Source organism: Entelurus aequoreus, linkage group LG10 (genome assembly GCF_033978785.1).
Source record: "Entelurus aequoreus isolate RoL-2023_Sb linkage group LG10, RoL_Eaeq_v1.1, whole genome shotgun sequence".
NCBI classification, from domain to species: domain Eukaryota; kingdom Metazoa; phylum Chordata; class Actinopteri; order Syngnathiformes; family Syngnathidae; genus Entelurus; species Entelurus aequoreus.
The window spans coordinates 10,463,606-10,580,512 of record NC_084740.1 but is presented as its reverse complement, the minus strand read 5'-3'; the positions used below and the strand labels follow the sequence as shown (position 1 = coordinate 10,580,512).

The 116,907-nt window shown below is 40.5% G+C and overlaps 5 protein-coding genes and 1 pseudogene across 27 annotated transcripts; 3 read left to right on the top strand and 3 right to left on the bottom strand.

Annotated features, from left to right (window-relative positions):
- Window positions 1-9,710: 9,710 nt before the first annotated feature.
- LOC133658238 (von Willebrand factor A domain-containing protein 5A-like) lies at window positions 9,711-68,082 on the bottom strand. Of its 19 annotated transcripts, none has more exons than XM_062060049.1 (37): window positions 67,985-68,036; window positions 67,688-67,752; window positions 67,463-67,599; window positions 63,469-63,587; window positions 60,495-60,571; window positions 60,278-60,379; window positions 60,058-60,188; window positions 56,939-57,139; window positions 55,824-55,944; window positions 53,409-53,522; window positions 53,163-53,296; window positions 53,007-53,095; window positions 52,179-52,277; window positions 42,604-42,735; window positions 38,797-42,521; window positions 38,587-38,723; window positions 38,451-38,516; window positions 38,193-38,321; window positions 30,633-30,718; window positions 29,013-29,215; window positions 28,721-28,943; window positions 28,343-28,509; window positions 28,154-28,268; window positions 27,904-28,079; window positions 27,734-27,822; window positions 27,503-27,647; window positions 27,208-27,287; window positions 13,829-13,943; window positions 13,598-13,756; window positions 13,416-13,519; window positions 12,908-13,146; window positions 11,627-11,686; window positions 11,158-11,196; window positions 10,864-10,959; window positions 10,418-10,572; window positions 10,205-10,328; window positions 9,711-10,119 (listed from the first exon to the last, which is right to left on the bottom strand). In XM_062060049.1, exons 19-37 carry the CDS (start codon window positions 30,673-30,675, stop codon window positions 10,040-10,042), a joined length of 2,412 nt encoding a protein of 803 aa, XP_061916033.1. In that variant the 5' UTR covers window positions 30,676-30,718; window positions 38,193-38,321; window positions 38,451-38,516; window positions 38,587-38,723; window positions 38,797-42,521; window positions 42,604-42,735; window positions 52,179-52,277; window positions 53,007-53,095; window positions 53,163-53,296; window positions 53,409-53,522; window positions 55,824-55,944; window positions 56,939-57,139; window positions 60,058-60,188; window positions 60,278-60,379; window positions 60,495-60,571; window positions 63,469-63,587; window positions 67,463-67,599; window positions 67,688-67,752; window positions 67,985-68,036; the 3' UTR covers window positions 9,711-10,039. The 19 variants fall into 19 exon arrangements, with proteins under 19 accessions (XP_061916033.1, XP_061916031.1, XP_061916035.1 ...); XM_062060047.1 differs by having other exon boundaries at window positions 38,193-38,355; window positions 38,596-38,723; XM_062060051.1 differs by having other exon boundaries at window positions 38,596-38,723.
- vwa7 (von Willebrand factor A domain containing 7) lies at window positions 36,686-46,654 on the top strand. Its single transcript, XM_062060037.1, has 17 exons — window positions 36,686-36,960; window positions 38,108-38,366; window positions 38,497-38,730; window positions 38,803-38,899; window positions 39,255-39,389; window positions 39,535-39,730; window positions 39,807-39,976; window positions 40,772-40,884; window positions 40,943-41,059; window positions 41,132-41,356; window positions 42,395-42,527; window positions 42,613-42,765; window positions 42,833-42,925; window positions 43,005-43,303; window positions 45,629-45,765; window positions 45,845-46,004; window positions 46,088-46,654. Exons 2-17 carry the CDS (start codon window positions 38,169-38,171, stop codon window positions 46,634-46,636), a joined length of 3,009 nt encoding a protein of 1,002 aa, XP_061916021.1. The 5' UTR covers window positions 36,686-36,960; window positions 38,108-38,168; the 3' UTR covers window positions 46,637-46,654.
- LOC133658241 (sodium- and chloride-dependent GABA transporter 2-like) lies at window positions 52,173-60,493 on the top strand. The gene is made up of 13 exons (XM_062060058.1): window positions 52,173-52,265; window positions 52,638-52,778; window positions 53,014-53,101; window positions 53,175-53,307; window positions 53,379-53,513; window positions 53,578-53,681; window positions 55,788-55,912; window positions 56,793-56,905; window positions 56,986-57,123; window positions 57,220-57,322; window positions 59,578-59,678; window positions 59,990-60,160; window positions 60,301-60,493. Exons 2-13 carry the CDS (start codon window positions 52,679-52,681, stop codon window positions 60,397-60,399), a joined length of 1,410 nt encoding a protein of 469 aa, XP_061916042.1. The 5' UTR covers window positions 52,173-52,265; window positions 52,638-52,678; the 3' UTR covers window positions 60,400-60,493.
- Window positions 60,938-79,449, top strand: LOC133659109 (sodium- and chloride-dependent GABA transporter 2-like; annotated as a pseudogene).
- Window positions 79,450-82,099: 2,650 nt separating this feature from the next.
- On the bottom strand, window positions 82,100-98,680 carry si:ch211-132b12.7 (uncharacterized protein LOC564531 homolog). Of its 3 annotated transcripts, none has more exons than XM_062060034.1 (4): window positions 98,357-98,680; window positions 88,515-88,691; window positions 88,114-88,310; window positions 82,100-85,514 (listed from the first exon to the last, which is right to left on the bottom strand). In XM_062060034.1, the coding sequence occupies exons 2-4, from the start codon at window positions 88,681-88,683 to the stop codon at window positions 84,729-84,731; spliced, it is 1,152 nt and encodes a 383-aa protein (XP_061916018.1). In that variant the 5' UTR covers window positions 88,684-88,691; window positions 98,357-98,680; the 3' UTR covers window positions 82,100-84,728. The 3 variants fall into 3 exon arrangements, with proteins under 3 accessions (XP_061916018.1, XP_061916017.1, XP_061916020.1); XM_062060033.1 differs by lacking the exon at window positions 98,357-98,680 and adding an exon at window positions 97,990-98,194; XM_062060036.1 differs by lacking the exon at window positions 98,357-98,680 and adding an exon at window positions 97,990-98,194 and having other exon boundaries at window positions 82,100-85,511.
- Window positions 98,681-98,801: 121 nt separating this feature from the next.
- ccnp (cyclin P) lies at window positions 98,802-114,793 on the bottom strand. 3 transcript variants are annotated; one of them, XM_062060031.1, is made up of 9 exons: window positions 114,611-114,791; window positions 109,895-110,020; window positions 108,300-108,381; window positions 108,051-108,211; window positions 107,770-107,868; window positions 103,278-103,433; window positions 103,051-103,209; window positions 99,467-99,645; window positions 98,802-99,396 (listed from the first exon to the last, which is right to left on the bottom strand). In XM_062060031.1, exons 1-9 carry the CDS (start codon window positions 114,659-114,661, stop codon window positions 99,228-99,230), a joined length of 1,182 nt encoding a protein of 393 aa, XP_061916015.1. In that variant the 5' UTR covers window positions 114,662-114,791; the 3' UTR covers window positions 98,802-99,227. The 3 variants fall into 3 exon arrangements, with proteins under 3 accessions (XP_061916015.1, XP_061916014.1, XP_061916016.1); XM_062060030.1 differs by having other exon boundaries at window positions 108,051-108,214; window positions 114,611-114,790; XM_062060032.1 differs by lacking the exon at window positions 103,051-103,209 and having other exon boundaries at window positions 108,051-108,214; window positions 114,611-114,793.
- Between the last annotated feature and the right edge of the window lie 2,114 nt (window positions 114,794-116,907).

Genomic DNA, 116,907 nt, shown 5'->3' with positions numbered 1-116,907 from the left:
CTTAATTTCCCATATATTTTGTCACTTTGTGTTACCATGTAAATGTCTTTTACTTTATCTTCACCTCTATTTTCATCAAAACACTTAATAAACTATCATTACAACCGTTACTGTATCACTGGAGTTATAATTACCATAACAAAACTGTATGCCTTTGCCATATATTTTCACACAACCCACATCATCACTCCAAAACATACAATATAGTGCCCAATTAGACATTATTTCACTGTCTTGCCTTTCTCAGGAATGTTCACCTTTAACTTAATGCACAATTTAGCAACATTCATTTAAATACTTTACTTTTCTTCATATTGTCCTTCTTATAATAGCAGCTTTAAGTTACTGTATTTGAAATGTTCATTGACCATTCCTGAGAGCTTAACTTATATAACCATGTCTAAACACAATATAATAGCATGTAAAACCTATTTCATAACACACACATTATACAAAAATACATTATAAAATCAATAAGAAAACGGGAGCTCTAATTTGGGAGTCTAAATTAGGATCAGAAGTTCCTATATAAACATTGCGCACTCACGTCGCCATTTTGTATTGATTACTGCAGCTGTGCACTGGATTCATTCACAAATACAAACTACAACTCACAAACACTTTAGAGTTAGGCTCCACTATTAGAATGTGTACTCAAACTTATGAAGATCACATGGATATTATTCAGTGAGTTGATTCACCAAAACTAACCTGTTAAACAGGTGGAAAAAGCACACAGAACGTTTCAGATGTTTACAGACTGGTCGCTCTCAGCCTCTCATCAGAATGACGAGAAGCTTCCGGTCTGCAGGTAATAGCATTCAGTTGGGAAGAAACGCCCTACTGCCCCCTACTGACCAATTTGAATAGTGATAAATGTGGAATGACAGCTCCAAAAACGAATTCAAACCACAAAATAAAATAAATAAATCAACACAAAAATGTGACACATTATGGGTGGGTCACAGTCGCACTGGTTTGAGGTCGCTGTCTTCCCCCTGCCTGGCCGCCCATTTTGCCGCGTCCACAGTCTCCAAGGTGCAGCACGAAGGCCCGTCAGAGGTCTCATCTACGCGCAGCTCCTTTTCTCTGACGTCTCGCCGGTCACAATAGCTACTGCACAAGCTACAAACACTACTACTACTACGCATGCACAAGGCGCATCACACGCACCCTGTGTGCATGCACACACACACACACACACACACAAATATTAGTGGTTATTATTCGAGGGTTGTATTGTATTGATGTGCTGTTACCACCATTGCGACATAAATTGTTTGTACCACTGCCATCGGGGAAGAGGTTCAGGACCATGAAAATAATAAGCTGAGGAACAGCTTCTTCCCCAGAGCCAGGGCCAGCCCGTGGCATAGGCCGTATAGGCAAATGCTAAGGGCGCCGTCCATCAGGGGGCGCCACGCCAGTGCCACAAATGTTGGAGAAAAAAAAAGTTGGTACTATTATTTCTAAATACAAAAAATAATCCCACTTTGATTAAAATGCAAAGTAAAGCCTTGTTCTGTTACAACTAAAAGTTGTAAACTCTTGTTGTTGAAATGTGTTGTGCTTAAATAAGCGTGTTATGTAATTAACATTATTACATGTGTATTTGTCGCCATCATGTGGTCATGGCAGTTAATACATCTTTGAGAAGTGTGTATTTTGAATCAAACTTTATTGACCGGAAGTTACATAAGCCAAGCAGAGAAATCTCCGGTTCCAGCACGTACTTTATGGTGGTTATTTTCGAAGAAAAACTGCATATATCTTTTGTTTAAGGTTGCATCGCCGGTATGTATCATAAGTTGAACTTTGAAACTTGTTTTTTGTCTAAAATATTTCGAGCTAAATTTATGATTTTTGATGTGATCTTTGCCATACTCATTAGCAATAATTTGCGATGTCATCTAAGATGGCGTCGTAGTACAATTTCACTTTGTTTACCTTCTCATGCCTTGTAAGGTAGCATTACAGCATATATATGAATACATTTGCATAACATATGTATATATTGACTGTATTGTTTGTCTTTTTAGTTTCACCCTGTTGGCAGAGTTAAACGAACGGTACCCAAGAACCTAAACTAACACTGAATGAGGAGCAAACAAATACGCAGCAGGCGGCAGGTAATGTGAAAAGGGAAGAACAAAAATTTATTAGCACCTGTGCAGCACATATACAATCAGGGCATGTCACGTGACCAGCAAGTGGCCAATCAGTCATTGAGAGCACAAGAGACAATACGTCAACACTCCCACTAGCTCTCATACTGTTAACATCATCATAAAAATAAAAACATTTGAAACAAAATCAAAAATCACATGTTATAAATCACATGAATTATTCTCCAAACATAAAGCTTGAGAATTTCGACAATTTGCATTTGGTTGCAGGCTTTGTCATTACATCTGCTACCATTTGATCTGTGGGAAGATATTGTAGACATATTTTACCATCATTCACAGCTGATCTGACAAAATGATATTTTATGTCGACATGTTTGCATCGCTGTCTGTTTACAGGATTCTTGGCTAATGCAATTGCACCCTGGTTATCCTCATAAACCTTTGGTGTAGCAGACTGACTCCCATCAATGCCATTTAAAAGTTGGACTAAATACATACATTCTTGTGTAGTTGCAGCTAAGGCCATATATTCTGCCTCACATGTTGACAGTGCAACTGTTGGTTGCTTTTTGGTCTTCCATGAAACCAAAGGACCATTTTCACACAAGCTTATACAATATCCAGTTGTACTCCTTCTATCAGTGGCGTCAGTCGCCCAATCGGCATCACTGTAAGCATGTAGACTCAAACCATTTTCACAATATTTGTAACACAAAACTTTGTCTGTTGTACCTTTTAGATATCTCAGCACATGTTTCACAGTAACCCACTGTTCCTCTGTTGGATTACTAAAGTATTGTGACAATTTGCTTACTACAAAGCTTAAATCTGGTCTTGTACATGTACTCAGGTAGATCAAACTTCCTACTACTTCTCTGTACAATTTTACATCTGACAAGAGCTCAGAATGGCTGTAATTTAGCTTTGGTTCACAAGGTGTCGCTCTAGGTTTGCAATTCACCATGTCAAACTTTTCAAGCAATTTTACTGAATATTTTTTCTGTGACATTTTCACACATGCATCACTCTGGCTAAAATCAATACCCAGAAAATGTTTCAGATGACCTAAATCTCTCATGTGGAATCTTGCTTTAAGCATTTCTTTTACATTCATCACTGCATTTTCATCACTGGCAGCAATGGTCAAGTCATCAACCCATATTATCAGAATCACTTTTTCATTGTCAGTTTCTCTGATGTAAACACAATGGTCTGTCAGGTTTTGTACAAAGTTGTTGTCAGATAAATAGTCATGTAATAACTTGTTCCAGTTCCTGCCTGACTGTTTCAAACCATATAGTGACTTCTCTAACCGATACACCTGTTTGGTACTAGAGTGCTCTTTATAACCCTCAGGTTGTTCAATATAGATTTCGCAATCTATTGGAGCATGCAGATACGCTGTTTTAACGTCCATCTGATGTAAAATCAGGTTCTCCTGAGCTGCTTTTTGCATGATAACACGGACACTGGTCAAGTTAGCTGTAGGAGAGAACGTCTCGTCATAGTCAACGCCCATTTTCTGACTATATCCCTTAGCTACGTATCTTGCTTTATATTTGTCAGAACCATCAATGTTATTCTTAATTGCATAGACCCATCTACCCCCCACTACGTCTTTACCCACAGGTAAGTTGGTCAGGGTAAATGTGTTATTCTCTCTGAGTGACTGCATTTCGTCATTCATTGCATTAACCCACTTTTCTGAATTAGTTGAGTTTACAGCTTCCCTGAAGGTCAGGGGTACATCACACATGACTCTATAACAATAGTCCATGCTAAAATGTGTCTGGTCATCACTATCCACTTCACATGTATAATCTTTTAAATATTCTGGTGGTCTCCTATCTCTGGTAGGATAACGTGTAGTGTCCTGTGCTGGACTGCCCTCAGGTTTTGTCACTGGACTCTGAACATGGGGACTTCTCTGAGCTCGACCTGGACTCCTCTGTGCATGGTCTGGACTCGCATGTCTATGCCTAGTCTCCTTTTTCACCCCAAAGTCATCATCATCGTCATAAACAGGCGTTGTGTCAGTCTGAGTCTGCTGCTCAGTAATCTTCCTGCATGAAAATTTCACAAGTCTGTGCTTTTTCACTCTATGAGTGCCAGGATAATAGACTATGTAGGCCGGGCTATTTTTGTCATATCCTACAAAAATACCCTCTTCACACCTTGACTCTAGCTTTGTCTTGTCCTGTTTATATGCATAACATGTTGACCCAAACTTTTGCATTCTAGATACATTTGGTCTTTTTCCAGTCAACAGTTGGTAAGGAGTCTTTTTAGTGCGTCTGTTAAAACACCTATTTCTAATGACAGCAGCTGTCTGCACTGCATATGTCCACAAACACTTAGGTAACTCGCTCTCTATGAGCATACACCTAGCCATGTCAAATAAGGTTCGCCAACTGCGTTCAGCAGTACCGTTTTGATGCGGCGAGTACGGTGCCGACGTCTCATGTCGGATTCTATTAGTACGAAGCAGTGTTTGGTAATTCTTACCAGTGAATTCCGTACCCATATCAGACCTAATACATCTGACCTTCCCATAAGGGGCTACGTCTGCTAAGAACTTTTCAGTTGCTTGGACTGTGTCACTCTTATTTTTAAGAAAATAAGTAAACATTGCACTGGAATAATCATCCGTAAAACATAATGCATATTTATGCCCATCCTTAGACTCTGTGGCTATTGGTCCTGCTAAATCAGTGTGTACCAAATCTAGAGGAGCTTTGGCCCTCATATCAGGCTTCCTGTTTCTAGTTTGGACAAACTTGCCTTGTGTACAGACATCACATTGTAATGTTGACTTGTCTACTTTACCTTTAATAGTCATACCAGAAACAACATTTTGTAATTGTTCTACATCTGCATAATTACAGTGACCTAGGATCTCATGCCATGTCTGTAAATCATTACATCCCATACACTGGTCATCACATTCATTTTTCTCCACTGTGTGTAAATAGTACAATCTATTGTGTTCATGGATATAGAATTGTGTACCGTTTCTGTGTTGTAGGACGTCTTCACCCTCCTTGAAGATGACGGTTGCTCCGCTGGCAGTAGCTGCTTTCACAGAAAAGATGTCCTGCGGGTATGAAGGCACAAATAGTGCATCTTTCAGCACTGTGCGTCGGTGGCGTCCTGCGCTGTCCACCAAATACACCTCTGCATCTCCTCTGCGCTCGGCGACCCCTTTGCTCCTGGTTCCATCGGCCAGCTCCACACAGTGAGTTTCTGCCTGGAACCCGTCGTCAAAGGATTTGAACCTTGACACGTCGGTGATGATGTGAGAAGTGGCTCCTGTGTCCACCATCAGACCTTTTCCTCTGACACCAGATCCGCGTCGGATGTCTCTGCGTCCACTTTGGATGTCTCCGCGTCGGATGTCTCCGCGTCCTCGCTGGATGTCTCCGCGTCGGATGTCTCCGGCAACGAACGCGTAGTCATTGTCCTCCACTGCCTCGGAGACCCCTCGGGCGTTGTCTCGCCTCTGTCTCCGTCTGCAGGTTGCGTCACGGTGTGTGTTGCTCCTACAGTGGCTGCACCACTGTGTTTGTTCACATGAGGTGGATTTGTGACCTCGTTGGCCACACCTGAAGCAAACAATATTGTCCACACTCCCCGTCCAGCGAGTCCCACTAGCACTGGCCGTAGCAGGTTTGCCCCTCGGCTGAACTCGGGCCTTCATGACGTTGTCCTCTGATGCAGTCGTGCCGCGTAGTTTCTCTGTATCCTCATAGCTGCGGAGTTTTGTCTTGAATTCTGCAAACGAGAGTGTCCTCTCACTCTGCGTAACGTGGATTGAGAACGGTTTGTATGATTCTGGTAATCCCTTCAAAACCATAGCTATTAAAAGCCCATCACTCAAAACCTCTTCCGCGTTTCTCAATGCAGTAATTGCAGTCTCTGCACGTATCATATATTCAGTCACACTTTCACTGCTCAACTTTTGCAGTGAAGTAAGTTCAGTATACAAACTGATTACACGTGGCTTCCCTTTACCTGCGTAGTATCCCCTCAGGATTTTCAACGCCTCGCGCCCATTGTCTGCTGCCTCCCTCATTACAAGGGACAGACTCTTATCGTCGAGGAATTGTATGAGCTCCGCGTAGGCTTCACCATTCTTTTCTGCATCTGCAGCGCGGACAGCAGCCGTTGCTCCTTCTGCTGGCGGTGTCAAGATTGTGTCTCTTAGTTTCTGTAGGCGAAGGTGGCCTAAAAATTTGGTCTCCCATAATTCATAGTTCTTTTCGTCTCCGTCAAAGACGAGTCGATACCATCGACCACCACCAGTACCTCCATCTCTACAAGCCATGGTGCTAGTAGTAGTAGCCTACTACTAAAACTAAGACACGCCGTTTTATCTCGGTGGCTCACCGGTAAAATAAATATCCTCTTGGGTAAACTCGACCTGGGCCCATAACCTGTTGGCAGAGTTAAACGAACGGTACCCAAGAACCTAAACTAACACTGAATGAGGAGCAAACAAATACGCAGCAGGCGGCAGGTAATGTGAAAAGGGAAGAACAAAAATTTATTAGCACCTGTGCAGCACATATACAATCAGGGCATGTCACGTGACCAGCAAGTGGCCAATCAGTCATTGAGAGCACAAGAGACAATACGTCAACACACCCTTTTGAATGTCATTAAACCTGCTGACAACGCTCATCGGTCTCCAGAGTCGTGACGTAAGAAAGGTGTTAAACAGCCCTTGCATCAGACATGCACCCCTAACGGCACAAGCCTATTTAATAGAAATATTATTTGTTACAACATTACGCCCCCCCCCCCCCCTCCCCCCGCACGGTGCGCCCCCTCCCTTCCTGTATCATGACTTTTTGGACTCACCACATCAAAAAATCAACACAAGATGTCAAAACGGCCAAAACTGTCAGGTGCCCAGGGAAGAAAAAAGAGAAAAGAAGAGGAGGAGAAACGAGAAAAAGACGGAGGTAGCAGGGAGGTAACGTTAGCCTACATGAAATTATTTGTCTGTTACAGAATGTGATAGTAACCTGCTGGCTTTTTAGCATTAAGCTAATGTTACATGATTCGGCAATTGCTAATCAATAAATAGCTAGTTCTGTTTTAACGTCGGGTTAATATTGTGGAGGGGGCTAAATTGTTCTGGAAAATAATAATGTAACGTTGGGTAATTACAGTACTCCCACCTTACATTCCTCAGGGACATTTGTATTAGATCTTTTAAGCAGGTGTTTTTTGTTTACATTGTTATTGCCTTCTGGTTAGCTAATGTTTGCCCTGCAGGTAATAGTCACTTTTCCACCCCTTTATATATTAGGTATAGTTGTAAGCCTAGTTGTTAAAGTGCACATCATTAATGTTAATTAAGCAATATCACGTGAGAGGGAATGCTGTTTTTTAATTTGAGCACTGCTGTGATTCGGTTAAAGATAATCATAACATAACATTCTCATATAATATGTTAATTTGCTTTCTTTAAGTAAAAAAAAAGGTCAAAAACAAAGCTATTCGGTTTCTTGTGAGTATATACACTTCATTGCTGAAGTGGGGGGCACAACCTAAAATCTTGCCTAGGGCGCCAGATTGGTTAGGGCCAGGCCTGCCCAGAGCGGACACACACAAACACACACATATCCACTCCACACACACACACTCACACACACACACACCAGTCCAATATACAATCCCAACCTCATTATTATATATATATATATATATATATATATATATATATATATATATATGTATATATTATATACTATACTTTTTTTTTACCTAGTTGTACTCACTCAATGTTTAATCTGTAATCTTTTATTGTGTATTATTAATATTGTATTGTACTGTTTTAAGCTGTTGGTTCGTCTCGATTTGTTTCGTCTTGTCTTATTAAGTGCCACCAAAATGTTGTAGGAATACGATGACAAATAAAATATTTGACTCTTTGAAAGCGAACAATACAGAAAATAAGAACTGTGGAGAAAATATAATATGTAAAGGCAGCTAAACAAGTACAAGGAAAGCAGGTGCAGAAAAGAGTAGATGCTTGCTGTAATATCTAGGAGGGATCGCTCGTTGTCAAAAAGGAACATTTTGTGTATTTTATTGCAGAAGTAACCAATTGCACGTGTCAAGCTGAGCATAAGTCAGAAAACAAAGCGATTGTGGTGAAGAGTAAAGCTTGATATTTGGACATCAAGGATATCATGTGGGAGCAAGGAGCTGAAAAAACAAGAAAGGGTAGAGAAAGACACCGGCAATAAACCTCAAACCTAATGGACTTCCTCCAGTGGAATGCAAGAAGGCTGATAGTCAATGGTCAGCAGTTGAAACAATTCATTTCAGAGCAAAACAATTAACTTGACGTTATATGTATTGTAAAAACGTATACGTTTAAAATGTGTTATTAATGGGTATATATGTGTAACCTGACTCTCGCCAGATCCTTGTAGTTCGCTGAGCTCCACACAAGGATCTGGGATCGAGGGCATTGCAAACTCCTTCAAGATAGCAAAAAATAATGAACCAATCAGAATCGCCGGGCGGGATTTCATAGATGTGCCGTAGCGCCGAAGCGACTGTTTGATTCAAACAACAACGGCGTCACGCAGCGAGGAGTCATGTGCTGACATTGATTCTGCTATTGCAACTGTTTTGTCGAATCTATCGAATATTAATTCTTTAAAAGATGAACAGAGAACGGTTTTGAACTTTTCGTTTTGTCGTTATCCAATATGTCGGCTGTTCTGTTTTGGATTTCCCCTCTCATCAGCGTCACGGGTTGATTTGGATGTGAGTGGTTGAAGTAGCACGTCATTCAAGATAACGGACAAGTGGTTTATCCAATCACAAACAACGATTTTATTACAAGGCCCCGCCTTCTGAAATACATCTCCTATTGAGATGTATCCTTGTGTGGAGCTCAGCGAACAACAAGGATCTGGCGAGAGTCAGGTTAATATATGTGAGCGAAGTGATAGAACTAATAGCAGTTGGGGTGGGAGTGGTCTTTTTTTTTTTTTTATAAAGGAAGTGAAAAATCCTCATTAATAGCAAGTAGCACCAATTGAATGTTCCAATTAAAGCCTGGGCATTTATTTACCAAAAGTACAAGGAGGACAGGGCGCTAAATGGAAACAGATGATATTTGGAGAGCGGCTGTTATTTCTGAAATTTAAAAACATATTCTCTATAACGTCATTTTTTAAAACTTTAATAAGGATTAGCAGTGCATGAGAATGTGGGAAGGAGCACGTAGCTTTCTTCGACCACATGGTCGTTTCTGAACAAGTACATTGCACAACATAATCGCAACAGAACCAATATTGTGATAACAGTAGGATGCAAACTGCAGTATAAATACAAAACAGATGAGTGCATTATAGACAAAACTATGCTCGTATTTTTTTTTAAAATTAACCCCACATGAATGTTATACAAGCCAATAAAAAACACATCAGCAGGTTAACCACAGCCGCAGATGTTAATACCTATGTTTTTTAACTCGGCACTCATTTGAGACTAAAGCGGTTATTGCCAAACTACACTGCTGAAAAACACACATCTCAACTCACAAAAAATGAAATATTCCACTTGAAATCTTTATTGTGATGTTTAGTAATTATTTGAGAATGAAATATTAGAATAATAAAGGGACTGGATTTAGAATCAAAGTTTTAGCATAAAATCCCTCAAGACAACACAATCAGTTGTGTGTATGGCCTTTGTGTAGCTGTATGCACTCCCTACAATGTTGTTTATTGTTCTATAGGTTTCAGGTTTGCCACTTTTAGTTGATTTGTGTAAGAAAACATGACATTGACCCATGAGCAACTTATCGAAGAGGAATGCCGACAAGAAAAGCAGATTGGATGAAAATAGTGCAATGTTGACAAAGTTTCTTTGTATTGGACACCTCACAGGCCCAGCGTATCTTTTTGTACGTTGCAGCCCAACAGAGTGTTTGCAGCCACAACACAGTCGGTCACAGAAGGTGCTTTGAAAGAAAAAAAAACACACACAAAATTCTCATTCCATGGGATAAAAATATTAACATCACACAATTGTGTGAGTTAGTTTACCATTCAGAGAAAGGAGCCATGACGCAGCCTTCCTAGCCAGAAGCTTCCATTCGACCTCAGCATCTGACTTGAAGCCATGAAGCCAGACCAGACCCAGAATGGTGGCCCACACGTTCTCATTCGCCTGAGCTCATCCAATCAAAAGAAAGAAAATAACAAACAAGCGTGGGAAAAAGTGTCCTGGAACATTTATCATTTCCAACAAGGACTCACTGATGCAGGCTTCAGCTTCTCCACCTCCTTGCTGGTCTTTCCTAGCACAGCAGCCAGAGTGGGTTTGAGCTCCCAGCTGCCCGACGCCTTCTGGAGGGAAACCAACTGCAGCAAAGGGTCTGTAGGCGACGAGCTGGCTAAAGTTTTTTCAACACCTGCAGGGGAAAGGAGGTCTTGTCAAGTATTCAACTTAATAGTTCACTGAAGATCAAGCATCTTATATTAAACCAGTGTGGAGTATAGTGTACTCATGTTCAACAACTTTACAGAACACAGCATACATATAAAATATTTTGCTCAGAACATTGTATGCACGCAACCATAGAAATATACAGCACAATAATACATTGTGTTTTTGTCAGGTAAGGATGAGCTAAATTCAAACACGTACATTAATAAAAAATGGATGGATGCAATTAAAATAATCAAAAAGGCTGTCAACTGACAAGAATCCGCAGAATTCCTCGTGCTTGGTGAAGATTTCTTAGAGCTTCGCATCCCCATTTTAAGTAAATCGAAATTTTCTCCTTCAAAATTTTTTTCTGCAAAGGAATAAAGAGCAAAAGCAATTAATAATTGTATGCAAGTTTGCTGGAAAACACACAGGCCTTGAGTTGCTGCACGGTAAACTCTGGCGTTTTAAAGGTAAACTATTTAGTAGGAAAAATAGTTGTTCAACACATTTGTTGGATATCTATCTCTTCCTCTAATAAGAGGAGTACAGTACTAATGCTACTTACGGCCTGCATTTACCATTCTCTTCCGCATGGAATCACAATCTTTGAGAAAAAAAAAGAGATTATTATATGAGAATTAAAGAGCAAAATATTTCAATCAATTTGTAAACAAGTGATTGTGAGATGCAGTGACATTGATTTACCGACACCTTTGAGAGAAAAATAAAATAAATAAAAGTGTTGAAGGTACACTATTTGCCATGTAACCTTAAGTAATAAAAATGTGTTTATTGACTTTATTCTAGCAATTTTTTATTTTTCGTAATGATGCGCTAACTTGGTAAATTTTGAACTCACTCAAGTTTTTCATGGAAGGTGTTGAAATATTTAATAGGTACTTAAGTAGAAGTTCTTTTCATGAGTAAATACCATGTTGCGCAACAAAAGGTTGCTTCACTAAAGTCAGTATTTTGTCAGGAGGAGCTAAGATAAAACAAATAACTTAAAGAAATCAAAGAGGCTGTCAACTGACAAGAAGCAGCAGAAGGCGTCAGGCTTTGCATCGTCATCATAGGTGAACATCTATATCTTCCTGCAAAAGAATAAAGAGCAAAATCAATTATTAATTGTAGCAAGTTTGCTGGAAGACACACAGGCCTTGAGTTGCTGCACGGTAGACTCTGGTGTTGAAAAAAACATGTGAGCCAGAAAAAGCAAAAGTAATGTTATAGTTATCCGTTTAATGGTGCAGTAATATACAATAATTCTCTCACAATCAATAGTTATGTTAAGTTTGAACCTTCCTTAAATAGAATAGAAAATCGCAAAATAATTTGATTATTCTTGCTTGACTTTCAGTGGAGTTCCACTGCAACTGCTAGCGAGGAAGTCCATAAGCTTCTAGAGTTTTTTACTCTGAGAAACACTGGTCTTTTGAATATTACAATATTATCACGATTAAAGAGCAAATCAAACTGATAGAAAAACTATTTTCAAGTGTAAAAAAAAAAACTCAACAGAAAGGCCCCTGGACAGCAAATATTGTGGCATAGAAACAGATGGCAAAGAACAGTGTGAAAATATATGTTAGGACAAAATGATTTTTTTATGTAAAATTAATTAGTTTTAAAAATGATGCTCATGGTTACCTTTTCACTGATTATTAATACAAATACATTTTGTATGGAAATACCTTTTGCAAAAGTAAGAGTAAAAGGCAATGTTAAAAACAAAATAATTTTGTCTGCGTTTATTACAGATGAATTTCAGCAAAAACTCATTCCAAATGTAAAGGAATAAAAACCAACAAATTATATAAAAAAACAACTACTTCCGAATTAGCCAACAAAACATACTTATGTAAGACTACTTTTCATGAGTAAATACCATGTTGTAAATACCATGTTGTGCAATAAAAGGTTGCATCACAAAAGTGGTAAACTCTTTAGTAGGAAAAATAGTTGTTAAACACATTTGTTTGTCGTCCATCTTTTTCTGAAATAAGACAGGTACAGTAGTAATGCTACTTCCGTTTTGCTTCTACCATCGAACGACAAGCTTTGGGAATGAAAAAAATATTGTATGAGAAATACAGTGCAAAATATTTCAATCACTTTGGAAAAAGGTGATTGTAAAATGTAGTGACATTTACTAACTGACACCTTTGTGATAACAACAAATTGTTGTTTTGGGCGTGTACTAAGGTACAGCATTTGCCATGTAACCACAAAGTGACAAAAATATGTTTATTATCTTTATTCTAACATATTATTAATGTAATGCTGTGCTAACATGGTAGTTTTTTTTAACTCACGCTTGCCGTAAATGGAAGGTGCTGGAATATTTCTGCGCAGCAGAGGTCCTTGAACGGCTTCTTTGCTTGCTTTGTTGATTGCAACAAAGGCGGTGAAGGAGCTGCTCACTCCTGATTGGACGCTGACGTCCACCACCTGGACCTTCACTGTCTCATCCTGCTGACCGCCGCGTTCGGTCTCCTTTGTCTCCAAGCAGCGAATCAGAGTCCGAGCACACAGTCTATGGATGGTTAATCTGCTGACAGCAAAAACTTCCCATTTCTATCACAAACTCTTAAATTCAATACAAAGCAGTAAGTTCATATGTCAATAAATACTCCTTATTTGTCTGCTGTGTGGGGCAGTGAAGTTTTCTTCCCCAAGTTGCCAAAGAAACAGTGAGAGTGACTGGCCATGCTATTTTTATATGATTAAACAAATTATTATGTCTCACAAATTCTACCTAGCAACAATTGCCAATAATTGAAGTGAGTAGTGTGTCAAAAGCATGAATGAAACCTGCATTACCCAGTTTCCTCTGTGGGTTGTAGAGCGAAGCGGAGCTGGTTCTGGTACGGATGACCTGCTAGGCTGTACTCGACACTTACACAGCCATCTGTTGCCTCGGAACTCTGAGGAAATACAGCGGGGTTAGAAACCAAATGACATATCGTTCTTGTATGTGCTTAAAGACAAGACATGTGACCAACCTGTCCAGTGAGCTGAACATAAATGAGGGACCTTTGACCCTGGAAAATTGATGTGAGAGGTGGAGACAAGACAGTGACAGACACTCCCTTTGGCAGATCCCACTTGACCAAAATGTCCTCCACTGCTGGTTGCAAAGCAAATTGCAGCGATTGCATCACCTGGTGTAGGACAAGTGTCAATTATCTATTTGGGATTTATCTTTATATTGAAAGTCTTGATGTTTCGCCAACTTTTGCTTGCATTCTGTCGGCTCCTGTGATGAACTGAGCGTGACCTCCTCCCTCCTTAGCCAATCCATCGATGAGAGCAGTGCTGGCACCTTCGCCGATCCCAAAAGAGAAACACCTGCAAGACAGCCACGTTGATTATATATACAGTATACACATATATACATACACATATAGACGTATTACACATAATGCATATATCTATTATAGAAGGCTGAACTGTTGATCAGAAAGTTGCACACTTCTGCACCAAAGTTAGAGCAACAGTTTTTTTTATTATGTAGGCATTTATACAGGCATTCAATTTAATATGTTGCTGCTAAGCAGAGGTGTGAACTCGAGTCAGACTCGAGTCATGAATTTGATGACTTTAGACTCGACTTGACAAAATGTAAAGACTTACAACTCGACTTAGACTTCAACATCAATGACTTGTGACTTCACTTGGACTTGAGCCTTTTGACTTGACAAGACTTGCTACTTTCCCCAAAACCCAAAGATTAAAAAGTTATTCAGGAGCGCTCCGTATCTTTCATTGTGCACAAGTGTGTGTCTGTCAGCGTGTGTGCTCTCAGTACAACAGCCAATCAAATTAGATCTACATTGTTTTCATCCCACGGCATTCAACCAATCAAATTGCAGGACAACCAACGAAGAAGAGTTGTCAAACAACGCGCCAGTGAGAAAAAATTATGCCAAAATTGGTTTCGTTCGGGTATAAAAACTACGACTCGGTCAACAAAAAACGAATTGCAGTATGCAAAACATGCGATTTGAAGATTACAGACGGAGACGCAACAACTTCCAACTTCGTTCGACATTTGAAGATGCACAAAGAAGGGTAATAAATAAATGATGAATGGGTTATACTTGTATAGCGCTTTTCTACCTTCAAGGTACTCAAAGCGCTTTGACAGTATTTCCACATTCACCCATTCACACACACATTCACACACTGATGGTGGGAGCTGCCATGCAAGGCGCTAACCAGCAGCCATCAGGAGCAAGGGTGAAGTGTCTTGCCCAAGGACACAATGGACGTGACTAGGATGGTAGAAGGTGGGGATTGAACCCCAGTAACCAGCAACCCTCCAATTGCTGACCCGGCCACTCTACCAACTTCGCCACGCCGGTAAGTTTTGAATGTAAGATAACGTTTATTGGCTAAGTAACGTGACTTTTATTTGCTGTGTAGTTAAATCAGTGAGGCTGTCGACTCACTGCTAACGTTATAACCATAGACATCTTATAAGTAGACGCAGCATGGAGTGCTACTGCCTACTGGCGCTGACGAGACGCGGGGCCGCCATCTTGGAGTGGTGATCCGCTCCACTCAGTGCAATTCATTTGGCAGGAGCAATGAACTGTCAGCGCATTTAATTCATTTTACCTCATTGAATACCACTGATTTTCACGCGCTTTTTTGTCATACGTGTAGCTATGATAAAGGACACATGTTTTGGCGTGTTTTATTATTCATAGTTTGCTTAACAGTAATAGAATATTCTTATATGTTATAAGTGACCAGACGTCCGAGATCAAAACTGGGAATATAATCCCAGGGAAGGGGGGAAAAAACAGTCAGCTATTCTTAAATTGAAGAAAAAATATGATTAGGTTATATATACATGCGTATATCCTACATAAACAATGTATGAATATATTAGATATCTATATATCTTAGGGACCTATAGACTGTATCTCTGTTGCTGCAGCAGCAGAGAGTTTATTCTGTCTTGACACTTTGTATTAATATTTTGCATTACATTCTTCCCTTAAATGATAATGTTTACAGTGATTGTTTTATATGTATTTTTTATGTATGTCGCTTTGGATAAAAGCGTCTGCCGTCTGCCAAATACTTAAACATTAACATATACAAACACGTGAAAGTCTTTATATGAGCTAAAACCACCAATCTGTTTCACTGGATTCAGAATAAAACCAAATGATGTTTTACCCAACAATGTAATTTGAATATTGTTACTTGAAGACTTATTCCTGGTTACAATTATACTGTTAAGAAAGTATTGTCTTATACTTTGCCTAAAATGAGAATGCATCATAATCAGTGGCGGCTGGTGAATTTTGTTTTAGGTGGAGCTGAAAGTTTGTAAACCAAACCCCTGTAGGAGGGTCATACTTTTTGTCAAGTGATTTTTTTAAGCAGGGTTGCATTAGATACCTACACATAACGTTACGTTAGTGAATGTATCACACACAGTAACGTAACGTTAGACGGCGGTCAGCAGCACCGCATATTTTAGCCACCTACAAAAAGACAAACAGTATACATTTTAACTGACCTTTATTTGACTATATTAAGAAAATGCGTACATATTGCATAGGGACCTGACATCTAAAAAGTACAACTCTGTTCATTGTTATGTTCATGTATTATGTTTTTCATGTGAACGCACACATAAACACACATACAGTATGAGATGAGATCAATGAGATAAGGTAAGAACAGGATAGAAACTGCTGTGGAACTAGTTACAATGCCATATGTGTCTGTGTCTACTCATGGACACTTTTCACACACACATAATGACTGTCACTCATTGTTTCCCTTTTTTATTCTTTAGTTTTTTTTATTCTTTAGTTTTTTGCTGCAGTTGCAGATATCATGCCTATGTACTAGTTGGGTGTTGTTATATATGTCTACCTGTACGGCTTTTTATGCCTCAAAGCAGGCCTACACTACTGTGTTTCAGGGTCAATTGTAAAAAGCAATATAAGTCATCAATCGCTCTCTCTCTTCATCATGGTTTCATACAACCTTAAACTACCCGGCAAAGGCCTACTGATAGCTCGCTTGAAGATCTGTAGCTTAAGAAATAAAATCCCTGATTTATGTATGAAAATGAAGTCTAATGATATACACATTATGGCAATATCTGAAACCCATCTTGACTCCTCTTTTGAGGATGTTGAATTAGCTGTAGATGGATACACAATTTTTAGGAAGGATAGAACAAGATATGGTGGAGGTGTAGCTGTGTGTGTGCAGAGTCACATTCCTGTGAAAGTAAGACATGATTTAGTGTTGGCTGATATTGAGGCCCTGTGGATCCAGGTTCACCTGCCACAGACCAAACCCATACTGGTTGGGTGCTGCTATAGACCACCTAGTGCCGATATAAAATACCTGGATTTAATATGCAAGATGTTGGATAAATCTAGTGATGAGAACAGAGAGATATATTTTACTGGGGACACAAACATTGATTGGTCCGCTATGTGCCCGCTGAAAAAGAAACTTATTGCTGTAATTAATGCCTGTAACCTCACACAGACCATTACACTACCAACCAGATCAACTATAAATAGAAATGGGCTAAAGTCATCCAAATGCATTGACCACCTATTCACTAATGTTCCTGATAAATGCACTAAAACAGTATCAATAGCTCTTGGCTTTACGGACCACAACTTAATTGCAATAAGGAGGAAGACCAAGCTCTCCACAGCTCCTAGTGTGACTATACATAAAAGGTCTTATAAATATTTTAATGAAGTAAAATTTATAGATGATGTGAAACATGTTAACTGGGAAACTGTGTGTCTTGAGGAGGATCCCGAAGCTGCTTTGAGCACATTCATGAAGTTATTTTTGCAGATTGCAGATAAGCATGCTCCTGTCAGGAAAACAACTGTCAAGGCAAATGGCGCCCCCTGGTTAGGGAATGAGCTCAAAGCACTTATGAAGCAACGTAACCAGGCTAAAAAGTTGGCGGACTCTTCTGGTCTACTTTCTGATGACATGATCTATCGTAAATTAAGAAATCGTGTAACTAAAATAAACAGAGGTAATAAAAAGGTATATTATCAGACAAAGATCTATGACTTTAGACATGATGGAAAACAATTGTGGAACATTTTTAATCAAATAATGGGAAGATCAGCATCATGTAAAACAAATTTGTATATAGAAGTTGATGGAGCTTACCTGACTAAGCCAATAGAAATTGCCACATATTTTAATAATTACTTCACAAACAAGGTGGAAAATCTGAGAGTTAATATGACGCCTTCTGATGGCTTCTACTCATGCACATTAATTGAAAATCATATAATGAAGGGTAAAAACTGCAGGTTCGATTTTGTACCAGTTAGTAGTTCTGGTATTGAGAAATTGTTGTTATCACTGCCATCTGATAAACCTGCTGGGACGGACATGCTGGATGGCAAATTGTTAAGAATTGCGGCATGCCATGTATCAACTCCGATTTGTCATATATTTAATAAATCATTAAGATATGGAGTCTGTCCTGGGGTTTGGAAGGAGGCCAAGGTCATCCCTCTACCTGAGGTCAAAAATAAAGATTTTACTGGTAAAAACAGTAGACCAATAAGCATACTTCCTGTTCTTAGTAAATTGATGGAAAAAGTTGTTTTCAAACAAATTCAAGATTACTTTACCTACAACAAACTGATGTCGTGTTCCCAGCATGCTTATAGGCAAGGTCACTCAACATCTACTGCTCTAGCTCAGCTGACTGATGACTGGCTGTCACAAATGGATGTCAAGAAGATGGTTGGTACTGTCCTGATTGACTTTAGTGCGGCATTCGATGTCATAGATCACAACATAATGATCTCCAAACTGAGAAAATATGGTTTTAATAGTATGTCACTTTCTTGGATGTTGAGCTGTCTATCAGGAAGATCACAGAGAGTGTGTTTTAATGGTAGCCTATCTGAACGCAATTACAATTACTGCGGCGTGCCTCAAGGAAGCTGCTTAGGTCCTTTTTAAATATTTTTACTAATGATCTTCCCTGTGTTACAACAAACACCAATATGGTTATGTATGCAGATGACACAACTCTATACAGTACTGCCTCTACCTTAAATGACCTACAAAATAACTTAAATCAGGACTTAGAGAGAGTGTCACGCTGGGTAAATGATAGTAAACTTGTTGTGAATATTGACAAAACAAAAAGCATTCTTTTTGGATCCAGGCATATGCTTGTTGATGACCCAGAGCTTCATATTTCAATGTCAGACATACCTATTAAGCAGGTCAAAAAAGCAAAACTGCTTGGTGTGCTATTAGACAGTGAACTGTCATGGTCCGATCATATTGATGGTATTTCAATGAAAATGGGAAGAGGTTTAGCCATGGTCCGGAAGTGCTCCACCTTCTTGACATCGTCAACAATGGGTCAAGTCATACAGTCCTTGGTTTTCTGTCATCTTCATTACTGTCCTATAATATGGTCCGCTACGACTAAGTCTGACCTGAACAAACTGCAACTTGTTCAGAACAGAGCGGCTAGACTGGTACTTAAATGTTCTTTGCGCACTAATATTTTATTTATGCATTCACGCCTGTCCTTGTTGTCTGTTGAACAAAAGATGCATTGTAGTCTCCTTATGTTCTTTAGAACTATCATTTTAGATCAATCACCAGATTACTTTTACAAACAGTTTTTAAAATCAACTAACACACATATTCATGACACTAGGAATGCCAGCAATGGCTATTTGGCACTTCCTGCTCCCAAGACCAATCTCCTCAAACATACAGTCATGTATAGATTGTACATCATTCTGGAATGGGTTGCTATCTCACATTAATCTCTCACAAAGTAAATTGTCATTCAAGACAGCTTTGAAGATACACCTATTGCAGCTGCCCACATGACGTGAATTTTTAATACTGGTTTTAACTAGCTTTTTATCTTATGTTGTATTTTTCCATTGTATAATGTCTGGTAATGCATGTATTCTTTGTATTTTAATTTTGTATGCTCCTATATGGACCCCAGGAAGATTAGCAGTCGCCTTGGCGTCAGCTATTGGGGATCCATTCAATAAACAATAAACAATATGCCATGGAAATACAATGTTAACACTTTCGTGCAAATAAGTACAGTTGCACTTGTTTTTTCAAATGTGTTTATTCTGTAAAGGAATCAGTTAAATGTTTAAAATGACTGGTTAATAGTGCTATTATGAAGTGCAATGTCAGCACCATTTTTTTCCCTGCAATTTCAAATGCACTTGTTTTAATAAATAAATACAGCGTTTTAAAAGCATACACAATCTGTGTAAATATATTAGTCTGTGGTTAAAAGGACTTGAAAGGACTCGAAACTCAAATTGCGGGACTTGGGACTTGACTTGAGACTTTCCAGTCTTGACTTTGGACTTGACTCTGGACTTCCCTGTCTTGACTCGGGACTTGACTCGGGACTTGAGGGCAAAGACTTGAGACTTACTTGTGACTTGCAAAACAATGACTTGGTCCCACCTCTGCTGCTAAGACATTTAACATTCTATTTTTTCCTGCATTACTTTTGTACGTGCAGTTAAATAACAGTTGGATTGGATTTTTCTACCATAAACCGTCTTCAAAAGCATTTTAGATAATTTGGTAGTGTAACATGTTTCTCCATATACTGGGTTAACGCATGCGCAGTGTTTGTGGGCGGGAAGAGGGGATCGAGTGTTTCCGGTTTTACCTCTGTGCGTCAGTTGATTAAAAGTTGTGAACCAGAATAGACGTTGTCTTTATTCACCCTCATTTAACATTGGTAGCAGAGGATGGTTGAGGATGGCTGCAAACTATAAAATACCGCCAAGGTTTGACGAGTCCAAGCCATACGAGTGCTGGGAAAATGAAGTTAACATTTGGACGCGGGTTACAGAACTCGAAAAGAAAAATCTAGCACTGGTTGTGGCTTTGGGACTTGAAGGAAGAGCCAGAGAAATCGCAATGGAGATATCTGCGGAGGAGTTGGACAATGACAACGGTATGACGGCATTATTTGCAAAACTGGATGACGTTTTCCTGAAAGAGGAAAAGGATCGCGCATACAAAGCGTACACGTACTTCGACCGCATCACCAAAAATAGTTCTGTTTCACTGGTGGACTATATTATTGACTTTGAACAGCGCTACAACCGGATGAAAAGGTACAATATGACACTCACTGATGCGGTGTTAGCCTTTAAACTTCTTGACACAGCCTGCCTCGATGAGAAAGACAGGCAGCTAGCACTGACGGCTAACCAGGAGCTAAGCTTCTCGTCAATTAAGTCAGCTCTCAAACGGATATTTGGGGGTAAAACAACGGGCTCGTCAAGCGACATACAACTGAACCAGGACGCAGCTTTCCTCACAGAACAGCCACAATGGAGAGGAAGACGAAATACACCGTTTCAACGTGGACAACAAAGATCGGTGACGCCGTTACCGGGTACAAACCCACTGGATAAGTACGGTAAATGATCACGATGTGCTGTGTGTCGAAGTACATGCAACTGGGCGAAGGACTGCCCGCACAAGAAGCACGAGCAAGTTAAAGTGACTGAAAATGATAATTTTGATGAAGTTAATATCACGCTGTTAACAAATGATCCCCAGTCTAAAGCTGAGATTTTTATGACTGAAGCTGCAGGCTCAGCAATCATAGACACCGCCTGCACTCGCACAGTGTGTGGAGAAAAGTGGCTTGAAAGTTATGTAGATAATCTCAATGAAAAGTAGGTGAATAAGCTCAGAAGTACAGAAAGGTCTAGCAACAACAGTTTCGTTTTGGAAAAGGAAATGTGATTCATTCCACCAGAAAAGTGTGTCTACCTGCTAAAATAGGATGGACAAAGTGTAACATTGAGACAGAAGTTGTCAAAGTCAATATTCCACTCCTGCTGAGTAAAACATCATTAAAAAAGGCAGGAACTACATTAGACATGGAAAACGACAGGGCAGTGATGTTTAAGCAGCAGATACCTCTTCAGTTTACCAGCTCAGGACACTACTGTGTTGACATAAGAGACAATGATGACATGGAATGTCAAATTCAAGATTTATTTGCTGAAGATGAAGTCCTGATCATAACAGAAAATATGTCCACAATCGAGAAGAACAAGGTCCTTCTCAAACTTCACAAACAATTTGGCCATGCATCAGCAGATCGCCTGCATAAGCTAATTCAAAGTTCAGGGAACAAAGACAGGGACTGTCTCACTATTTTGCAACAAATAGTGGATGAATGTGACACGTGCCAAAGATATAGCAAGACAAAGCCAAAGCCAGCTGTGGGTTTGCCTCTAGCTTCGGAATATAATGAAACGGTGGGGGTGGACCTGCATGAGCTGGAGTCAGGCATTTGGTATTTACACATAATGGACCATTTCACACGTTTCAGCGCTGGAAATATTGTGAAAACCAAGAAATCTTCTGTAATTGTCAACTCTTTCATCCACACATGGATACATGTCCATGGTCCTACCAAAAGGCTCTTCGGTGACAACGGAGGAGAATTTAACAATGAAGAGTTCAGGGACATGGCAGAAAACTTCAATATCGAGATCAAGACAACCGCAGGATACAGTCCATGGAGCAATGGACTGTTGGAACCAGGCCTGGCCCTAACCAATCTGGCGCCCTAGGCAAGATTTTAGGTGGCGCCCCCCCACATCGGCAGTGAAGTGTATATACTCACAAGAAACCGAATAGCTTTGTCTTTGACCTTTTTTTTTTAACTTAAAGAAAGCAAATTAACATATTATATGAGAATGTTATGTTATGATTATCTTTAACCGAATCACAGCAGTGCTCAAATTAAAAAACAGCATTCCCTCTCATGTGATATTGCTTAATTAACATTAATGATGTGCACTTTAACAACTAGGCTTACAACTATACCTAATATATAAAGGGGTGGAAAAGTGACTATTATCTGCAGGGCAAACATTAGCTAACCAGAAGGCAATAACAATGTAAACAAAAAACACCTGCTTAAAAGATCTAATACAAATGTCCCTGAGGAATGTAAGGTGGGAGTACTGTAATTACCTAACGTTACATTATTATTTTCCATAACAATTTAGCCCCCTCCACAATATTAACCCGACGTTAAAACAGAACTACCTATTAATTGATTAGCAATTGCCGAATCATGTAACATTAGCTTAATGCTAAAAAGCCAGGTTACTATCACATTCTGTAACAGACAAATACTTTCATGTAGGCTAACGTTACCTCCCTGCTACCTCTGTCTTTTTCTCGTTTCTCCTCCTCTTCTTTTTTTTTTTTTTTTTCCCTGGGCACCTGACAGTTTTGGCCGTTTTGACATCTTGTGTTGATTTTTTGATGCGGTGACATCCATAAAGAGTCATGATACGGGAAGGGAGGGGGCGCACCGTGCGGGGGAAGGGGGGGGGGGGGGTGTAATGTTGTAACAAATATTTCTATTAAATAGGCTTTACTTTGCATTTTAATTAACGTGGGATTATTTTTTGTATTTAGAAATAATAGTACCAACTTTTATTTATTTATTTTTTTTTCTCCAACATTTGTGGCACTGGCGTGGCGCCCCCTGATGGACGGCGCCCTTAGCATTTGCCTATACGGCCTATGCCACAGGCCGGCCCTGGTTGGAACGTCATAATCAGACGCTCACAAACATCGTCCAGAAAGTTAAACGGGAAAAGGATTGTGACTGGTGCAGTCTTGGACTGGGCCTTAATGGCTAAGAACCGCATGCACAGTGTACATGGTTATAGTCCACATCAACTGGTATTTGGTCAAAATCCTAACCTTCCCAATGTATTGGTAAATAAGCTAACCTGCACTAGAGGGCACTACAGTGAGCACAAGAGTAGGAGAACACATATCAGCTTTGCATGCCTCAAGGAAGGCTTTCACTGAAGTTGAATGTTCACAGAGGATAAGAAGGGCATTAAGAAAACAGCTTAGAGACACGGATGAAAAATATGAGACAGGAGAAAAGGTTTACTATAAACGAGGAGATAGTGCAGAGTGGAAGGGACCAGGAGTGGTGATTGGTCAAGATGGAACCGTTGTGTTTGTAAGACATGGAGGTATTCTAGTTAGAGTTCATCACTCACGACTTAATAAGGTGCACACACAGATTAATGACAGGAAAATTACACAAATTAATGTTCACAATGAAACAGGATGTGAAAAACATGAAGAGAACATAACCAATGATAGTGACACAGATGTTTTACACAGAGCATCATGTAGCTCAGATAATGAACAAAACACAGCCGGTGAAAATGAACATGACAGTGATGCCGAGGGAAACATGAGTGAAGGTGTCATTCAAACAAATGCACCTCAAATGAATCACAGTGCCTGTGATAATCATGTCCCTGCTTAAAATGTGAAGCTAAAAACAGGACAGATTGTAACTTTCATGAAAAGAGACACAAGTGTAACATGTAAGGCTAAAGTACTCAGTAGAGCAGGTAAAGCCACTGGAACCTATAAAAACTGGTATAATGTGCAGCATATTGAGCCTGATGGCAGTACTGGACTAAAAGAGGCAGTTGACATGTCATGTGTACAACATCTTAACACTGAGTCGGCTGTCAGGGAGGCTGATGTACTCATAACAAAAGACATATCATTTGATGCAGCCAAACAGGCAGAGATAGAAAGCTGGAAAAACAATGTTTTTGAAGAGACTGAAAATACAGGCCAAAAGTGTATCTCCACTAGGTGGGTCTGTAGTCTCAAAGAAAGTGACACTGGTATTGTACCCAAGGCCAGACTTGCAGCAAGGGGTTTTGAAGAACTTAATTTAAAAAAATCTACAAAAAGATTCACCAACATGTGCTTCTGAATCTCTAAGGCTATTGCTCAGTGTAATTTGTCAAAAATCATTGGAAAGTCCATTCTATGGACATCAAGTCTGCTTTTTTACAGGGTATGGAGTTGTCGAGAGACATTTATGTCAATCCTCCCCCAGACGCTGACTGTATGGGGGTTCTTTGAAAACTGAAGAAGTGTGTATATGGCCTTGCTGATGCATCTCTCTATTGGTACAACAAGGTGAAGGAAATCATGCTGAGCACAGGTGGTAAAGTGTCACAGGTAGACCCAGCAGTATTTTATTGGCTGGATGATGAAAACACAATGACGGGTGTACTCGCATGTCATGTAGATGATTTTCTGTGGGCAGGCTCATCAAACTTTTCAGAAAATGTGATCCCTAAACTGAAGTCTGGGTTCCAAGTGGGACGTGAGGAACATGACAATTTTTGCTATTTGGGAATGGATATTGAAACTGTTAATGATTCTGTACAGTTGCATCAGCACAGATACATTGAAAGTCTGCACCCCATTCACTTACAGCCAGTCCGTGCTCTAGAAAGAGATGCTCCTCTTAATGAAACAGAACAAGAACAACTCAGATCAAAAATAGGACAGATACTCTGGGTTGCAAAACAGACAAGACCTGATGTAATGTTTGATTCTTGTAGTCTGGCATGTAGTCTAAAGAATGCGACTGTGCAATAAATTCACAATGCTAATAAGTTGGTTTGTAAACTGAAAGCTGAAAAAGTGACTTTGAAATTTCAACATTTGGGAAATGATGCTTTAAACCTAACTGTATTCAGCGATGCTTCATTTGGAAATCTTCCTGATGGAGGTACACAAGAGGGCATGTTGATCACCCTAATGGGAAAAGGAGGTACATTCTCCCCCTTTACTGGCAGTCCAAGAGGATTCGACGAGTGGTGCGAAGCACCTTTGCTGGAGAGTCTCTTGCCATGTCGGATGGAATAGACAACGCTGTGTTTCTTGCCACCCTTTATTCTGAGCTTACTACTGGCACCGCTGGTCTAGATGCTCCAGCGTTAGTTTGTGTGACTGATAATCATTCCCTCTATGATGCTCTTTGATCAACAAAACAGTTCACATAGAAAAGGCTTCGGTTGGATATAAGTGGCATCAAAGAAATCATTCACAACAGAAAAATACAACAAGTGCTTTGGTCAGCAACAAAGGCTCAACTGGCTGACTGTCTTACGAAAAAGGGGGCATCACCCTTGATGCTTTTGAAAGCATTGAGTGAAGGAAAATGAGTTCTTACCTAAGTTGATTTAATTGTTTCTGTTGTTTAAAAAGACATGTATTTGTTCTCAGGAAACATGTGCTATTTAATTTTTTTTATTTATAAAAGATAGGGAGATTGTTAACATGTTTCTCCATATACTGGGTTAACGCATGCGCAGTGTTTGTGGGCGGAAAGAGGGGATCGAGTGTTTCCGGTTTTACCTCTGTGCGTCACTTAATTAAAAGTTGTGAACCAGAATAGACGTTGTGTTTATTCACCCTCATTTAACAGGTAGTACAGCCAACCGCGGACAATGAGTAAGCATACCAGCTTAGGGCATGCATATCCAGCACCTTCACCTCTAAGGTCCTCTGAGAAGGATGCTTAAAACGGATGAATCCATCATTATGATCAATTTGATTAAAAATGTGATACATCTAAACCAGGGGTCGGCAACCCGCGGCTCCGGAGCCGCATGCGGCTCCTTGACCACTCTGATGCGGCTCAGCTACATACATGCCGACCCCCCCGATTTTCCCAGGAGGTTTATGGATCTCAGTGTCTCTCCTAGATAACTCCCAGGGAAAAAATAATCCTATTTACACTCTAATTACTAAATAAAGGGCGTGCCCTAATTGCACTGCAGTAATTGTCCTCTATAGCATTTACATACAGCGTGCCAGTCCAGCCACATGTTGCATGTTGTTATTACTTGCACGCACAGGAGACAGCAAAGCATACTTACTCATCAGCCACACAGCTTACACTGACGGTAGCCGTATCAAACAACTTTAACATTGTTACGTTACAAATATGCGCCACACTGTGAACCCACACCAAAAAAGAATGAAAAACACATTTCTGGAGAACATCCCACCGTAACACAACATAAACACAACACAACCATTACCCAGAATCCCATGCAGCCCTAACTCTTCCGGTCTACATTATACACCCCCGCTACCACCAAATCCCCCCACACATCAACCCCCCCCCTCTCCGTGCGTTGGTTGAGCGGAAGAGTTAGGGCTGCATGGGATTCTGGGTATTGGTACCGTCAGTGTAAGATGTGTGGCTGCTGAGCTAGTACGCCTTGCTGTCACTTACGTGAACAAGCTGAAACTGCATTCTACATGTAGTCGAGCAGGTACACTTTTAGGGCAGACTGTAGAGGGCGCCAAATGCAGTGTCATCACGCTCTAATATTCGGGAGTCTCCCGGGAAAAATGAGAGGGTTGGCAAGTATGACGCTATCAAGCGCCATTCATTCAAAACTCGCGGGCTGCACTAACATCAAATTTCCACATTAAAGTGCGTGCCGGTGCGTGTGTCGGAGACCCCTGGTTAACATAGCACAAAGCATTTAAGCTTTTTATGCGGTGTTTTTCATTTTAAAAAATTTTTTGTGGCTCCCATTACTTTCTTTAATTTGTGAAACTTGCCAAAATGGCTCTTTGAGTGGTAAAGGTTGCCGACCCCTGATCTAAACCATTTGCTGAATGAGTCAAAATGAATCTTATATATATCTAAATGTATGTGTGCATGTGAATTTACCTGTGGAAAGTAGAATTCTTCTTCACCTGGTTCAAAACCTCTTTGGTGTTTCCAACCTCGCCATCAGTGAACACAAAAACCTAAAACACACACATACATTTTACTTAAAAGGAACACAACTACATGCTGTCGTTGCAATAATTATGTATGGGAAGTGTCACAAAAGATGTTTGTTCAGTTGAGTAAGAATGTGATACTGGCTCACCCTGTTTGATGTATTCTAAAAGTGTATGCATGTGTGTGTGCGTGCGTGTGCGTGTGTGTGTGTGCGTGTGTGTGCGTGTGTGTACATTACTTGTCTTGGTTGACTGGGAATGCAGGGTTGGTTGTAAATGTGTTTGAGCGGTTGAAGGATCTCTGTTCCTCCCAGGTTAGCTTGAAACTCATTAACTTTCTTCAGAGCCTCTTCCATGGTCTTCTCACTGTATTCCACACTCGTACTGCCATCAATATACACACAAGTACATGTACTCATGCAGTGTGACTTACCAGGAATGTAATGGTTGGACAAAGGGTACTTTCTTACGGGAAGATGTGTTCAAAGCTAGATCCAAAACTGTAGATGTTGAAGTAGCAGCCCATTGGTAAGCTCTTCAGAAGCAGCAGAAGAGTATCCTGTGTGGAAGTGAAAGTCAAAGAGTGAAGGCCACCGTAGGGAAGAAGGACAAATGAATGGTGTGTTGATCCTCTGATTACCCTGGCGCTGCTGATGCGAGTCTCACTCTTCTTGGTGTTGTTGATACGACAACCCATACTTCCAGATCGATCTAGTAAGAACACAAATTCTCCACTTGAGGCCAGTGAAGACATCACTGCCTGAGGGAACTCCGGGTACACACTCAGCATCACGACCGCATCTCCCATCAGTGTGCCTGAAACACAATAAAAATATTCAAACACATTCAATGCATAGTTTTACATCAGTTTGAAATTAGAAGTAACTCACCAGGCTTGGCAGACACCTGACCTGCCTCCACCACAGCAGCCGGCTGGTGGGCGTCCTGGTAGTAAATCAGCAGCTCAACATCCCTGTCAAACTTGTATCCTGCAGCCAGTTTCACCTAAACCCAGTGAATAAATAAATACATAAATAGCACTTCTCAACCGTAACAAACAGTTGTCAGCGTTTACGTACGACAGCCTGGCTTTGCTCCGCGTTGAGGTACTGCAGAGGCTCCAAGGAACAGTTGGAGTCGATTTTGGAGACCTGACGAGGAGAGGACACCCGAGCAGAGAAAGACAGACTGTAGGGCACCTGAGAGGCGGGGACAGAGGTCACCTGGACACCGCCACCTTCACTCCCTGGAAACATCGTACAATCAACAAGAACTCTGCCAAATCTTAAATATCTACATCAGGGTTTTTCTAAATTTTTTCAGCCCTAATATTTGGTTTTATCATTACTAAAATACACCATGAATTGCCATGACATTAGCAAATACTGTATATACACTAATAACATGAACATATATGAGATTAGCATGAATGAAAAAGGTGTTGCTAAGTGTCCTACCCTGAGGTTGGTAGCGAGGGTTGAGCACCGCAGGCAAACAAAACCTCAGCGCGTCATCCGCCTGTACAGCCAACTCAATGATGTACTCCAGCCTGATGGAGGCGCTCTCTCCTGGAGGAAGACTGCCCACACTGAGAGAGAAGATATCTGGGCTTTGCTCACTCTCCTCCAGGAGGAAGGCCTGTTGCCCTGAGCTCAAAGCGTCGTCGTACTCCTCGCGGGCCTGTAGAGGACAAAACCTGGTTGTGGACTCTTTTTCAGCCCTTCCATCTTCATCACCCATGCGACTCACCTCCTGTTTCTCCTTCACCTCGGCCACAATCTCAGTCTGTCCGACCTTAGCGCTGAAATGGCAGACAGCAGCATCTCCGGGCAGAGGGAAAACAAAAACAGCTTCTATGGCTTTGTCCTCCTTGTTATCATAGTGTAGAGTGGACACTACTGTGGCCACGTGGTCCTTCACCTCCAGCGCTACTTCAATGCCCTTTAAAGGAACTAAACCACGCACGCACGCACGCACGCACGCACGCACGCACGCACGCACGCACACACACACACACACACACACAAATAAACAAACAAACAAACAAAAGTTGTAATAAAAGGTGCAAAGATACACAATGTGTCTGGAGATTATTAAACCTAATGGAATCATATAGAGTGAGAATATTACAGGCCCAGGGATTGAACCCTGGGGTACATCAGAAAAAAAGGAGAGCAACTGTATCTGAAAAAAATCAGTAATTATCAGAGAATTTACTATTGGAGCGGAATTAAGTAAAATATTTTAGCACAAAGCCGTATAGGCCAACTCAGTGTATCAGGTGGGAGATGAGGACTGCATGGTTCACGGTTTCAAAGGCTGCTATAAGATCCAAAAGTAATTGACATTGTGCACTTTTATTAAGCCTAATTAAAACATTTCAGCAATATCATGAAGGGACAGATATGGCTGAAGGACATGTTACTTTGCGACTTTGGACAGACAAGGCAGAGACAAGATTGGATGGAAGTTGTACAGAATAGATGGGTCTGAGGTATGCTTTTTGAGGACTGGTCTAACTACAGCTTGTCTAAGAACAGTCCCTTAAGATACCGGTACCGGTCCGTGGATCGATTGGTACCGGGCCGCACAAAAAATTTAAAAAATAAAGTAAAAAAATGATTTTTTAAAATATTTTTTTTATTTAATCAACATAAAAACACAAGATACACTTACAATTAGTGCACCAACCCAAAAAACCTCCCTCCCCCATTTACACTCATTCGCACAAACCCAAAAAACCTCCATCCCCCATTTACACTCATTCACACAAAAGGGTTGTTTATTTCTGTTATTAATATTTCTGGTTCCTACATTATATATCAATATAGATTAATACAGTCTGCAGGGATACAGTCCGTAAGCACACATGATTGTATTTTTTTATGACAAAAAAAAAATCCCCCCCTCCCCCCGGTCTGTGGGACACATTTTCAAGCGTTGACCGGTCCGCAGTTACAAAAAGGTTGGGGACCACTGTTTTAGAACACTCCTTGTCTTTGAGTGGCGCTGTGTAGGAATGTGAGGCGTTGGTAGGTGAACGCCTTTAAAAGGATGTCCTGACCTTTGGACACTATGACAGAGCTTGGAATACGGAAGTCGGTGGAGAAGAGTAAGTAACAATTGTAACGTATTTGCAACCAAAAAGGTTGGGGACCACTGCCTTAAGATACATCAAGTCTAGCTTTCTTCTAATTGTGCTCAGCCTGTTTACACTGACATCTCAAGACATGTGTGGTTTAATTTTGCCACGAGTCAGGACTAGTTGTAGTTATAGTGACTTTGTCTCTGACATTCTTTCCACATGTTGAAATCATCACTTTGTTTGAATTGATTATTATTTAATAGTGATATATGATTTATCCGTACCTGGCTCCCTGTTGTTAGTGAGCAGCCCACAGCGTCTCACCATGATTGGGCGTCAACAGGAAACTTCTCAATATTGATTTTTTTTCCTGCAAAAGAAGTCGACAATTAAGTAAAGGGAAACAGAAACATATTAAAAATACAATGCTGTTGTAGATTACACAAGAGCAAACATATTACATGAACACCTTTTTTTGGGAAATGTGAGCATTATTATTATTGTTAAACAAATACTCTACAGCTTACCTGTTGGTGTGTGTGTGTGGGTGTATGTGTGAGGAAGTGTCCACAGTAAACACGGAAGAGGACTCGGTTAAGTTTACAGGAGAAGGCCACACCCACTCAGCATTGAGAATTTTTTTTTTGTCCTTTGGCACACCACGCCTGACTGGGTACGCTCCTATTTATTTTGTTTTAATTTCAGTTTTTAAAAGAAATCAAGAACAATTAAAAATAAATTGCAAATGTTGGTAATTATTATTAGAAGGTTTAATAGAATTGATGTACTGTTTGATCTTATTGAAATAATTGCTTGTGTTTAAAATAACTTAAATGTATTTGTATAATTAGGGATATTATCTTAATGTAAATTAATAAGGGAATATTGATTTTAATAAAATAAACAAATCTTACCTTGATGGATAGTTATTCCCTAGGTCAGGAAAACACACAGAGGCTATTTCATCTCTACAGGTCTGTTTCACAGGTTTCCCTGCTCTTGAGGGGAGTTTTGACATGCATTTGACAGAGTACAAGAACAACTTTGCTATCTTCAACTGGTTTTAAATGCAGAGAAAACAAAGTGTATGTTCTTTACCACATCAAAAACTGTAAGATCAGCACTGTGTGAGAACATTTTAACAAGAAATGGGCAACAAATTATGTTAGTATGTGCTTTTAAATATTTAGGATTTTTAATTGATGACCACTTGAGTTTTAAGGAGCACATTCAGTATGTTGTAAAAAAACTGAAACTTTTACTGGGATTTTATTATAGAAACAAGTCTTGCTTTTCTTTTACTGTGAAACAGAAATTGGTGGAAACAACCTTCTTACCTGTTATTGACTATGGAGATGCGTTGTACATGAATGCTACTGCTGGTTGTCTCCACAAGCTGGATAGTGTGTACCACGGTGCACTGAGATTTATCACCAACTGCGCTCCCCTTACTCACCATTGCGTATTATACTCAATGGTTAACTGGACATCTTTATGTGCTCGACGCCTCAATCATTGGTATGTTTTCATCTACAAAACCATTCTGGGTATCACTCCATCTTATCTGTCTTGTCTTTTAACAAAGAAACAAGGAAGTCACAATCTTCGTTCAATGAATGTTCTGCAATTTGTCGTCCCCAAAGTAAGAACTGAACTGGGCAAGAAAGCATTTAGGTTTTCAGCAGCGAAGGCTTGGAATAACCTACAATCGAATATTAAACTTCAAACCCTTGTTACGTTGAATGAGTTTAAAGCTTCTGTGAAAGGACTGCAGTCTACCTTGTCTGTATGCACATGTGTTATGTGAGCAAGTTTTAATGTCGTAAATGTGATGTTTTATGTATTTGTTTACTGTTTTTAATGTAACCTTGCTGCTGCCCTCTTGGCCAGGTCTCCCTTGGAAAAGAGATCTTTGATCTCAATGGGATTTTACCTGGTTAAATAAAGGCTAATAATAATAATAATAATTGATAGATTAGTATGGATTAGTATAGATCGATAGATAGATGGATGGATGGATAGATGGATAGAGACGGATGTAATATATACGTCAAATATGTAAAAGAAAATATTAGTCATTTTGATTCATGTATAGCAGTGGTCCCCAACCACCAGGCCGCAGCCCGGTACCGGTCCATGGATCGATTGGTACCGGGCCGCACAAGAAATAAAAAATAAATAAAATTAAAATTAAAAAAATATTTTTATTTTTTTTATTAAATCAACATAAAAAACACAAGCTACACTTACAATTAGTGCACCAACCCAAAAAACCTCCCTCCCCCATTTACACTCATTCGCACTCATTCGCACAAACCCAAAAAAATACCATATCCCCCCCCCCCCCGGTCCGTGGGACACATTTTCAAGCGTTGACCGGTCCGCAGTTACAAAAAGGTTGGGGACCACTGATTTATAGTGTCAGTTCCCTCTTTAAAAAAGTAGCACAGAAAATTGTTAAACAAAAAAAATTCATATTGGATGCATCAGTTGCAACGTGAGATGGTAGTGAACAACAACAAAGAAGCAAACGTGGTCTGCTGTTGACCACAATAAAGATTATCCAAGAAGACACAGAGGGCAGCGAAAGAAAACAGAGCGGCGCAGCAAAGTGCAGACTGTGGAGTATAATTGTGCAGCAACAGGGTAGCTTGCGTTGGCACGTGTATACTCAAATGCACCCAGACTGACAAGCTACAACAAACTGTATCCATTTATGTGAGTGGAAAAGCATCATGCAGAGTAGGGCCAGGTCAAGTCCAGTAGGTATCGTGCAGTGGGAAATGGGCATTAGCGTGAGTCAAGTGGGCATTGAGTTGAAAATAATACCATGCAAACCGCAGGAAAGTCATTTATGTTAACTACTACATTACTCCTATCTACAAATCCATCAGTAATTACTGTAAGCTACATAGCCTGAAACAGCTGATCACTCAATTCACACGGGTGTGCCGTGCCCTGCTGCTCAAACAGTCATTGATTTGATTTTGACATCAGACCGGACCAAGATCTCCAGAAGCAGTTAATCGAGTGCGGAATAAGTGATCACTTCATCATTTTCTGCACACGTAAAATTCCGAAATCTGTATCAGATTGTCACAACACAATAAGATTCAGGTCGATGAAAAAGTACACCAGCGAAGCTCTAACAGCAGCCCTGGAGAGACTGGACTGGTCAAATCTACCAAATTGCTCATCGGTTGAAAAAGCATGGGCATGCTTCAAATCCAACTTTCTGCATGTATCTGACCAGCTAGCACCCATGAAATCTTCCAGGGTAAAATCCAGAACAGAACCCTGGATCAATGCAGACATAATAGAAGCTATGAAACTTAGAAATGACAAACACGCTAAGTTCACTAAAAACAGGACTGAACAGCTCCTTAAAGAATACAAAAAACTAATATGATCAGGAAGGCCAAATCCAGTTACTTCAGGAAAAATAGCGGAAAATAAAAATAACCCGCAAAAACTCTGGAAGACGCTGAAACAATTGGGCCACACCAGTCTCAAAACAATAACCACCAACCTCAACTTGAAAATAAACAGCTCACTCATCACAGACAAACTGAATGTGGCAAATTGCTTTGACAGATTTTACTCAACCATCGCTTCCACGTTGGTAAGCAAATTGCCCTCACATTCAGGCCTCTGCGGTGAACAGCACATCCAAGACTTTTACAAAAACAAAGGGGTACGCAAGAATGACTTCAAGTTTGTTAAAGTTAAAACTTATGATGTGTTAAAGAAACTCAGCTCGCTGCAGCCAAACAAAGCCACAGGACATGATAATATTCCCACCAGATTTCTCAAAGACGCAGCTGTCACGATTGCCCCAATGGTTGCTCATATCGCTAACTTGTCTATCAATCAGTCCAATGTCCCACAAAAATTCAAGCTCGCGAGAATATCGCCTCTGTATAAAAAAGGAAACAAATTAGACTCCGGCAACAACCGCCCTTTTTCCATCCTTTGCTCCATCTCAAAGGTTATAGAGAGGTTAATATATGAGCAAATAGATTATATATATATATATATATATATATATATATATATATATATATATATATATATATATATATATATATATATGTATATATTTACATGTATATATACTGTACCTAACTGACTACATCAGGCGAGAGATAGACATGGGCAAGTGCTGTGGAATGGTTATGCTGGACCTTCAAAAGGCATTCGAAACAGTTAACCACTCAATACTGTTAAAACAAGTTGAGGGCAATCGGTTTTGACAGCGCAGCCACAAACTGGATGAAATCTTACCTTGAGGATAGAGAACAGGTGGTCGAGGTGAACGGATCACTGTCCTCTCCCCTCAAGTTAAGCTGTGGTGTCCCACAGGGGAGCATTCTGGGACCATTGTTATTCTTGATAACAACATGAAATCAGCATGTAACAGCAATTTGTTCCTGTTCGCGGACGATTCTGCGATCCTGGCCTCGCGGACAGGGACAAATTGAAGGATGAAAGTGCACTCAGCACCGAACTAAGTAATCTCTGTCTCTGGCTTTCCGATAACAAACTGTAACTACACCTGGGTAAAACAGAGTTCATCCTATTTGGGTCCAGGCAAAACCTAGGTAAATCCCCAGGCTTTACGATTAAAGCAGGTGATACCATAATCACCAGCAAAGACAAGGTAATTTACCTAGGTTGTATATTGGACAACACTCTCTCGGGTGAAAAAATGGCATTAAAAGCAATCACCAAGATCAATAATAAAACTAGATTTTTGGGCAGGATTTCTGCGTTTATCAACAGGGATACACTAAAGATCCTTATTACATACAGTGTCGTTTTGACTACGCCTGCACCTCATGGTTCACCAGTATCCCCAAGCCACTAAAAACAAAATTGCAAACTTCCCAAAACAAGCTGGTGAGACTCCTGCTCAACCTCCCATACAGGACTCACCTAACTCAAGCCCACTTTACCAAATTGGGATGGCTTAGAGTTGAAGAAAGAGTACACCAAATTACAATGTGCCTGGTATTCAAAATACTCAGAGAAACTGTCCCCAAGAACCTGTCAAACTATTTCACCAAAGTGATGCTCACAGATACTACACGAGAGGAAGTTCCTCAGACCTCGCCCCCCCCCACCAAATTCAAGACTCCCATGGGAAAAAATGCATTCCACTATTTCGCCACCACACAGTGGAATGCACTATCAAAAGACCTTAAAATTTGAACTTCCCTACTAAATTTTAAAACTGCCATAAAATCATGGCTCAGCTCAACCTCTTCCTGATCTGAACCAAAATTGATCCCAAGCAACTTTCCGAAGCATCAAACCGGTTTATATGTGGTTATAGTGTATATATATTTTCTCATTCTGTTTTGCACACTCTTGGAGTCAACATGTGCATAGTCATGTACATAGTGTCATGTACATAGTGTATATACCCCCCCATTTTTAGTATATATTGTTTTTCAAATCACCTGACATGTATACTGTGTATATGTACATAATTTATAAATTTTTAACGTAATTTTGTATATACATGTTACAGGTTATATATCTTTTATTATTGAATTCATCAAGTGTGATGAATATTTAATGGACCACAATGGAAACAAGCCTTTTGGCATTTTGTGCCATCCATTTGCCTTTTTAAGGTATTACATGGATTCAATTCTTTAAGATGTCAATAAACTTCTCAATAAATCAATCAATCAATAAATTACCAATCCATCCATCCATTTTCTACCGCTTGTCCCTTTCAGAAGCCTATCTCAGCTGCATTCGGGCGGTAGGCGGGGTACACCCTGGACAAGTCACTACCTCATCGCAGGGCCAACACAAATAGACAGACAACATTCACACTCATATTCACACACTAGGGCCAATTTAGTGTTGCCAATCAACCTATCCCCAGGTGCATGTCTTTGGAGGTGGGAGGAAGCCGGAGTACCCGGAGAGAACCCACGCAGTCACAGGGAGAACATGCAAACTCCACACACAAAGATCCCGAGCGCAGGATCGACCACAAAATACAAATGCTTAACTTCATGTCCAACGATGTAATATTTGCCAATTCCCCCAGTGATGGACAGCAATTGCCACCCCTTTGCCATTAAAAGTGGGGTGGGAGGAAGGGGCTGTGGTTTTTGTAATAGTAAGAAAAAAGGGAGAGTGATAGATGGAGGACGAAAGGGGGGAGGGTGGGTTAAGACCCAAGTTGAGCCCCATGGATGGTAATATATGCGTCTCTATTGTGGTGAATCAATGCACCGTGCGTTAATGAGGGGGGGCAAGTAGGGCCGTAGGGAGCGATGACGAGATGTCTTCTGCCTCACACTGTGTCCCACTTCCCAAGAAACACACTCAAGACCACTCAGTGCTGAGCCAGAAACTCATCGAAACCCAGCAAACTACCTCTTGGAGCCATGTCTCCGTTGTCATTTCACTTTTCAGGGTTTAGAGCAAAGTTCAATTGAAGACTTCACTTACATTTTGTTAAGCGGAGTGAAAGTGTCCTGCTGACCTTTTGAAGTGAAAGTCTACATTGGTTTATGAACATATATATGCGGTGCATCCGTGGGATTGTGATTCTGCATCAAGTGTGAAGACACAAGGAGAAGATGTGAGGTGAGAACTTTTTCTTAATTTGCATTCTTCTTATATGTTCTTGTAGTCGTAGATGTAAAATCCCATTTTCCAAATGCAAAGGCAATGCATATGCTCACACTGGTTACAAACGAGAAACTACAGAAGTTTCACGTTTGCCACACCAATCAGTTTAAACGCTGATGAGGGTATGCTTGTTTGGGGTCTTTGTTTCAGCTTCTTCCTTGTGAGAGTTGGGAGAACAAATGTATTGTGTTGGAATAAGGAACAATGAGGGGACTCAGTACAGACCAAGCTCAGAGAAATGCATGGAGAGGTTTTTTTTGGCCAAAGGGCGGGGTTTATGAGCGGGTGACATGTCATTATTAATTACAACTAATTTAACAAATTGTTTAATGAACCAATCTTGCATTGTGTTTCAGGCAAAGTCCAACAAGCTCCCTTGAATGTGACTTTGTTTTTCATTAATATTGTCAGACAATACAACAAATTTGTTTTTCACACGTTGGCTCCAACGCTGCAGAGGAAGCTCTGGAGGGAAAACGTAGAAGCTACAATTACTTAGATCTGTTCTGTTCCAGGCTGTTCTGTAAGAGAAATCTTATGAGTAGAATTATTTTGCTCATATTACAATTTTCTTGATTAGCAAAGGCAATGTTTAAGATAAGTTAAGCCCTGTATAATAAAATACAGTAAAACAACAGTAGGCTACTCTCCTTTGACGTTGCGTAATAGAGTGAAAAAATAAATACACTTAAAAGAAAAAATGTGTCACGTAGTGAAGTTTTATTAGTATTGCTGAAGTTAATACGCATATTAATATCTGTCACATATGCAACAGAAGATCACACACAATAACCAATCGTTTAAATTTTGAGACATTTTTTATGAACATTGTTTAAAGTCTGAATTGTACGACTTCTGTGGCATTTGTCTTTTTTAAAATTCATTTTAAATATTTTTTTCATTGAATCTTGATTTATTTTATTTCATATTATGCCAAAACTAAACAAAAGCAAATAACTGTCCCAACTGTGAGCAGCTACAAAAGAAACTGAAATAGACAATTATTTATTTACAATATTTATTTACTAAATATAAAAAGCAATGAACGAATAAGATTCGAAAATGTTTGTTTTCCTGTTATAACCTGATCTTTCATATGCAGGTACGATGTGAGGCTAAGACATGATTTCACAAGAAGCGTTTGGAAGGACAATCTAAGTAAGATGCACCGGTTCATTTGTGCTTACCTTCTCCTGGCGGCACCGTGCACATGCTTTCTCCCCAACTTTTGGTCTCGGGTGTTGACGCTGTCCTGGGATTCGCACACACACCAGTACATCACTGAGCAGGCCATCCTCAATGTCACGTTGGACACTCTGAGGGACATCCATAAAGACAAGGAACACCATGCTGAGGAAGAGGTGTGCCACAATATTTAGAGAGAAAAAAAAAGTGAAAAGTGTTGACTTTTTTCAAATAATTAATGAGTTTTTACAATAACGTACCATGAACACGCTTGGAAATCTACATGTCCGCCTGCATCCTTTGCAGACCAGTCTGGGGCGAGGGTTCTGGAGAGCCATGGGGGAGGTGGTGAATGCCAATGCAGAGATGGACTTTCTGAGCTCTACCAAGTCTGACCCTGTGTACCACTTTGATTCTGAGCGCGTGGACAGTGCCATGGCAATGCTGCGGCGGTTCTGGGCTCATACGCTGCTGTCAGTACGGGCCCATGAGCACCAAAGTGCCCGTCACAGTTTGGGCCAACTATTTCACTCCTTGCAGGTACACAGTACCACTTAAATTATTATATGAAACGGTCCGTCCTGCAAATTTATGTATTTAACTTACATCCAGGACTTCTACAGCCACAGTAACTGGGTGGAGATGGGTCAGCGCTCGATTTACCTGCACCTGTTGCAGCCCGAGGAGCCAGCTGTCCCTGTGGCTGAAGGTAACTTAGACATACACCTAAGGTTCAACATGTCATGCTTGCTCTCTACAAGGTCCTTTTGGAATGCACTAAAATAATGGCAGTGGCAATGTAGCGCTAAGGCTTGTCTAACCAGTTCAGGGATCGATTAATCATGAATGGAAACTGAAAGGCTACTATAGGAGGATGAACAAAGGTAAAAAAACAAACATTTCCGGGCTGGATATGGTCCCCGGGCTGCCAATTGAATAGCCCTGGTGTAGATATATTGAATTTTATAACACAAAGTATTCATACCTTGGGCAGAGGTGCATCAGTCATGATAATGGATGAATGGTCGTTAACTCATGTAATGGGCGTCCCTCTCGCTCCGCAGGTGACACACCCACCTGTATGGAGTGCTTTAGTGCCACCTGTCGGAACAACCTTCTCCCAAGACTGACAAACACAAAGCGAGACGGCCAGATGCTTACAACCGGCTATTTCAGCACTTTCCCTCCAAAACCTGAAGGTATACAAAAAAAGCAAGTCAGTTCAAGTTTTCACACAAATACCTTTACATGTAAATGTCTGTCTTAGACAGTCAAACAACAACAATAACCAATTAATTCTGTAAATTTAGTCACTATTGCTTTGAAAACAACTTCTGTTGTCAGGCAAATGCAGCCATGGAGGCATTCTGGACAGCAGTCGCTCTATAGGAGCCAAAGGGGGCATCAACAAGGACAGCACCTCCCCTGTCTTCTCCCCTCATCATTACCTCCACGTGAAAGCGGCGATGCTGGCATCTGAAGCCACGCTGACAGTACTGAGAGACCTCAGAGACACAGTGGGACACAAGACCTTCCTCAGGTGCTTTTCAAGTTTTTTTCGCCTGTCAAGAAAATGCTGAAGAATACAGTAATAGATATGCATGTTTGTAATGCAGGCTTTTTAGCGTGAAGCAGGTCCCAGCACTGGTCTTTGTCATGGACACCACAGGGAGCATGTTTGAGGAAATCACAGCAGCTCGTCTGCGGGCTCATACCCTCATCCAGAATAGAGCCAGCCTCCCTGGGCAACCCGGCAGCTTTGTGTTGGTACCCTTCCATGACCCTGGTGAGTGTTCACACTGCCGTGAATAACCGACTGTCATGGCAGTGTCTCAGAAACGACAGCATTTGATCCCTGCTGGGCACAACTTTGTCTTCCCAGTACCCAATACTTGACACTGCATACTGTTAGAGTTGAGAATATGAGTTATGAAATCATGTGGCTCAGCTTTTATCCATCCATTAGTTTTCTACCACATGTTGCTCTCGGGCTCAGTCACACAACGTCCACAAGTGACAGTTTTCACCATTAACACATTATCTAATATATGTTTGATATTACTTAATGGGCACCTCCTCTAAAGGTTAAATTCTAAATGTGCATCTTTGTCAAACCCCAAAACAAAATACGTACACTTTGAGAGGAAAGACCTAAATGGGCAAGATGCAAAGAAAGAAGTGTAGTTGTAAATCCTCTGCCGGCTGCCCGGCAACCAAACTGAGACTACAACAATTTGCTGAAAAACCTGTAACAAGTTGAGAAAGTGAGGTTGAGAAAGTTATGGGTGCAATTAAGCTGTAATTTCAGACATGGCTGGTTGAGTAAAAAAAAAGTGTGTGTTAGCATTGAAAATATGCTTTATGGTGGGGTTTTTATTTATTCCAATTTCAGAATGGTTTCTTGGTTTAATCACATGCTTGCAGCCACTTGTTGCAATCATAACTGCCCTAAAGACCAACAGAAACAGACAATTGGAATTAAATGATCACTCTGCATTAAAGACATACACATTTTATATTTAATACAGAGTGACTACAGAAATATAAATCCCATTAGATTTATTACCAGTGTTGTGTGCAGAGGTGGGACCAGTGTACGAGACGGATGACCCCAACCAGTTTATGCAGCACATGGAGAACTTAATGGCGCTGGGAGGAGGCGACGAACCAGAGATGTGCTTCACAGCCATTCAGGTAGATCCAAAACTCCCATGATTCAAGTGTTTGTCCGCTAACTGTTGTGTTCTTGCAGCTGGCTCTCTCTCACAGTCCGCCGCTGTCCGAAATCTTTGTGTTCACTGACGCCTCCCCCAAGGACGCCCACTTGTTTGACGTGGTGAAGGCCCTGGCGCTTGCCAAACAGAGCAAAGTAAGACTGTTCGTTGCTAATTAAAAGATAGAAGATACAAACCAAGCATTTCCTAAACCGATGCTCCCACAGGTGACCTTTCTCCTGACTGAAGACCCCAACCATGCTACAGAGAGCACAGAAAGAAGGAGGAAGAAGAAGAAAAGGAAAAGGAGGAGTAGAGAAGCTTTGCCCCCTGATCGGTTCTCCCTCTACATGTCCCTGTCATCTTTATCTGGAGGACTGACGATATTCACCAGCAACTCTGACATCCACAGCGTCTCCTCTATTGTGGAGGACAACACAGCAGCTGACAAGGTAAATGCGTCGCAAGGTAAACATCATATTCAAAGGACAACTGTAATATTAATTATGTATTTTTTGGACAAATGTGGACTGTTCTTTTGTCCATTCATTATTGTTTTTGTTTAATACATCAGGATTACGCATCAACTACAAAATCAATTTTCATAAAAACATTGTAAAGGAGTGGCGCAAGGACCCAGGAAAAAATTTGAGAAATTTAGTATAAATCTGGATACAAAAAGAGATATCGGAATCTAGGTTATAGTATCTATGGCATTCTTCATGAACCAAAACATAGCCCACTAACTAAAATACAAAGATAGGTGCAAAATAATGGTATAGTTTTGGCCATTAAAGAAGGCGTACGATGATTCTAATCTACATTTAAAACACTTCCGTGTGGTCCAGATATTATGTACAGTAAATGCTTTGATGTAATTATTGCGTATATTTTGCTCCACAGACATTTTTATAAGCTGTTTTTTGAGTCTGTCTGCAAAATGTTCGATTTTGGAGTCGTTCCCCGATTGCAAATGAAACCAATGCCTCACACTTTCCAAAATGATCATTATTCATCTTTTGAAACAATACACTGTTTAAATGTACATCTTGAAGTCGCCAGCACTGTTTTCCCCCCCAGACACAGTCAAAAAGAGACTTCATAAACATTAGAACCATAACCATAGATTCACCCGGTCACAACTTTAGGTACACCTGCACACTCGACGAGCGATTTAGACTCAGCATAAAAAAAGCTGTTTTTTTACCAGCATTTATGTTACTGCATGTCACACGCCTGTGTTTTATGCGCATACCAAGAATTATTGAAAATAATACTTTATCCAAACTTGTTTGCGTTTTCTCACAGCCTGAACCAGAGGAATACGATCTTAACTTTAGCGAGCTCATGCCAAAATGTATGAACCTCAGTGATTTGATGCTTTGGCATTGTTTAACACAAGTATCCAACATTGTAACAACATTTACAGTGCTGGAAAATGGTCTTAAAAAGGTTCCTATAGGTGTGTTCAAGGTTTTTTTTCTTACCAGGTGACTCTTCTCTATCTCAAGACGGACCAGGACCAGATGTCATCACACTCCTTCAGAGTTGACAGCTCTGTAAAAAACGTGACCTTACACATTACTGGCCTTCTGACAGAGTGCATCCTTGTCGATCCTTCAGGTAAACAGAGAGCAGAAAACACGACTAACACAACTGCATAGAGAGTATAGACAAATCACTTCAAATCACTCTATACCTTTTTTAGGCCACAGCCAGTCTCTGTTGAGCGAGGAAGGCTCTCTGGCTGACTTCCAGTCCTTCAATGGTCTGTACCGTGTTCGTCTGCGGCCTCCTATCCAGCCGGGGCAGTGGCACCTGCAAGCCACAGCTGATGGACACATAACATTCAACGTAATAGGTACTACTGTGAAAAATAAACCATTAAATGGCAGAAATAATATTATTGTGACAATTGGTCCCCTCAGCTGATAGCCGTGTGGATTTCCTGTATTATTTTGCCACTGTAACCAATGACACACACCCTGGACTGGCCAGAGTGGATGGCGGCCCTGTTGCAGGTTAAAGATATTTATATTTTTAGTATTAGAGGCATCATAACTGTGATTTGTGGAGTTGATTTCTTATTTCATCCTTTAGGTGTTCCTGCCTTTCTGGTGCTGGCAGTGACGGGCCTGGCTCCTCACCAGGAAGTTTCCTTCAGTCATGTGACACTGCTGGGAGCTGAAGGGGAGAGTCTGAAGCAAGTGTTACTAAATTCCTCCTCCACGTCTGCGTCATCTCCTTTGTCAAGCTACGCTGCCGAGGAGCTGGTTGGATGGGTGGACTCCATTCCCAGAGTTCCCTTCTGTGTTCGCCTCACGGGACGTGACGGCGAAGGAAACAAGCTGGAGAGGGTTGCCACGGAAATGGTACAGCCCACTCATGTCCAGATACAGGTGAGCAAGTAGCCATTGTGCTATACATCACAGTCAACACTTCTTAGGTATACATTAAATTATCATAGTGTATGGCGGATGCACACCAATTGTTTACCTTTTAAGACAGTGGAGCCGAATGGGCAGCCCAAGGCCATTTGCGCCTAGAACAGTAGTTCTTAACCTGGGTTCGATCGAACCCTAGGGGTTCGGTGAGTCGGCCTCAGAGGTTCGGCGGAGCTTCTGCCGCGGAGGTCAAGACACACCCAACTCATCGTGAAAATAAAAACTTCTCCCTATCGGCATATTATGGATACCCCCAAACAATGTTCCCTCTAATTTCCATCTGATTTGCAGGTGTGTAATATGTTGTGAGTTCATGCACTGTTGGTTTTGTTCTTTGAACAAGGTGATGCTCATGCACGGTTAATTTTGTGCACCAGTAAAAAAACATATAAATTTGTCTTGAATTTGAAAAAAATTTTTTTTTTTATTTTTCACTAAAGAAGGGTTCGGTGAATGCCGTATGAAACTGGTGGGGTTCGGTACGTCCAACAAGGTTAAGAACCACTGGCCTAGAAGCTCATTTTCATTGGACCACAGCCCATTAAAAAAAAGGCCTATTTTCCAATTTATATGGGGTAGGATTTTTTTGGCCTACCGGTAATTAGAATTCTGCAACAAGCCGCATTTTACTCGTGGGTTAATAAATGGCAGCAAAGCTTATTTTTATATAGTTTTTTGTACAGTGTCAGATTAAGAAAACAACTCACACTCAATTTGCTAAGGACAAAACATGTCAGCGACCCAATTTACTGCTGGAATAAAAATTCAATAACTACTTTAGACAGATTGTATACCAACATTTTTTTGAATTTTCACCCTTTAAAGTACCAGTTGAGTGGAAAAAACAGTTGCCTCTATATTGAACCTAGTATCATATATATCTGATTTATGACATCAAAGGACTTCCAAAATTTGCAAATGAATAAATATGATCAAAATAGTATCAATCTCAGAGAGATTCCCGAGCCAATTTGAGGTAACGAGGAAGCCAGTCATGTGATCGCATGACATAGCGCTAGGAACCAAAGATCTCTTCCCTAGCAACAACAATGCTAATTTAAGCAGACTTTGTGAGAGCCAGGACCTTATATTTCTGGGCCCGAACACAAAGAGGATGAGCGAGTGATGGATGCAGTTTCATTGTGACACTATCATCCGCAGCATTGCTAGGTGCTAAACAAACAAACTAACAACAACAAACCATATTAAAACAAACACTTACTGTAATATTTCTACTCACGCTTGGATGCCAACCGACGGCACGCTCACATAATTTCGTTTAGATAAAGATTCAATTGCAATCCTCATGAAGGGTTAAAAAAAAAGTTCCTCCAGGAAGCATCTTGTGGGGTCTATTTTGCCATTTCGGGGGATGTGAACGTTGACCATCTTGTCAGACCATCGTCACATTAGTCTACTACCAGGTGAGAGCCGCATGAATTATAATCTAGAATTTTGAGACGAAGCAGAAGCAGCCGTCGGCTCAGTGTGTCAATAGCAGCGTAATCTAGCATTAGCTCACTGCTATCAATGCGCCGCTAAAATAGTCAGTCTGCGTTGGCGCTTACAATAACAATCCATTCATCCATCCATTTTCTACCGCTTGTCCCTTTTTTTGGGGTTGCGGAGGGTGCTGGAGCCTATCTCAGCTGCATTTGGGCGGAAGGCGGGGTACACCCTGGACAAGTCGCCACCTCATCACAGGGCCAACACAGATAGACAACATTCACACACTAACAACATCACTCATAATTAGTTAATTTTCAGGTCACAATTTGTAAATGGAATATTGTTGGCAGTTTCTGGATGTTTTTATGTAGTATAATAAGCGCAACAGAGGACCCTCGATCTGTTGAATCAATTGTTGGCTATTTATTTACGATTTCGAATGCATAAAAAAGCCAAGCATATGTGTTCTTGTCTTACATAAGGGTTGTGAATGATAAACACAACATCTCTTTCCATTTTTTGCTTATTTCCAGTATGACTGATCTGATAACATTGTCAGAGTGCAGAAGCATTACTGCTATGATGTCAATATCCGATCGCAATATTCAAAATGGCTGACTGAATTTGTGGCATTTTGTGATGTTTAAACAGTGTTTTCACATACTTTGTGGATTGTAATGGTTTTATGGATACAATGAAACACAAATTAGCATATAAAGTCAACTTGTTTTTCCACTCTACTGGTACATTAAACACCAGTATGTTTACCATGCTCATAGCATATACAATACAGTACACACAGCTCGTTTTAAAAAAAAGAATCACACACAGGTTCTATCTGCCCCTCCTCTGGTGCCTGGTCACAGCACCATGGTGGACTTCCACATCATGAACCACGGCCCAGACAGACTCTTTAGTTTGATGGCTGAAGATGACTCTGGGTATCTTCATACCAGAGGACCTCACAGGTAGTACAACCCCTAAGAGAGTTTGCATGGAAATCAAATCTTATATCCTAAACAAAATGCAGTCCGTCTCTCCTCTCAGGTTCCACATTGGTGCCAACAAGCTTTTCCCCGGTCAGGTGGGCTTTCACACACCCTCCACGGCTCAGGCAGGAGCGACTGTCACCCTGACGTTTTCAGTGCATGCTCTTGATTCTGCTGACACAAATTACGCGGTGGCATACTTGACAGTGGTTCCTCCAGTAAGTATGGGTCAATTGGATGCGATTATTTACCTTTTTATCATGGATGCAAATTAAGTTTTGATATTATGTTTTTTTTAAAGGACCCTGACACCTCCCCTCCATCCTGTTCAACCACACAAGTGCAGTCCTCTTGTCTTCTGGCTTGCAATGAGTCCACCTGGAGCGTGTCTTTGGCTCTGTCAGATAGGGGGCGTTCTGGCCTCGCTGCCCTCCAACTACTGCGAGGACAAGGCACTTTGACTTTATTCCACATCCCCCCGCCTACAGGGGACAACACGGGCAAGGATCAGCCCCAGCAGCACAAGGTTATATTAGTAGAAGGAGAAGCCCCCTTAAATGTGTCCATGTGGGCTGTCGGCTCATCTCAGCCACTGTGGGTGAGGTACACGTCCAGCTGCTGTTCTGCCCAGGCTGAGCTGCTGGTGTGGGACGCAGTTGGAAACATGAAACGCTGCCATCTTGCATCTGGTCAGCAAAGAGAGCTCAGTGATACAAGGACAGAAAGTAGTGGAAGCAGATCTGTGACACCCACTGGCTTCTTTTTCTTCTTCTTCTTCTTAGATGCTTTTGTGGGGACACTGGAGCATATTGCTGCATTAATTGAGATACAAAAATCTGTTTTTTTGTAAGCGATAACCACTGCATTAAAAACTGCACTTTTTTTTTTGGAGGTATTGACTCACATTGTAATTGCTAGCTGCAATTTCCACTCTAACAAACAAATGTCTCACCATGAAACAATAGTTGTTTTTTTCACGGATAACAAAACAATCATAATTGGTATGGCGTAGTCTTTGATAACAGTATTAAAACATTATTTGTTCTGTTAAAAATGGCAAGGACTGCAAATAAATTGACATCTTAAATAAGAATTAAATCAAACTATTTATATAGCACTTTTTAAAAACACAGGCAAGTGGCAAACACAAAGTGCTGTACAAAAAAAAAAAAGAAAACAAGAAAACCTACAAGCGCGCACGCACACACATGCACACACACACACACAGCACTACTGACAGTAATAAAGCAAAAACAAACATGGCACTGATGATTTGAGGAAAAACGCCACCTTTGAGGCGTCCACACTGGAGAATAACTCAAATTAACACCATCTAAATACTATAAAACATATGATAAAATATATGTAAAAAAATACAAATAATATAAATATTATTTTAATAAGTTAATAAAACACAACATTGTGAGAATAATAGTAGTAATAATAATAATTAAGATAGAAAACAACACAATAAATAATAAAAAAATATATCAATCAATCAATCAATCAATGTTTATTTATATAGCCCTAAATCACAAGTGTCTCAAAGGGCTGTACAAGCCACAACGACATCCTCGGTACAGAGCCCACATACGGGCAAGGAAAACTCACCTCAGTGGGACGTCAATGTGAATGACTATGAGAAACCTTGCGAAATAAGAGTTTAAAGGCCTACTGAAACCCACTACTACCGACCACGCAGTCTGATAGTTTATATATCAATGATGAAATCTTAACATTATAACACATGCCAATACGGCCGGGTTAACTTATAAAGTGACATTTTAAATTTGCCGCTAAACTTCCGGTTCGAAACGCCTCTGAGGATGACGTATGCGCGTGACGTAGACCGGGGAACACGGGTATGCCTTCCACATTGAAGCCAATACGAAAAAGCTCTGTTTTCATTTCATAATTCCACAGTATTCTGGACATCTGTGTTCGTGAATCTGTTTCAATCATGTTCATTGCATTATGGAGAAGGAAGCTGGGCAAGCAAAGAAGAAAGTTGTCGGTGCGAAATGGACGTATTTTTCGAACGTAGTCAGCCACAACAGTACACAGCCGGCGCTTCTTTGTTTACATTCCCGAAAGATGCAGTCAAGATGGAAGAACTCGGATAACAGAGACTCTAACCAGGAGGACTTTTGACTTCGATACACAGACGCCTGTAGAGAACTGGGACAACACAGACTCTTACCAGGATTACTTTGATTTGGATGACAAAGACGCAGACGTGCTACTGTGAGTATGCAGCTTTGGCTTCTAAACATTTGATCGCTTGACCGTATGTGCGCAACTTTTTTTTGCGTATGTACGTAACTTTTTTAAAATATATAAGCTTTATGAACCTTGGGTTAGGTGAACGGTCTTTTGGGCTGAGTGATTGTGTGTGTTGATCAGGTGTTTGAATTGTATTGGCGTGTTCTATGGAGCTAGGAGCTAGCATAGGAGCTAGGAGCTAGCATAACACGTACCGTACCGTACGTGCGCGTCACGTACGTAACTTTTTTAAAATATATAAGCTTTATGAACCTTGGGTTAGGTGAACGGTCTTTTGGGCTGAGTGATTGTGTGTGTTGATCAGGTGTTTGAATTGTATTGGCGTGTTCTATGGAGCTAGGAGCTAGCATAGGAGCTAGGAGCTAGCATAACACGTACCGTACCGTACGTGCGCGTCACGTACGTAACTTTTTAAAAATATATAAGCTTTATGAACCTTGGGTTAGGTGAACGGTCTTTTGGGCTGAGTGATTGTGTGTGTTGATCAGGTGTTTGAATTGTATTGGCGTGTTCTATGGAGCTAGGAGCTAGCAGAGGAGCTAGGAGCTAGCATAACAAACACGCAGGTGTTATTATGCAGGATTAATTTGTGGCATATTAAATATAAGCCTGGTTGTGTTGTGGCTAATAGAGTATATATATGTCTTGTGTTTATTTACTGTTGTAGTCATTTCCAGCTGAATATCAGGTACCGTGAGTATGCAGCCTTGGCTGCTAAACATTAGATAACTTGACCGTATGTGCGCGTCACGTACGTAACTTTTTAAAAATATATAAGCTTTATGAACCTTGGGTTAGGTGAACGGTCTTTTGGGCTGAGTGATTGTGTGTGTTGATCAGGTGTTTGAATTGTATTGGCGTGTTCTATGGAGCTAGGAGCTAGCAGAGGAGCTAGGAGCTAGCATAACAAACACGCAGGTGTTTTTATGCAGGATTAATTTGTGGCATGTTAAATATAAGCCTGGTTGTGTTGTGGCTAATAGAGTATATATATGTCTTGTGTTTATTTACTGTTGTAGTCATTCCCAGCTGAATATCAGGTCACCCCCGCCTCTCACAGCATCTTCCCTATCTGAATAGCTTCAACTCCCCACTAGTCCTTCACTTGCACTTTACTCATCCACAAATCTTTCATCCTCGCTCAAATTAATGGGGAAATTGTCGCTTTCTCGGTCCGAATCTCTCTCACTTCATTCGGCCATCATTGTAAACAATAGGGAACTTTGCGTATATGTTCAACTGACTACGTCACGCTACTTCCGGTAGGGGCAAGCCTTTTTTTTATCAGATACCAAAAGTTGCAATCTTTATCGTCGTTGTTCTATACTAAATCCTTTCAGCAAAAATATGGCAATATCGCGAAATGATCAAGTATGACACATAGAATAGATCTGCTATCCCCGTTTAAATAAAAAAAATTCATTTCAGTAGGCCTTTAAGATGATCATTAAAAAGCCTGATTAAAAAGGTGTGTCTTAAGTCTTTTTTTTAATTTTATTTCAACGGTCTTTGCAGTCCTGAGGCACAGGTGAGGGCTACAGTGGCTAAATGCCGCCTCACCGTGGGTCTTTGTTCTGGTATTTGGTAAAGATAGAAGGCCAGTACCAGAGGACTTGCGAGGGTTGGTAAAAGGAGGTCAGATAGATAAGAAGGCGCAAGACTCTGAAGACATTTCAAAATTAAAAATAGAACTTTAAAATCAACCCTGAAGCGGAAGAAAACATTCATGTCCTTGGCCTTCTGTTTTGTTTTTTTATACAGTAAATTCAGAAAATTCAAGAAATTATATTTTGGTGTGTAAATTCAGAGCAGCTGTAGCTTAAAGCTTACATTGGGTGATGGTCTAATACATTTGTTAAAGATTGTACAATTTTATTTAGGTATATATGTAAAAACATATCAAAATTACACACACACACACACACACACACACACACACACACACACACACACACACACACACACACACACACACACACACACACACACACACACACACACACACACAATCACACACATACATATATATATATATAAATAAATGCCTTTCCTCTAAAAAACACATTTTCCTTGCAACTATTTGAAGAAATATGTATATGCTACAGTTAGTGACAAATGTAGCCATACCGTTGTGTCCTTGGGCAAGACACTTCACCCTTGCTCCTGATGATAGGTGCTGGTTAGCGCCTTGCATGGCAGCTCCCGCCATCAGTGTGTGAATGTGTGTGTGAATGGGTGAATGTGGAAATACTGTCAAAGCGCTTTGAGTACCTTGAAGGTAGAAAAGCGCTATACAAGTATAACCGATTTATCATTTATTTATTTACCATACATAAGCAATACTGCGTCTGATTAAGAGCGGGACCGCTAAACAAACGGCCATCACATGAATTGACCAGTGATGGGCAAGCTAATTGGAAAATGTAGTAAGCTAAGCTACAAGTTACTCTCAATAAAATGTAGCTAAGCTACAGGGGACGCTATCCCCGGAGAATTGTAGCAAGCTACACAGCAAAAGTAGCTTGCTACATCAAAGCTACATTTAACAGCATTTATATCTATGGACCCACATGCATAATATCAATGTTAATGTAACAGAGTGTACAAATGGACCCTGCTTAGCTGGGGACACCATACAACTACCTCTAGGGGTCCCCCGCACACCACTCTATGTATTTATTTCGTTTGCCTTTTCTTTGACTCACCTCTATAATGTTATTCATTTTCTCTACCTACAGTAAAAAAACAGCATCTATCTATATCTTGACAAAAAAAATGACTTGAGTGATGTTTGGGAACAGATGGTAATGGTCACATGCAGAAAAACCTTTCATATTTCTTTTGTTCAATAATGTGTGTTCCTAAATTTGTGTTGGATGCCTTAGATAAAGAGAGCAGATATGATTTTGGTTTACAGAGTAAACAAATAAAAACTAAGGTTTTGACCATTGTTTTCTCTGAACGCATACATTTGTCTGAACGACACGCATTTTTGTGGGTTTCCTGCATGTCATCTTCATCACTAAAGGAAAAATTGAATCAACGGGAGAGAATCCCTAATTTTTCAAGTATGTTTCTTTTTCTTTTTTTTGAGTTGTCAGCTTGAAGCGTCGCTCTGTCTCTGACTCCCTCACCGTCATGTGACGAGTGTGTGTCTGTTATGATTTTGCTTACTAGTTTTGATGACCCGCCTTATCTTGCATCTGATTGGCCAGTCCAGAACATTTTGCCCCAACCTTAGCCAATTGTGACTCATCATACGAACACCAACCAATCATCATGGATTTTCTCCGTATATACGGATGTTCTTGGTTATCCAAGTCATTTTATTTTCTCCATATTTTCTTGGCCAGGATTTGCAGGGCATTTTCTCTCTTTGTAGCTTGTAGCTTTGATGTAAGCTACCTACCTACATGGGTCTAAAAGTAGCTAAGCTACAGGAAAAGCTACTCATTAAAAACGTAGCTAAGCTCCCACCTAGCTACTGGAAAATGTAGTTAAGCTATGTAGCTTAGCTACATGTAGATTGTTACTGCGCATCATTGCCAACTACTCGACAAACATGCTAGAATATTGAGTTTGTAGCCAATTGCGGAACTTTTTTTGATTTTTGTGGGTTTTAACATTACATAGAGGTGTAACCATGACTTGCAGCTGTATTGTACGAAACGTCGCAGTTCATTCTCAACTTGGAGATAATTTACATTTCTAGTGGGAACTGATTAACTGTTTGGTAGGTTGCTCATTAAGTGACAAAGTCATCAACACGCATGCAAGTAAACCTTAACACACAGTGTGGACACTTGTATTCACGTTAAGATTTTTGGGAATGTGGAGGAAAAAGCGTGGGACGAAACGAAGCCAAAATGAGGTGGAGGAAAGAGGACACTGGGGCAGCAAGGTGGAGTTCCTCCTGGCTGTTGCCGGCAACATAGTTGGCTTAGGCAACGTGTGGAGGTTTCCTTACTTGTGCTACAAAAACGGCGGTGGTAAGCCTCCCGCAGAGCATCTTCCCTTCTAAGTGTTGTACATTTTGCATATCAGTATTTGTTAACATTCAGGTGCATTCCTGGTGCCCTATCTGGTGTTTGTGGTGACGTGTGGCGTACCGCTCTTCCTTTTGGAAACTGCCGTAGGCCAGTACTCCCAAGAGGGTGGGATCACATGCTGGAGGAAGCTGTGTCCACTGGCTGAAGGTGTGTAACACTCTGAAAGACAAACCACACATCAAAACTTACTTGTGTCTTTTTCCATCTGTTACGGCATTTCACTATGAGGTCACATCACTGTTAAGTGTGTGATAGCAGTGACACATTACCAACCTTCTGCCAGTCAAACAAAAACACTTGAAATGCTCGGTCAAGGCAAACATTGACAGCACATCCTCTCTAACATCGAATCTAAAGCAAAAATTAAGTGTTTATCTTCATGCACCCATCGGAACACTTATGTACACTTGCATGACCTATTGAAATCCAACCCAAAGGCTAAAATTTAAATATTGCATTTCTAAATTAAAGTACTGTAATGTATTACATTGTATTTCAAATATTGTGTGTGTGTGCCAGGTATTGGATATGGAGGTCAGCTGATCCTGCTCTACAGTTGCATGACTTACATCATTATTCTGTCCTGGGCTCTCTTCTACCTGCTGTTTTCCTTTAACTCCCAACTGCCCTGGAGCACATGTGACAACTACTGGAACACAGGTGAGGGCATATACTAGCTTAGTTTAAAGGCTTTTTTTTTTATACCAGCATGGCAGTTGTAGTCTGCATCGGCGTAGAACTGAACTACGCCATACTCTGAGCTGTTGCTAACACTACAGTTAATAACACATTATTAAAAATATATTTGATTCTATTAAGCCCAGTAAAACAAAAGATACAAAAAGAAAACTGTCACAGATACTCAGACTCAATAACTTGTCTTGTTACCCATTAGTGGATTGTGTAGACTTCACAACAAGAAATCACACACTGGAGGGCAGCAACCACACCAACGGAACTTCAGCAGCAACAGAATTCTGGGAGTATAAACAATAAATACATTAATAAATAGCATCCAAATGCATATTTTCCCATAAAACATACATTTATTTATAGACGTAGGGTGTTGAACATCTCAGGGGGCATTGAGGAGATCGGCAGCATCAGGTGGGAGGTGCTGCTGTGCCTCATCGCCATGTGGATCATATGTTACTTCTGCATCTGGAAAGGCGTTAAATCTACCGGAAAGGTAAAGTCTTGAAAAATGGCAGCAAGTGTGTGATACCTCATTTAAAAGCATGTAACTACTATCCTTTCCAGGTGGTGTATTTCACCGCCACCTTCCCTTACATCATGCTGCTCATCCTGTTGATCCGTGGACTCACTCTTCCCGGGGCCAGACAAGGAGTGGTGTTCTATCTTCTTCCAGAACCGTCGCGACTCACAGACCCTCAGGTATAGGCGCTGTTACGCGCGGTGGTGGGAACACAATGCAAAACACACTCATTTGTGTTGACAGGTGTGGATGGAAGCTGGCGCCCAGATCTTCTTCTCATACAGCATTGGTGTGGGCACGCTCACTGTACTGGGCAGCTATAACCCTTACAGCAACAACTGCTATAAGTAAGTGTCAACAGGAAGCAAATGTATTTATCATTACTTCATATGTGTTTTTGTTTTTTAAAGACAAAGCTTTGTGTCGTTATTATTGGCTGATGTCGACATTTTTGACTTTTTCTCATCATGCTTCTTGCTGTTTTCCCAACTTTTGCTGTTTTATTTTGTTTTGTTTTATTGTGCCTAGGTCCAAAGACAAAAAAGTCACGGGCCACACATGGCCCCTGCGGTGAACTTTGGGCACCCCAGCTGTAGAAGCTAACTGTTTATGGCCACTATAGTCTTAGTATATTGGTTCATCCTATGGTCACATATGGGACGAGTTACATGGTTGTCTTATGTCAGCAGTGAAAGTAGTAAAATCAGCTGTTCACCTGGCGGGTTTTTCCTTTGTGATAAAGAGGGGATAAAAGGGGAAGTCCTTCTTTAGCTGCCGACTTGTTTTATTATATATTATACTGCCTTTGCACATTCTATGCAAAATAAATCAACACAAAATTTGTACTTTAGAGCAATGTTAACAGACCCTATATGTTAGCTTCATGCGAGCGATGATGGTCGTGGTTGAGGACAGTTGTTTGTTGGATGCTAGAAAATGTCCGATGCGTTGCAACAATCAGCCTTAATACATTGTTGCAGCTCAATGATTTTTGTGCACATCATGCAAATTGCGTTTAATAGACGAGTGGTTATAGTGTGCGGCCGCGCTTGGGGGGTGTGGCGGCGGTGTCGAGGCTGAAGAGAAGAGGCGAGGCGTGCGGGTGTGTTCAGGGGTTAAAATGTGTGCCTGCTGGTGGGTCTATTAGTCATTTTTAGTTTTGGTTTGTTCCTGATGTCATATTAATACTTTTTCTTTCTAAAATTTTCGTGATCGACGGGTTGTTCTTTAAGAAGAACTTAACTTCAACATAGTCTACTCAGTGGCCTAGTGGTTAGAGTGTCCGCCCTGAGTATGAAACCCCGGCCGAGTCATACCAAAGACTATAAAAATGGGACCCATTACCTCCCTGCTTGGCACTCAGCATCAAGTGTTGGAATTGGGGGTTAAATCACCAAAAATGATTCCTGGGCGCGGCACCGCTTCTGCCCACTGCTCCCCTCATATCCCAGGGGGTGAACAAGGGAATGGGTCAAATCCAGGGGACAAATTTCACCACACCTAGTGTGTGTGTGTGACAATCATTGGTACTTTAACTTTTTTAACAACCATATGTAACGGGGGCCAGCCAGTGTGGCTCCGCCAAGTGTTCGTTAGTAAACCTTCCTACCTGACAACTTCATGAGTAGAGCTGGCTGCTGTTCTGCCAGCTCGGGGCTTTTAGCCCTAGGGTCATCACACTTGCCTCTTCTACGAACGACCAGCATCCGTGTCCCCGTGCGGAATGGGATAAAGGCATGGGGCCGAACTAACTGGGTTACAAATATGTAAAATTTTGGTTTCATTATTTGGGAAATATTAGAAACACTTAATAAAAAATAAGTATGAAGCCATGTAGTTCAACACCACTGCAAACTACAATAAACATGTATTGTTTAGTAATATTATGCAAAAGGGACTTGTCACAACAGAATGAGTGGAGAAAATCTCCATTCAATTTCATTAGAACCTTAGTGGGCAATTTTTTTAAATGATGAACACATCCAATAAAGTAAAATGTTTATTAAATACAGTTGCACTTGAAATGATACAGCCCCCATTATATAATACATAAAAGCCTTCAATATTTTTTGGAGTAACTTTTTGTAAGATGAGTAAAGCTACTGTATTTTAATTGTATAAACTTTTGCAATTGTATAATCTTTGCAAGTAAATCGACAGTGAGTGCAACTGTATTTTTTCAGTATAGTTCATGTGCATATTTATATTTTTGTACGTTTTACGACATTTAGACAAATACAAGTAATGCACAGTATTATAGTACAAATAAAAAATTGACTTAATTGAGCTGCATATGTCAGTTAGAAATGGACCGATTTATTCCCAATTTGTCAGGATTAGTTTTAACATCATTCACTCACTTATTTTAACTGTGCACCAGAAGCACAAAGTCTAAAGAGTGTGATGGACCAAGTTGTACCAAAAGTTTAAAAAAGTCAATTTGTGTGTTGCAGAGACTGTTTGTGGCTGTGTTTACTGAACAGTCTTACCAGTGTGGTGGCTGGTTTTGCAGTCTTCTCTGTGCTGGGGTTCATGGCTCATGAGCAGGGAGTTCCCATTGCAGAAGTAGCAGAGTCTGGTAAACTTTAAACCTTCTTAAAATGGCACCTGCTGTTGAAAAAAAGAGCGAGATTAAGCTCAGAGATAACATACGGGTTTCAAACACAGTAACAGAGTTTGCAATAAATTTGAAAGATTTGTAAAAATGTCTGCTGCCATCTTGAGGACATCCACTCACATGACATGCACAGGTGTCATGAAACTTTTTTTCTGTAGTTAGTGTCATTACTAATGATAATAACTGCACAATTACATATCTTCCACAGTTAGTTGTGTTTATCTAATTAGTTATATGAACGTTTTCTTAACCAGTTAATATCAAACAAAATGAAAAATACTATGAACACAATCAATGGACACCAACATTTGAGCAACTGTAGGCTTATTATGCAAATATATAATACGTATATAATTAGCCAATCACACTTTAGCAACTCTGTGTATTTTGGCATGCAAGTATGAATAAATAGAGTTACAATTTAAATAGGCTCACCAAAATGTAATAATGTAGGAGCTCAACTGGTTGCACTATCTGGTTAGCAAGCGTATGGTAACATGGGGATTGCCATTTTGTCTCATTTGACTCAGGCCAGAAGGTGCTGTTGTTTCACATAATAAAATTACATTTGAAGAAGCTCTCTAATTGACCATTTGAAAGCTTGTTTCTTGTTCCATTTAATTAATAAAAAAGCTAACTATAGAAGAACACAAACTATGTGTTGCCTTCATTGTGTGACAAGACAAAATGGCAGCCAGTATAGCGTCAATCCTGAAGATGATAAAAACATAATGTTAGTGCCATTGTTCCACTTTAAATCTTCCATTGAGTACAATTCAAGCATGTTAGGAAATGGTTGAAATGTCCTATATTGATAGTGACAGTGCAGTGTTCTTTCCAGGTCCAGGCTTGGCATTCATCGCTTATCCTCAGGCGGTAGCCATGATGCCGTTGCCTCAACTGTGGTCCATCTGCTTCTTCTTCATGATCATTCTTCTGGGCTTAGACACACAAGTATAGGCTTATTGTCATTCTGAAACTACTTACCTATGGAACGTCCCTCATGGCTTGATCTTTTCTTTTTCTGTATAAAGTTTGTTGCCATGGAAGTAGTGATCACGTCAGTGGTGGACATGTTTCCCGCAGTGATGCGCCAGGCGGGCAGGCGGGAACGTTTCCTTCTCCTCTTTTGCCTCACATGTTTCTTGTCCCAGCTCATCATGATCACAGATGTGGGGATACATACTCCTTAAACATATATGCACAATTAAATGAAAAACAAACTAATAAGATAAAAAATTTATAATTTCCCCTGCTCTCATTCTCAGGGAGGAATGTACATCTTTCAGGTGTTTGACTATTACGCCTGCAATGGAGCCTGCATTCTCTTTCTCAGTGGGTTTGAAACCTTGGCAATAGGCTGGATATTTGGTAGGTATGCTGATGCAGGTAATTACTGTTAAAAGGTCCCTTCTACTATTTTGCAAAAAATATTTTTCAGTGATGTTCAAACACAGATCCAAAACTTGAGAAATACATGATGCCTGGGCCACACTTTGGACAACCCTGATTTTTAAAACTATCACTGGGTTGAGTGCGCGAATTGACGTCCACTCATTGAGAAACTACAACTACAACTCTCAAAACGTTTTAGCTTGCGAGCAAACAATAGTAATTAAAGAGAGAAGGAGTGTTAATGCAGTTCGAACACATCAACCTGTTATAACACCTATTTTTATTACAAAAGTTGATCCAAAGTTGGAGATGGCAGAGGTGGGCTATACACTCTCTGAACAAATATTCTACAAACTTTACTTTATTACGGAGGTTTACGTCACCTTAGGCAAGAGGGTTTTTGTTGGACAATCCAAAGAATAACCGACCCCTCTCAGTCTTATATGACCCTCAAGCAACTGGAACGTCTTCTCCTGGTCCAGCTGGAATCAGTCATGGACTCCCAACTTTCAGACGAAATAGCAGGATTCTGTCCTGGACGCAGTACTGTTCACCAAATTGCGAAACTCACAAACGACATAGAAGACAGCTTTGAGAAACGCAGCAAGGCAAATGTAATCCTGGTAGACCAAACTGCAGCCTATGACATTGTAGTTGAAGTGTCATCCAGAAACAACCTCCTTCGCCAGCGAGCAGGGGCATCTTGCGGAGTCAACACATCCACTGTACAACGCTGCAGAGTATGCTGCTCCAGGAGTGTGCACATACATGCTTACATGCATTATACACGCATGTATAATGCATGGTAATACATGCTTAACACCACACTCAATGACACACGGAGGCATAGATATAGTAACGTGACTACTGTCTGTAGTTTAAAATAGGCGACAGATGTGCCACCATATTACCCTAGATTCCAGTCAGCTATGAACAATAGGATGCCGCTGTATATAAGCTGTACTTTGTTTATTTAGACAGCATTTTACATATTATCATTACACCTTACATAAACATTATTATCAAATGTATTACAGCCAGTTTGTGAGTTTTTTTCTGACTGTAAGTTTACTATAGGGTGAAAAGTTTGGAACTTAACAAGTAAGTTGCAGCTGCAGGTAGGCACAGACGAAGACAAAGAACACTAAAAAGTTTTCCCCATAGATATCTGACTGAGCGATGTCTGGGGTAAAATGGCGGCCGCTAATCTTGTTGTTACCTGATCTAGTGCCGGTCTATATATATATATATATGATGTCTATGCATTGAGGCTGCCTACGGCCTACTCGGTCAGAGTTTCTGCCTGTTTTAGCTGGCATCGCACCCGCAGCCTTGCGCAGAGAGCATTTGTGAAGTGAGCCTCACTTGATTGAAGACATCCTCTACACAACCTTGGCCAGTTCTCCAAACTTGACTGCCAACACCTACCTTCCCACCGCCTCACAGCGTTTTTTTGCAGCTCTGACTGTAACATCTACAAAGCCTGGAGAGCTCGCAGGCGGGAAATCCAATGCCCTACTCAACTTATTGTCCACCTGAACACTATGTGGCCACCTGGCGCCAAACTACTACAACACTTACAATTACAATATGATACGCTGGGGGCTGCGCTCATCAGCAGACTGTATCTGTGGACCTATCGACCAGACCGCACAGCACATCATATTTGAATGCCCCATTCATTAACTCAACCATACACCTGACCAACCCCAACTCGGATACAATATGCTGGTTGCGAGGACCGAATTAAGCTGTGTTAATGTCTCACGCGCAAGACTCAAATAAAACTAAAACTGGCAAAAAGCAACAAAATGCATACCAGAGAGCAGTGAAGCATTATAGGTGTAGTTAAGAGTCAAAATATGTGCCGAGTAAGGAAAATGTGTACATGCTGGCAGGTCTTCAATCCACGTGCAGATACTTTGTCAAGTTTCTCCATTGATGTGCTGTACATACAAACCTAGGACTGTTTCTGTTGTGTATTAGGTTGGTTGACATAGGAGTTACTAGTGATCTTACACTTGATCTTAGATCACTACCCATTTGTGAATATTTAATTAAATACTCATTTTGGTATCGCTTTAATCTCACTATAATAGTCCACAAACAATTTGTTTTCCTATTTAGGTTTGTGCTTGTGGTAGTAATGACATGTTAGCAGTGGTAGTTCCAATATGGGCTCATCTGTGTACCGTATGTGCGTGATGTTACAAAACGACTTCTCTGTACAGGAGCAGAGCGGCTATATGCCATCATCGCGGATATGACGGGCGAACGTGCTAATCCTTTCTTCAGAATCTGCTGGCTCTACCTCACACCCATTGTTTCACTGGTGAGTATATAGAAGCACATTTCAATGCACAAAATAATATTTTAGTACAAAAGCTCTGTCTAAAAAAAACAGAGGCATTTCTTTTTTGGCAGTTAAAATATCAACATGTGCTTGATTTTGACAAACATGCCATATTTTCAAAGGGTTGACAAATGTGTAATTCACTACTATCCCCACTAGGTAGATCATGTGATGTCATGAGGGATTCATTATGGCTATCTACGAGCATGCATTAGTTTCCATTGTAAATACTTTTAAAATCATATATTCAGGTGTACCCTCAGGTATAACATACTTTTTTGTTTCCCCAGGGGTCCTTTCTATGTTCACTTGTTGAGTATCAGCCCTTGACCTTTAATCGCTGGTATGTGTACCCTACCTGGGCCTACGTAATGGGCTGGATCATGGCCCTCTCCTCCATCCTGTTGGTGCCAGGCTGGGCACTGTACAAGCTGAGCACCGCCACTGGAAACCTTAGTCAGGTGGGGCAAGGCTGCATTTGACAATACCCTGTGAAAGATTTACAGTATCAATGATAAAATGACACAGTGACTATTTTGCATCCTTCTGTAAAGAATAGTTGGAAGATTTGAGCTCACTTTGATTTGTGTCCACTTGTTAGCGTCTCCATAAACTGTGCTGGCCCGAGCAGCCTAACCACTCACTGACCAGAAAGGAAGAGACGGCACTGCAACCCATCACTGGGGAGGATCTCATATGAGTCACAGACAAAAACACAAGGGAGACAAGCACTGGACATCAGCCTATTGTTTATATTATCTATACATGCCATCAATGTAAAGTTCATTATCTTACCCATGCCTGACATATGTGCTAAGGAAGTCATTTAAATTTTCGGTGAACATGTGAGTTAGTCTATTCCAATTTAATCCCTGGAAAAAAGCAGTTCATGAACAATTAGGATATTTGCAATTTTACATTGGATGTATGACGAACAAAATGTGAAATAAAACTATCGCTTGCACTCACACAAAGTAATGGAGAACATTTTCTTCAACTTTTTAATAATACTATAGTTTTAATGTATTCTTTATAAACGTGGAACAATGACTTGCAGCTGCATTGTAAGTATATGAAATGTTGCAGCCCATTCTCAGCAAGGAGATTATTTACATTTCCAGTGGGAACTAATGAACTGTTTGGTAGGTTGCTCATTAAGTGACAAACGCCTCAACGATTAAGAATTTAAACCTGGACAGCCAGTGTGGACGCTTGTGTTCACATTGAGACTTTTGGGAATGTGGAGGAAAAAGCGTGGCATGAAACGACGCCAAAATGAGTTGGAGGAAAGAGGACACTGGGGCAGCAAGGTGGAGTTCCTCCTGGCTGTTGCCGGAAACATAGTCGGCTTGGGCAACGTGTGGAGATTTCCTTACTTGTGCTACAAAAATGGTGGCGGTAAGCCTCCCGCAGAACATCTTCTCTTCCAAATATTGCACATAAGTATTTGTTAACATTCAGGTGCATTCCTGGTGCCGTATCTGTTTGTGGTGACGTGTGGCGTACAGCTCTTTCTTTTGGAGACCGCCGTAGGATCCCTACCAGGAGGGAGGGATCACCTGCTGGAGGAAGCTGTGTCCACTGGCTGAAGGTGTGTAACACTCTCATTGTGTACAAACCATTCAAACTTGCTTTTATACTGTATATCAGTGTTTTTCAACTACTGTGCCGCGGCACACTAGTGTACCGTGAGATATTGTCTGGTGTGCCGTGGGAGATTATGTAATTTCACCTAATTGGGTTAAAAATAGTTTTAGCAAACTAGTAATTATAATCCGCAAATGTGACGTTGAGTGTCTGTGCTGTCTAGAGATCGGCAGAGTAACCGTGTAATACTCTTCCATATCAGTAGGTGGCAGCAGGTAGCTAATTGCTTTGTAGATGTCGGGAACATGGTTTGTCGTGATCACAATATGCAGACGACGGCAGGAGGCAATGTGCAGGTAAAAAGGTATCTAACGCTTAAACCAAAAATAAACAAAAGGCGAGTGCCGCTAAGAAAAGGCATTGAAGCTTAGGGATGACTATGCAAAACGAAGCTAAAACTGAACTGGCTGCAAAGTAAACAAAAACAGAATGAGGGACGACAGCAAAGACTTACAGCATGTGGAGCAGCAGACGGCGTCCACAAAGTACATCCGTACATGACATGACAATCAACAACAAAATAGGAGCGCAAGACAAGAACTAAAACACTACACACAGAAAAACACCAAAAAACTCCAAACATTCCTTGGACAAAGTAAAGGAAGAGTGCAATCACTTGCCGAAACCAGAAAACGTTTCCATCACTGAGCAAATGATCCCTTTTAGGGGCCGCTATCCTTTCAGGCAATTTGGTCCATAGAAGCCATACCCTACTGGCTTAAAGGTGTTTGTCCTTGCCTCTCCAGATGGTTTAATGCTGGACTTTGAAATCTATCAATGAGAGGATACATTTGCTGATGACAGGTTGGGAATTGGGGTAGCAGCAGTCCTGCAGATGGTTGAAACTTTTCCACGTAAAACCGCGACTTCACATGGAACTATAATGAAAAAAATGTGTCGCAAAGCAATGTCGGTTGCCTGATGAAAAACCATTGAAAAGGTACATCTATAAGCCAATGATGATGGTTTCCACTGAGCCTGGGAAAAAGCCTGAAGATGTTAGCACCACATGGACGAAGAAAGACTAAGGCCTGGTTCAAGTGAGGAGACCAGCAAACATAAGGTAATACAATGACGTGGGAGACTGCATGCTGATGGCAGAGTGTTTAATCTACCAGCAAGAACACTGGACATCAAACTGAATCGAGCAAATGACCTGCTGAACTACCTAGAACCTCAACACTTCTTCATGACAGGCTTCTGTCTCCTCCTCTTAGAGGACACCAGCAGCTTAAATGGAGACACCCATTTGTACCTGCTGCATTGGAACTGCTAAATGACTTTAACCAGTCTAACGGCAGTGTAGCAAACTGTGCGGACTACAAATGGAACATGGAATGGCGGGAAAACTCTTCCAGACTCCAGGATTACACCTCTGAGGCCAGTACATCACCACCGGGAATAGGCTTTCCCAGGCCTGCTTGGGTCAGGCTTAATCGCCTTTGTACTGGCGTCAGCCTCTTCCGCTCAACTATGCGCAAATGGGGTATGGCTTCATCTGCGGCAAGTGACTGTGGTGCAGAGGAGCAGACTGCAGACCACATCATAACATACTGTCCCATAAACCGCCATCCTAACGGGAATCGTGGTCTGGCAGCTGTGGACGGGAGCTTGGTCAGTTGGCTGTTAAACAATTGCCCAGCTGTATTGTGGTTACACCTCTAATCAACATCTTTATCCAAATGAAAAAGAAGAAGAAGAAGTTCAAAATAAGTTATTTGTAAACACTATGAGTTTGAACAGTTTCTTAAATTGAATCATATTAGTACATTGTTTGATTGCTTTACTTAATCCATTCCATAATTGTATTCCACATACAGATATACTAAAAGGTTTTAAGTGTTGTACATGCAAACAAATGTTTTAAATAACAATTTTCTCGAAGGTAATATTTCTCCTCGTTTGTTGAGAAGAATTGTTGTAGGTTCTTGGGTAGCAGGTTATAGTTTGCTTTGTGTATAATTTTAGCTGTCTGCAAATTCACTATGTCTTACGCATGCATTGGAACGGAAAAATTAAGAAAACTGAGATACGTGTGTGTGTGTGTGTGTGTGTGTGTGTGTGTGTGTCAGGTATTGGCTATGGAGGGCAGCTGATCAGGCTCTACAGCTGCATGACTTACATCATTATTCTGTCCTGGGCTCTCTTCTATCTGCTGTTCTCCTTTAGCGCTCAGCTGCCCTGGAGCACTTGTGACAACTACTGGAACACAGGTGAGTGCAAACCATCTTAAAGACAGCCCTTTGGAAAAAGAAAAAAAAAAAAAGGTAACATACAGTGTTGTGGTTGTGTACTGCATTGGTGTGGAGTTTATAATAATAATAATAATACCTGGGATTTATATAGCGCTTTTCTAAGTACCCAAAGTCGTTTTGCATGTTAAAAACCCATCATTCATTCACACCTGGTGGTGGTAAGCTACTTTCGTAGCCACAGCTGCCCTGGGGTAGACTGACGGAAGCGTGGCTGCCAATTTGCGCCTACGGCCCCTCCGACCACCACCTATCATTCATTCAACATTCATTCACCGGTGTGAGTGGCACCGGGGGCAAGGGTGAAGTGTCCTGCCCAAGGACACAACGGCATGGTAAGAGGCGGGGAGCGAACCTGCAACCCTCAGGTTTCTGACACGGGCGCTCTACCCACTACGCCATGCCGCCCCAAAAGTTTACTGCATCATACTGTGTTGTAGCAAATATTGCACTACAATTTTAATCACACTTTGAATTTGGACTAATCATGATTAATTACAGGTTACTACTCGCTTACATAATTTAAATTATCTTAAAGAAGACCCCACTATTTAAACACAAACAAAATTTTATTTTCAGAAGGTTATCGGGGAAAATTTTTTGTGTGTGTGTATATATATATATATATATATATATATATATATATATATATATATATATGTATATATGTGTGTATATAAATGTGTGTGTATATATATATATATGTGTATATAAATGTGTGTGTGTATATATATATATATATATATATATATGTATATATATATATATATATATATATATGTATATATATATATATATGTATATATATATATATATATATATACACATACAGTATATATATATATATATATATATATATATATATATACATACAGTATATATATATATATATATATGTATATATGTGTATATAAATGTGTGTGTGTATATATATATATATATATATGTATATATATATATATACACATACAGTATATATATATATATATATATATATATATATACACACATACAGTATATATATATATATATATACACACATACAGTATATATATATATATATATATATATATATATATACACACATACAGTATATATATATATATATATATATATATATATATATATATATATATATATATAAATGTGTATGTGTATATATATATATATACACACAGTATATATCTATATATATATATATATATAGATATATACATACAGACAGTGTATGTATATATATACATACACTTATGTCACACAAATCCGTGATCCACAATGGAAATAGGAGAGAGTGTGGAATCCAATGAGCCAGCTTGTACCTAAGTTACGGTCAAAGCGAAAAAAGATGCGTCCTGCACTGCACTCTAGTCCTTCACTCTCACGTCCTCATCCACAAACTTTCTTCCTGGCTCAAATTAATGGGGTAATCGTCGCTTTCTCGGCCCGAATCGTTCTCGCTGCTGGTGTAAACAATGGGGAAATGTGAGGAGCCTTTCAACCTGTAACGTCACGCTACTTCCGGGACAGGCAAGGCTTTTTTTATCAGTGACTAAAAGTTGCGAACTTTATCGTCGATGTTCTCTACTAAATCCTTTCAGCAAAAATATGGCAATATCGTGAAATGATCAAGTATGACACATAGAATGGATCTGCTATCCCCGTTTAAATAAATAAAAATAATTTCAGTAGGCCTTGAAATTACAACTGCATATGGCATTGATTTTTAACATGTACAAACTTTTAATATATTTATGTGGCAATGTAGGAGATTTGAGAGCGATTTCAGTTGTATAAACTATCACAGGCTTATAATTTTCACATGTAAAATTATTTTACATGTTGCAAATTATCCTCTTTTAGCTGCGTCCATCAAAAATAAAACAATTTGTCTCCAATTTGAACACCCCTCACTGATTATTTTACAACTGTACATCAGAAACACATGGTCTGAATTATAAAGAGTGATGAGCTGAGTTGTACTACAGGGGCCGTATTTATCAAGCTTCTTAGAATTACATTTCATAATGACATTGATTTTGATTCATTATTATTTTTTAAAGAAAGAAACAGCCTACATGGCAGCTTTGTGTGATTAGAGTAAACATTGCTACATTTTCTTGTTACATTTCACCTGTTTGCTCTTTAAATACCACTTTTAATGTTTTTTATTTATTTCGATCATATTTTTTAAAAATGTGCCCTGGGGCCGTTAAAAAATGACCTGCAGGCCGCAAATGGCCCCCGGGCCGCACTTTGGACACCCCTGGCCTACACGAATACAAACATAGAATGATAGTACAAATATAATAAGAAAACAATGTCAACCTCCCAAAGTTGGGTTATGGATATTTATTTATGCCTCCCACCCCCAACCCCCCGCCGCCGTCATCCAACAGAGCCAAACAAGTACTCTGATCAAGGAACCAAATAACGATATTGTTTAAACATTTTGGATGTCTTGCACACCTATACCCTGATCACAAATTCATAGTTTACGCACCTTATTTTAACCACCTCCAGTAACTTTAAGTCATGTTTTTTTTTTCAAATGTAATCTCCTTAATACCTATCACATATTTTGTATTGTGTAAGCATACTTGGCTTTGGATGCTTCCTACCATAAACATAAACGTATCTGTCTTGTAATCTTGTTTGATTACAGATGCTGTGAGTAAAAATGTGTTGACAAGGTCAGCCACGGACGCTGAGGTCACCAAACACGCCATCAGGTGGTTCAACTTGGCGGGGGATCGGGCAACGAGGAGACGAGTCCCGCTTCCACCTCCTCAGGAGGAATAGAGATGTATATGTATAAATAAACAACCTTTTATTGGACTTCTTGTCATTCACCAGTTAGTCATTTTCTGATGTTAGCTGTGCATGGAGCAGCGTTTCCTTGAAGTTGTAGCTTAATAGATTAAATATGTATATTTACTTTTTAAATATATATTATATATATTTACTTTATAGTGTGAATTGACCATTTTCTGTTTCTGCCTATTGACAATATTGTTAGTTTAAAAATACAAGGCAATGCATATGTAAGCCTATATTGCTGTAGTAGGGCTTGGTGAATTTTTTAGTTTCCTATTTTATCCTACAGCAAGAACAGAAGGGATTTTGAAAATAAGATAAAGGGGTCCAAAACGGCCAGATGAGCCAGGGTTTTTATGAGTCCGTTGCTGGTCCGCGGCGGGAGGCTATAGGCTTTGATCTTGGGTGCGGAGTGGATGCAGCGCGCCGCCACGGCGGATCCGCTACCTGCCGCCGTGGCGGATACGTTCCTGAGTGCAAATGGACGCCGATGCTGGTCCGTTTCGCGGTTCCGTTCCGGAAAGCGCGATACCTGCGCGGGGGATCCGCCGCGGAGTGTTTTTGCTGTGTGGGTAGGCAACTAATTTGAAACTGGTGTGGGTGGCTCTATTAGCCCACTGCAGCCACTTGCCGAAATCAACAAGGAATCGAAAATTATTAAATCTGTGACAAAAATAATACCCGCTCTGTCTAAACGATACCGTTTGATCAGCTGCTCGTCATCAAACAAAGCCAGGACATCCTTCCGCTCCCTGAACGTTCGCGCACGTCTCTCTCGCCTCAGTGCCATCCCCTGCTGGCAACTTCTAACCACTTAAGACACCTCTGAAGGTCTCTTAAATATCGTGGAGAGTAGGAGTGATTCTTAGACTTAAGAAAGTTGATAAATAGCTTTTATTCTTAAGTTTGAGAGTAGGACTAAATTTCGCAAATTCTCAGGACTTAAGAGTAAAATGGCACTCTAAGACGCTTGATAAATACGGCCCCAGATGTATTGCAGTAAAAAAAGTGTGTTTGTGTGTTGCAGAGACTGTTTGTGGCTGTGCTTACTGAACAGTTGTACCAGTGTGGTGGCTGGTTTCGCGGTCTTCTCTGTGCTGGGGTTCATGGCTCATGAGCAGGGAGTTCCAATTGCAGAAGTAGCTGAGTCTGGTAAGCTTTCATTTTAAACCTTCCTAAAATGGCACCTAATGATTAAAAAGGAGTGAAAGATAGGGATAAAAATACACAGGTGTTTTAACCACAGTCAAAAAGATATCTTGGATATTCACTCACACGACAGGCACAGCTGTCATGGCGCTCTTCATATCCACAGTTAGCTTCTACACTTAAGATAATGACTGAAAATGTAAATATTTGTTATGTCACAATAATTGTTGTCAATTAGCTAAGTATGTCAAATTAGAAAAAACATTCCAAACACACGACAACAATAGAAAGTTAAGCAACTGTTAGCTTACTATGCTAATATATAGTACACAATTAGCTAAACACACTGCAGAAACTTTGTCTATTTAGGCACATAAGCAAAATTAAGGAGAGGAAATGTGTTTATAATTTGAACAAGCTCACCAAAATTGGACCATAAATGATTAGTAAAGTGAAGGAGAGCTGGTTAGCAAGCGTAGAGTAACATGAGGGTAACCATAAGCACCTTAGTCTTAGTCGCAGCATGGAGCGCTACTGCCTACTGGCGCTGACGAGACGCCGGGCCGCCATCTTGGAGTGGTGATCAGCTCCACTCGGTGCAATTCATTTGGCAGGAGCAATTAACTGTCAGCGCATGTAATTCATCTTACTTCACTGAATACCACTGATTTTCACGCGCTTTTTTGTCATACATGTAGATATGATAAAGGACACATGTTTTGGCGTGTTTTATTATTCATAGTTTGCTTAACAGTAATTGAATATCCTAGTGACGTGCAGTCAGTGGAGGCAGGTGAGGCGGGGCCTCACGTGCCATCATAGAAAGAAAAAAAATGTAAAAAGAAAAAAATAAATTGTTATATGTATCCAGTGATTATACTATAAAGTTATTTTCCATTTAACTTCACCAGTTTTAGATTATTTTTATTCAAAATCTTTGAATTTTCACATTTGCCGTTCAAATACTGAGAAGAGACTTGCTGTGATCAGCAGCCAGTTGAGGCACGTCACTGCGTTGTGCCTCAACATGTATTGCGGACTCGGCTAACTGCTGGCCTGCTGTGCAGTGAGACCGTATTGCTATATGAACTATATTACACATTTCCATAGTTTAGTTAGCTGAGGTATATAATGTACAGTGTATTTTGTCAACAACTGTATGTGTGTAAGTATTTCTTGTGCTGAGCAATCAAAACTGCTGCGAAGACGCACTGAGGCTCGCAGTAATCCCGCCTCCTGGTGGTAGAGAATGCACTCTCGCCGTAGAATGTACCCCCTGACGGGAGTGTTATATCATCTAAAGCCCACGCTTAAACTTTCCACGTGCAAGATTGAATCTATTTAAAAAAGTTATTTAATAAGAAGCCAAACAGTGCAAAAACAATAATGTTCGTGTTGGAGCAGTTGTGAATGACTGCATGGCCACAACATTAGGTACACCTGCAGACTGCAGCACGGATTTCATATTTCATTCATTCACAACTCCTCCAACACGAACATTATTGTTTTTGCTCTTTTTGGCTTCTTATTAAATAACTTTTTAAAATAGATTCAATCTTGCACGTGGAAAGTTTAAGTGTGGGCTTTAGTTGATATAACACTCCCGTCAGGGGGTGCATTCTACGGCGGGGGTGCATTAATCCAGCACAACAGGGGCGCATGGACTTCATTTATAAGTAAAGGTAAGACCATAATAACGTTTTTTTTTATTAAATGTGCTTTTTTGTGTGCTACAGTTTGTATGTGTAAAGTTAAAGTTAAGTTAAAGTACCAATAATTGTCACACACACACTAGGTGTAATGAAATTTGTCCTCTGCATTTGACCCATCCCCTTGATCACCCCCTGAGGGGAGAGGGGAGCAGTGGGCAGCAGCGGCGCCGCTCCCGGGAATAATTTTTGGTGATTTAACCCCCAATTCCAACCTTTGATGCTGTGCCAAGCAGGGAAGAATGCTGGTATGAGCTTTTAAACATAACCCGTTAACTGCTGCCAACAAATGGTGAATAAGATACTCTTTAGGGTTCATATGTTTGTAAATCTGACTGTGATGAAGTCAGTGCCTCACCAGCCATGAACCTCACCGCACGTCACTGGAATATTCTTATATGTTATAAGTGACCAGACGTCCGAGATCAAAACTGGGAATATAATCCCAGAGAAGGGGGAAAAAAAACGGTCCGTTATTTTTAAATTGAAGAAACAATATGATTAGGTTATATATACACATGCGTATATCCTAAATAAACAATGTATGAATACATTAGATGTCTATATATTTTAGGGACCTATAGACTGTATCTCTGTTGCTGCAGCAGCAGAGTTTATTCTGTCTTGACACTTTGTATTGATATTTTGTATTACATTCTTCCCTTAAATGATAATGTTTATAAGGCTGAAACGACGCGTCGACATAGTCGACGTCATCGGTTACGTAAATACGTGGACGCCGTTTTTGTGCGTCGACGCGTCGCATATTTACGTCACACTACCGTCATGGCGGACCGCAAAGCAGACGGTGCGAGCGTGGGGGAAAAAAATCACGCCAAAAGTCGTCAAAAGTGTGGGAGTATTTCAATACACGGCCTAATAATGTTGTTGTATGCACGCTGTGTCGAGCGGAAATGGCATTCATAGCAGCACAACGGCTATGAACGAACATTTGAAAAGAAAACCATCAACTCGTCAACTCGTGAGCATACGTTGTCATCATTACACAAAAACATGAATGTGTGATTTGTATCTGCTAGGGGTGTAACGGTACGTGTTTTGTATTGAACCGTTTCGGTACGAGGCTTTCGGTTCGGTACGGGGGTGTACCGAACGAGTTTCTAAGCTAAAGCTAAAGTCTTAACAAGCTGCTTTGCTCCTTCTGCTTCTGTCTCAGCACGCAGCATTGTCCCACCCACACAACCATCTGATTGGTACACACAAAGCGTTATCAGCCAATCAGCAGTGCGTATTTAAAACGTTACCAGCCAATCAGCAGTGCGTATTCAGAGCGCATGTAGTCAGCGCTTCAGGGTGGAGCAGATAGGTGTTTAGCAGGTGAGCATCAGGCAGAGGACTCTCCCCAAATGATAATAAACACCTCCCAGTCAACTACTAGTAACATCACTATGAGCCCGTTGACCTTCTAGAAACTTAAACTGCAGCTCAGCTCACTCGCAGTCCTGGCTTGAGGTGAAGGCTAATTACCTCTCAGTTTCAGCCACATCGACCCCTTCTGAGCGCCTATTTTCAGCTGCTGGGAATATTGTAAACAAGAAAAGAACCAGAGCATGTACACATGCTAACCTTTCGTCATTACAACTGTTAGTCACTCACTGGAATGAGTAGAATTGGTTATTGTGTACTGTTTTGGACTGGATGTTTATTTTGCACATTTTAAAAGCAATACTTGTTTACTGTGCTCCAGAATATTTAGATTGGCACTTTTTTGTATTGGATGTTTATCTTTATTTTTGCACATTTTAGCAAATAAGCAATACTTTCACTTTTGTTGAAATGTTTACACTGTTGTTACAGAATATTTCGTTTTGCACTTTTTTGTATTGGATGTTTATCTTTATTTTTGCACATTTTAAAGCAAAATAAGCAATACTTTTACTTTTGAAATGCTTATACTATTGCAGAATATTAAGATTTGCACTGGATGTTTACATTTATATTTGCACATTAAAAAGCAAATAAGCTACTTTTAATTTTGTTAAATGTTAAAAGTTTTAAATGTTTACATTGTTACAGAATATTTTGTCATGTTGTTGTCAATGTTGACTGAGTGGCCATACTTCTTTGTTTTTGTAAATAAAAGCCATGCCTTTTGAAAAAACGGGCCTACATTTATTTTTTCATCTTCATTTTAAATTTAAAAAAATAATCGGCAAAGGGAAAAATAATCTATAGATTAATCGAAAAAATAATCTATAGATTAACCGATTAATCGGAAAAAAATTATCTATAGATTAATCGATATAAAAATAATCGTTAGCTGCAACAGTGATTGTTTTATATGTATTTTTATGTATGTTCGCTTTGGATAAAAGCGTCTGCCAAATACTTAAACATAAACATATTTCATTGACAAGCAATTCTATTATGGTCATACTCTTGTTTGCTAGTGGCTACGATTTCAGTACTATTGAAGATCTTTGCTCCTTCTCAACTCTGTGGTTATATTCTTTTCACAAAATACAACCAATAGTACGTTAAATCTTACTTGTGAAAAGTAATCCCCCGGTTCCTATTTTCAACAGTCCGCTCATTTGAGCAGGGAAACGCTGAACACCAGCCCAGCATCTTTGTTTTCTACCTGTCAACTGTCAGTTTAGGCTGCTCGCCGGCTCCTCATCACCACTTCAAGATGGCGGCCAAATTGCTCGCGTCACAGCAGCCAATGCTGCGTCTACTTATAAAGATGTATATGGTTATGTCATTGCAAACACGGCAATCTGTTGCGTCCACTGCAGTTCGCTACCTTATTCATACTTTTTGTCAAGTGATTTTTTTCAAGCAGTGTTGCATGAGGTACCTATACATAACGTTACGTTAGTCAGTGTATCACATACAGTAACGTAACGTTAGACGGCGGTCAGCAGCACAGTGTATTTTAGCCACCTACAAAAAGACAAACATAGTCAAATAAAGGTCAGTTATAATGTATACTATATTAAGAAAATGTGTACATATTGCATAGGGCCCTGACATCTAAGGGGTACAACTCTGTTCATTGTTATGGTCATGTATTTGTTATGTTTTTCATGTGACTGCACACATCAACACACATACAGTATGAGATGAGATAAATGAGATAAGGTAAGAACAGGATAGAAACTGCTGTGGAACTAGTTACAATGCAATATTCCATGGAAATACAATGTTAACACTTTTGTGCAAATAAGTACAGTTGCACTTGTTTTTTCAAATGTGTTTATTCTGTAAAGGAATGAGTTAAATGTTTAAAATTACTGGTTAATAGTGCTATTATGAAGTGCAATGTCAGCACTATTTTTTTCCCTGCAATTTCAAATGCACTTGTTTTAATAAATAAATACAGCATTTTAAAAGCATACACAATCTGTGTAAATATATTAGTCTTTGGTTAAAATGACTTGAAAGGACTTGGGACATGACTTGAGACTTTCCAGTCTTGACTTTGGACTTGACTCGGGACTTGCCTGTCTTGACTCGGGACTTGACTTGAGACTTGAGGGCAAAGACTTGAGACTTACTTGTGACTTGCAAAACAATGACTTGGTCCCACCTCTGGTACTTAGTGAAAAAAGTTTGAGAACCACTCAGTGCATGGCCGTGTTCTTTCCAGGTCCAGGCTTGGCATTCATCGCTTATCCTCAGGCGGTGGCCATGATGCCGTTGCCTCAACTGTGGTCCATCTGCTTCTTCTTCATGATCATTCTCCTGGGCTTGGACACGCAAGTACAGACTTCTCATTAAAGGCACTACTCACCCTTGCAATAGATATGTCCCTCATTTTTTTTCTGTGTAAAGTTTGTTGCCATGGAGGTGGCGATCACATCCGTGGTGGACATGTTTCCCGCAGTGATGCGCCAGGCGGGCAGGCGGGAACGTTTCCTTCTCCTCTTTTGCCTCACATGTTTCTTCTCCCAGCTCATCATGATCACAGATGTGGGGATACATACGCCTTAGACACTTTATTAGGCACACCTGCAAAATCGAATGACATACAAGATTAGTAGATTCCAAATAATCTTTCCTGCTCTCATTCTCAGGGAGGAATGTACATCTTTCAGGTGCTTGACTACTACGCCTGCAATGGAGCCTGCATCCTCTTTCTTTGTGTGTTTGAAACCTTAGCGGTGGGCTGGATATTTGGTAGGTAGACGAGCCCGCCCTGTGTATACTCCCAAACTTCACGTCTTTTTATTAAATCAGTCCAACAAAATACACAATAATACAATTCCAAATTCCAAAACCAAACACGGCCCAGCAACATTCAGAATAGCAATGAACAGAGCAATTGAGAGGATACACAAACATGACACAAAACAATCCAAAATTTGGCAAACAAGAATGAATAACAACAACAGTATAAATACTAATAAGAATTCCAACATAACAGTGATTATAAATCCCTCATTTACATTATCATCATCACAGCCATTTATAAAAAATAAAATCATTTAAAAAATGAATAGTGTCACAGTGGCTTACACTTGCATCGCATCTCATAAGCTTGACACACTGTGTCGAATATTTTCCACAAAGATAAAATAAGTCATATTTTAGGTTCATTTAATAGTTAAAACATATTCCAATATATGACTCACATCTTAAAATAAAACCTATCCGTTTAAAATGGTTGGAAAATAGTATAGTACGGACCTTCAGTATGTTTTAGTTGCATTGTGTGGGTCATACAGAGACACTGTATTTCAGGTTTCATTTCAAAAGGTCACACAAAGGCTGAATCGGATGAAAACCGAAGCAATTTTCCCAGTAACAAACAATACAAAACCAATTAATACTTTAAGACACTCAAAACATTAACACAACACACATACTGTACATATGAATGATGGCTGAAATGGACAAACATTTGATATCACTTTTACCTCGAATAAAAATCTTGTCGGCGAAGACAGTGACGAGTGGAGTGGAAGTTGGGGGGGAAAAAACAAGCATCATTTTTTTTTTGTCCTGTCCAGCTACTCAGGCAAATCATAGCCTTGATGTAGATGCCCATAACGGCTGTACAAATTTACTTTAGAAAATATAAGTGTGGCATTCTTCTCTTGTTGCCTGATTTGTATTTGACTTTGTTAAATGGATTTATATTATTCGGTGCAGCCAGGCCGGCGCAGGAGCAGATAGAAAGAGAAAAAAAGGAAGACAGAGAGGGAAATTGCGGAGACAAGAGGGGGATAAGACAGAGAGACAACAACAACAAGCATTATTAATCCAAAAGTGTTTCTTACCTTGGTTATCAAACTGCTAGTACTGCAACGTGGTGGCTTATTTTGCAGTTGTACTCAAGATAGAGACTACTCACTAATGTGGGAGAGTCCTTGTTTAAAAACTTAATTCTGCAGGATACTAGAAGGAAAAACACATTACAGTCGGCCCTTGTTTATCTTTGCTAATTGGTTTTGGATACACAAATTTCCACAAAGTAGGACTTATTCATCCATCCATTTTCTACCGATTGTCCTTCTCGGGATAGCAGGGGGGCTGGGGCCTATCCCAGCTGCACTCGGGCAAAAGGCAGGGTACACTCTGGACATTATGAATAGACTGCCGTATTTCCTTGAATAGCCGCAGGGGCGTTAATTAATTTAAAACCTCCTGTCACTCCTGCGTTTACCGGAAACCGGCGGGATGGCCGTGCATGCGGTAATTATTTTAAAACCTCTTCTCACTCCGGCGTTTACCAAAAGGAATCCATAAAATTTAGGCGTGCGCTTTGAGTGTGATGTAAGCATACCATCATGAAAAGCACATTTAATTAAAAAAACCGTTATTATGGTCTTACCTGTACTTATAAATGGAGTCCATTTGCAGCTCCTTCTGACCAAAAGCATCGATAACTTGTTTATAGAAGTCTTCATTATTTTCTTTTTTCCGTTTTAAAAGTCTCTGTCTCGATGGAGATATTCCTTTAATTATTACCTCCTGCTTCCATTGAAAGTCCAGTTTAGAAAACTGTTTTATTTTAGATACCGGTATGTAATCCTCCTTGTTAAAAAAAAAAAAATCTCTTGCTGCGTGTGTTCACTTCTTCTGCAGTACCGGAAGTCGCAAGAAGGATCACTAGCGCGGCAGCGCCCTCTACCACCAGGAGGCGGGAGTCATTTAATGACTTATACAGTATTTCACACACGCAGCTACGGTATATTAATAAAACATAGATGCTTACTGTTCTCTTTAACATACTGTACCGGTATTCAATAGCTTGGACCTTAAATCCTACTGAATAGCTCTTTATCTTTTTTCCTTTGTGCGATTGTAAACTACTGAAATCAGCTTCCTCCATTTTGAAAATGAGGACAGATGCGTCACTCGTGACGTAACGAATTTGACCCAGTGGAAGTTCTAGCCATATGCTAAATATTTTGCGAAACGAGTTTGACCCGGTGAAAATTATAGACATGCGATAATAAAATTAATATTTTGCAAAACGAATTTGATCCGGCTTCAATAATAAACCGGCGATAAGGCCAAGCATGCGTTAATTATTTTGAGAAACGAGTTTGACCCGGCAGTAATTCTAGACGTGCGAATACTATATTCCCTGCGCCAATTCAAGGAAATACGGTATGTTCATAGCTAAAGCATAACCTTCTAAAGACACTTTTTCAATATCATGAGAGCCCTCTAGACATGAAATAACACCCTTTAGTCAACTTTACACTCTTTTAATACAATTTAGTTGCCTGAGGCTGTGCCAATCAGCGGCCATGATACGCAACCAATCTGATTGGTTTGATCTCATCTAGTGGCCAATATTAATGTAGTATTCATATTTTTACTTAATTTGATCACTTTTATGCTTGCAAATGCTTAATTTTGGCTAAAAATGTTGTAAAATATGCTTACAAAAATTATCTTTGGTTGTGCGGCGTTGATACAAGATAAACAGGGCAAAAAAAGCAACCTCATCTGCCGAAAAGTGGGGTGTATGAAAATCGAAGTACATCTGTATGCCTTATTGACAATGTAGTTTGATGGCAAAGGAGTAATGACAAGTTAAACGTTGTAGTTCCAATATGGGCACATCTGTATGTGCGGGATGTTACAAAATGACTTCTCCGTACAGGAGCAGAGCGGGTGTATGCCGCCATCGCGGACATGACGGGCGAACGAGCTAATCCTTTCTTCAAAGTCTGCTGGCTCTACCTCACGCCCATTGTGTCACTGGTGAGTGTATCGAAGAACATTTCAACACACAAGCTAATAATTCAGTATTAGATATCTAGCTACAAAAGAAAAAGACCATACTGCATCGTACAGAGAGACATTTTTTTTTTTTTAGGTAGTCACAATATCAACATGGGTTTCATTTTGACAAACATGACATTTTTTCAAAGGGTTGACAAAAGTGTAATTCACCACTATCCCCACTAGGTAGATCTTGTGAGGTTAAAGATTAAGATTAAAGTACCAATGATTGTCACACAATTTGTCCTCTGCATTTGACCCATCCCCTTGGGGAGCAGTGGGCAGCAGCGGCGCCGCGCCCGGGAATCATTTTGGTGATTTAACCCCCAACTCCAACCCTTTGATGCTGAGTGCCAAGCAGGGAGGTAATTCATGTGGGATTCATTATGGCTGTCTACGAGCATTAATTAGTTTCAATTGGAAATACTTTCTAAATCAGGTGACCAAAGTGCGGCCCGCAGCTATTTTTTTAATTTTCATCCTAAAAATACTACTATATACTATTATACTATTACCAACAAAAACATAAAAAATGGAATAAAAGATCACGCAGGTGGCTTGTAACCAGAAAAAGTTGCAATCTTGACCCTAAAAACAAAGCTGCCATGCAGGCTGTTTTATTCTTTAAAACTATCATTGCTCAAAAAATAATGAATTAAAATCAATGTTATGAATTATTGACTGTACTTAAAATAATGTATTTAAAATATTTGGGGCTAAATTATTGCATATTTGGTTTTCTGTGACAAGAAAATGAAACGAACTTTCATAATGGCTCGATCTGAAGTTGATATAGAGCAGTGATTCTCAAACTATGGTACATGTACCAATCACTATACAATAAAGAGACTATGGCCAACTTGGTTTCAGGCGATCTCCTCAATGATTGGTCAAAAGGCACTCACGTGACTACAGGGCGCCATGACTGCCACTAACTTTGAGCTGATGCTTTGTGTTTGCGGTGCTTCATTAGTTTTTCAGTGTGTAAAAATGCCCTGTTGTGCAGCATGGGGATGTGGAGAGCTTTTACAATCTTTTACCCAACAAAGAAAAAGAAAGAAGACAAGTATGGGAAGTGAAGGTTCGCCATTAAAACTGGAGAGCCACAAACTAGCGTCTCGTGCCTGGTAAACACACGGGGGTCTGTGTTTAGTTCAGGAGAGAACACACAGAATAAATTATTACATTTATTAATACATTTAGGAGATTGTTTTACTTTGAATCTCAGTAAAACTAAAATAATGCAATTCGGTAGCAGCAGAAGAGAAAGTTAAACACAAAAACAAATAAACTAACATTGAAAGAGTAAAAGAAACCAGGTTTGGGGTGTAATAATAGATACAATTAACTGGAAATCTCATAAAAAATATACAACAAAGTGGCATGAAATATGTCAATAATGAATAAAGTCAAATATGTTCTGGACCAAAAATCACTATATTCTCTACTGCTTGCCAGTCTTACCATATCTCAGTCATTGTGCAGAAATATGGGGAAATAAATACAAAAGTACACTTATTCACTTAGCATGTTACAAAAAGAAAGATCAGTTAGAATAATACATAATGAGTAATACATACATTGTTTACAAATACATTGGAGGCAGTTGACATACTTCACACACACAAGTCACAATTTGTCTGTGATTGTTGGTCCAAAGCTAATGAAGATTTTGGCAAAATGAGGGTGGTAAGTTATATTTTTGGTTCGGTATATATTTTTTTACGTTTGTTGCGCCGTCACAGGTGTACCTGCAGGTATAACATACTTTTTTGTTTCCCCAGGGAACTTTCATATGTTCACTTGTCGAGTATCAGCCCTTGACTTTTAATCGCTGGTACGTGTACCCTACCTGGGCTCACGTGATGGGCTGGATCCTGGCCCTCTCCTCCATCCTGCTAGTGCCGGGCTGGGCACTGTACAAGCTGAGCACCGCCACTGGAACCCTTAGTCAGGTGGGGCAAGGCTGCATCTGAAAATACCCTGTGAAAGACTTATAGTACTTATTTAAATCAGTATTAAAATGACATTGTGCTTATTTTGCATCCTTCTGTAAAGAGGCAATGGATGAAGATTTGAGCTTACTTTGTGTCCACTTCTTAGCGTCTCCATGAACTGTGCTGGCCCGAACAGCCTGACCACTCACTGACCAGAAAGGAAGAGACGGCACTGCAACCCATCACTGGGGAGGATCTGGAATGACAAAAAAAAAAACCAAGGGAGACAAGCACAATGTATCCCACTGGATATCATCCCATTGAAGTAATGTAAAGGTTACCCATACCTGATACAGTAGAGAAGGGATTCATATGGCCCCACTCCTGGGTGGATCTCATGTGAGAGGAAGGTGGGGGGGTTAATCATCTTGCAATGCAGTCTGCTGAAAATGATGGAGCACACCACTCTTCATAGCAACCGACTGTGTGGTCAAAGTTGGAATTGCCACAAAGCACATTTTAAGACAAGCCATCTGGTGGCCAAAGTGGATAGTGCAACCCCCCCAATTCGTCACGTGTCATGTAAACTGCAAGGAATGGGGCCTCATGAATCCCCTTCCTACTGTACATGTGAAAATTAAGAATGATTAATTTTGTTGAACATTTGAGTCATTATTTTGCAATCACTGAAATTGTAATTCTTCATAAAACAGCTTGATTTTTTTGACACTGAATGTATGACAAAAAATGTTACCTATTTAAGCAAACAAAATGTAAAGTAAAACTGTGGCCTGCACCCACAACACGAGTAACGGAGACAATTTGAGTACAGTGGTATCTCCACTTAAGAGTGTTTTAAAATAAGAGCAGTCTCTTTGCTAATTGTTATGGTTTAAGTTGCATGCATCCCCTCCATTAGTTGACGTAGCAAATGTCAAGAGTGAACCCTATAAAATCTGACCAAAACATTTGGTATTACTTGCTCGCATTTGGTTATAGCTAGAGATTTACATAACTTTGTTTTTCCAACCATAGTAAGGACGAAAATGAGTGTGAGGGACAGTGTTGAGAAGATATTCATTGAAATGATCAAATAAATCATCCATGGTTCTCACCCGGAAAAGGGTGGAGTGCCATCTCTGGGTTGGGGAGGAGATCTTGCCCCAAGTGGAGGAGTTCAAGTACCTCGGAATCTTGTTCAGGAGTGAGGGAAGAGTGGATCGTGAGGTCGACAGGCGTCTTCAGTAATGCGGACGCCGTATCGATCCGTTGTGGTGAAGAAGGAGCTGAGCCGGAAAGCAAAGCTCTCAATTTATCGGTCGGTCTACGTTCCCATCCTCACCTATGGTCATGAGCTTTGGGTTATGACCGAAAGGACAAGATCACGGGTACAAGCGGCCAAAATGAGCTTCCTCCGCCAGGTGGCGGGGCTCCCCCTTAGAGATAGGGTGAGAAGTTCTGTCATCCGGGGGGAGCTCAAAGTAAAGCCGCTGCTCCTCCACATGGAGAGGAGCCAGATGAGGTGGTTCGGGCATCTGGTCAGGATGCCACCCGAATGCCTCCCTAGGGAGGTGTTTAGGGCACGTCCGACCGGTAGGAGGCCACGGGGAAGACCTAGGACACGTTGGGAAGACTATGTCTCCCGGCTGGCTTGGGAACGCCTTGGGATCCCCCGGGAGGAGCTGGATGAAGTGGCTGGGGAGAGGAAAGTCTGGGCTTCCCTGCTTAGGCTGCTGCCCCCGCAACCCGACCTTGGATAAGCGGAGGAAGATGGATGGATGGATGAATGGATATTGCTAACTTGGTGAGGCAATTAGAGCATATCACTGCTAGTAATAATAATAATGATGGATTAGATTTTATATCACACTTTTCTATTATTAGATACTCAGAGCGCTCACAGAGACGTGGGAACCCATCATTCATTCACACCTGGTGGTGGTAAGCTACATTTGTAGCCACAGCTGCCCTGGGGTAGACTGACGGAAGCGAGGCTACTGCCCTTACCACCACCACCTATCATTTATTCATCATTCATTCACCAGTGTGAGCGGCACCGGGGGCAAGGGTGAAGTGTCCTGCCCAAGGACACAACGGCAGCGATTTGGATGTCAAGAGGCGGGGAGCGAACCTGCAACCCTCAGGTTTCTGGCACGGCCGCTCTACCCACTACGCCATACCGCTAGTCTGCACCATACTGAAGCAGAATGAGTCCAAACGCCAGCCATGAACGTTAAAATAATATCTACATGGTGGACATTAATCCATGAAAATAGTGGAGAAGCTGCTGATTTTGGTGTGTTTGATGGAGAAGCAGCTGGAAGGAGATACCACTCCCTACATTATTGTGTTACTTCACAAAACTGAAGTACTGTAGTTTGTGCTACATTCTATTGTATTGTTTCTACACAATATTTCTCATCTAAATGTTTGTCTTTCATTATAAAAAGCATGTTACATGTTAAAATGGTGCCGTTTTGGGCTGGCCGAGCACCAGTTAAATTGATTTCAAATCAACGTTGGGCGATGTTGATTTGTGACACAAGTGTTTAGAGTTAAGAGCTCTGACGCGGCACCGATTAAGCTCAAGAGTTGAGGTACTTCTGTACTTACTTTTCAGCAATTAGACTCACAATCTGTGCTTTACCTTCAATTTATTAAATCGCAACTGTATAAACAACACAATGTTTCAGAAGCGTGTGCAATGTAGTCAGTGGCCGCCATCAGCATCAGCAGAAGAGCAAGTAACTGAAACCCAATACAGTACAAGGCATCAAACTACTCAGTCAATCTTAAGAGTGTTTACATTGAGACAGATGACTGCATAACGCTGCCAGTTCGGGGTCCTGCTGAAGAGAAAACTGAACATTTTGGGGAGGCCATACTTGACTTGTGCTTTAAAAGGAAGGTCAAGTTTTAAAAGGTGACGGAAAAGTATAGCGATCCTTTCTTTGACACAATTATACAGGCTGACTTTAATTTAGTAGCATTTGGTTTGAAGGCCCTAGTTGCATTTTGTATTACAGCTATGCGAACATTTGTCATTGCCACACCGAGTTGGCCTAAAAACAGGGGTGTCCAAACCTAAGACTGGAGATCATTTTGTACTAATCAAGGAGAAACAGCCCAGGTCTCTGCTTTTCGCAATTGTTCTCCACATTATTAATAAAATACAAGTGTAAACATTTGTATTTAATTATTATTACTATTAACATTAGGGACAAGCGGTAGAAAATGGATGGAGACTATACAGTGGAACCTCGATTTAAGAGCCCCTCCAATTGCGAACTTTTCGGTTTAGGAACTTTTAGATTGACCCAAATACACTTTTTGTGTGCAAACCATGTCTCGGAGTGAGAACACTACATTCATCCATTTTGTGCTTGCTCGTATTGAAGAGATTGAAGAAGCCAGCTTTGGAAAACAGCAATTTTTCAATTGTGATGAGAACTGACTTTTCTGGTAAAAAAAAAAAAGCCAAAGCGGACTTATTTCACAGCGGCGTAGAAGACACTCTTGTTCAGCGACACCTCTTCCGAGAGCACACACACACACACACACACACACACACACACACACACACACACACACACACACACACACACACACACACACACACACACACACACACACACACACACACACACACACACACACACACACACACACACACACACACACACACACACACACACACACACACACACACACACACACACACACACACACACACACACACACACACACACACACACACACACACACACACACACACACACACACACACACACACACACACACACACACATTCAACCCCCCGCACTCTCTTCTACACCTTTCTCTCCTCTCTTGAGCTGCTCCTTTGCAGTATTTTACTTTTTAGAAGTATATTATTGTAGCAAAATGATGTTAAAGTTAAGGATTGTGTGACTTCTGATCATTTGTGAGGGCACCAAAGGGACTTCTGTGTGTGTGCATGTTGGCAGAGCAGAGCATACAGCACAGTTCAGCTTGTCCTTTTAGCTTACTAGTCAAGTCATCACCTCCTTATGTTTGTTTGATATACAGTACTGTAAAACGCTTTATATATTGTGTTCAAAGTGTACAGACCTTAACTAAAATATGGAGTTTTGTCAAGGCTGGAATCCATAATTCATATTTACATTGTTTCCTGTGAAAAAATTTGCTTCACTATACCAACTTTGATTTACGAGCCCTGTTTAAGAACCGATTAAGTCTGCAAATTGAGGTTCCACTGTACTTTATCCTGGGAGTTCTCAAAGTGTAAGGTGCAGCAGCCTGAGAAAAATACAGAAAACATTTGTTCTAACCTGCTTAGCTAACTTGTGTTATGTCTAAAGTAGGGCTATCCAAAAATAAGTTACCTCATGTGATGAATCACACAAAATGATCACATTAATCCGCAGATTAATCACACAATTTATTTGGACTTTAAATGCTCCTTTCGCTTAAGTGCGGATGGTTACTGAAAGGTTTGGTGTACGGTCTGTGATCGGGTCAACGCATGAGTCGGTATAAAGATGAGTGAGGAGCTCCGTGCTCACTGGTAAATTTACCTTTAAGAATCCACCCTGACTGGACTTTAGATACAACTGTTATGTTTTACTTAAATGTACATTATCGATTTGCTCATGTTTATAAATGATGCTGAATGACATCCTGACAATAAAATTGCCATTTGTGTCCAAATGGTTAGGTTAATTTAAATTATGCAGGCAAGTAATAACCTGTGACCTCACGGTATTAATGATAACTGCAGTAAAATTCCAGACAGTTAAAATTACCGTTTTAAATTAATGATTGAAAAACCATGATTGATAATACCACTTCGATAAACTCATGGACTAACTGATGCCAGTTTGCTAGTTTAAATGCTAACATGAAAACACGAGACATTAAGATACCTCAATATAAACATTTACAAATTTTACTGACTGAGCAAATGAAAAATATTCAATTGTTGTACTCTCTTAGAACACAGTGATCGTTCTATATTTATAGGAATATGACACGGAAATTATTTTACGATGCATTCAAGAACCGCTGATCAGAGTAGGACGCCTGCCAGAACACTCATCAGTAAAACAAACTAGTGTGCTTTCTAACAGTGTTTATATTTATTTTAGTACATCTCTAACCGTGATTAATCCAAATTCAAATGTGTGATTAATCTGGTTTAAAAAACTGAACCATATGACAGCCCTGGTTTGAAGGCAAAAATAATCAGCTCCTACAATTCGGGCAAAAAAAAATGGCACTATAAATGTGCCCAAAAAAGTTCAACATTTCAGCGAGTAAGGGGAGTAGGTCATGTTCTCAGACTTTGAACACAAGCTTTGTGTTTTGAAGTGCGAAGAATGTTTTGTTTTACTTGGAATACACTGCAGGCCGCAAAAGGCTTAAAACTAGAGATGTCCGATAATGGGTTTTTTGCCGATATCCCGATATTGTCCAACTCTTAATTACCGATACCAATATATACAGTCGTGGAATTAACACATTAGTATGCCTAATTCTGTTGTGATGCCCCGCTGGATGCATTAAACAATGTAACAAGGTTTTCCAAAATAAATCAACTCAAGTTATGGAAAAAAATGCCAACATGGCACTGGTATTTGTTCTGTTGTGTTTATGTTGTGTTACGGTGCGGATGTTCTCCCGAAATGTGTTTGTCATTCTTGTTTGGTGTGGGTTCACAGTGTGGCGCATATTTGTAACAGTGTTAAAGTTGTTTATACGTCCACCCTCAGTGGCTGTTGACCAAGTATGTCTTGCATTCACTTGTGTGTGTGAAAAGCCGTTGATATTTTGTGACTGGGCCGGCACGCAAAAGCAGTGCCTTTAAGGTTTATTGGCGCTCTGTACTTCTCCCTACGTCTGTGTACACAGCGGCGTTTTAAGAAGTCATCAATTTTAATTTTTTGAAACCGATACCGATCATTTTAAAACAGATACCGATCATTTCCGATATTACATTTTAAAGCATTTATTGGCCGATATTATCGGACATCTCTACTTAAGACCACACTTTGGACACCCCTGGGCCAAGGCAGAGGCAACTTTATACCACTGAAGAAGTGCGCAGGAGGACCATGGGGGTCCACCGTAGTGGTAATGAAATATTAAAAAAGGGATTGTCGGTATCCATGGATGATCAACATCACACACATTGTCCAGAAAGAAGCGCCTGGTTGGACCTGAGTGCCGCTCTTCCTTCTAAGGCACATGTCACATTTGACCAGTTAGGCTATCTGGAGGTTTAAAGGCAACTTCCTCACAGGACACGAGCTCCCTTCACGCTTCTGCCTCACAGTTCTGTCTTGGTATGTCCACAGCATCTCCACAACAGCCAGATGAATCCAGTTGAGACGCCGATTGGAAATGTTGCAGGTTTTTCAGGCTGGGATAGTAGCTGGACTCGGCCATGGTCCTGTGCACGCTCTGCCAGGTGGCGGCGGTGCCGCAATCAGCGGCCTGGCAGAGCAGCTCAGTGTGCTCGCGCAGCTCGGCGATCTCCCGCTCGGTGGCGTAGCTCTGGCGCAGCAGCTCTTTGGTGCGGAGCGTGATGTCCAGCAAGCCCGACTGACGCAGGATCTCCGCCGTGTTGAGGAAGCGGCGGTGGCGAGTGCTGCCCGCGCCGTTTCTCTGAGGCCCCCGGCTGGTGAGGACCGAGGAGCTGGAGGATGGAGAAGGAGGACTCTTGCAAGAGGAGGCTGCAGCAGGACTGGAGGAGGGTGAAGATGATGACGATGAACATGGCTGCTCCAAGGCGGCCACGGCTTTGAGGTACCCCTTGCGTTCTGTGCACACCCTCTTCCTCAAATTCTGCACCTGGTCGTTGGACAAGGTCTTATCCGGCGGATTCTTGCTAGGGTGCGGTGCGATGCGGGGGTAGGAGTTGAGGATGGGCAAGTAGGTCGCGTGGTTGTTCTTCTGAGACGAGGGCTTGTGGAGATGGAGTGCGGTCGGCATCAGGCTGGGCTGCTGGAAGAGGATCATATTTGTGCTGCCAGAGCCTGCCGCCTCACTCAGACCATTTCTCCACAGCAGCCTGCCATTTTTCTGGATGCTTTCTGGCTGCTGGACAAGGACAGAGTAGGAGTAAATATCGATTGTCAACATAAAAGCATGAATACTGCTCTCCTCATCAAATTAAGCAAGATTTTTTATTATTTTCATTATAATTTGCATAAATATGGAATAATTATTCTTACATTTATTCATTTTAAACTCATCCATCCATCCATTTTCTACCGCTTGTCCCTTTTGGGATCGCGGGGGGTGGGGGGGGGCTGGAGCCTATCTCAGCTGCATTCGGGCGGAAGGCGGCGTACACCCTGGACAAGTCGCCACCTCATCGCAGGGCCAACACAGATAGACAGACAACATTCACACACTAGGGCCAATTTAGTGTTGCCAATCAACCTATCCCCAGGTGCATGTCTTTGGAGGTGGGAGGAAGCTGGAGTACCCGGAGGGAAAATCATTTTATTAAAATTAAATTTTTAATCCAATTCCATTTTTAATCATTTCTTGCTGATTGGCGGAGGAATCACATGGTGTCAGTGCCTTATAGTGAAACAGAGGAGCTAGATGAAAGAGCGGTCCAATAAACACTTTTTAACTTGACTTTAGGTCTACAGGGTTTTCAAAAATACATTTGAAAAAAATGACAGTACAGTGAAACCTCTAAGAACCCCTCATTTCAAAATCAAGGATTGGAATTGGGGGTTAAATCACCAAAAATGATTCCCGGGCGCGGCCACCGCTGCTGCTCACTGCTCCCCTCACCTCCCAGGGGGTGATCAAGGGTGATGGGTCAAATGCAGAGAATAATTTCACCACACCTAGTGTGTGTGTGTGTGTGTGTGTGTGTCAATCATTGGTAGTTAACTGAATTTACGAACCACAGACCGAATAAAAATATGCTTTGCTGTACACACCTTGTCTCGCGAATTGATTTACGTGGACCCCGACTTAAACAAGTTGAAAAACTTATTCGGGTGTTACCATTTAGTGGTCAATTGTACGGAATATGTACTGAACTGTGCAATCTACTAATAAAAGTTTCAATCAATCAATCGATCAAACTCTGTACGAACATTTCACCCACCCATTGTGTGTCTGCAGCGTAGCCATTTCGTGTCCAAAAAGGGGGGCTGATTGAGCTTCGGTGCTCATAGTAGATACTTTGTGTGCCTTTTAAGGTTTTTTTTTAGCCTTTACAACATTTTTTAAATTTTTGCCAGCTCAAAATGAGTCCTAAGACAGCAACTGACAAGCGACGCGTGCTTTGAAACATTCATAAAGTATCCACAGCGTTGTCGGCACTGCCTCCTCCCAACCTCCACTGCACGCACAGATGAGTTTTAGTCCTAATCATTACAGCGACCTGGCTGTATAAGGTAACGAGTTTTGTGATTTCAAACTGTTGAGTGTTTGCTGCAAATAATGACAGTTCAGCTACTTGTCGTGGTTTTGGCTTTGTTATTAAATAGAAAGTTGATCCATCTTATGTATGTTTGATATACAGTAGCTGGGCGATTTGGCCCCCCAAAAAATATTTTTTTTCACATCATCCAAACACGAATAATATCACTTTTTTTTAAATTAAAAGGCGGATTGTCCCGTTTTCTGCACCATGACTAGAAAAGGTTGTTTGGATTGGGTCATATTGGGTCAACTGTACAGATCATTGTCTGACCTGAAATTCTTGCATTGTCAACAAATTTGTGACAAATTGCCACCTGGTATTTAAATTGAATATGAAAACACCCCATAGGCCAGTTTGCTTATGCAAATGGTGCTCATGCAGTCATCTCACGGGCCAAATTGAAAATGCCGGCGGGTATAACCCGTGGTTTGGACACCCCTGATTTAGGAGGAGATGCTATTGCTCTAAGACGGGGGTCGGCAACCCGCGGCTCTAGAGCCGCATGCGGCTCTTTAGCGCCGCCCTAGTGGCTCTCTGGAGCTTTTTCAAAAATGTATGAAAAATGGAAAAAGATGAGGGGAAAACATATTTTTTGTGTTAATATGGTTTCTGTAGGAGGACAAACATGACACAAACATCCCTAATTGTTATAAAGCACACTGTTTATATTAAACATGCTTCACTGATTCGAGTATTTGGCGAGCAGCGTTTTGTCCTACTAATTTTGGCGGTCCTTGAACTCACCCTAGTTTGTTTACATGTATAACTTTCTCCGACTTTCTAGGACGTGTTTTATGCCACTTCTTTTTCTGTCTCATTTTGTGCACCAAACTTTTAACGTTGTGCATGAATACACAAAGGTGAGTTTGTTGATGTTATTGACTTGTGTGGAGTGCTAATCAGACATATTTGGTCACTGCATGACTGTAAGCTAATCGATGCTAACATGCTATTTAGGCTACATATATGTACATATTGCATCATTATGCCTCATTTGTAGGTATATTTGAGCTCATTTAGTTTCCTTTAAGTCCTCTTAATTCAATTTATATCTCATGACACACTATCGGTATGTAATATGGTTTTTAATTTTTTGCGGCTCCAGACAGATTTGTTTTTGTATTTTTGCTCCAATATGGCTCTTTCAACATTTTGGGTTGTCGACCCCTGCTCTAAGATAAAAGAAGCACTTCTTATTCCCCATCAAACATGCATGCATCATGCAGGCGTATGATCACGGTTTACCTGCTTAAGTACTACGTTGTTGATGATGTAGATTGGCTGGATGGGTTGGCCTCTTGGTATCCGTGAAGAATTCCCAGTTTTTCCTTTCCCAGCATCTTGGCCGTGATGGGACGGCGGCACCACAGCGCCCTCTCTGGACTGACTTTTAATGCTCTGCTGATCCTCCACGTCCGTCTGCTGCCAGTCGGAGCCATTGTCTGCAGTAATGAGATCAGCAGTTTGTGACATCGCTGAAGTGAAGACGACACCTGACCCATTAGTCACATGATTGACGGCACTGTTTGTCACAGACTGGCTTTAAACTTGTTATTTCCTGTTCTGACTTGCACCGGCATAGCCGAGTGGGAGTTAATCAGCCTAAAGAGACAACGAAAACCTCGGTCATATTGACTTTGCCTCACCAGAGTAGCCAGAGTCTTTTTCTGAGCAGCAGCCTCGTTCGCGGCGGTCGTCCGTGTCCTTAGCCTGGCGCATCGCCTTTAGAGTCAAACTGTTGCTCTTGTCTTTGGCATTCTTGCTGCTCGGAGGATGACAACCACGCTCGCTCAACCGAAGCTCCTCTTTCACCATACTGGCTTCTGATGACGATACACACCATTTATTAAAATGAATAATGGAGATGTTAGCCTACTTTCTGTCACAAAACAAGCTCGGACAGATACTGTGAAGATGCTTTAACTTCTTCTTTTGCAGATACATATAAACGAGGGAACTCTAAAGTGAGTACCTCCAGTCGTCAAGTTTTATTTTCTTACCTTGTACTGTCCACTCCAGCCCTATAGGTGGCAGTAATGTGCATTACAAAGTGGCGAATGAAGGGGGGGAAAAAAGACACTTTTCTTTGATACATTAACAAGTACCATCCATCCGTCCATTTTCTACCACTTGTCCCTTTCGGGGTCGCGAGGGGGCTGGAGCCTATCCCAGCTGCACTCGGGCAGAAAGCGGGGTACACCTTGGGACAAGTCGCCACCTCATCACTGGACCAACACAGAGACAACATTCACACTCATAAGTTACCTAAACCGAAAAGAGGACGGGGCGCTACTTTGAAGCAAGCGACAATTGGTAAGAAATTTGTCATTACCTGTCTTTAATAATGATTTGGAGTGCATGAGAAAGTGGACCTGAAGATGTCGCTCTATTTGTCTACATGGTTGTTTATTGACTCTTTGTTGAAGTTATTGCCCAATTAGGGATGGGTACTGAAATAGTCCATCCATACTACCGGGTACCAATTCATGTAAAATAAAACGATGGCCATTTTTATACCTTTGTTTCATGTGACCTCACGTCCGGGTGAAGACTCTGAACCATCTCCAGCGCTTGGCCGGGAAACAAGCAGTTAAGCACTCAACGCGGACTCAACTGGACTACCTCTCGGTAATGTTACGATTTTCCATGCCAACAGAGCAAGAAAAAAGCGCTCTAAAATGCTAATATATATTGAATATGCCACACTCCTGATTACCATTAGCAATTTTACATGGCAATTTTTCAAACTCTTCCTTGTGGTCTACATAACATCTCATCATGGTTTTTTGCTCAAAAATTTGCATTGATTATGTTTTACAGACCATCTTCAAGCCGCTTTCCGACCATCTCTTATTTACATTTTTTGTGGTATTTGTAGTTTTTAGCCCTTCCATAGCGAGTCTACTGACCAATATGAGAACTATACACTACTTTGTATAAGAAATGGCAACAGCGGAGGATGCATGTGCGAGCCAATCTGCCCTACAACAAGAGGATAGAAAAAGAGGATTTACTGACTACAACAATGGCGGACTCGCGGAAAGCTCTTTGGGTAAAGCTCTACCATATATGAAGATGTCCGCTTATGTCACCAATTAGAAAAACGTCACAAATTGGGGCAAATTTCAAAACGGCTTGTTTGGAGGAAGTATGAAGGAAGGCAAGATTGTTTTCTAAATACCTACGCCATGCCTCCATGGTTGTATACAAGCTTTGGGGTTATAGGGATCCTAAATACACAAAAACAGGGAACAGGTAAAAGAAAAACTAGTTTTTTTTAGAACAGGACCCCTTAATGTATCATTGTCATGTACCATTATCACTGGAGGCCGAGGCTAAACAAATTACACACAAGGAAATAGAGTAAGGAACTAGTTTAAATATTGTGTTGATATTGTTAAGCTGTCAATAGCTATGGAGGTTAATTGTGCTCTTTATTATAAAAGTTGTGAACTGAATTTTGCTGTAGAATTCTGCCTCCGTCTGACACTTGCTATGGCTTTTTTGCTCTGTAAACAAGCCCGTCCACTCTTTCCCACTCTGTTCATTCTAAAAGTGCAGATTCTAACCATTGAAATAATTTCTATAGTTTGAAAATACCCAGCGGGCCAAATTGAAATGTTAATTATGTAGTATTATGCCAAGCTAGCCCAGTTAACTGCCTTTTTTATGCTGTTTTGCAAGGACCGTGTCACGTGACTTCAAACTTGACACCTCATTGGCTGGCTCTGAGACGGGATCGATTGCTTCAGTCTTAATTTATTGGAAGGGAGTCTTGCTTTTTGAAGCAGCAAATTTTTCGACATTGAACATTTCAGCAATTTTCATTTTTATACATACACTGAACTTTTATACACTGAGTTTTTTTTTCCAATGTGTGGGAATTGTCAGCATATTTTGATGTAAAGAAATTCAGTACACAAAATTAAAATGCAAAAAATTAAGTTAAATTCAGTGTCAAAAAAAGCTTTCGTAATAAGGACACAAATTAACCTCCATAATAGCACTCACCATAAATACCTTTACAGTTAATACACGTGATTGGTATCGGTATCGGCCGATCTCACTCATGGATGATCGGTATTGAAATCAGCAGCATAAAACCCTACACAGTGGTTGACTTCTTTTTACACTTGTTGGACAGTTTCAGATACTAATCTGTAACTTAAAGTACCAGTAGAGTGGAAAAACAAGTTGACTTTATATACCTAATTGCATGTCATTGTATCCATTCAACAATATCCAGTTACAATCCGCAAAGTCTGTGAAAATACCGTCTCAACATCACAAAAATGTCACAAATTCAGTCTGCCATTTTGAATATTCCGCTCTGAATATCTTTGGCAATTTCTACAATTCTACATCACGAAGAACTTTTCGGCACTCTAACAACGTTAACAGATCAGTCATACTGGAAATATGCAAATATTGGAACGAGATATGGTGTTTATCGTTCACAATCCTTATGCAGGACAAAAATATCCTTGGCTTTTTGTTTTTCATTTGAAATCGTAAATAAATAGTTAATTCAGTCAACAGATCAAGGCTCCTCTGTTGCGCTCATTATACCCTTTAAAAAACATCCAGAAACTGCCAACAATATTCCATTTTCATGTCGTGACCTGAAAATTAACCAAATATGACCGACGTTATTATAAGCGCCAACACAGACTGACTATTTTAGCGGTGCATTAATAGCAGTGAGCTAAAGCTAGCGTTGCCACATTAAGCAGGCGGCTCCTTCTGCTTCATCTCAAACTTGCGAAAAGTAAATTCTAGATTATAATCTTTGCATCTCCCACCTTGTAGTAGACAAACGTGTCCATGGATTTATTAAGAGTTAATATGGCTAGTTTGTATATTTAGCACCTCGCAATGCTGTTGATATAGTTTTTCAATAAAGCTGCATCCTTTTAACACTCGGCTTCTAAAACTTATTCATCCTCTGTGTTTTGGCTCAAAAATAAGGTTTTGGATTATACTTTTTCCTAAAGTCATCATTGTTGGCTCTCACAAAGTCGGCTTGATTAGCATTGTTGTTGATAGGGAAGGGATCTGTGATTGCTACCTCTACGTGACTGCCTTGCTCATTAACTCTCAAAATGGCTCGGGAATCTCTGTGAGATAGATACTATTTTGATCATGTCAATTTATTTGCAAACTTTGGAAGTCTTTTGGTATCATAAATTAGATGGATATACCGTATTTCCTTGAATAGCCGCAGGGGCGTTAATTAATTTAAAACCTCCTGTCACTCCTGCGGTTACCGGAAACCGGCGGGATGGCCGTGCATGCGGTAATTATTTTAAAGCCTCTTCTCACTCCGGCGTTTACCAAAAGGAATGCGGTAAATTTAGGCGTGCGCTTTGAGTGTGATGTAAGCATACCATCATGAAAAGCACATTTAATTAAAAAAAAACGTTATTATGGTCTTACCTGTACTTATAAATGGAGTCCATTTGCAGCTCCTTCTGACCAAAAGCATCGATAACTTGTTTATAGAAGTCTTCATTATTTTCTTTTTTCCTTTTTAAAAGTCTCTGTCTCGATGGAGATATTCCTTTAATTATTACCTCCTGCTTCCATTGAAAGTCCAGTTTAGAAAACTGTTTTATTTTAGATACCGGTATGTAATCCTCCTTGTTAAAAGGGAAAAAAAATAATCTCTTGCTGCGTGTGTTCACTTCTTCTGCAGTACCGGAAGTCGCAAGAAGGATCACTAGCGCGGCAGCGCCCTCTACCACCAGGAGGCGGGAGTCATTTAATGACTTATACAGTATTTCACACACGCAGCTACGGTATATTAATAAAACATAGCTGCTTACTGTTCTCTTTAGCATACTGTACCGGTATTCAATAGCTTGGACCTTAAATCCTACTGAATAGCTCTTTATCTTTTTTCCTTTGTGCGATTGTAAACTACTGAAAGCAGCTTCCTCCATTTTGAAAATGAGGACAGATGCGTCACTCGTGACGTAACGAATTTGACCCGGTGGAAGTTCTCGCCATATGCTAAATATTTTGCGAAACGAGTTTGACCCGGTGAAAATTATAGACATGCGATAATAAAATTAATATTTTGTGAAACGAATTTGATCCGGCTTCAATAATAAACTGGCGATAAGGCCAAGCATGCGTTAATTATTTTGAGAAACGTGTTTGACCCGGCAGTAATTCTAGACGTGCGAATACTATATTCCCTGCGCCAATTCAAGGAAATACGGTAACAGGCAACTTGATTTTCCACTCTACTGGTACTTTAAAACATTTCCTGTGTACAGTTGATGAAGGTACAATGACAGACGTACCCTGAAAAATGTAATTGAATGTATATTATGAGAGAAAAATTAAATACAAATAAACCTGGGGTCTTTATGGCATGTACTCATTTATATAATTATATGATAATGTGCCACAGAATATGGGCTGTAATGCTGTCTGCATCAGGGTGATGTAACCATGGCAACTTACACACATGGTTAAATATGCACTTACTGCCACCCCAAGGATTGGGACAACCATTTCAATAAACATGTACAATCTTTCACAGTTATGCACTTTGAAAGACTGTAAAATGTGCACAAACCTGTGTTAAAAAATAGAACTTAGCAATTTGTAGCTATTTAAATTCTCAATCCTCAAAATAGGCTAAGTGGAATTAAGGTGATCTAAAATCTGTTTAACACTGGACAGGTGCACTTTGTGTTGCAATGGTTTGGCGAGCAGCCAGACATAATTATGTATATGTGCAACATGAGCGAGAACATCGCTCCACCCAAACAATGCCACCGGCCTTGACAATATCCCCTCCAAATTCCTCAGGGACTCAGGGCACCACCATTGCCCCAATCATCACGCACATAATAAACCTCTCAATTACACAAGGCCAAATACCAAAAGATTCCAAGATAGCAAGAGTAACTCTCCTCTTTAAAAAAAGGTAGCAAATTAGAACCTGGCAACTTCCGACCTGTTTCTATTCTCAGTTCCATTTCGAAAGTAATGGAAAAAATAGTTTATGAACAGGTCGATAGTTACCTTGCCACTAATAAACTCATGTACACATTCCAATCCGGCTTCAGAACTAACCACTCCACTGACACATGCCTTCTCTATCTGACCGACCACATCAAACATGAGGTGGACGCGGGCAAATACTGCGGCATGGTCATGCTGGACCTTCAGAAGGCCTTTGACACGTTAACCACGCTTTACTGTTGGATAAGCTCAGAGCAATCGGATTTGATAAAACCTTATCAAGCTGGATGCAATCTTACCTGGAGGGAAGGGAACAGGTGGTAGAGGTGAACGGCACCGTGTCCCCCCCCCTCTCAGTAAGCTGTGGAGTCCCCCAAGGAAGTCTATCAGGGCCTTTAATGTTCCTAATATACATAAACGACATGTCATCAGCATGCGACTGTGAATCGTTCTGGTTTGCGGATGACTCGGCCCTGCTGGTATCCGGCAAGGACAAGTCACAGGTGGAGAAAATCCTCAGTGCTGAACTCTGTAGAACTTGCACCTGGCTCGCTGACAACAAGCTATCCATACACTTGGGTAAAACGGAATCCATCCTGTTTGGGTCCCACATCAACCTTAAGAAAGTCAGTGACTTCACTATTAAAGTGGGTGACATTGTTATCACCAGGAAAGATGAGGTCACCTACATAGATTCCATTCTAGAGGCTAATCTTTCCTGTGATAAAATGGCAACCAAGGTAATCAAAAAGGTCAACCAACAAACGAGATTTCTCTATAGAATCTCCTCTCTGGTCAACAAAAGCACCATGAAGATTCTAGCGGGAACTCTCGTTCAACCCTTTTTCGATTACGCATGCACCTCCTGGTACCCTAGCACCTCCAAAACCCTCAAATCTAGACTACAAACATCCCAGAACAAGCTAGTCAGGTTACTTCTAGACCTCCACCCCAGATCTCACCTCACTCCTACCCACTTCTCCAAAGTGGGCTGGCTCAGGGTGGAGGACAGAGTAAAACAACTTGCACTGAGCCTAGTCTATAAAATCCGCTACACCTCCCTGATACCTAAGTAAATGTGAAACTACTTCCTTAACGTAAATGACCGCCATAACCACAACACCAGGGGGAGCTCCACTAACCACGTTAAACCCAGATTCCGATCCAACAAAGGTCTTAACTCATTCTCCTTCTATGCCACATCAATGTGGAATGCGCTCCCAACAGGTGTAAAAGAAAGGGCATCTCTATCCTCCTTCAAAACGGCACTAAAAGAACACCTCCAGGCAACTTCAACCCTAAACTAACACCCTCCCTTCCACATCCTACCTCCCCGGATTGTAAATAATCAAATGTAGATACTTATTCTTATGCTTTCTGATCTCTCTCTCTCTGTGTCCACTACTTGCTGTACATATCCTACCAAGTCAGTCCTACACTGTTCCAATGTCCTTTTCTCTGATGCAGATTGTTGATGACAGAAGTGTTGATATCAACCAAACCTAACCCCCCCTCCACATCCCGGATTGTAAATAATGTAAATAATTCAATGTATATACTCTGATTATCTTGTGGGATGACTGTATTATGAATGATGATAGTATATATTTGTATCATGAATCAATTTAAGTGGACCCCGACTTAAACAAGTTGAAAAACTTATTCGGGTGTTACCATTTAGTGGTCAATTGTATGGAATATGTACTGCACTGAGCAATCTACTAATAAAAGTTTCAATCAATCAATCAGACCGCACTGTTTGAGTGGCGACCTGCTTCCCAAATATGGTACAATTGATATGTTGGCAGTCATAAATAAAAAAATATTTTCTTGTCAAAGTAGCTCTTGTAGTAATAAAAAACAGATGAAATGCATACCGAAATACAAGATACCGATTAACCTTTTTCTTGCTGTTGATTTAATACAAAATGTGAATTGTCTTGCAATCAATCACAATGTATTTATATACGGTAGGAAAAGGATTCATATGGCCCTTTTGGTTATGGTTTACCTGACACGTGAAACGTGACAAATTGGAGGTTTACACTATTCAACTTAGCCGCCAGGTGGCAGTAGAGTGTTAAATACCTTAGTTTGTTTTGTGGCAATTCCAACTTTGACCACAGCGTCAGTTGCTATGTGGCGTGGCACTTTCCATCATTTTGATAGAAAATGATTATAACGGCCCACCTTTCTGTGAAGCGAGATCTACCGATGAATGGGGCCATGTGAATTCCTTCCCCACAAGTGCCTCAAAAGGCTTCACTAATCAACATCCCTTGATCTGAACCGACAAGTTTTGAATTGTGGATACCAACATTGTGTTAATGCTGTGGCAAAACATGTTTATTCCCTTTGTTTGGGTTGTAATAAGATAAGAAAATAAACGTTACAGAAATTTGTACGTTGCTCTCTGCCATTTTTATTTTGTAAAAGTAGCTCTAAGAAAGACGGTTGGAGACTCATGCTTTCTTGCACAAGATTGACGGTAGACATTTAAGCCTGGTTTATACTCAGGCGTCTCGTAGTTTGCGTAAACAACGCCGTCTTGCTCCTCCCCAGCATACCCTCCCAATAACCCTGACAGGCAACACCTAAAAATCCTTGCTTCACGTCAGCGTGGACTGCAGAGCTGTCTTTGGTCAGCTTTTGCAGACTTTATGCTTTCTGATAACATGTAATGGCAGCTTAACTCATTTACGCTCTTCAAAGCTCTGACAATTATGCTTATGGTTTCCCGGCGCTATCTGGTGGTTTACACCAAAACAATATTACCTTGTTTTTTTTGTTTTTGTTTTAAGAATGAGACTTAGGTTTTCATGAAAAAACATAGTAATATATACAAGGATTACGGTCTGTTAAAAAAATTGTTATAATTAAAGTCAATGGGGACAAAATAGTTCTTATGAGAAAGTGTGTATACTTTGTTTACATGCTGTTTTAACAAGGTTGCAATAAAAAAAATAATGCAAAACTTAAATTTTTTTGGTGAAAACACTCCCTAGTGAAATTGAAATGAACAATGCAGTCACATAAGGAACACATGTGCATTGCACGTTTTGGGCCCTCGGGGTGCACAAGGGTTAAGCACACATCCTCACAATTAGGTAAAGCACTGAGAAATTAGTCGGGAAAACCAGTTGGTTGTGCATGTCTTTGTGCAGACTGCTCAGTGCAACACAATTCGGTGGTTATCATGACATGTTTTCTGTATTATCACAGCTACACTTCTGTGGTGGCATAACTAAAAATACAAAGCGAAAGCAAAACACGCATATGGAGGCACAGTTTTGCCGAAATCCAAATTGTAAGGCTTTTTACACATATAAGCTTGTTATATGGGTTTGTAACATAAATATGAACTAATTCAAAGTCCGAGCATCCCGACACGTCACAACTAGGATGGAAATGACACTTTTCACTTTACAATGGGCAAATATGAATAATGGGCCATGTATGGTAATGTTATCTCCATATCTTTTACCTAGCTCAATGTGTGTTTCAGTATGTCAGAGGACATTTTGCTATGATTACATCACAACCTGACAAGATAGCTTTTAGTTGGGCTCAGAAGCAAAGGTGGGTGTGGTCCTACAGGGAAAGCATCCAGAAAGAAACATGGTCATATTTATTCTAGTCATGTCAAAACAGCATGAGTGTTACATCACATCTACATATACCTAACTAATGATGAATTATGTAATAGTTTACCGGTGCATCATTAGCAACTGTGTAATACTAAAATAATGAGTGAACAAAAGACTAATAATTGCGTATTGCAAGTACTGATGAAACGTCAACTATTTGGGCTCTGATGATGCACGACGTGATATGGCACTCTGGTGTTTCAAAATTACAGGAAGTGCTGTGTACGTGAAGGCAGCACACGCCCCCCTCCCCCTCCTATTATGTAACAGTCAACTTCACCGCCGTTGTTATCGCCTCGCTTTTACACTATCACTTTTAACAATATTGCTCGTAAACAACTGCAAGGACGGTAACCATTGATAAGTCCGACAGTGACGCAAAAATAAGCATTCAAATGACAGCTGAAGACAATAAAGTTACGGGACATAACGTGATGACGGTGTGTTAAGACTCGACATTGTATTTACAGTGGTGCGTTTACTGAACAAAACTTACCTCCCGGTGTAAAATAGTTATTCCCAAAAGTAAGAGCAGTTTCTCCCCTTCACCTCGGTTCCATGGCGCCGAGCGAGGCTTGTATTATCTTGCAGAGCCATGTTTACAAGTACCTGTCAGTTTTAAGGAATGAAGACACGCTTTGATGTCTGTTTTTAAAAGGCTGTTGGACGGACAGAGAGAGGCAAGTGAAACGGGGTTTCATTTGTCTGACTGCCAGAATAGCTTGAACGCAGCAGTAGCACAAGCTGAACATCCGGTTAATTTCAAAACAAAACCACCAACTGCTGAACATTTCCGTCTTTACAAAAAACACAAACCATATTAAGCATACATACTGTTTCAATACTGTCAGAATATGACGTACCTTTACGTTCAGCCGGCAGTGGCACCTGCAATGCCTTTGCTTTGAAATCCCGATGACCAAATATAGCTAGCCTCACGCCAAAAAGCGACCACTGACTGTAAATTTGAAAAAAAAAGTGAAAAATACAACATAAATGACATGTCTTCTTATTCACAACTTCACATCACAGTAGTACTTGCCGAAATTAAGTGCTTCTCTCAGACAACGCAAATCCAACAGACTAAAAAAGGTGTTGTACTCGCCAACGTCCATCGATCTGTGCAGCACTTGTAATAGCCAATCATATATTTGCGAACGCAAGAGGCGGAAGTGAAGACTTTCAACCAATCAAAATTAAGCAATTATAGCAACCATTTAGTGTCTTTAGGTGTTCGCTTCTTTTACACCAAATACATTTATCTTTAAAATGGTTGCTTTTAGAGACAGATGACACAGAAATCTAGGATATTTGCGCAATTACCGTTGTGTACCTTTATTGACTTTTCAAATATACAGCACAATAGGAAATTACGAGCCAAACGTGGAGCACGCAAAAAAAAAACCTCAAGTAAACTGTACACAACTTTGGGGCAACTGTAGTTATGGTTTTGTGGTCAGAATTCCATGAAGAGCTAGTAATTAAAATCATACTTTGCAGCAGACACTTTATTTTTACATTAAAACTTGAATACATTTTTAAAGCCTATCCACAACACACCGATACAATTGAAATATTTTCTAAATCAGCTGCAAAATAAGATCATAAAACCAGCTGGTACAAGTTTTGCCATCATATATTATTATTATTCACACTTCTTCCTCCCCTCTGCAATACCCGCTTTAACAGAGTCAGCCCCTCATGTCATTGTTATGGAGTATCAGGACACACAAATTAAGTGCAAATGCCAAATAGAGCAGATGCGTTCTTGAGACCAGGGTGTCTGCTGACGTGCATGGTTTCCGGGGAGGAGAATTTAATAAAAGTAGTGCAGGTGTCTTGGGTGTGTGCTTTAGCAGCTGCACCGGCAAGGATTTGCATGATCCTTAACAAGATGGTCTCACTGAGGGGGGAAAAAAACAGAATAAGTGACGGTTGTGACAAATTGTAAATAATATTTCCTAATCTCACACCTGCCGACATGGATACTGGAGGCCAAACACCAGGCGGCCTCCCCTTCTGGTGTCGAAGGCTCCTGCAGGACTTGGCGGGCCAAGCAGAGCGCCGCCCCCGCCAGCTGCACAGGCAAAAACGTCACACACTGGCCCTCGAACAGCGACAGCTCCAGCAGATAGCGAGCCAGCCACACCATCTGCTGGCACAGACGACGTAAGCGATGAGACATCACATTGTGAAATACAACCTCAGTGACACTTGGGCTGCCTCTAATAAAATATACATGTAACACTAATAATGCCAAGTACGAACCCCGTTTCCATATGAGTTGGGAAATGGTGTTAGATGTAAATATAAACGGAATACAATGATTTGCAAATCCTTTTCAACCCATATTCAGTTGAATATGCTACAAAGACAACATATTTGATGTTCAAACTGATAAACTTTTTTTTGTGCAAATAATCATTAACTTTAGAATTTGATGCCAGCAACACGTGACAAAGAAGTTGGGAAAGGTGGCAATAAATACTGATAAAGTTGAGGAATGCTCATCAAACACTTATTTGGAACACCCCACAGGTGAACTGGGAACAGGTGGGTGCCATGATTGGGTGTAAAAGTAGATTCCATGAAATGCTTAGTCATTCACAAACAAGGATGGGGCGAGGGTCACCACTTTGTCAACAAATGGGTGAGCAAATTGTTGAACAGTTTAAGAAAAACCTTTCTCAACCAGCTATTGCAAGGAATTTAGGGATTTCACCATCTACGGTCCGTAATATCAAAGGGTTCAGAGAATCTGGAGAAATCACTGCACGTAAGCAGCTAAGCCCGTGACCTTCGATCCCTCAGGCTGTACTGCATCAACAAGCGACAGTGTGTAAAGGATATCACCACATGGGCTCAGGAACACTTCAGAAACCCACAGTCAGTAACTACAGTTGGTCGCTACATCTGTAAGTGAAAGTTAAAACTCTCCTATGCAAGGCGAAAACAGTTTATCAACACCCAGAAACGGCGTCGGCTTCGCTGGGCCTGAGCTCATCTAAGATGGACTGATACAAAGTGGAAAAGTGTTCTGTGGTCTGACGAGTCCACATTTCAAATTGTTTTTAGAAACTGTGGACGTTGTGTCCTCCAGACCAAAGAGGAAAAGAACCATCCGGATTGTCATAGGAGCAAAGTTGAAAAGCCAGCATCTGTGATGGTATGGGGGTGTATTAGTGCCCAAGACATGGGTAACTTACACATCTGTGAAAGCGCCATTAATGCTGAAAGGTACATACAGGTTTTGGAGCAACATATGTTGCCATACAAGCAACGTTACCATGGACTCCCCTGCTTATTTCAGCAAAACAATGCCAAGCCACGTGTTACATCAACGTGGCTTCATAGTAAAAGAGTGCGGGTACTAGACTGGCCTGCCTGTAGTCCAGACCTGTCTCCCATTGAAAATGTGTGGCGCATTATGAAGCCTAAAATACCACAATTGAGACCCCCGGACTGTTGGAACAACTTAAGCTGTACATCAAGCAAGAATGGGAAAGAATTCCACCTGAGAAGCTTAAAAAATGTGTCTCCTCAGTTCCCAAACGTTTACCGAGTATTGTTAAAAGGAAAGGCCATGTAACAGTGGGGAACATGCCCTTTCCCAACTACTTTGGCACGTGTTGTAGCCATGAAATTCTAAGTTAATTATTTGCACAAAAAAAAAAAGTTTGTGAGTTTGAACATCAAATATCTTGTCTTTGTAGTGCATTCAATTGAATATGGGTTGAAAAGGATTTGCAAATGATTGTATTCTGTTTATATTTACATCTAACACAATTTCCCAACTCATATGGAAACGGGGTTTGTATGTTTAGCCTTGTTCTCATGGAACAATACAGTTCCACTCCAGTCTTGGGGTTTGGGGGGTTGATAATGTTAGGGGGCAGCATAGTTCGGTTGGTAGAGCAGCCGTGCTAGCAACCTGAAGGTTCTGGGTTCGATCCCCACTTCCGCCATCCTAGTCACAGCTGTTGTGTCCTTGGGCAAGACACTTCACTAGGGATGATGTTCGTTAAGAAATTATCGATGTCGAGGTCATTATCGAATCCTCTTATCGAACAGATTCCTTATCAAATCCAGATAGGTTGTTGTGTGTGTGTGTGTGTGTGCATCTTGTGTGTGCACTGAGTTCCAAAAGCCGTAGATGTTATGTGACTGGGCCAGCACGCTGTTTATATGAAGGAAAGGTGGACGTGACTGAGGACAGCATGCAAACTTTAAAGGGTGAGAGAGGACGCTAAAGGCACACCCCCAGTGAGCATATAGTGCTGCTATGTGCATTGTAAATTTTAAAAAATTGCAGACACACTCATCCCCAACATGGACGAGGTGCCGCTCACTTTCGACATCCCGGTGAAGCACACTGTGAAGAAGGGGACCAGCACGGTAGCGAATCCATACGCACAACGGGGCAAGAGAAGTCCGCTTTTACTGTTGTGCTAGCTTGCTATGCTAATGGACAGAAACTGCCCCCTATGGTGATTTAAGGGGAAGACGCTGCCGAAAGAAAAGTTTCCACCTGGAGTCATCATTAAGGCATGACGAAGGAACTCCAACCGCTGGGCATGGATGTAAACAGGACGTTCAAAGTGAAGTTGTGAGCGTCATGGGAGCGATGGATGACAGACGAACACAGCTTCACGAAAATTGGGAGGCAGCGTCGGGCGAGTTACGCCATAATTTGTGAATGGATCGTGGAGCTAACGTGTCTGCTTGCACTGTTCGAGCTTTCGCAAAAGCCGGCATCTTTTCCGAGGAGCCCCACAGCAACGAGACTGACTTTGAAAATGAGGAGAGGGAATCTGGCGTGTTTGATGGAGAACTTGCCCAGCTGTTCATTTCAGACACAGAAGATGAGGACTTTGATGGATTTGTAGATGAGGATTGATCAAAAAATAATGTGAGTACATTGATAAACACTTCAATAAGGTACAACCGAACTCAGCTTTGCTCCTGCTGCCTTTTTAAAACAGCGTCCATGCATGCTAGCGTATGTTTTAAGATAGCGTATGTTTAACCATGCCTGCTCCCAAAAATACGTTTCGCCTTATTTATGCATTAAATCCAGAAATAGCACCCGTAACTGAGAACAGCACCTTTTAATACGGTGCACCCTGTGGTCGTGAAAATACGGTATAGTGGCTTCGATAACTGGAGCCGGTTCTCAAAAAGGGATTTGAATCCATGGAATCGGTTCTTTTCTTATCGAAGCATCGGGAGAACCGGTTTTCGGACATCATCCCTACACTTCATCCACTTGCTCCCAGTGCCACCCACACTGGTTCAAAAATGTAATTTAGGTAATGGGTTTCACTATGTAAAGCGCTTTAAATAACTAGAGAAAAGCGCTATATAAATATAATTCACTTCACTACTAAAAAAGCACCATCTGCTGGCTTTAGTGTGTTTCTGCACCATTTGGCCCTAATGCAAGTAAGAGTAATTTCTTAAGCTGGATCAGCAAACTGATGCCAACAAATAACTTCTGTAGCACAATTAAAAAGGGAAATAAAATAATAAAAAGATTTAAGCTCGACAAGGTCGTCACCTGAGCGCTGCAGCGTGCAATGGAGGCGAGCAGGAGGAGGAAATGCAAAGGCGGACAGTAAGACAATTTAAATTTAAGCCCGCTTAAGACTTTTCGTTCCATACGGAGCAGCTGATGCTTGGTGTAGGCGTGGTCCATCAGGTAGCAAAGTCCAGAAACCTGAACGGGGCACAGGCAGGTGAGGGTCAAATGAGCTCCCGTGGGAGAGGAGGCCTGAGTCAGCATACCTCAGGGAGGAGAGACTCCTCTTTCTTTGCGGCCAGGAAGAGGCAGACCATGCCTAGGAGCTGCAGGTTGGCTGTGGTCACCTTGAGTAGATGCAGGGAGCAATTGAGGAGATGGATAGCCAGATAGAGAGTCTCTTCCTGGAAATGCATGATCTCCTGATGGGAAATTTACACAGTTGACATGGAACATTTCATACACAAACAAGTATCAGGACACCGGGTCATGGTCTTACACTCAGTCTACGTTGTAATTATCTCCACAATGAACCGCAGCTCCCTATGTGCCTGCAGCACTAATGCAGCCTCAGACCATAGTGCTAGAAACACCATGCTGGACTGTCGGCAAGACCGTTACCTTACTACATATAAAAAGGTAGGTAAACATTTACAGAACCTCACTGTGTAAATAAATGCAACAAATATTTCTGCGGCTTATATATGAAAAATATTTTCTTCAAAAATGTAGTGGGTCCGGATTATATCCCGGTGCGATCTTTAGTCCAGAAAATACGCTATATACACAATATGTAATGTAGTAACAGGCACAACACAACAGTCGCCTTTTACTTTAACTACCACTACTAATGGCATACTTCATGAGAGCCAACGACTACTTTGGGACAAATGATGATCCAGAACCTTAGCCTGAGTTTTAGAAGCTTACATAGATTGAGTAAATTGCACTAATGCTAAGTGCTAAACAAAAATTACAAACATAAATCATTTACTAGGGCTGGGAATCTTTGGGTGTCCCACGACTCGATTCAGAATCGATTCTTGGGGTCACGATTCGATTCAAAATCGATTTTGTTCAATTCAACACAATTTTCGATTCAAAAACGATTTTTTTTTTTTTTATTTATTTATTTTTTTAAATGAAAACAATACACAACAATACCATAAAAATGCAATACAATTTCAAAACCAAACCCAATTTTGGAGTTCTGAACTTGTGATTTCTTGCAGTGTTAAGTGGTAATATTTCACATTTGTCCCAATTGACTTTATACCCTGATAAACAGCCATATTCAGTGATGACATTATTGATATAGTGTAGAGAGGGGTTAACATGTGACAGGTAAAGAATTATGTCGTCACAATACATCAATAGCTTATTATCCTGAGAGACAATTTTTATCCCATGAATATTATTTTCACTTCTTATTTTTGCAGCTAAGGGTTCAATAACCAAATTAAATAATAATCCAGATGCAGGACATCCCTGTTTTACTCTTTTTAACAAAAAAGGTTCTGAAATATGATTATTGGTTTTGACTGATGCCATGGGCCTTGTATTAAGCATCTTAATCCATTGTATAAAATTATCTCCAAATCCAAATTTACGTAATGTGCAAAACATAAATGACCAGTTTATGCGGTCGAATGCCTTCTCCGCATCAACAGTACATACTGCTGTGGGATAAGGGAGACTTCTAGCATAGTAAATAACATTAAACAATTTCCTTGTATTGTCTGAAGATTGTTGACCTTCCATGAAGCCAGTTTGGTCAGTATGAATTAATTTTCCTATTACATTTGATAATCGTGTGGCTAAGATTTTTGCCAAGATTCAAAAGGATTCTCTATTCATTCAATACATAGGATTTCAGCAGGATCTACCCCAGTCTGCTGACATGCAAGCAGAGTAGTAGATTTTTGTAAAAAGCTTTTATAATTGTAAAGGACAATGTTTTATCAACTGATTGCAAAAATGTAAATTTGTTTTAACTATTAAATGAACCAAAAATATGACTTATTTTATCTTTGTGAAAATATTGGACACAGTGTGTTGTCAAGCTTATGAGGTGCGATGCAAGTGTAAGCCACTGTGACACTATTGTGGGATTTTTAATCACTGCTATGTTGAAATTGTAACTAATATTGATACTGTTGTTAATATTCATTTTTGTTTCACTACTTTTGGTTCTTTGTCATGTTTGTGTCTCCTCTCAATTGCTCTGTTTATTGCAGTTCTGAGTGTTGCTGGGTCGGGTTTGGTTTTGGAATTGGATTGCATTGTTATGGTATTGCTGTGTATTGTTTTGTTGGATTGATTAATTTAAAAAAAAATAATTATAAAAAAAAATTTTCAAAATCGATTTAAAAATGAGAATCGATTCTGAATCGCACAACGTGAGAATCGCGATTCGAATTCGAATCGATTTTTTCCCATACCCCTATCATTTACTGTACAATATTTTCACTTGGATGCCGACTAATGGAATGTTCGTTCATATCCTCGTTTAGATGAAGAATTAATCTCACGAATGTAGAAAAAAAAAAAAAGGTGGGCGCAAACTATCATCTCTCACAATCCAAGTTGAATGTCGAAAATGACCAACTTCTCGGTTTATGGCCACACACTTCTACTATACAAGTGAGGCATTATTCAAAATTTAGAAAAGCGGTGCCAAAACCTTTTGCCTTCAAGAACTAAAGTGAATATGTGCCAATGGTCAGTAGACCAAACAGCAATGTGTACCATGCAAATGCACTCAAGTGAGGAATTTAGCCTTATACGCCATACATAAAAGGCAGTAGAGCTACCGGTCGATCATGGAGGATGTGTCAGTCGATCGCCAGACAGGCATTAGAAAAAATAGACCTAAAAATTATCGATCGACAATCTTCATTAAGAAGTCACTTTCGTCACTTGATTGACATTCATGGCACCAGAGGGTCTTGTGAGATGACGCTGGCTGCTGCGAACTCATTAAGAAAAATGACCGACAGGAAAGCGAGAAACACTTTATTTCAACAGACTCCCGCGCCGTACCTGCAGTCAAAACTCTAAAGACCGACTGCACAGTTCCTGTCTTCACAATAATAGCGCTGCTTCATCCTGCCTGCGCTAACAAAATAAGAGTCTCAGAAAGCTGGCGTGCACAAGCTAGCAAGCTACGGAGTTCGCCGCCCGTGTATATCTTGTAAAGTGTATAAAAAGGAGTATGGAAGCTGGACAAATAAGATGCCAATAACTAACCACTTGCATGTGATATTGGAGAGAAAGGAGGACGTTTTTTCTCCTCCATTTGAAAATGTGGACATTATCAGCACTACTGTCTGATTCCAATCAATGCAAGTCATCAGACTCAGGTAATACACCAACTTATATTCTTGTCTTCATGAAAGAAAGAAATCTATATGTTTGTATTATCATTAAACACCTTTAACTTGTTTACAAAAACATATTTCATAAATAAAAATTCTATACAAGTTAAGTTAAAGTACCAATGATAGTCACACACACACACACACTAGGTGTGGTGAAATTTGTTCTGCATTTGACCCATCCCCTTGTTCACCCCCTGGGAGGTGAGGGGAGAAGTGGGCAGCAGCAGTGGCCGTGCTCGGGAATCATTTTGGTGATTTAACCATCAATTCCAACCCTTGATGCTGAGTGCCAAGCAGGGAGGTAATGGGTCCCATTTTTATAGTATTTGGTATGACTCGGCCGGGGTTTTAACTCACGACCTACCCATCTCAGGGCGGACACTAACTCTAGGCCACTGAGGTAGATCCCCTCGACTTGGTCAATTAAAAAGTAGCTCGCCTGCAAAAAAATTGTGGGTACCCCTGTAGTAGAGATTGTCAGGTTTAGTTGAAGTTGATGGCAACTAGTTAACCTGTAAATAAATAAATATCAGGATTTTAAGTTTTTCCACCAAATTACTGGAAATTGAAAAAAACTGTACAATCGTTATTTTTACGGTTAAATTCTGGTGACTCAGCTGCCTTTTTATTTTTTTACAGAAAAATCCACAATAGTTTTTGTTACAGTGCATTGCTAGAAATTGTAAAACAGTACCACTGTTAATTTTACTGCAAAATTGACTCACTGCTTTTTTGCTGTAAGAGCTACATCAATGTTTTTACATTGGAATACTGTAAATGGAAAAATTTAATGAAAATAGATTTTCACCGCAAATTCTACTGAATTTTTTACAGTGTAGCCTTGCCATCAATGATTGTGCAGCTAAAAAGAGGTCGGTATGAATAAGTATTACATTTGGTAGCCAGCCTTTGGCGGGCCAAACGAAATGATCTGACGGGCAAAATTTGGGCATCACTGATCTAGAATTAACTTACCAACTCAAAGGCGATGCAGCAGCTCACCGGCTCAGTATGTCAAGAGCTGCATAAGCTAGTTACCTCTCTGATCACGGCGCCAATAAAAGTAGTTCCTTGGCATTAGCACTTAAAATAATATTGCCAACACTTGGGTAATATTTAGGTCACGAGATGTAAATATAGTTTTTAGATGTTTTCTTAGGGAGCTTTATGGGCGCAATAGATGACTCCCATTTGCTTTGTTGGCCACCTCGTACTTGCCGTATTTTACAAATAAGAATGGTTTAAAAAAAAAAAAATTAAAAAAAAAAAAGGCGTGTTCTTGTCTTACAAAAGTGCAGGTCCACTTTAAAATAATAAAAAACAGTTGCTGAAATGTGTGTACTCAGTTTAGTGTGATACTGTGTATCCAAAAACTTACATGGACTTGAATAAGCCAATCAACCAGGACGGCACGGGTAGTGTCGGTAAAGTGTAGCGGCAGCTCAAATTTGGGCAATGAGTTCCATGCCTGACTTCTCTGCAGGCACAAAAAGAAAAAAAATGTTTTCTATATTCCGCCAATTTACAACATACGTGAGCTGAAGATAAGGTACTCAACACATGGAGCAGGTCTAGAAACACACTACTTAGATATGAAAGAAACCCCACACAAAGAAGCAATTTGGCAAGAGAGGAAAGGAAACTGAAGCCCCCCCTCACCATCATGTCCAGGAACATTTCCCAGGCATATGTCCGGTCCCTTATGAGGTCTAGCTTCTCAAGGGCCATCTCCACTTCATGGCGCAGCAGACTGGGCATGAGTGCCTGCAGGCTGTGTAAACCATGCAGGCTGCGAGGGCAAAGCTCCTCCAGACATCCACCTGCTACACAGGAACCAAAGGACCATACAAAAAATAAAATCATGAGCACTTCGTTGCAAGGCACACTGTATTAATTAATTTTTAAGACCTTTGGCATGGATGATGCTGCCAGCGGAGTATGTCCAAGCTTCAAAGACGCTGTTGCTCTTTTGAGATAATGACATCCTGTGCTAAAAACAGGTAGTAGAGTAAACTTAAGCTAATAGCTTGATAGCGTTTACATTTTCATCATGGTTCATAAATAGAGATGTCCGATAATATTCCGGCCAATTATCGGGCTATAAATGCTTTAAAATGTAATATCGGAAATTATCGGTATCAAAAAGTAAAATTAATGACTTTTTAAAACGCCGCTGTACGGAGCGGTACATAACCGGTAAAACACGGACGTAGGGAGAAGTACAGAGCAGATGCGTCTTCCAGTCAGCAGCCCCTCCCCTCTCCCACACACAACACAGGAGTTGACGACTGCAGCATGAGGTTCACTGGCGACGCTTGATGACCTCATCAAACCGCCGCGAGCGGAGCATAACAACAACAAGAGTGTGTTGTTGCCGGTGCTGTAGCCGTGGCTAACAAGCCAGCTCGCTCGGTGACTGACTAACGACACCATGTCTATGGTTTGGGATTATTTTAAAGTGTGTCTGACTGATAAAAAACTGGCAATTTGCAATGACTGCAAAAAGTTGGTCATGCGAGGAGGAACCAAAACGTCTTCCTTTAATACGAGCAAGTTGATCTCCCACCTCTTGAAGAATCATAAGGAGATACACGATGAATACAAGCAGAAGATGGATGAAACAAACACAGAAAAAAAGTAGTACCACACAGTTGTCGCTTAAAAACTCCACCGAAAAAAACCAAAAATACAACAAAAACCACCCCAGGGTGAAAGCTCATGTGGTCAGGGACAACGCACGTAGTATGGCAAAAGCTACGATGGAGTTTGGTGTGGCTAGTCTGCCCTGCATGGCGCACACTTTGCAGTTTGCAGTGAACGGAGGTGCCCTGTCTTAACGCAGCATTTCAGAAGCTCTGGCTGACTGATAGGCCACTTCATGCACTCACCACTAGCTTGCAGCACATTTGTGTTACTCATACAAATACGTTAGCGCAGGGCAGATTGAGCCCAGTTTATAATTTCCTGTTATACAGTATACCAGGCAGGCTTGCACTAGAGGACTATGTTATTGTTTACTTTATTACTCTAGTATACTTTGGACTGAAGCTGTGTACCTTCAATGTTTTTGTAGCTGTTTTGAGGCATGTTAAAAAAAATGCACTTTGCGACTTCAATAATAAATATGGCAGTGCCATGTTGGCACTTTTTTCCATAACTTGAGTTGAAGTTCTCTTATTTTGGAAATCCTTGTTACTTTGTTTAATGCATCCAGTGTGGCATCACAACAAAATTAGGCATAATAATGTGTTAATTTCACGACCGTATATATCGGTATCGGTTGATATCGTAATCGGTAATTAAGAGTTGGACAATATCGGAATATCGGCAAAAAAGCCATTATCGGACATCTCTATTCATAATGTTATTTATAAACATTGCTCGGTTTATTATTTTTTTTAAAGACGAGACGTTTTGACCCTGGAACATATTTCCCATGGAGGATGTGACTGTAATACAAATTATTTAGCACTAGTATGGATTGAAAGGTCAAGCATGTGTACCCATGTGTGTTCGGGATCCCTTTTCACAGGGACCACCCTGGACTCTGACATTTCCATGAGCTGCCAGCAATTGGTGGACCCACAAGTAGTTGCCCAAGATCTTGAAAGGGCTTGCCTCTCCTCCGCCTGCAGGATCAATGACAAAACCATTGTTCATTATTTTCAAATACCTCACTACTGGATAGCATGATCATCTTTGAAAAATAATATAATTTCAAGATGTTAGAGGGTACAGTACATGAGTAAATGGGCGATTTGTTAATAGAGTTGATTTTTCCAAAATTTTCTGAAACACTGAGCCAGAGATCTCATTAACGCTAGATTCTACAAGTCTTCTACTGGCTACTAACAAGAGGAGTTCGACATATGTAGGATTGTCAAAAGTATTGATATCAAGTCAATAGCAACACAGAAAAAATACATAGATATTTGCTTTTTTCAGTATCGTTGGTACCAAAGACGATGCAACACTTTCCTCGGAGAGCCGTGTGAGAACTGAGTAGTCAGCGCTGAAAAACGCCTGCTGTTTCGAAAAATATATTTGTGTGTCAGCCTGCTACAAATGCAGATTTGGCGCTCCCATTTCGCACTTGCTCATAATCAAATTATAATGGAACTGTGGCAGTACACGTCATACATACGCATAACCTGCTCTGCTAGAGAATAAGATTTAGCAGAAGGGACCTGTGGTGGCATTTAGCGATGTACTGTAAGCAATAAAAGTGAAAAGCGTTAAAGTGAAATGCATTTCTCCGGTAATCAAATACACGCGGTCATGAAAAGCAAAGTATGTGCCGTGCCAACGAGAGCAGAGATCCGTGTAGCTGTTGCTGAGAGTTTGCATGCTTTAAATATGTGTCATAAATAAATAAATATTAATAAATAAGTCAATGATGCAGAGTTATAAAATATTAGAAAATGTGTGATTGTAAAATCTCCAGAGCAAAATATAAATATATTGTATTAGTGTCGCAAAGCGGAACGATTGTTGTGATGTTGCGACCCCACGGACAGTAAACAAGGCAGAACATGCAAGAGGGGAGGGTGCTCGAGCACGTTGTCTTCAGCTTCTCGAAAGCTTTAAATGTATTCGATGATTTGTGTAAAACCTCAAGCAAGTGATTATTATAACCTATTTTCGTTACAAGCAGCCAACGAGGTATTGTATTTTTGTAATTACATTTATTTGAGTGTTTGATGTTAAATCAAAGTCTGATGTACTGTATTGTACTTTATTTTGTAAGTTCTCACGGCGTGTTGGCGTGGATGGTGTATACAGCAAGGAGTCGTCGTCAAACGCCCGTTTTACAAAAAATAACTTTCCTGTTAATTTATTTATTTTATGCCTAGCAGTGTGTGTTACTACTGCATGCCATTTGTGGAGAAAACATTCAGAAGTTTGTTGCAATACAACCTTTACCACTTCCATAAGTGCCAAGAAGAGACAGCATAGAGACATTGTCATTTGGCAACACTTTGGCTTTCTGGTGTAATAACCTGTGGTGTTCAAAATGAGGCCCAGGGGCAGTGATGGGCAAGCTATTTGGAAAATTTCGTGAGCTAAGCTACAAGTTATTCTCAAATAAATGTAGCTAAGCTACAGGGGAAGCTATCCCGAGAATTGTAGCACGCTACACTATAAGCTACATGGCAAAAGTAGCTTGCTACTTAAAAACTTCATTCAACAGCATTTCTATCTATGGGCCCACAGGTATAATATAAATGTTTGGCTAACTGAGTGTACAAATGGACCCTGTAATGGTGACCCAATGACTTGTGTGTTTGGGAACAGTTGGTAATGTTAGTGTGTTCTTCGATGAAAAGAGCAGATATGATTTTGGTTTACAGAGTAAACAACTAAAAACTAAAGTTTAGGACATTGTTTTCTCCAAACGCATACATTTGTCTAAATATAGCCAAGGACCTGCATTATTGTGGGTTTCCTGCACGTCATCTTCATTACTAAAGGAAAAATCTAATCTGCAGGAGAGAATTCCTCTGCCATTTTCAAGTCTGTTTCTTTGTTTTTTGAGTCATCAGCTTGAAGCATCCCTCAGTCTCCAACCCCCTCGTCTTCATGTGACACGAGTGTGTGACTTGTGATTTTGCATACTAGTTTTGGCCTCTGATTGGCCAGTGTGTAATGTTTCGCCCTAACCTTAGCCAATTGTAACTCATCATACAAACACCAACCAATCAATTTTCTCCGTATGTATAGAGGTTTCCATTCATCCAGGTCATTGTATTTTCTCCATTTTTCTTTTGGCCTGGATTCGCAGTCCATTTTCTCTCTTGGTAGCTTTGATGTAAGCTACCTCGCAACATGGGTCTAAAAGTAGCTAAGCTACAGGAAAATCTACTTTTTTTTTTTTCTTTTTTTTTTTTTTTTTTTTTAAGTAGCTAAGCTACCACCAAGCTACTGGAAAATGTAGTTAAAGCTTTGCAGCTTAGATACATCTAGCTTGTTACTGCCCAGGGGACATTTGTGGGATGTGGCTTTTTTTTTTATGGCCCGGTGGCACATTGTAGATATAAAATATTGTGGGGAAAAAAACAGCAAACATGTAATGAATAAAATTAGGCATTTCATTATTACTAAATTAACAAAGATTTGTATTTAAATTAGGTCTGTCAAAAATGCAGGTAAACTCATGTGAATAATCACAAAAAGTTATTGCATTTATTATGTACATACGCAGATTAATCACATTTTGACCGTACATGCTCATTTACCTGAAAGGCAGCACAGGTTGCTATACCCTGACTGGACTTTAGATAAAAATGTTACCAAGTTGAGCAAATATATGACATGTATCCAATTCAAATAGTTAAAAAATGTACTTGGTTTACATTCTGACAATAAAATTGCATTTATGTCCAAATATTGTGGATTTTTTAAAGTTGATTTAAAATATGCAAGCGAATAACCCGTTTCATTCAAATTCAAAAGTGTGTGAATCTGATTTATTTATTTTTGTAATCATTTGATAGCACTACTTTCAATAAGTTTTATCCTTACTAGCCTGTTTTGCTACAAATTATATTATGGCACCCCACCACCATGTTGAGAGAATATCAAGAAAAATATTGTATGTTTTCATAAGAAATTCTGGTATTGTGAGAACCCTATCACACAAAAACACCGAACTCAACTCATTTTAACAGGCTCACTGATTCAAGATTACAAACTCTCCAAAAGCACTACCGCCAGACCCTTGATTGATTGAAACTTTTATTAGTAGATTGCACAGTACAGTACATATTCCGTACAATTAGCTGACCCACCCTAAACACACGGTAGACTCAGATGATTCATTTGAACTTGCAAATGGATTCAAGTTGAGGATCATCCCTCACACCAACACATTCAAACAATTAATTTGAATTGGTTCACTGACTCACAGGAAACAAGTACATGACTTGACATGACCATGAATTGATTAACGTGGACCCCGACTTAAACAAGTTGAAAAACTTATTCGGGTATTACCATTTAGTGGTCAATTGTACGAAATATGTACTGTACTGTGCAATCTACTAATAAAAGTCTCAATCAATCAATCAAACTTGAGTCACTGACCTCGCTTTTTTGGTACCAGCTATGATGATTTAGTGTGATTTTTTTGTATTTGATTTGGTATTTCTACACTTATCAATTTACATAAGCTGTCATTTGTTGTGTGCATTTGTAAGTGTCTAAATCAGGGGTAGGGAACCTATGGCTCTCGAGCCTCTTTTGATGACTGCATCTGGCTCTCAGATAAATCTTAGCTGACATTGCTTAACACGATAAGTAATGTAAGTGTTAATCTCTCTCTCTCTCTATATGTCCACTACTTGCTGTCCATATCCTACCCCCCACCCCCTCCACACCCCTGACTGTAAATAATGTAAATAATTCAATGTGATTATCTTGTGTGATGACTGTATTATGATGATAGTATATATGATAGTATATATCTGTATCATGAATCAATTTAAGTGGACCCCGACTTAAACAAGTTGAAAAACTTATTCGGGTGTTACCATTTAGTGGTCAATTGTACGGAATATGTACTTCCCTGTGCAACCTACTAATAAAAGTCTCAATCAATCAATAAATCAATGAATAATTCCGCTGGTAATCAGTTTTAAAAATAACGTTCAAAATATAAAACATTCTCATGCATTTTAATCCATCCATCCATCCGTTTTCTACCGCACCTGTTCAAGAAGCCGTAATACTGGTAAGAAGTATTTTATTTATTATTGGTTAGCTTCAGAATAACAATGTTATTAAAAAGAATATGAGACTTATTTTACTCTAAAAATGTTGGTCTTACTTAAAAATGCACACATTTAGTTGTATTCAGTGTTAAAAATATTATATGGCTCTCACGGAAATACATTTTAAAATATTTGGCTTTCATGGCTCTCTTAGACCCCTGGTCTAAATGTTTAACACTGACTAAAGGGAGTCGAAGCCTTTTAGTGAGTGACTCACTTAAAATGAACCATTTGTGGTCGTTAATACCAATAGCTAGCATAACTTTAAATAGCTGGTGACTGTGTCTGTGATAAAACAAACAAAAACAGCAATACTACTACACAATCCTAAATATAATAACACATTTAAGGGTTGATAAGATAAATGTATACCTTTTTTGGGAAAATAAAAGCTGGGTGTGTAAACTGACCAGGCTGCGTTAGTCAGCCATGTTTCCCCCCCAAGCTGACCTTGTGTAAGTCCAGCAGAGGCTTGGAGTAGCAGAACACGGTCCTGGCCATGAGTCACAGCCGGAGACAGGGTGTCCTGCTGGGCCACTGCAGCTACTTAAGCACGGGAGTCGACGGAGGCCTGTAAGAGGAAGAAGCGCTGGGGACGCCTCGTCACTGTTGCCAATTATAAAGCAGACAGGACAGGTGGGCCTCCCATGGAGTTGATTGGGGGCGGTGACGTCACAGCTAGTCGTAGTCAGGAGATCACTTCCGGTCTCAGGTTGGGTTTTTTTTGTTTGTTTTTAAATTGAACAACAAACATACATTTATTATGCACACAAAAGTCAAGGCACTTTCAACATCAGCGAAACATGTCAAGGAAAGAAAACAAAAGCAAATACAGATAGAGTATTAAATAATAATAATCAAAAATATGAAAAAACAAATACAAGACATTAAAGGGCTACCTAAATCACTGTAAATGTTTTTAACAAAGATATCAATTTAAGGGCTTTTGTACTCTTTTAATCATTCTCCAAGATTTTATTGATCGATAATTGTAAACCAATTAGCCAATTAGAAACTTCCGGTCTCAGCTAAACAAGCTAACCCCAGCATTAACTGTTGAACATTATATTAGAGATGTATTTAAATTATTCAACTCATTTTTCCCCCCGGTTTACTTATTTTTAATTGTATTTTTATTCACCCATTCCTGCGACCTTTAAAGATGCTTACTAGCTAAATGACTTTGAATAATTGCTGTGAAACACATCCATATAATTAGGCTATATTATATAAATAATATCTACTTCAAATATATACATACAAATATTTCCCACTTCTAAAAAGAACATTTCCAGCATTTATAAAAAGGTCTAATAAGCTTTGCAACATAGTTGAGCCAAGTTATCCCTTAAAATTAATTTGCAGTATAGTGAGTTAGGCAGGAAAATATGAGAAACATAACACACAAATGGCCCTGCGATGAGGTGGAGACCTGTCCAGAGTGTACCCCGACTTCCGCCCGAGTGCAACTGGGATAGGCTACAGCACCCCCCCGCCCGTGACCCAGAGAAGGACAATCTGTAGAAAATGAATGGATGGATGACACACAAAATGCCCTGCGATGAGGTGGGGATCTGCGATGAGGTAGAGACTTGTCCAGGGTGTACCCCGCCTTCCGCCCGAGTACAGCTGGGATAGGCTCCATTACCCCCCGCAACAGCGAGAGGGACAAGCGGTAAAAAATGGATTGATGGGAATAACACACAATGCAGCCTACCAGGTCCAAGTTGAACTAGTCTGAAAAGTAATAACACAAATTATGTACCTGTATTCTAAATCAACCTGAATATAAGACGACCCTGAAAATATAAGACACGTGTCATACTCCAGGCATGGGGGCCACATCTGGCCAGCCACTTCATTCAATGTCGTCTTACACACCATTTAATGTGGTCCTCCGCATGACTTAATGTGGCCCGTCATATTATTCAATGTGGCCTGCCACATTAAAGTCGCCTGCCATGCCATTCAATTTGGTCCTCCATACCATTAGTGGCCCGCCACATCAGTCAATGTGGTCTTTCATGTCAGTTAATGTAGCCCACTTTGTCAAGTTGATCTTCCACTTCATTTAACGTGGCCCGCCCATTTACTCAATGTAGTCTTCCACATCATTTGATGCGATCTGCGACATCATGTAAATTGGCCCGCTACATCATTCAATGTGATCTTCCACATCATTTAATATGACCCGCAATGTAATTCAATATAGTCCACCACTTCATTTAATGTGGCCTGCAACGTAATTCAATGTAGTCTTCCACATCATTTAATGTGGCCCGTCCAGTCACTCAATGTAGTCTTCCACATCATTTGATGCGGTCTGCGACATCATCTAAACTGGCCCACAAAGTAATTCAATGTAGTCTTTCACATCATTAATTTGGTCCGCCACATCATTCAATGTGGTCCTTCACATCATTAAAGTTCAAGTTAAAGTACCAATGATTGTCACACACACACTAGGTGTGGTGAAATGTGTCCTGTGCATTTGACCCATCCCTTGTTCACCCCCTGGGAGGTGAGGGGAGCAGTGGCCAGCAGCGATGCCGCGCCTGGGAATCATTTTTGGTGATTTAACCCCCAATTCCAACCATTGATGCTGAGTGCCAAGCAGGAAGGTAATGGGTCCCGTTTTTATCGTCTTTGGTCTGACTCGGCCGGGGTTTGAACTCACAACCTACCGATCTCAGGGCGGACACTCTAACCACTAGGCCACTGAGTAGGTCCACTAGGCCACTGAGTAG

Excerpts from the sequence above, each read along its gene's own strand:
- LOC133658238 (XM_062060040.1), bottom strand. The coding sequence starts at position 30,675 with ATGGTGAGACGCTGTGGGCTGCTCACTAACAACAGGGAGCCAG. Across the intron at positions 29,216-30,632 it reads CACTAACAACAGGGAGCCAG|TTCCTTTAAAGGGCATTGAA; the intron begins GTACGGATAAAT and ends TGCGTGGTTTAG. Across the intron at positions 10,573-10,863 it reads GAGGAATTCTGCGGATTCTT|GTGTTGAAAAAACTTTAGCC; the intron begins GTCAGTTGACAG and ends TTTCCCCTGCAG.
- vwa7 (XM_062060037.1), top strand. The coding sequence starts at position 38,169 with ATGCACCGGTTCATTTGTGCTTACCTTCTCCTGGCGGCACCGTGCACA. Across the intron at positions 39,390-39,534 it reads TTTCCCTCCAAAACCTGAAG|GCAAATGCAGCCATGGAGGC; the intron begins GTATACAAAAAA and ends TTCTGTTGTCAG. Across the intron at positions 46,005-46,087 it reads ACTTGACAGTGGTTCCTCCA|GACCCTGACACCTCCCCTCC; the intron begins GTAAGTATGGGT and ends TTTTTTTTAAAG.
- LOC133658241 (XM_062060058.1), top strand. The coding sequence starts at position 52,679 with ATGACTTACATCATTATTCTGTCCTGGGCTCTCTTCTACCTGCTGTTT. Across the intron at positions 55,913-56,792 it reads TGCAGAAGTAGCAGAGTCTG|GTCCAGGCTTGGCATTCATC; the intron begins GTAAACTTTAAA and ends TGTTCTTTCCAG. Across the intron at positions 56,906-56,985 it reads TTCTGGGCTTAGACACACAA|TTTGTTGCCATGGAAGTAGT; the intron begins GTATAGGCTTAT and ends TTCTGTATAAAG.
- si:ch211-132b12.7 (XM_062060034.1), bottom strand. The coding sequence starts at position 88,683 with ATGGTGAAAGAGGAGCTTCGGTTGAGCGAGCGTGGTTGTCATCCTCCG. Across the intron at positions 88,311-88,514 it reads AAAAGACTCTGGCTACTCTG|ACAATGGCTCCGACTGGCAG; the intron begins GTGAGGCAAAGT and ends TCATTACTGCAG. Across the intron at positions 85,515-88,113 it reads ACAACGTAGTACTTAAGCAG|CAGCCAGAAAGCATCCAGAA; the intron begins GTAAACCGTGAT and ends GTCCTTGTCCAG.
- ccnp (XM_062060030.1), bottom strand. The coding sequence starts at position 114,661 with ATGGCCAGGACCGTGTTCTGCTACTCCAAGCCTCTGCTGGACTTACAC. Across the intron at positions 110,021-114,610 it reads CTCTGCTGGACTTACACAAG|GCGGAGGAGAGGCAAGCCCT; the intron begins GTCAGCTTGGGG and ends TTGATCCTGCAG. Across the intron at positions 108,215-108,299 it reads CAGCATCATCCATGCCAAAG|CAGGTGGATGTCTGGAGGAG; the intron begins GTCTTAAAAATT and ends GTTCCTGTGTAG.